This window comes from Erpetoichthys calabaricus, chromosome 5 (assembly GCF_900747795.2).
Source record: "Erpetoichthys calabaricus chromosome 5, fErpCal1.3, whole genome shotgun sequence".
NCBI lineage: Eukaryota > Metazoa > Chordata > Cladistia > Polypteriformes > Polypteridae > Erpetoichthys > Erpetoichthys calabaricus.
Window position 1 is genome coordinate 17,915,100 of NC_041398.2, and position 144,179 is coordinate 18,059,278.

A 144,179-nucleotide genomic window follows, 5' to 3' on the forward strand; every position below is an offset into this window, starting at 1 on the left:
GTTTACCTGGGTCTTTAGTCTATGATTCGCTACTACTGAGCCGGTAAGTGGTCACGTGACAAAAGAACGAACAGCTCGAAAGACTCGAGGAACGAACTAATCAATTCTCTTTCCGGCTCAGACTGCTTAGGTTAAGTTTATGGGGCTGTCACGTGATGAACGAACGACTCAAACCCAAAGACTTGAGAGATGAACTAATCAATTCTCTTTCCGGCTCAGACTGCTTAGGTTAAGTTAATGGGGCTGTCACGTGATGAACGAACGACTCAAACCCGAAGACTCGAGAGATGAACTAATCAATTCTCTTTCCGGCTCAGACTGAGTTGGTTAAGCTTATGGGGCTGTCACGTGATGAACGAACGACTCGGAAAAACCAGAAGACTCGAAGAAACTATAGAAAGTTGCGCAAATGCGCATGCGCGACTGAACGAATCACTTCCACGAGACGACTCGTTCTTCCCGAGTCACATTAAAGATTCGTTCAAAATGAACGAATCGTTCAAGAACGACCCATCACTTGTCCTCACACCTGCCTGCTGCCATTCCTGAGCAAGCTCTGCACTGGTGCTGCCCCCCAATCCCACAGCTGAATCAACTTTAGGAGATGGGCCTGGTGCTTGCCAGACTTTCTTGGGCACACTTGAGGCCTTCTTCATAACAATTGAACTTCTCTATTCCAACTCAATCACCATTACACAGTGATCTCCTGCCTTGTCCTCGTCAACACTCTTAACTGTGTTAACAAGAGGATCATTGAAATGATGTCAGCGGGTCCTTTTGTGGCAGTGCTGAAAGGCAGTGGGAATGGGTTTTTTCGGGATTAAGTTTGTTTTCCTGGCAAAGAGGGACTTTGCAATTAATTGCAATTCATCTGATCCCTCTTCAGAACATTCTGGAGTAGATGCAAATTGGTATCATAAAAAACTGAGGCAGCAAACTTAGTGAAAATTAATATTTATGTCTTTATCAAAACATTTGGCCAGGACTGTACATCATCGAGATATACTCCAGAATACAGGGAATGAGGCCGCAAAATCGGATCTATCAGACACTGAAAAGTTAAAGGTGCAGCATGAAGACCAAATGGGGTCTGATAAATTCAAACAGCCCATCGGGGGTGGTGAAGGTGACCTTCTCACAAATGGTTTCCGCCAGAGGTACCTGTCAGTAATAATATACGAGGCTTGCCCAAGTTTCTCCAGTAAGTCATCAATTCAGTGTATCAGGTACACATCACACACAAAACCAAATGGAATTGTCCAGTTTTAGCACCAAAACAATTAGACTGCACCATTCACTTTTGCCTTCCTTACTTTTACCTCATCACAGTCATCTTTGCTTCTGGTATATGATATTGGCTCATCTGTACCTTAACACCAGGCCCAGTCACAGTCTTGTGCTCAGCAACTTCAGTCCAGCCAGGCAAGGAAGAAAAGACATCAGTGTTCCTTCCAATCGGTAACTGTGGACGAAGACACCAGACAAGACAGCAGGTGTGGTTATATAGCAGCTTTTATTCTTCAGTGTCACAGTGAGCAGAGTTTCAGAAAAGCAGGCAATCAATATTACATGACAGCATCGGGGCTCTTTTGAACCCCGTCTGTTGGGTGGGGCAAAGTTTTTATACCCCTAGAATGCGTGATTTTAATATCATTATGAAATGCAACAGTCAATACTTTTATTATACACAATCCTTGAGCCCCTTCAACGCCCCTTGTGCAACTTGATTTCTTGGCCCCTTTGTTATGGCGTTCAGATGTAAACTAAGGGAAAACGTTATAAGGCAGTCTCATGTGTGGAATGCTTAGACCTTGAGTCCTTTGGACAAATATTTTTCTGTTTGCTCAGCAAAGCATGTTTTTAAAGCTTACTTCTGCTTAACTTCTTAGACAAGGATTAGTACAAGGGAAGAGAACATTCATCTTTCACATAACTCAGCCTTCTGAGTTTCCATCAAATCATCATGAATAGCAACCTCATTCTGAGAGATGGTAGTGGCAGTGGCCAACACCTCATTAGGATCGTGCCACTCCACAAAAAGATTAACTTATAGGATTTGAACAGGCTTGCCCCGGGTGGGAGTCCACACCTTATAGTTCACAGGGCCCATTCGATACTCCGCTAATTCAGGACCCAGCCATTTTGACAGAAACTTATGTATATTAGAAGGTTTCAGAACCAGAACCAAATCTGTCTTTAATAATTCACAAACTTTGTTTGTTCTATCATAATCACATTTGTGTACCTCCTGTTTAAGTTGCTGATGCTCCACAGTGATAGAGGACAATACAGAAATTTGTTTCAGGAGCAAAGCAACCCAATCGACAAATCTCACTCTGTGAGTTTCAGTGTGAATTCATGAAAAATATCCAACACTCCTTGTGGTCATCTGCCAGATAAAAGTTCAAATGTATTGAAGCAAGTAGATGCCTGAGGAGATGCACAAACATGAGAAAGGGCAACACCGTGTCCTAGGATGTTAGGTTGTCATGAGCCACAGTCTCAGTCTTGTTTAAAATCTTATTGAATCATTCAGTCAGGCCATACGTATGAGGATGATAAACAAGGCTCTCACATAGCTGTTTCATTACGCAGAAGGTAAATGGCATACAATGGTCAGATAAAATCTTGAGATGGATGCCTCTTCGAGTGAAAACCTCTGACAAAGCCTTTGCAACAGGATGTCTTCTTGCATAATCAACCAACATGAGCATATACTGATAACCATTCTTACTCTTGGAAAGTGGACCAACAATGTCTAACCCAGCTCTTATGAAAGGGACCTCCAAAATAGGCATAGGTGAATGGGGCACCTTAGTGTGTCTATGAACGGAAATAACTTAACAGTCAGGGCAAGACTTATAAAACTGCTCTACATCTCTGCCCATATTCAGCCAATGAAAGAATTTCGAAGTGCAATCTCTCGTCTTTTCCATGCCGATGACCCCCCCACCCCCAAAACCATGTGTGTGAACAATTTTCAATATTGTCTCTCTATGAGCACTTGGAACCACCAACTGTTCAATCAGCCCAACCCTCTGCAATCAAAAATCACCTGATACAAGAAGCTATTCTTAACTAAAAAGTGCAGAGTTTTGAAACTAGGGCCCTCCTGCTCTTCAGAGTAGCAATCATCTGAGACATGTGCTTGTTCAAAGGCAAACTCTAAGCTGCTGCCAGCTCGTTGAAAGCATGCAAACTCCATCTATGCAGCAGACTCTGATTCCCCAGAGCCTAAATCAGCAGCCCCATCTGAGGAGGTTGAAGGTGTAAGAGCCTGTTGCAAAGAGCCCTCCAACTGTCCCAGAAACTTAGATGAGGGATCATCCCCATCATCACTGGACAAATTGGATTCAATCTCCAAGCTGGCTTCCTGACCGACCTTGTTGGTTGTGAACCCCTCCCATTCTACTAAAGAAAGAGATGCTTTGTAGGTGGCCAGGACCCAAAGGAACATGGCATTCCTCTTCCAGGCTAAGAAAGGCCAGGGTGAAGAGTCCAATACGGCAGTCCAAACTTTAAAATTCCTTCCCTTATACTTCAGTACTGTCTCATACTCCTTAATATCCCCATTAACACGGCAAATGTTTACACAGTCTGTGCTTGTGCAGGGTATCTGTCGGAGATGATGCAGAGTTCACTACCAGAGTCTAGCAAGGCAGGGACCTCATGCCCAGCTAAGCCAACAGAGACCTTAAAGTTATCTTTTTCCAGAGAACTTGGCCTCAGAGCACCAAACCACATCCAAGCCAATCACCAGAGACTGAGCATGTGTGAAGTGAAAACCCCTAACCAGATGTCAAGACTGATCACAGAGAAAACACCTACATTCAGTCCTGGCTTCGAAATTTTCTCGGCAGTGTCTTCTGTATTGGCAGACACCCAGAGGGTCTCCCTAAGTGGCACAGGGACATGACAGATGGACAGGAGTAGGAACCCCTCTGTCTCCATGTGGCTTAGGCCCCTTCCAAACTGCAGGTCAAATCCGACAGAGTTTAGACATCGCTCCAGAGAGGTCATCGCTTCTCCCAGACAACATGATGTCAATGGTGAGCTTTTCTACAACACACTCAGCTATAGATAAGGTCCATCAAGTCCTGAACCTGTCCCCAGATGGGGTGATTAGGATCAATCTGCCACATATTGTCAAGCTTGGGTCCAAAGTTGGACCCAACATAAAATGTCTGTTGCTGCATGCTGTGGCTGCCAGTTTGCAAAGAATGTGGGTCAGGCATGCTGCCAGGCTGTTTTTGCGTGGCTGGGACAAAGTTGCAGGGCATTGCAATCTGGTTTCTACCTCTTATCATTGTTAAGTGGCAGTCCTTCCTGGCGAACATTGTCAGTACCACGATTAGCTGGGGACCAATCAGCTGAAGCTGGAACCTCGCATTCGTTTTCAATCACTTGTATCAAAATCTGAGTCTGACAACTTATAGTCCAGGTCAGAGATAATAGGCAAAACATTGTCCACAGAGTGTTTTGCTTTACGCATTCACTTTGATCTCTCTCCAGATGTCAGTGCCATTTTTGCCTTAGTTTGTGCCTTGCTACTCACACGAGCGCAGGAAATCTCAGTCAAACCAATGAATCTAACTTTCCTTCTAGCAACGAGAGTCCAACTGAAACATAACGGTTGGTTTTGTCACAGGTGACAGTCGATTACCATTGTCAGCTTCTCCTGTTGACAAAAGTCAACATCAGCCCTAAAAGAGTTAATGACAGTTTACGTGGAATAACAGGCGGGGAAGCCATGACAAGACCTTTCGGGTAGTGCGAGCCCGATGTATAGGGTCTGCCATTTTCGTCGGTGTGCTGGAAGGATTTTCAGGATCAGATGACAGTATCTCCCATCTGTCCGTCAGCTTCAAAGGTGTGCCGGGCAATGTTCCAAGGCTTTGTACTCTTTCTCCATGTGCAGGCCCCCACTTAGGTAAATCATGCCATTCCAAACAAGGCAAAGAGGATACAATGTCATGCTGACTCTGACACACAGAAATAGTACAACGCCCATTTCGCAGTTTGTCCTATAACTTCTCTTATCTTATAAAGCTTACCTAGCAGTTCTTATATGGTGAACTCCTGTACGCTAAATCTGGCTTTATGTTAGCTGTTGTCATGCACGCGCGCTTGGGGAGCCGTGAAAAGACCCGACAAGCAGCGTACAGCATCCTGCCAGGGGATGGAGACGGGGCACTAACCTTTCTTTCTCTTGTTCCCGCAGAAAGCCTGACGCAACACCACCATAAACACTCTCCGGACTCTACCAAACCACCTGTTGTCACTTCCGCATTCCATCCCTTCCTCTGGTCTCCCTCTGATGACGTCATGGCCCCATAAATCACTTCGGTTCCTCCCAGCATTCCAGTCACCAGTTTCCGGTCCCTCCTTATTTATGTTCCCCTCTGTGAAGGGATGATTGTCTTGTTTTGGATGAAAGTCAGCAATCTGACAATATTTCTTCTGAATATTTACAGAATACGGGGCTGGAAACCCCAAACTTTTATGACAGTGTTGTCTCTTATTTACACTGTACATGTGAGTGGATTTATAAAATATTTTTTGTACAGAGCACAGTGACATATTAACCCCTTAACCGCCCTCTGCCGGATATATCCGGCATCGTAGCTTTATTGCTGACGCCTTACTGCTAGAATTATCCGGCACATTTGCCTGTGGTTATGTGAATGCCTGGCACGTAGTATAACTGACAGTTTGGCGTGGGTATTATTACTACGTTGTATTTCGACAACTCTGCGCTTGTATTGGCCGATCACGTGATGTGATTCGAAAGTGAAAGCTGTGAATATGGCGAAACGTAAACTGACTTCAAGTGAGGTTTTGCAGGCTATTTTGGACAATAATTCTGATCATGATTGTAGCAGTTCTGAAGAAGATTTTAGCGACAATGATGATCAGCAACGTGCGCTGCATGATACTGTGAATGACGACGCATCGGATGATGGCGATGAGTGGGTGTATCCCCAGCATCTCAACTGGACTGCTGCCCGTTATCTGAGCCAGATATGAAAGATCCAAACCGTGACCGCTTGTTCAAGCTACGTCCTTTGATTGACCATTTATTTGAAACATTTCAGCAGGTATTTCAGCAGGTAAATACTGCTTGAATAAATGTAAAGTAAAAAAACGAAAATTGTTCAGATTTCTCCTGGCATGGGGAATATTTAGGGAGTTGGCGGTTATAAGGTTAAACTTATTTACTTATTACAAAACACAAGACCTTATTTAGAAGGGGTTTGTCAACAGCAGAAAAGCACACAGGTTGCAGCCATCAAACGTGGCGGTCCAGCTCCCATTTCCAGGTCAAAAGAACACAAAGTCGTCCTCATCAAGTTCAGCTCAAGCTCAGAAGCAGCGACTGGAGCAGATGCAGTCTGAGGGAGAGAGGACTGGAGAGTGAACCGTTTGGTTGGCCGGGACACGTTTTTTTAAATGTTCTAAACCTCATGAGAGATGCACGTCATACAGTAAGCCTGCAGCTAATCCCGCAAAGGGGACGGGTAAGAGTGTGTTTGTTTCTCATCGAAATACTGTTTAAGTGGGAGCTTCTAAAGGGCAGTTGTATTTCATTGCCATAGGTTCACTGTTTAACAGAGAGAGAGCTTGCAGTTAAGAGCATAACAATGTGCAGCTGTCATCACTTTGTGGGAGGAAAAACAGACCAGGGGAACTATTGAACTGCACATGAATGATGATTGCCACTGTTACGGGCAACTAACCAGTGGTGACATTGGTCACAATATATATAAGTGAAGGTCTGTGATACAGTTTGCATATTTATAGCTAGAAATCCACAAAGAGAGAAAATCAACAACGTATCTTAAAATAGTCTTTCATTCCTGAGCTTTTGACAACCGTGCAGGTGTTATCATCAGAGAAAAATGACTAGAAATACAGGAATCAAAAGCAATACATAGCAAATGAGGAAGACAAGGGGTGGGAGGGTGTATGAGGGGTAGATTAGTAAGGTGGTGTTCGGAGGGTGTTGGTCTTAAATTCTTTTTTATTATTTAGATGTTCTTCTTTTTAAACCTGCCTATACTGGGTTCATGTCCAAGTGTCTGTTAATGGCATTTTCATTAGAGAGCCATGATCCAGCCAGCTCAATGGCACTCTTGGTATTTGCCCTAAATTTTACTTGAACCGTGTCCCATTTAAATGTGTGTCCAATTGAATTGGTATGTGCATATATCAGAAACTATGGGTCCTTCCTTGTAACATCGTAATGTTCTTGTATGTGCGTTGTGAGTGTTTTAGACGTCTGTCCCACGTATACAGCTAGGCTTGCACTGCATGGTATACTGGGCACTGTGTTTCATGTTCCTGCTTCACATTTCTTGCTTTTGGCATTAAAGAGAACTGTCTGCAGAGTGTTTCCCAGTTTATGTGCCACTTTATTGCCTGATATGGAGAGGATGCACGCTGTGGTCTCTGATACGCCATGGTGATAAGGAAGACAGTACCAGGTAGAACGGGAGATCAGGTTGGTGCCAATTGTTTGCTGAGGTCTGGGGCATCTTCTTTATAAGTGTTGTTTGAGAAATGTTTTGGAGGGCCCATATGATGTTAACAGATGGAACAGATAACATCTTTCATTCTTTTTAGTTACCTTTGTATTACAGTGTGTGTACAGGTGCTGGTCATATAATTAGAATATCATGACAAAGTTGATTTATTTCAGTAATTCCATTCAAAAAGTGAAACTTGTATATTAGATTCATTCATTACACACAGACTGATGTTTAATCAAATGTTTATTTCTTTTAATTTTGATGATTATAACTCACAACTAATGAAAGGCCCAAATTCAGTATCTCGGAAAATTAGAATATTGTGAAAAGGTTCAATATTGAAGACACCTGGTGCCACACTCTAATCAGCTAATTAACTCCAAACACCTGCAAAAGCCTTTAAATGGTCTCTCAGTCGAGTTCTGTAGGCTACACAATCATGGGGAAGACTGCTGACTTGACAGTTGTCCAAAAGATGACCATTGACACCTTGCACAAGGAGGGCAAGACACAAAAGGTCATTGCTAAAGAGGCTGGCTGTTCACAGAGCTCTGTGTCCAAACACATTAATAGAGAGGCGAAGGGAAGGACGAGATGTGGTAGAAAAAAGTGGACAAGCAATAGGGATAACTGCACCCTGGAGAGGATTGTGAAACAAAACCCATTCAAACATGTGGGGGAGATTCACAAAGAGTGGACTGCAGCTGGAGTCAGTGCTTCAAGAATCACCACACACAGACGTATGCAAGACATGGGTTTCAGCTGTTGCATTCCTTGTGTCAAGCCACTCTTGAACAAAAGACAGCGTCAGAAGCGTCTCGCCTTTGGACTGCTGCTGAGTGGTCCAAAGTGATGTTCTCTGATGAAAGTAAATTTTGCATTTCCTTTGGAAATCAAGGTCCCAGAGTCTGGAGGAAGAGAGGAGAGGCACAGAATCCACGTTGTGTGAGGTCCAGTGTAAAGTTTCCACAGTCAGTGATGGTTTGGGGTGCCATGTCATCTGCTGGTGTTGGTCCATTGTGTTTTCTGAGGCCCAAGGTCAACGCAGCCGTCTACCAGGAAGTTTTAGAGCACTTCATGCTTCCTGCTGCTGACAAACTTTATGGAGATGCAGATTTCATTTTCCAATAGGAACTGGTGCCAAAGCTACCAGTACCTGGTTTAAGGACCATGGTATCCCTGTTCTTGATTGGCCAGCAAACTCACCTGACCTTAACCCCATAGAAAATCTATGGGGTATTGTGAAGAGGAAGATGCAATACGCCCAACAATTCAGAAGAGCTGAAGGCCACTATCAGAGCAACATGGGCTCTCATAACACCTGAGCAGTGCCACAGACTGATCGACTCCATGCCACACCGCATTGCTGCAGTAATCCAGGACAAAGGAGCCCCAACTAAATATTGAGTGCTGTACATGCTCATACTTTTCATGTTCATACCTTTCAGTTGGCCAACATTTCTAAAAATCCTTTTTTTGCATTGGTTTTAATTGATATTCTAATTTTCCGAGATACTGAATTTGGGACTTTCATTAGTTGTCAGTTATAATCATCAACATTAAAAGAAATAAACATTTGAAATACATCAGTCTGTGTGTAATGAATGAATCTAATATACAAGTTTCAATTTGTTTTGTTCAACTCAGTACTGAAGGTGATCAGCTTTGGTAGATGAGCCCTGTTGAGGAAGACCCTTCAACAATCACATAGTCGGTTAATGCGTTACAAAGGAACACGAATAAAATGTAAGGGATTTTGGAGCAGTGCATTCACAGCCTGTACATCTTGCCGACTACTCCATTCCCTTTTTTATGACTATAATCAGCCTTGAAGCAATTGTTCTGATTGGCCAGTGGCATCTGATCGTCTTAGAAAGATGTGAATGACAAGACATTATAAATCAAGGAGATGATCAAAGATGGACAATCAGACAAGTGGACAGACAGCCAGTCAGTATTTTTGCTTAGCGTTTGTTTTTATTTTAAATTAAAGTACATTCTTTTAATTCTTCATTCTTGGAAATGATTGGTCTGGGTTGATCCTTCTGGGTTAAAAGAGAAACAGGCAATTCATCAAATTAACAGAAAAAAAGATCACAGTCCATAAAATATCATAGGTGACTTCTTTGAATCTAATATATGTTCGGTGACCGAGTGAATTACTATAAAGAGAAGGGAGAGAAGCCCTTGCTGCAGAGTGCAACAAAAACAGCTGGTGGAAGATGTAAGATACTTGTCCTTTAAAAAAAAGACTCATCCTTTGTCATACTAAATTTAAACATAACTTTTATTGAAATTCAATTAACAGGAACCAAAAATAAGGGCAAGTTTAAGAATGGGGCTTTCACCTCCGGCTACTCCTATGAGATCCACAAAAGTGTTTAAGCCTGCAAACAAGTAAATTGTCGCCAGACATTTTGCCTCTGCCACCCACACATGCTACCAACTTTTTGAAGTCCTGAAAGATCATTCTTCTAGAAATCTTCCTCCAACCCCTCCTCGAAGTTTACTTGGACTGTAAGGATGAAATGTAAATGACAAAAAGTGACTGGATTTCCATTGCTGTCTTTCTCCATTGTTCCTGGAGGAGATGCTTTCTATATGGAGAACAACAGGAATGGTAAACACCTCAGTTTGTTCTCACTGTATAAGGCAGAACTTTATGCAGGCCCGGACCTTACAAAAGAAAAAAAAAACAAAAGAAAAAAAAGTTACAGCCACTATCGAGGACTGCCACCGAGTGCTGAAATGCACTTCATGCACCTCTGTGTGTAAACCTCGTTTAAACAGCAGGCTGACACTAAAGCCTCGTTCCATCAGATCTCCCTGACCTGCCTGCTGCTCCCATTACAATATGGAGGCTCAGGTTGTCTCCATCAGTGCCCCACTATGGGTCCCCCCACACACAAACACTTTTTTGGACTTCAGCTGTTTAACTGCCCACACATTCTCATACCGTATACTAAAGGTTTTAAGGTAGCACTGCATTTGCAACATGAAAATAACAAAAGGTCCTATTATGTGATTATTTTCTTGATAATTTGCTTATTACAAAATTAAATAACAAAACAAGAATTTTCAAATTAACAAGAGAAATTCACTTTTGACAAAACACCAGCCTAAAAACATTGGGTTTCACATCTCAACACCCACCAAATCCAAAGCACAAATATTCCTCCAAATCTTAAGACCCTCCTGCCCTGAGACCTCTGATCTGGAGCTTTGCACACATTTAATGAAAAAGAATAACATAACAGACATAAGAACTAGAGGAGGAATAAGGAAGTGAGGCAGAAATGGCATATGTTAACACATAAACTGATGCAGAGGACGTTAAAATGGACGACTGTAAACCCAAATCATTAGCTGTAATAGACCACCAGGGCTAACAATAAAGAAAAACAAAGTGGAAGACATCTTAAAGTGTTCAATCAGCTCCTGAAATGTTCACAGCCAGAAGTCATTAAAGTGCACTGGAGACACCAAGCAGGGTTTGTACAAAGGTGACCGGACGTCAGGACAAATCAGGACAGTGACCACACATCAGAAATCAAATACCGAAAATCATTTGTGACATCCTGGTATGAAAACAAGTCTTCTCTCAACGGAATGCCAAATGCAAAGAGTGAACATCACAGTGTACGAGATCTTAGAGGAAGATAAATGAGAAGAAAAATATCAAGTCTGAAGGGGCTGGTAACTGGAAGAGTGGTAAACCTAAGCTTATCAGCTAGTGCCCTTGGGCCATATCCAGCCCATTTTCTTGTGCTCCAAGTCATCTTCTAATTCATTGTTTTCGGCTTCCCCGATAGAATCTGTGGAACCTGCTGCATGAAGCAAACGATTAATCCTGTGCTCAAGAAAACTAAAGTAGATGGTCAGTATGACTCCACACTGGTGGCACTCACTCCAGTTGTGATGAAATGCTGTGATAGACTGGTGCTGGGACACATTAAATAGAAAATTCCAGATAAGACTGAACACCTCCAGATTACATATCATCACAACTGCTCCATACTAAATGCCATACCCTTTGCACTTCATACCACCCTGGCACATGTGGATAATACAAGCTGAAATGTCAAAGTCCGGTTTACAGACTACAACTCAACACTCAACACTATTGGAGAAGCAAAACTGACCACCGGACTCCTTAATTTAGGACTCCATGCCACTACAGTTGGGGTTTGGACTTCCTAATCAACAGACCTCAGCATATGTGATTGTCAGCATGACATCATCCATACTAATTCTTAACACAGGCATCCCATGTGGCAGTGTGCTACATAACCTGTTATGGAATTTCCAGGTTACTCCACCATTTTAGTGAGATCACCAACAATAATGAGAAAAGGTCTACCTGCTGGGTCAGTGGTATCAGGTCAATAATCTCACATTAAATGTTAGTAAAACCAGGAGCAGGGCAGAGACTTCATGAAGAAGAAAGAAGACCACACTGACTTTGACATCAGACAGGATGTTGTGGAGAGGGTGAGCACCTTTAAATTTCTCTGAGTGACTGTCGCTGACAAACTGAAGTGGGCACAACACATTTCATCCCTTGTCCAGAAGGCTCACCATTGTCTCTCCTTCCTCAGATGTCTGACCAGATCTTATTTTTCTCCATCTGCTCTCCTGAACTTTTACAGGTGCACAGTGGAGTTGATGCTCAATGGCTGCACCACATCTTGACATGACACCTGCACAGCTCAAGAGTGTAAAGCCCTGCAGAGGGCACTTAAGGTGGCACAGAACATCAATGGCACTCAGCTGAGCTGCCTTATCTCAGGACGTACACAACACTCGCTGTCTTAGAAAGTCAAACAGGATCATTAAAGACCTCGGCCATCCTGCACAGCTGCTTTTTCCTGCTCATCCCTTTAGAGCCTTTGGCACTCGCACACCTCATCTAGTTAGTCACTTGTTAAGTTTCAGATTTGCATTTCATCTGTGAACTTGTCACAATGCTCTGTATCGATTTGACTAAAGCGTTCCATTCCGTTAGCAAAAAAAAATAAAAAATTTGAACACCACGCTAAAGTACGGATGCCTAAGGAAATTCATCACCATGGTGTGACAATTTCATGATTTTTATGCAAGCTACAGTTCAGGACAATGGTGACGCACAGGAGTCCTTCCGTCTTTTAAATGGAGTTAAGCAGGGCTGTGTCTCGGTGCTGACACTGTTCAGCTTGATGTTCTCCACCATGGTGATTGATGCTTTTAAAGACTATAATGTAGGCAATGGCATTAGTTACCACACAAATGGGAAACTGATCAACTTTAGTAGGCTTCACAAACTAAAGTAAGTTTAGAACAGACACCAGATCATAACTGTGGCCTCAATGCTGGTTCAAAGGCTGATAAGCAGTGCAATTCGTTAAGTTCTCTGATGAATGGACTGACTTTGGACTTATCATTAACAATAAGAAGACTGAAGTAAACCATCAGCTTGCACCAGGGACACCATAAGTTGAACAAAACTTTATAATCAGCAGTCAAAGACTCAGTGTGGAGAACAGGTTCATGTACCTTGGCAGCACACAGTCCCAGGGCACTGGCATTGATGATGAAGTAAACACCAGGACCACTAAAGCAAGTGTAGCCTCGGGTAGACTTCATGCTAACATCTGAAGCAGAAGAGGCGTAAGACCACCGATGAAGCCGAAGGTGGTTAGGGGTGTAGTGCTCTGCATTTCTCTTCATGCCTATACAATGTGGCGGGTGCACCCAGAAATTCAACCATTCCCAAAAATTGTGTCTCTGAAAGTTCCTTCATCTTTTATTCATATCATTATTTGTACTTGCATTGTACTACGTAAGAATTTCCTTGTAAATAAAAAATAAAATTAACTTAATTTGACACGATTAGGGTCATTTTAAACATCAGACGTCTCTACAAATCAGACACAGGCCGAGCGTTTGAAAGGGCAGCTGCCGCATTCAGGTTAACAAGGCACGTGAAGTTTGAGAGAGAATTCATAATGAAATCCAATCATTCACTGCCCCTTTGCAATTTCAATTTTACAGTCTGTACTTTACTATCGTGAGTGCTGTGCTGGACCAGTTCCTAGCTGAGATGCAGTAATGGAAGGACAGTAGGGAAGGAGGCATAACCCAGCCAAGATGGGAGTGAAGCAAAAATCCCATCACAAAGGGATAAATGAATGGATAATATGGGGGAGTTGGTGCATCAAGAGCAGTTCCTCCAACAGTACGGGGCATCCAGTGTTGGTATTCGGCCTTGCTGCTTACATGCAGAGATTTCTCCAGATTCTCTGATTCTTTAGATGATATTATGGACAGTAGATGATGAAATCCCTAGATTCCTTGCAATTGTATGTTGAGAAATGTTGTTCTTAAACTGCTGGACTATTTGCCCACGCAGTTGTTCACAAAGTGGTGAACCTCGCCCCATCCTTGCTTGTGAACGACTGAGCCTTTGGGGGATGCTCCTTTTATACCCAATCATGACAAACACCTGTTTCCAATTAACCTGTTCACCTGTGGAATGTTCAAAACAGGTGTTTTTTGAACATTCCTCAACTTTCCCAGTCTTTTGCTGCCCCTGTCCCAGCTTTTTCGGAACGTGTTGCAGACATCAAATTCAAAATGAAGTGAAGATTTGCAAAACAACAATAAAGTTTCTGTTTGAACATTCGATATCTTGTCTTCGTAGTGTATTCAATTGAATATAGGTTGAAAAGGATTTGCAAATCATTGTATTCTGTTTTTATTTACATTTTACACAACGTCCCAACTTCATTGGAATTGGGGTTGTAGTTCTGAAGGACAATCCTGTTGAGGTCGTTGGGTGACTCCAGTGGGTGCTCCAGGGAGAGGGACTCCCTGCTTCAGAAGGCTTCCATCTGATCCAGAACTGCTTTCATTGGGCTACCTTAAGTACTACTGGCTCTGACATAAATGCGAGTCTCCAGTGAGTCAATAGGCAAAGCTCACCCGGAGGAAGAAAAGGAGGAGTATACAGTGCATCCGGAAAGTATTCCCAGCGCATCACTTTTTCCACATTTTGTTATGTTACAGCCTTATTCCAAAATGGATTAAATTCATTTTTTTCTTCAGAATTCTACACACAACACCCCATAATGACAACGTGAAAAAAGTTTACTTGAGATTTTTGCAAATTTATTAAAAATAAAAAAATTGAGAAATCCCATGTACATAAGTATTCACAGCCTTTGCCATGAAGCTCCAAATTGAGCTCCGGTGCATCCTGTTTCCCCTGATCATCCTTGAGATGTTTCTGCAGCTTCATTGGAGTCCACCTGTGGTAAATTCAGTTGACTGGACATGATTTGGGAAGGCACACACATGTCTATATAAGGTCCCACAGTTGACAGTTCATGTCAGAGCACAAACCAAGCATGAAGTCAAAGGAATTGTCTGTAGACCTCCGAGACAGGATTGTCTCGAGGCACAAATCTGGGGAAGGTTACAGAAAAATTTCTGCTGCTTTGAAGGTCCCAATGAGCACAGTGGCCTCCATCATCTGTAAGTGGGAGAAGTTCAAAACCACCAGGTCTCTTCCTAGAACTGGCCGGCCATCTAAACTGAGCGATCGGGGGAGAAGGGCCTTAGTCAGGGAGGTGACCAAGAACCCGATGGTCACTCTGTCAGAGCTCCAGAGGTCCTCTGTGGAGAGAGGAGAACCTTCCAGAAGGACAACCATCTCTGCAGCAATCCACCAATCAGGCCTGTATGGTAGAATGGCCAGACGGAAGCCACTCCTTAGTAAAAGGCACATGGCAGCCCACCTAGAGTTTGCCAAAAGGCACCTGAAGGACTCTCAGACCATGAGAAAGAAAATTCTCTGGTCTGATGAGACAAAGATTGAACTCTTTGGTGTGAATGCCAGGCGTCACGTTTGGAGGAAACCAGGCACCGCTCATCAACAGGCCAGGCGGAGTGGTGGCTCTGAGGCTAAGGAGCTGCGCTGGTATCCTGAAGGTTGCCGGTTCGAATCCCCGTCACTGCCAAAATGCCACTGCTCTGCTGGGCCCTTGAGCAAGGCCCTTAACCTGTAATTGTTCCAGGGGCGCTGTACAATGGCTGACCCTGCGCTCTGACCCCAAGGGGTATGCGAAAACTACCAAATTCCTAATACAAGAAATTGTATAAGGCGAAATAAAGAACAAAAAAAAAAAAAAATACCATCCCTACAGTGAAGCATGGTGGTGGCAGCATCATGCTGTGGGGATGTTTTTAAGCAGCAGGGACTGGGAGACTATTCAGGATAAAAGGAAAGATGACTGCAGCAATGTACAGAGACGTCATGGATGAAAACCTGCTCCAGAGCGCTCTTGACCTCAGACTGGGGAGACGGTTCATCTTTCAGCAGGACAACGACCCTAAGCACACAGCCAAGATATCAAAGGAGTGGCTTCAGGACTATCTATCTATCTATCTATCTATCTATCTATCTATCTATCTATCTATCTATCTATCTATCTATCTATCTATCTATCTATCTATCTATCTATCTATCTATCTATCTATCTATCTATCTATCTATCTATCTATCTATCTATCTATCATGATCCTGTCATGTTGAAGGCTGATTTCAATATTCACATTTGTGGACCCCATTAGCAAATGTTTTACACAACTACTGGAATTGATGGATTTTTTTAAAGGTCAGAGTCTATCTCACAATCATACATGAGGTGTAATTATCAGTCCAGGCACTGACAATAAAAGTGTTCTTCCTAGTCCGACAAATGAAATTATCTCTGATCACTAATTAAGTGGTTAATTACTTTTTTACTTACTAAAGTGAGAACATCTGTATGAAAATACTACAATGAAATTGATGGACATTGTAAGAATCATGACATGTGACTATCACACGTCTGCTAAAGTGATCTTAGACATTCAAAAAACATTAGACAAGAGCACAAAGAATCTCCCCTCGGTTACATAAAGCACTCATGCTCATTTGAGTGTACGGTGGTAATACAGGATATCCCATTCTGGGCTAGTCAATACTTTGCACCCAGTCCCATCAGAACAGACTCCAGCACCCTGCTATCCTAGACAAGTAAAAATCAGGCCACACTTATATATCCCTCAACTCTTTTTGTTCATTTGGTTTCTATTACTAAACCCCACTCACCTTTTTGTCTCCTCTGTCCATCTCCAGCTTGAACTTTTTATCACCGTTATGTCCTGTCACCACACACACCATGCAGATACACGTCTCCTCAATCTTGCAAAATATTTCCAGACTTTGCTGATGTTGTGCACAGAGTTCCTCCTTTAGATTTCCATCTGGATTAGTCAGCTTGTGTTCCTTCCAGGTAGTTCCTTCATAATGAGGCTGCAGGTGAGGGTAGATCAGACATGGCTTCACTGCTCTGAACTTTTTCCCAGTACAGAGGTCGCACTTCATATCTCCATGGCTGGCATAGTTCTCAGATGGAAGAGGAGGAATGAGTTCTGTCTTCTTTAATGTCTTGATGACTTCATTCAGCACAATGTTTCTGCACAGTTGAGGCCTCAGCATGAAGATTTGTGGGCACTGAAGAGAGCTGCTCATACATTTGACCCCAATCCCTGTAGTAGGTGAGGCACATCAAACAGAAACGGTGTCCACAATCAAGTGATATGGGATCAGTCAGGGTGTCCAGACACAGCTAGCAGGTCAACTCATCCCATAGTCTAAGGTGGTGAGCTTCAGCTATCGTCAGTCAGGTGACTGGCAGGCAGAGACAATGAGTCAGTTAAACAAGGAGGTGACTTGTTTTGAATAAGGAGGAGATTTGAAGTGTAACCTGAGAGATGACACCTGATGAGACACTTGAGATGAACAGGTAATGCAACACATGAGACCAGATAGTGAAGATATGACATACAGGAATAAGAGGGATGATCCATGCTTAGTTTTCTGTTAATGTCTGACTTGATTTACTTCAAATTATATTTGGGATGCATTGTGAAGTTCACTATGAAAATGAAACACAACACCTACTGTAACTCAGTATGCACAGATGTTGTACTGTATTGTGACCACCATGTTGTCTTCAGCATGCCAGCCATGTTTCTTTATGCAATGTCTCTTTCTCTCAGTAAGTCCTAAAAGGATCAGAAGTCATCCTGAAAGTCTGCAGAAGACTGTATATTTAATTGAAGTGAACCTCACTTGACTGGGAAAAGCAGTTGTGAAAGAGAGAGGTAGTGAGAGATTGGGACTCAATCATTAGGGGGATTGAAGCGCAGATGTGCTCCAGAGACAGAGAGTCTTGCATGGTGTGTTGCCTTCCAGGTGCACAGGTGGGGGACCTCCCTAGAAGGATGGATAAGCTCTTGGCCAGTGCGGGGTGAATCCAGTTGTCATTGTCCATGTTGGAACAAAGCACATACATAAGGGTAGTCTGTCAGATCTATGATCAGAATTCAAAGAGTTAGGTGCCAGGTCAAGGAGCAGAACTGACAAGGGAGTCTTCTCTGAAGTTCTGCCTGTGTCACGTGCCAGTCCAGGTAAGACTGAGGAGATTACAAGGCTTAACGTATGGCTGAAATATTGGTGCAGGGTAGAAGGGTATAGGTTTATGGGGCATTGGGACTCCTTTAGATGGGACCTGTTCCGTCACGATGGGTTACATCTGAACCGGTATGTATTGGGAGGTGAGGATTGTATAGACTGTATAGGGTGTATAGGCCAATGTATAGGCTATTCGAGGATTGTTTAAACTAGGGAATCAGATGGCAGGGAGTTTAGGACAGGCCAAGAACTATACATGGAGGAACAAACAACAATGTAGAAATAAAAATATGTAGTAATGTAAATTCTAACCCATTTACATACAGAAGGAGTAACACGTTAAAAATAGCTTGCTTTAATGCTAAAAGTATCAAAAATAAGGCAAGTCAGTTGGAGTTGTATGTAGCAGAGCATAATTATGATATTATAACAATAATGGAAACCTGGTGAAATAACAAAGATGGGGATGACTACAACATTGAGGGATACACATTTTTTAGGAAGGATAGACAGAACACAAAAAGAAGTGGAATTGCTGTTTATGTCAAACAGAATTTAAATGCAAGTCCTCTTTAGTTGGACGATGAGCCCCATCTTAGTGAGGACATCTGGCTTCGCCTGGAAAGCATTAGGGAAAGCGGTCTTATTTTAGGAGTGTTATATTGACTGCCCAATGCAGACAGCAATTTCAACACACATCTTTTTAGTAATATTAAAAAGGCAAGTTTACTGGGGCATATTATAATAATGGGGGACTTTAATTATCCAAATATTAACTGGGATAACCTTGCAAATGGAGGAGCACAAGAGGATTTTTTAGAAGAAATCAGCATAGAACAGTGTTTCTCAGCCTTTTAAGTATTTGCAACCCGAGTTTTCATAACAGTTTTAATCGCGCTTCCAGTAACGTTTTTTTGAAAGGAACCCACTAATACCAGTTTGTTCTTTTTTAATTAATGATATATCATAGATGCTTATTTTATTATGCCTACTTAACTTTTATCGACATTTATCTAACTCTATATTTGTTTTTCTAGTATCAGAATGCAGTTTAAGTTAATTTGTTTTGGTTCAATAGATGTATTTTTCATATTTTCGATTCTTTTTTTTTCTTTTTTTCACATCTTCGCACCCACCTTTTTGTTACTTCGTGCCCCCCTAGGGTGGCCTGCCACACAGTTTGAGAACCACTGGTGTAGAAAATTGTATTCTTAAAATTGGTCATTTCTATATATTGGAAAAGTATTATAAACACGTAAGAAAAGTAGACACTATATTTTATTAAGTATTAAGATGTAAGAGTTAGGGGTTAAAAAGCTCATGCCTATATATTTTTATTACCCTGTGACAGCCAAAGACCACCATTATCTAAAAAGTCTGAACATGCAGGAGAGTTGGGAAGAGATGGGCCCCTTGATTAGAAGGGGAATGTAAACTCTTGGGTTGTAAATAATTGCTTAATTCCTGGGAAAGCAGGAGGCTGTCAGACAGATATGATGGACAGAAGAATTTGACACCCACTCAGCCGAGAGATAATTGTAGATTAATTAGAGGAAGAACTTGAGCAGTGAAATATTGAGGAGTCAGATGAGGGTGAATAATGACTTGTGTGATAAGAATTGTAATAAATCTAAGAGTTGCTTTTAGTTATTTGCTCATTGTTCCATCTTAAGTGAGTCTGTATGTGCGCCATGAAGCTTAATTCTGCTTTCTTTTCTGAAGTCTCCAAGTGCCTTCATTGGGGCTGAGGGTGCCCCTGCCATGTCAACTTAAGTGACCAGTTTTTTAACACAGTATGTTAAAGCAGCAAGGTGTGGTGAAACCTGTCTGTAATAATCAAGATAGAATTGAGGATGCAGAGGTGATTGAACCACTAGGGTTAAGTGACCGTAATATAATACAATTCTCAGTGTTTTGTAAGAGCGTGGATGCAAAGACTAAAATTGTTAAGTTTAACTTTGGTAAAGCAAATTTTGAGCAGATGTGGCAAAGTCTGAGGAGGATAGACTGGGATAAACTTTTAAGTGTGGAGACAGTTGAGGAGCAGTGGTGCAGGTTTAAAAATCTTTTACAGGTAATGCAGGACAGGTACATACCATCCAACCCGCTATACACAGCCAACATAGGGCACAAGGTAGGAAACAAACCCCGGGCAGGACGGCAGCCCACCGCAGGGCGCACACACACACCAAGCATGTCTTTGGACTATGGGAGGAAACCCACGCAGACACGGGGAGAACATGCAAACTCCATGCAGGGAGAACCCAGGAAGTAAACCTGGGTCTCCAAACTGCGAGGCAGCAGTGCTACCCACTGTGCCACCATGCCGCCCAGGTACATACCTACATTTGGAATTAGCAGGACATTTAAAAAAACTCCACAGTGGGTTAATAAAGAGTCAGAAAAGAAGCTGCAAAGGAAAAAAAAACAGATGAATAAGGTGTATAAGACTAATAACTCCAAAGTGAATCATAGGGCTTATGAGAACATGTGGGCAACCATTAAAAAGGATATCAGAAAGGCTAAAAGACAGTTGGAGAGAAATACAGTAATCCCTCCTCCATTGCGGGGGTTGCATTCCAGAACCCCCCGCGAAAGGTGAAAATCCGCGAAGTAGAAACCATATGTTCATATGGTTATTTTTATATATTTTAAGCCCTTATAAACTCTCCCACACTATTATAAACATTTCCCGCACAATTATACAGCATAAACCCTTTGTATTCTCTTAGATATTAGGTAAGATTCGTTGAAATTTTGTATGTAAACACAGTTTATATACAGTAAAACCTAAATATTATTTTAAAGATATCGAGCGTCTCCGATATCACATATGTTACAGCCATTACGACAGACAGGCCACCAGCAATAAATACGTACAATGCAAGAAAAATTGTATACAGTAAAATGTGTGTACAGTGACACTAAACTATGTACATGTAATAAGTACAGTACGTAGATAATTAATTATGGTTACTCACCAACAATGACACGACGACTTGTCCGATAACGAGGAGTTTACTTTTACTGCACAACAAAGGATAGCGTTACAGCTCTTCTAAAGGATCCTCTTCAGGTGACTGTGTAGCACCGCCGTTGTTCTTCCATCACTCTTCAATCCAAATCCCTAAAGCAGATTCCATCCAGACTACTGCCTTATCACGTCCACTTGCAACTCGTTTTGCGCCCTGGTTAAAGGACACTGCGGCTGTAGATCTTATATGCTTTTCCTCCTTTTTAAATAAAAAGAATCGTGGACTCATTGATGCCGTAATGGTGTCCTGCAGCGGTGTAGCTGTTCCCTTCCTTCAACATATCCAAAACTTTTACCTTTTCTGCAATCATTTGCATCTTCTGTTGGTGCTTGGACACGGCCCCTGAAGCAGTAGCAGGAGCACGTTAATGCTGAATGAGTGAGATGAGACTTCCTGGTTAATGCAGCACTCCGTCGCTGAGCCAATCAGCACACAGGAACTTTAACTGTGTGCTCTGATTAGGTAGCTTCTCAGTCATCTGCCAATAGCGTCCCTTGTATGAAATCAACTGGGCAAACCAACTGAGGAAGTATGTACCAGAAGTAAAAAGATCCATTGTCCGCAGAAACCCGCAAAGCAGCAAAAAATCCACGTTATATATTTAGATATGCTTACATATAAAATCCGCGATAGAGTGAAGCCGCGAAAGTCGAAGCGCGATATAGCGAGGGATTACTGTATAGCAGATAAGGTGAGAGTCAACCCTAAGAGATTCTTTCAGTATTTTAGTAGTAAAAGAACAGTCAAGGAGGAGGACAAGTGCATCAGGAATAGTAAAGAGGAATTGAAAGATATAGACAATGAACTTCAGTTTTCCTGAAGAATTCGCAAGTGAGGAAGTGGATAACCTCTCAGTGGTAACAGGGACTACTAAGGATGTGCTGAAGGATTTGGAAATTATAGAGGGAGAAGAGCTGTTCAGATTAAATAGGCTGAAATCAAACAAGTCACCAGGACCAGATAATATTTATCCTCAAGTTCTTAAGGAGACTAGCAAGTACAGATATAAACCCTTGACACATACGTTTACGAAGTTACTGCACACTGGGGAGATTCTTAAGGACTGGAAAATGGTAAATATTATCCCATCATATAAAGGGATAATCGGGCAGATCTAAGCAACTATAGGCCAGTAAGCTTAACATGCATCCCAGAAATTTAATAGAATTAATTATTAAGGATAAGGCTGAGCAATACATGGTAACAACAGGAGTTTTTCTGAACAGTTAGCATGGGTTCAGAAGAGGGAGGTCGGGTTTTACTAAAATGCTGGAATTTTATGAGAAAGCAACAAAAGGATCTGATCAAAGTAAAGCATATAATTTTATTTATCTTGACTTTCAGAAAGTAATTTATAAAGTGCCACATGAGAGGTTGGGCATCAAACTAAATGAAGTGGGAGTTCAGGGTGTCCTTTGTAGGTGGGTGCAGAATTGGCTCAGACACAGGAAGCAGAGGGTGATGATGTGAGGAACCTCATCAGAACAATAATCGAAATAACAAGCTGGTTATGTTTGCAGATGATACTAAGAGAAGTGGATTGGCAGATAATTTGGAATCCGGTAAATCATCACAGAAGGATCTGGACAGCAGACAGGTTTGGGCAGATTTGTGGCAGATGAAATTTAATGTCAGCAAATGTAAAATATAACACGTAGGAAGTAAAAATGTGAGGTTTGAATACACAATGGGAGGTCTGAAAATCGAGAGTCCACCTAATGAGAAGGATTTAGGAGTCGTAGTGGACTCTAAGCTATCAACTGCCAGACATTGTTCAGAAGCCATTAGGAAGTCTAACAGAATGTAAGGCTATAGTGTATACCACATTGATGTGTGAGTACAAGTCACAGGAGGTTCTGCTCAAGATTTATAACACACTGGTGAGGCCTCATCTGGAGTCCTGGGTGCAGTTTTGGTTTCCAGGCTACATAGCAGCACTAGAAAAAGCCCAGAGAAGAGCGACGAGGCTGATTAAAGGGCTGAAGGGGATGAATTATGAAGAAAGACTAAAAGAGCTGAGCCTTTTCAATTTAAGCAAAAGAAGATTAAGAGGAGACCTGACTGAAGTGTTTAAAATTATGAACAACAACAACAACATTTATTTATATTGCACATTTTCATACAAAAAATGTAGCTCAAAGGAAGGGAATTAGTCCAGTGGATCAAGACTGTTATTTTAAAATGAGTTCATCAAGAACGCGAGGACACAGTTGGAAACTTGTTCAGGGGAAATTTTGCACAAACATTGGGAAGTTTTTCTTCACACAGAGAACCACAGACACTTGGAATAAGTGACCAAGTAGTGTGGCAGGCAGTAAGACCTTAGGGACTTTCAAAACTCGACTTGATGCTTTTTTTGGAGAATTAAGTGGACAGGACTGGCGAGCTTTGTGGGGCTGAAAGGTGTGTTCTTGTCTTAATTGTTATAATGTTCTAAAATGAATACTTGTTGCATGGTATTGTATAGTCAGTGCAGAGCGTCACAATGGATAGATTCTCTGCACTTTACATGAATCTTTGAGGTGGCTCAAAATCATTAAAAGGACTGCTTGCCTTTTTGCTGCACTAGTTGGAAAAGCATGCAACTTTGCAGGCTTGTTATTTATATAGGCGCCCTTGCCCCTGGTGATGTAATGCCTGTTCATACTTGGGTGACCTATTCCTGGCTGATGTAACTTGTCAGTGCCATTACAATATCATTTCAGAATCCCAGCTAATATACATTTGATTACAACTCTCCAATTCAAAAAATAAAAGAAAACGCGTCACAGACTCATAATTTCTTCTTGCAAACTTGGGTCTCGTCACTCAAGTCTGAGTTTGTCCGACTTCAGGTTATGACGTCAGTCCAAAATGGTGATGTACATGTTCTGACCAGATGTTATGCTTTATATGTTTAATTAGTTTATTAGAATAGTTTACTTTAAATGAACCACCACAGTCCATAAGTGAACAGCTGCAGACTTAACTGATGTTAGCTTGATGTACGCTACTCTTCTTATTTAATGTCTGCTTTGTGTGGTTTTTCAATAGCACCTTCCAAACAGAAATAGTATCATTTATTGTGGCCAAGGCAATAAAAATCTTTTTCAGACATGTCAACATACTTTATGATGCTTTCTTGCTCAGCGGTTTCTTCTTCGATCTATAGATCTATTAGTTAATATTTGTCACTGTCAGCTTCACAAGGGCATCCATGATTAGTTTTCCCTCTTGGTTAGTATAAGCGCATGGACATCACAAATTATACAAATGCAACTTCTGACTTCCCAGCTGCGCCGTATGATGAGTGCAGTGTTAGCACTGAGATGGGTCCAGCTGCAGACTGCCACAATTCAGTAGTTCCTCTGAACAGCCAATTGGATTGCAGGATTTTGTCACCTGGTTTTACTCGACTTGAGACAGATAACTCTCCCTCAACCCTAACCTTAACCAAAGTGTAAGCAGGAGTATCACTTACATATTAATCTCCTCAATGAAGTGAAGCTCTGCAGGCCTGCAGCTGGAGTCTTTTGGGGTATTAATTGGCTTACCATCAGCTGTTTTCAAGTGCAGACAAAATGAATTTAATAATAATAAAAATAATAATAATAATAATAATAACTAGGGGGCTTCACCCAAGCTTGCTTCACTCGCCAACCCCCCTGCCTGCGCTACACGCCAGCAACTTTGCGTCTCTGCCACTCGCGTATGTGGATTTCACTTTCATCAAACAACAAATCTTTTAATTCTCACAGATAGACCTCTTCATTGGGAGGAAACATGACTTTTCCCTGATGGCAACACGAATTAGACGATCTACAAGTCTCCGACTTAAAGTTTCAACCCGAACAATATATTCGGTCTCTTTTTGCTCTTCTGTTATTTCACCGAGTAATATTTTCTGTTTGTTTGCGCTAATGCGATCTTTACTATCATTTTTTTTTGAGACTTTCGAATGTTCGTACTTCCATTATCTCTAACCTGCTCTACATGTGTAGCGCGCTGACATTTTTGAATTCTTTACGACGTTCTACTTTGTCATTATGGAAAATAAGAAATTATTTTATTCATGTATTAGCATAAATAAATATAGAAAAACATATAAGCATTAACCTTAGTGCAAATATTAATGCAAATCAGGCCTGCTAAACAAATGGTTAAATAAAGGCACATGCCATATTTCTTTTTTAATTAAAGCTTAGCTCTAGCCATCAATATATCTTGTTAGCTCGAGGACCAAGGAAGAGGGAATGATAAGATAGGACAGCCCAAGAGTGGAAGAGGGGGAACATCTGCAAGCTCAAGGCCAACCAAAAAATAAGCAAAGCAGAAAAATAAAGATGAACAATAGACAGTAAAAATACCGGTGGCCAGTTGCAGAAGGGAGTCAGAATAAGCAGCGAATAAGCTGTTTCGAGCAAGGTCAGAATGATAAGAAATGATTATATAAACTGTAATTTTTGGACTGTTCGCGGCTCAGCTTGATTTGGCCTAATTGGGTTGAGTCCATGTTATAGTTTATTGCAATAAATCTAATTACTCTGTTTGCCTATCCTTCGACTCCTAGAGCCTTCATTTAAAGTGAGAATCTTCAGCGTATTTTTTGCTTCCACATCATCTACTCGGAGTGGTGGCTCTGAGGCTAGGGATATGCACTGGCAATCGGAAGGTTGCTGGTTCAAATCCTGTAAATGCCAAAAGAGACTCTGCTGTGTTGGGTCCTTGAGCAAGGCCCTTAACCTGCAATTGCTGAGCGCTTTGAGTAGTGAGAAAAGCTCTATATAAATGCAAAGAATTATTATTTCTGAGCGTGGTTAAATCTCTTGGCGGAATGTGAAAGTATCTCTTTGAGAAAGTCACATCTCATCTCTCTTCCCAAGATTTATATTATTATTATAATGGGGCGGCGCAGTGGGTAGCGCTGCTGCCTCACAGTAAGGAGACCAGGGTTCGCTTCCTGGGTCCTCCCTGTGTGGAGTTTGCATGTTCTCCCCGTGTCTGTGTGGGTTTCCTCCCACAGTCCAAAGACATGCAGGTGAGGTGCATTGGCGATCCTAAATTGTCCCTGGTGTGTGCTTGGTGTGTGGGTGTGTGTGCCCTGCAGTGGGCTGGCACCCTGCCTGGAGTTTGTTTCCTGCCTAGTGCCCTGTGATGGCTGGGATTGGCTCCAGCAGACCCCCGTGACCATGTAGTTAGAATATAGCTGGATGGATAATAATAATACTTTTTAATTATGCAGTGCCTTTCCCGTGTGTGTCAAGTGAGCACAAGAGGGTGCAGTTTGACTACTACTCCACTCCTCCATTCCTTATCTTATCCAAGAATCCAATTCAGGGTAATGGGCACAGCAGAAACCAGCCCTGGACAGGATGCCAGTCTAGTGAACCCTAAATGAGTGAATGCCTAAGAACATTCAGATTGGCAGGGTCGCTTAAACGCATGCATTTATTATTATTCTTTCTTTCTTTTTTTTTGTATGTGTGTGTTTGTTTTATTTTAATAACTTACACATAAGGGGCACATCACTGTTGTGAGCTGGTTAACTGTCCACTGGTAGAAACACCTCTCTCAACATGTAAACACTTTAGAAACTGAAAACCTACAATGACTGCGGTGCGTTGGCACCCTGCCCGGGATTGGTTCCTGCCTTGTGCCCTGTGTTGGCTGGGATTGGCTCCAGCAGACCCCCGTGACCCTGTGTTCGGATTCAGCGGGTTGGAAAATGGATGGATGGATGGAACCTACAATGAAAACTGCAAAGAGAGACCAGAAATCTTCTACCTCCATTATTTCAGCTGTGCCTTTGTAGACTGATTGATCATCTCCACACTGCCACTCTCCACGCTGGTTTGTCCTACTTGTACTGCGACATACTGTGGGCCTTGCCATTTGTCCAGCGTCTTGCACAAAGGTTGCAGTAACAAGTTGTGATCTTTATTACAGTTACACTATAAATAAATGAAGCAGTGGACCAGTGTGTTCATCGCTGGGACTGCTCGGTTTGGGGGCGCTCTGTCTGCTTCTGAGATGGACTTGCCCCTGAAATTGTAAGCGGGCCTGCAGCTTGTGATCACAAGGCACATTCTGTAATTTATACTTTTGTAATTTCTGGCGACCATCAGTGGCTGCATATGTTTTTTTTTTTACTTGATATTAAACTTAACTGCATGCTATTAAGATTTAAGAACAAGATGTGTGTGTCACCCATGTTTGTAATGATCTTTGTGGTGACCTTTTGGATTAGCTGGAGGCTGGAAATGACATCATTTGAACCGCATTACAAGAATCAGCTTTTTGTGAGGCAAACGCTAGCACATCTCTTTATGAGACGACACACCTTCATTCTTCTGCTATTTGTCAACTAGAAAATCAAGTCTTTCATAATGTCATGGTGAAAGGACAAAGTAATTTGTGTCACAGATGGAATGAAAAGTGAAATTACAGTTAAGGGGTTCTTGTCCGATATGCCACCTGGATTTGTTTTTTCTAATTATCTCAAATTCGGCCATTTGATCTAAATTCAACAGTTAATTAATGACATGACACAAGAAGAAAGAAAATCCTCACACTTGAGTGATAAAGTCATCTGAGTGGGTGTCTTCTGTGGGGGACTGGCAGGTCATCTGGTTTTGAACCGTACCTCCTAAAGGCAGGATGTGTACACAGTGGGTTCAGAAAACATTCAGACCCCTTCACTCTGTAGGCACTTCATCGTGTTGTAGATTTAATTCTAAATGGATACATTTGACATTTTTGTCCACACTCAATAACCTATAATGGCAAAGTTAAGAGGTGTTTTCAGAAAGGTTTGTAAATGGATTAAAACTCAAAAATCATTCCTAGAAGTCATCAGACCCTTTGATGTGGCCCTCCAAATTGCAGTCAGGTGCCTCCTGTTTCCTTTACATGTTTGCACAATTTGATTGGAGTCCACCTGTGGTAAATTGAATTGATTGGACATCATTTAGAAAGGCGCCCGTGTACCTGTGTATTGGAAGTTCATAATTCACGACGCATGTCAGGACTTAAAAACCAAGCCATGAAGTCCAAGGCACTCTCTGTAGATCTCTGCAATTGGATTTTGGTGTGTAAAGGTTTGAGTGCTTGCAGGAGCACACTGGCCTCAAGAATTTGGAAAAGGACGAAGTTTTGAAACCACCAGGGGGGGGGTATTTTTCGTACGTCGCTTAAATCATCCAAGATCAGATGCCTCATCGTGGATGAGTTAATGCCAGTGAAACTCATCCGGGATAAGTCCGTTTTTCAAACGCAGCGGTGCAGTAGATTAGTCAAGTTGGATCTAATCATCCGAGATGTTTGCGCGAGCTCGCGCTGAGTGAAAAGCCCTTATATATTGAGTCTAGCAAACATGATCAGCAAGTCTTTGATAGACTGCAACAAAATGACGAAAGAACGAGCGCATTTTTTTTTTCACATAAGCTGTGTGTGCATGTTACTCGAAGGATTTCAAGATTTAATATGCACAAGGGGTAACACTGCAAAAGCAGTCCAAACCAGAAAAGACGGCTGGCAAAAAGTGGCCGACAAATTAAACGCGTGTGCGTTGTACTTACTGAAAGCAGCTTTTCATTTCCTATGTGTCAGATTAATTATTATTTAATATGTCATAATTCCAGATTAAACGTGAGCACAAGGAGAACAGGAGAACAGGTTAAAGTGAAGTACAAGAATATACTTCAAACTGGTAAATATTGGTATATAACTATTTAAAGAATTGTTGACATAAAGAATCATATATAATGTAAAGAACATTAATTTTAAAGCTAATAAGAAGGCAGACAAGCAAAAAACAGGTGGAGGTCCACGCAGTCCAGACCTAACCCCTGCAGAAGAGTTGGCTCTCCAGCAAAATGCCCATCGCCCTGTTTCTGAGGGCATTCCAGGGGGAAGCTCCTCCTCAGAACCAGTGGCAGGATGCAGTGGTCACTTCATTTCAGGTAAAGGATGGTCATTGCATATATTTGTCCTCCATGTGTGCCACAGGTATGTTCCATATAGCCCTCTTTTTTTGTTGGGTCAGTTTCAGGGAATGTCATATCCCTTGAACCTGTGTCTGACCAACGAGATATTGACGAAGGTCAAATATTTGATGAAGACACTGTGTCTGATTATTCATCAGGAGGAGAGGTACATTTTCCAAATAATGTTTGATCAAACTCCACTCTGATCAGTCCCATGTGCCCAATCACATTTGGAAATCCTGGGTAATGAGAATGTTAGGCTGATTGTGAGATTCTTCACAGAACTGTGGGTGTTTTAGCCTGTGTATTACCTACCTGCAATGGCATGAAACGCCTCTTTTATTGTCTGCACACGCAGGTGTCCAGGAAACACTATGAAAACTCAAAGGAAATATTTCAGAGCCAAACAGACTTTACGAATTGCCTGGCAAACTGCACTTTTAGTTGATTTTCCGCATCGCCTACAGTATATAAAAAAGTGCCGCTTGCAGGAAACCTCAAAGCAATGCCTACTGTCTGTGTGGTTGTGAGAGCCCGACTTCACCGAGTTTGACTTCGAATATAAGGTCCTAATAAATTTTTGAGGTACAATATTCCCCCTCGGCTAAAGCGGTATCTTTCGAAAAGAATTTCCTCCGGGAGCAACCTTCTCTATATGAAATTCTCTTCTTATAATTTGTGTACTGATATCAATTGGTCACTCATTCATGAACGGCGAAGCCATGACTAGATGAATTCCACGCATGGACACTGATTACGTGTGTGAGCTAATCCTTGTTTACATCGAACAAACTGCTCCGAGCAGGTCTGAGGATTAGGATGTGTTGCAATGACAACACATCCAGCAAGAGTTTCAAAAAACCGACAGATCCAGGATCAGGCCAAATCGTCAACAATTACATCCGGCTGAACGAGTAATCCACGTATGAAAAATACACCCCAGGACCCTTCCTAGAGTTGGCTGCCCGGCCACATTTAGTAACCAGGCAAGAAGAGCCTTGGCCAGGGAGGTGACCGAGAACCCAGTGGTGATTTGAATGGAGCTGCAGAAGTCCTCTGATTAAAGAACCTGTTTGAAGGATGACCAAAGTGCCTTGAGCACACTATATAAATAAAATTTATTATTATTATCCAGAGTGGAACAAAGTCCAGCCTCTCTCAAGAGGAATGGTTCCAGAGCCCAGACCATGCGTGGAAGGTGAGCCCGACTATATCTAGCCGGTACCTCTCAACCTCTCGCACCAGTTCAGGCTCCTTCACCACCAGAGAGGTAACATCCCATGTCCCAAGAGCCAGTTACAGCAACCGAGGATCGGAACGCCAGAGTTCCTGCCTTCGGCCACCACCCATATCACATTGCACCCGACCCCTATGGCCTCTCTTGCAGGTGGTGGGCCCACAAGAGAGTGGAACCACGTTCCTCCTTCGGGCTTAGACCAGCTGGGCCCCGTGGTCAAAGGTTCAGCCACCTGGCGCTCGCCAGCGAGCCTTTCCCCCGGGCCTGGCTACAGGGTGGGGCCCCGGGTACCCTTTCCTGGGCAAGGGAAACACCGATCCTTGATTTAAATCCATGTGTGGTCTCAGGATTGAGTTAGTCTGGATCTTCACCTCAGACCTGTTTTCCTTGGGAAGCTCTACCAGGAGCATGTAGCTCCCGACAACATAGCTCCAAGGATCACTAGACCGCACAAGCCCTTCTACCACAGCAAGGCCTCGATCCAAGAAGGGTATTATTATTATTCTTGTTAATATTATCTCAGCAGATCTCCATCCATCACACATTTACTGTAGACTGGCTAAACAGAAGCCACTCTTGAGTAAAAAGCGCTTAAAGGGATCTGAGTGCATGAAGAGACAGAGTTTCTGGTCTGATGAGACACAAATTGAACACCAAGGACTATAGCTGGTGAAGACCAGGCACTGATACCATCTCTGTGGTGACGCTTCATATGGATGTGTAGCAACAGGAACACTGGTCAAAACTGATGGAACGATGAAGGCAGCCAAATTAAACAGAGTTGTTGAGGAGAATCTGATCCAAAGTGGAGTGATGGTTCAATGACCTAAAGCATGGAGTCAAGACCATTCTGGAGTGTCTTTAGGACAAGTCTCTGAGTTTCTTTGAGTGTCCCACCCTTAAAATATCATATAACAACTATAGTGAGACTTGAAGATGGCAGTTTCCAAATGCTTCAAATCAAATCTAACAGAGCTTGAGAGGATCTGCCAGGAAGGTAACCAAATCCAGGTGTGCATAGCTTGTGGAGACTCACCAGCTGGAATTCGTGCCTAAAAAGTGCTGAATTAAGTGTCTGAATACTACTATGAATGAGAGATGTCAGTGTTTAATTTCTAATACATTTGCAGACCTTTCTGAAGACGTGTTTTCACTTTGTCATTATGGGTTAGTGAGTGTAGGTTGATGGGCACAAATGTCACATTTATCAATTACAACACGATGAAGTGTGGAGCAGCTGAAGGGGTGTGAGTCCTTTCTGAATCTTCAGTTTAGTGGAAAGGGGGCTGGTGCCAGCTCTGACCCTGAGGAACACCAGGAAAGGACTTAACCATTCGACAAAGGTAGGCGAGTGCCTAAAGTAGCTCAGGGTCCCAGGATAAAATTTAATTTGTGAACTTTGTATTTTTAATTTCAAATATATTAAAATTATGGTGATAGCTGTTATTTTCAATGGACATCTATCAACATGCGGCTCCCTGTTCAGTCCAGACTACAGTAGACTGTTCCATATTACTGTCACACTACTGTGCAGTGCGGAAGTGAAGCCTGAAAGAGTAAAGAATTCTTTGCATTTATATAGCACTTTTCTCACTACTCAAAGCGCTCAGCAATTGCAAGTTAAGGGCCCAACAGAGCAGAGTCCCTATTGGCATTTACGGGATTCGAACCGGCAACCTTACGATTGCCAGTGCAGATCCCTAGCCTGGCTAACATGGCTAAGAGAAGGGGCTTCTAGTGTAGCAGGGTTAAACACGTAGCAGTATGTCCTATAAAGACAAAAATAAACTAGAAAATGAAACAAAGTTCCCCGGTCCGTGTACTTTTTGGTATTTGAAATTTCATTTTAGAAGCAAAAACGAAAAAACAAAAATGAAAGGAATTTTCAGATTTTCATTTTTGATTAAAGAATAAAATGAGGGAAAATAAGGTATTTTTTAATTCTGTGGTAAGAAATAGCAGTCATAAACTTAAAATTGCACATACTTTTCTGGATTTATTTGTGATTCAAATAATGAAAGCATTATAGCTCAAAAACAAGAAAACAGACGCATTTTCGTTGTCTGGCACCGGAGATACTTCTTCTTCTGCACGATTTTTGACGACACGTGTGAACAGTCCTCCTCCTCACAACTCATCGACCAGCGGCCTTGAAGTTACACAGCATGGCATCAGCAGAGAATGGACCATTATGTTGTTTTTCAGAACATTAAAAGAACATTTCAATGTTCACTCCGGGACGAGGACGTGACTGCAGAAAAACGGAGTCACATCTTTCAGGTAAAAATACAAGCTTTGCAAACTTTGCTTCATTGATGTAGCAGTTCTTTTATAAACGTTATTGTTGTTACTTACTACGAAACAGCTAACATTTGGTGATTTCATTTACTAACACTAAGTCTGGCAAATTTTATAGTGCTAGCATTTTGAATGTGTGTAAATGTGTGAATGGTTGCTCACTGACAAGTGTGACACATGTTAAGAAAACATTCTGTAAATCATGTTGCTCTCCTAACGTGTTACACTTGTGCGCACTGTTAATACTCGAAACGTTTACTAGCTATTGTAGCCGGTAAAAGTCAATGAACAACAATTCAAAATGCTAGCACTATAAAAATTGCCAGACTTAGTGTTAGTAAATGAAATCACCAAATGTTAGCTGTTTTGTAGTAGGTAACAACAATAACATTCATAAAAGAACTGCTACATCAATGAAGCAAAGTTTGCAAAGCTTGTATTTTTACCGGAAAGATGCGAGTCATGTCTGCAGTCATGTCCTCGTCCTGGAGTGTCACTCTTTTACTGTTCCGAAAAACAACATAATGGCCCATCCTCTGCTGATGCCATGCAGTTTAACTTCAAGGCCGTCGGTCGATGTGTTGTGAGGAGGAGGACTGTTCGCACGTGTCGTCAAAAATCGCGCAGAAGAAGAAGTACCTCTGGTGCCAGACAACGAAAATGCGTCTGTTTTCTTGTTTTTGAGCTATAACACTTTCATTATTTGAATCACAAATAAATCCAGAAAAATATGTGTAATTTTAAGTTTATGACTGCTATTTGTTACCATAGAATTAAAAAATACCTTATTTTCCCTCATTTTATTCTTTAATCAAAAATCAAAATCTGAAAATTCCTTTCATTTTCGTTTTTTCATTTTTGCTTCTAAAATGAAATTTCAAATACCAAAAAGTACACGGACCCGAAACAAACAAACAAAAGAATGTTGCAGAGCGCCCAAACATAGTTTCTTTTTTATTCCTGTAACCTGCAGCTTGATACAAGATAATTTTTTAGAGGGCCTTTTTAAAATGTTGCAACAAACGTAATAGCGAAAGAGAAAAGAAAGCAGTCTAAGAATCAAACACCCACCACCACCGCGTCACCCACTTCGGATATTAATAATGAAAACAGCGCCTCGTACAATCAGGGGTGGGCAAACTGCGACCAGGGGCGCGTATTGTAATATTTCGTACCTCGTGAGCTGCTCTTCACAAAATGAGGCTGCAGTTTTCCGGTGTAAGTGTAGTAAATTGCCATGCGGTTTTATCCAAAGATACGAAGCGTTTACCACAGGAACATGGATAGTCTGCAGAGGGATAAATGTCGATGTTTCTAGCTGGTTGTTTGCCGTTGTCTTGTACGCTCATTTTTAAAGAATTTTAGTCTGCGCATGGCGATTTTATCAGCGACGGATTTCATTGAGGGCGGCACAGTGGCGCAGTGGTAGCTTCCCGCGTGGAGTTTGCATGTTCTCCCGGTGTCTGCGTGGGTTTCCTCCCACAGTCCAAAGACATGCAGGTTAGATGAATTGGTGACTCTAAACTGGCTCTAGTGTGTGTGTTTGATGTGTGTCCGTCCTGCAGTGGGTTGGCGCCCTGCCCTGGGATTGGTTCCAGCCTTGCGCCCGGTGTTGGCTGGGATTGGCTCCAGCAGACCCCCCTGACCCTGTGTTCAGATTCAGCAGGTTGGAAAATGGATGGATGGATGGATTTCATTGACGGCAGCACCCTGAAAGCGCAACTTCTGGTGTCTCTGTGTGGAAATAAGCATAAAGAACGTTGTTTTGTTAATGCGAATGTGTTGCAGATTCAAAGCCGATGTATAGAAAAGGATTATTTCTGTACTTTCCATCCGTCGTCGTGAATCTGAATTTTGATTTCAGGACTATGAGGGCTGCGAGACAAATTCGTCAAGTGTTTCGAGGCTCCTTTTGCTGTTAATGTGGACAACGTGCCAGGCCAGGGGTAGGCAATGTCGGTCCTGGTGAGCCACAGTGGCTACAGGTTTTCATTCTAATCCAGTTGCTTAATTAGAAACCAATCATTGCCAGTCTCAGACCTTATTTAATTTTATGGCTTGTTAGTCTGTGCAATCTAAGGCTCTTATATCGTAGATTTTTTTCCTTTCCAAGGATATCATCCAAATGATTTGAAGCCTAAAAACAGATCATTTTCAGTCTGTCACAGGGGTGGGCAATGTCGGTCCTGGAGAGCCGCAGTATGGGCAGGTTTTTGTTCCAACCCAGTTCCTTAACGAGAACTCAATTATTGCTGATGAAGCACATATTGCTTAAGTGACATTTTGATGCTTCATTTTAGTGGTCTCGCTTGTTAAGGTTCTCCAACCTTAATTGCTTATTTCAATCTTAAACTGCTGCATTCAGTGTTTTAATTGCTCCTTATTAGCAATAAGATGTAAAAGACAAAGCAGCCAGCAGTTCTCCAGCTAGCTTTTTTCCAATTACATCTGTGTGTGTTCATCATGCACGGTTTGATTTAATAAAACACTTAATAGAAAAATGTGACAGACTGAAAATGATCTGTTTTAGGCTTCAAATCATTTGGATGATATCCTTGGAAAGGAAAAAAATCTACGATATAAAAGCCTTACATTGCACAGACTAACCAGCCATAAAATTAAATAAGGTCTGAGACTGGCAATGATTGGTTTCTAATTAAGCAATTGGGTTGGAATGAAAACCTGTAGCCACTGCGGCTCACCAGGAGTGACATTGCCTACCCCTGTGCCAGGCGTTTTGCACCTGAAAGTAACTGAACTGCATGGGCGAAAGGCCAAATTCAATATAAGCTTATTAAAAATTAGCCATCCATCCATTTTTCAACCCGCTGAATCCGAACACAGGGTCACAGGGGTCTGCTGGAACCAATCCCAGGGCAAAAGACAGGAACCAATCCCGGGCAGGGTGCCAACCCACTGCAGGACACACATAAACCACACACTAGGGCCAATTTAGAAACACCAATCCATCTAACCTGCATGTCTTTGGACTGTGGGAGGAAACCAGAGTGCCCGGAGGAAACCCACGCAGACAACGGGGAGAACATGCAAACTCCATGCAGGAAGCGAACCCGGGTCTCCTAACTGCGAGGCAGAAGCGCTACCACTGCGCCACCATGCCGCCCACTAAAAATTATTTTCATGATTTCTACAGACCGTACTTTACTTAGGATTTTTTTTTCCCCAAGGCTTTGCAAACATATACCGGCATGGCATTATTATGAGGCATCAATGTCAATTTAACAAATGAGATTCGTAAAAGCATATCTAAAACCGCACTAACAGATGCAATTAAATTGTGACATTCACAGCATGTCATTTGATCGTCACCATTTGTGCAGAAGCAAGCATCTTCGTGTTCATGACCATGAACACTGGCATAAAATTACTGTTAAGGATTAGCTTTTGAGCACTGCTTTTAATAAAAAGCTTCAGAATTCAAATAATTTCTAGAACAAATATTTCTGGAGTACTTGTTTGAGATTAACGCAGATGCTCTTTTGCACCTTTGTTAATAGACGCAATATGGCCCATCACCGCAAGAATCATTAGTAATAATTTCGCACACTTTTAAAAAATTTGCCCATGCCTGCTTTACATTAAGTGTGACTATTGGGATTTATGAGTGCTCCATTCCTATTTCTGCCTTAGGCTCCCAAAGCACTAAATCCGTCTATGAGGAGCATCGTACGAGGGTCGTTCAAAAAAGTTTCCGCAATTTTATATTTTCTTTGGAAACGGTGAAGGCAGGAGGTGTAGTAATTGGGCATTCAAAAGTTGGGGAAATTGCATCGCAAACGAAGATGACTATGTAGAAAAGTAAATTGTTTTTGAAATCTTAATAAACAGAGTTTTTAAAAAAGACTTTTTCAATGTCCCTCGTACAAACTGCAAAGTGTACACATTAAAAGCAGAATGACAAGCGTGAAGAAAACAGGCTTAAAGCTCACAAGCCTTCATAATCAGATGACACAGTTGAAAGCGGCGCTCCGACTGTAACTTTTGTGCCAAATATAATTGAAGGTGTGAGTTCTAAAATCTGCTAATTACACCTTTTGGTAAAATTTAGTGAACACGTGATTGTGACTTTTCATGCAGTTGGGCATGCGCCGAAAATATGTTTGAGCTTCAAAACCTGCTAATTGCAACAGTGTAGCGCTATAGTTTTAGGGATTTAGTTTCAAAATCTGCTTACTGACCCAGATTTTCCTATTTATGTCCAAAATTTATCTTTTGTACTTAGCTGATTTTGGAACTGAGCTCTTCAATTATAGACTGAAGGGACGCCTCCCTAGATGTATTGTTAAACTTGATTGCTTACATTCCTATCTGCATTCCTCTTGTAATTCGAGTCATACCTCTGCATTTGATCCTACGCTCTCAGAGACGCATCTCTTGTGTAAAGGCGTCATGTTTTTAAATGGTCGCCTAAGTACAGAGCTATCTGGCCGAGCTTGTCACACATCAGAGGACATCATATTGTTGTTCAAAATTTTGCAGAACCACCTGAAGCAGTTTAAACAGGTTCGAAGTGTTCAAGTCAAGACTGATGTTCAACAGCTGGTATTTTTTTTTATCTTAAAAGGACTGGATTGAGAAAAGGTACGTCTGGAATTGCGTGTTACGATTAAGTAGGTTTGAAATGAACTGTCATATAGGGGTTGATTTCTGGCTTCATCCATTAATTTGAAGTAGTATTCATAGCGGGCTGGATAAACTGCCGTCTTATGCATGTGTATGTTTTCCAGTCTAATTCAGCTGCTTGTCAGCCATACTCTGTTCTAATTTAGCAGAGCAAGTGTGTCCGAGTTTAGCCAGGATGCTTTTCTTTTCTTCTTACTGATCTGTTTTTTTGCTCTAATCTTGTGCAAGGTCGTCTGTCTGTGTGGTAAGACGTCTGTGGCGAAGCGCGATTTTAATCAATAATCACGAGTCCCGGAGCGTGCAGGCTACAAGCGGCTACGGGTGTATGTGTAAGGGTGCAGGCGCCTCTCTGAGGTTCAATGGGGTGATTGGCTGATCGCACATTCACGTGCCAATGTGAGCGGGTCAGACAGGTGTCTCATTCACACCTCGGATCAGGCGGAGGACCGCATCTGCACCCAACTGGTCCTGTAAAAGGGAGCCTGCAAGGCGGAAAGGGGAGAACAACAACAACAACTATACAGGTGCTGGTCATAAAATTAGAATATCATGACAAAGTTGATTTACTTCAGTAATTCTATTCAAAAAGTGAAACTTGTATATTAGATTCATTCATTACACACAGACTGATGTATTTCAAATGTTTATTTCTTTTAATGTTGATGATTATAACTGACAACTAATGAAAGTCGCAAATTCAGTATCTCGGAAAATTAGCATATTGTGAAAAGGTTCAATATTGAAGACACCTGGTGCCACACTCTAATCAGCTAATTAACTCCAAACACCTGCAAAAGCCTTTAAATGGTCTCTCAGTCGAGTTCTGTAGGCTACACAATCATGGGGAAGACTGCTGACTTGACAGTTGTCCAAAAGACGACCATTGCCACCTTGTACAAGGAGGAGGGCAAGACACAAAAGGTCATTGCTAAAGAGGCTGGCTGTTCACAGAGCTCTGTGTCCAAGCACATTAATAGAGAGGCGAAGGGAAGGACAAGATGGGGTAGAAAAAAGTGGACAAGCAATAGGGATAACCGCACCCTGGAGAGGATTGTGAAACAAAACCCATTGAAAAATGTGGGGGAGATTCACAAAGAGTGGACTGCAGCTGGAGTCAGTGCTTCAAGAACCATCACACACAGACGTATGCAAGACATGGGTTTCAGCTGTCGCATTCCTTGTGTCAAGCCACTCTTGAACAAGAGACAGCGTCAGAAGCGTCTCGCCTTTGGACTGCTGCTGAGTTGTCCAAAGTTATGTTCTCTGATGAAAGTAAATTTAGCATTTCCTTTGGAAATCAAGGCCCCAGAGTCTGAAGTAAGAGAGGAGAGGCACAGAATTCACGTTGCGTGAGGTCCAGTGTAAAGTTTCCACAGTCAGTGATGGTTTGGGGTGCATGTCATCTGCTGGTGTTGGTCCATTGTGTTTTCTGAGGCCCAAGGTCAACACAGCCGTCTACCAGGAAGTTTTAGAGCACTTCAATGCTTCCTGCTGCTGACAAACTTTATGGAGATGCAGATTTCATTTTCCAACAGGACCTGGCACCTGCACACAGTGCCAAAGCTACCAGTACCTGGTTTAAGGACCATGGTATCCCTGTTCTTGATTGGCCAGCAAACTCGCCTGACCTTAACCTCATAGAAAATGTATGGGGTATTGTGAAGAGGAAGATGCAATACGCCAGACCCAACAATTCAGAAGAGCTGAAGACCACTATCAGAGCAACATGGGCTCTCCTAACACCTGAGCAGTGCCACAGACTGATCGACTACATGCCAGGCCGCATTGCTGCAGTAATCCAGGCCAAAGGAGCCCCAACTAAATATTGAGTGCTGTACATGCTCATACTTTTCATGTTCATACCTTTCAGTTGGCCAACATTTCTAAAAATCCTTTTTTTGCATTGGTCTTAATTGATATTCTAATTTTCCGAGATACTGAATTTGGGACTTTCATTAGTTGTCAGTTATAATCATCAACATTAAAAGAAATAAACATTTGAAATACATCAGTCTGTGTGTAATGAATGAATTTAATATACAAGTTTCACTTTTTGAATGGAATTACTGAAATAAATCAACTTTGTCATGATATTCTAATTTTATGACCAGCACCTGTATATATAATTCACTAAGCCGCCAGCGAGTAAGACACCCATGGCGCACGCAGGACGGAGCCACGCCCACCAACTCTAAGACCCAGTGGTGGGCCGTCAGGGCCTGCAAGGCCTTCTCTGCTGGCCTAAAAAATATCTGAATCACAAACTGATGTTAATTATATTTTGTCCATGAATACTTATTAAATAATTCCAAATAATCTGTCCGCTTCCTTTCATAGCTTTTCCGATGGTTGTGCTGCTTCCAGACATGTATTTTCCTATTAAAGCATTTAACCAATCATATTTCAGCCATCATTAGTTGCCAGGCAGGGTCAAAGTCAATGAAGTCTGCCCGGAGGCCTCATAATCCGTTCTGCAGGCCCTCTAACGCAAAATAAATGTCAATTAAACTGTTGCTTCAACCAATCAGATTTTGAGTTGGTGTCACTAGGGCCCTCTAGCAGGCCTACGGCAACGTCACCGTATTCAGACCCGTTGATTGGATAGGATGGTGTAAGTATGCCATGGATGATTTTGCAGGAAAATCTCCCACTGATCTCCTTGACTTCCTTCATCAGAAAAATCTGAATGAGAGCATCATGGGGCAGCTGTACACATTGGTATGTTTGCCTGTGACCATTCCCGAGTCCACTGCTTCTGTCGAGCGGACATTTTCAGCCCTAAAGCGAATTAAAACTTATGCCAGAAATACGACAGGCATACGACGGCATTAGTTTCGATGGCGATAGAAAGGGACTTTGTGATGGAACTGAAGCGCACGGATAATCTGTACGACAGAGTAATTGAACTGTTTTTGAGGAAAGAGAGGAGGATGGATTTTGTTTAAAAATAATCCGAATTTTTGGTGAGTAAAATGTTGCAATTTTCCTAAATAATATTGCAAGTTTATGAGTTATTATTGATGATTTTTATGTGTGTCGCGGGCTGTAGCTGCAGTAGAAAGGAACTTGTTCACCCCTGGTTTGTCTATTCAATAAAGGCATTTACTGTGGCTACAGGAGTTATCTGCAATGCAACAGCTCTTTATACTGTATTTCTGCATATGAAGATGGTTTTTATAACCATAAATTAATTTTTGAGGGGCAGGTTGATTCAGACAGAGCACTACTGAAGGCCTAGGTGTGAAATGCACGGCCCACCACTGCTAAGACCATTGGATACGACGACAACTCGCAGAGCCATGCCCACCAACTCGGACGCAGCAACTCACAAAACACGGCGTCATTCGCGTTTGTCTCTGCTACAGTCCACATGCACCTCTGAGCCACGTTGACTTTTCATTATTATTTTTGGTTACAACGCATGACCGTGTCCACCATCGCAAACTGTTTTACACGCCATGGTCTTAGAGTTGGTGGGTAGGTCTCTGTGAGTTGCTCTTGCGAGCAGGTGCATGACCAGGCGGCGTGTATGCTTCGAGAATGAGGGTGGACGCGGCAGGACCATCTAAGAAGAGGCATGTTTATTGTGGATGTGAATCACTGTATGCAGCGTGTAAAACATGGGATACGCACGATAAATAAACCACTCTTAGCCCGCCGACGTTAAGACGATGGGATACGCCGACAACACACAGAGCCATGCCCACCAACTCTAAGGCCACGGGACGAGAACGCCATGCCCGCCCGCCTGACTGTTACCAGCGTGTAAAACCATCGCAGCTTTTAACTCACACACTGCAACAACTCACCAAACGTATGAAACCATCACAGCGTTTAACTCACAAACTGCAACAACTCACCAAACAAGGACGCCCTGTCTCTCGTGGCGTTCACACTGCCGGAAGACAACCATGGGATGCGCAAAAAATAGCCATGTCAGTCAACTCACAAAGCCCAGCCCACCAACTCGAGCACGCGTCTACCCACGCTCTCAAGGCATTCACTGTGCCTGCTCATGTGCCCGGATGCAACAACTCACCAACTCGCTTTCATCTCTGCTACTGTACACATGCACCACTGAGCCACGATGACTTTTCATTATTCGTTTCCGTTTCGGCTGCATTTCCATATATAATCCACCAATTCGTCCGACCATGGGATACAAACGACAGAGCACCACCTAACAACTCGAACCGATAGAGAGACACGGCCACCAACTCTAAGAGCATGGGACGAGAACTCCTGCCCGCCTGACTGTTTCCAGCGTTCACCGCAATGTACTCGAGTGTAAAACCATCACAACTATCAGACACTGTCTATACCTAAGAAGATATATAGATACTCATTATTCCCCGGCACGCGTCCACCCATGCTCTCAAGGCATTCACAGTGCCTGCTCATGTGCCCGGACGCAACAACTCACCAATTCGCCAACTCACTTTCGTCTCTGCTACAGTACACATGCACCACTGAGCCACGTTGACTTTTCATTATTCTTTTCGGTTTCTGCTGCATTTCCATATATAATCCACCAAGTCATCCGACCATGGGATACAAACGACAGAGCACCGCCCAAGAACTCGAACCGATACAGCGACACGCCCACCAACTTTAAGAACATGGGACGAGAACGCCCGCCCGCCTGACTGTTACCAGCGTTCACCGCAATGTACTGGAGTGTTAAACCATCACAACTGCTAACTCACAAACTGCAACAATTCACCAAACACTGCATCAGATGCTTTTTATACCTAAGAAGATATATAGATACTCATTATTCCCCGGCACGCGTCCACCCACGCTCTCAAGGCATTCACAGTGCCTGCTCATGTGCCCGGACGCAACAACTCACCACACACAAATTTTGCTTAATTTGACTCAACACGGGAAACCTCACCCGGCCCGGACATGGAGAGGATTGACAGATTGATAGCTCTTTCTCGATTCTGTGCGTGGTGTTGCATGGCCGTACTTAGTTGGTGGAGCGATTTGTCTGGTTAATTCCGAAAATGAATATGAGACTCCCAACTGCTAAATAGTTACGCGATCGCCAAGCAGTCCAACTTCTTAGAGGGACAAGTGGCTTTCAGCCACGTGAGATTGAGCAGTAACAGGTATGTGATGCCCTTGGATGTCCGATAATGCACGCGCGCTACACTGAATGGACCAACGTGTGTCTACCCGGTGCCGACAGGCATGGGTAAGCCGTTGAACCCCATTCGTGATGGAGACGAGGAACTCCCAGTAAGTGCGGGTAATACGCTTGCACTGATTACGTTCCTGCCCTTTGTACACATCCCCCCCCCCCTCGCTACTACCATGTTCGTGTGACTTGATGGATTATATATAGAAAAGCAGCCGGAACCGCAACGAACAATAAAAAGTCAATGTGGCTCAGAGGTGCACAGACGACAGCGACTCAGGTGAGGAGTTGGGGGCGGGCACATGAGCAGGCAGTGCGTACTGAACGATGATTGTATGTTGGTTCGTAGCGTGCATTGTTGCAATGTTACTTTTCTTGGTGGTTTATTAAATTACGGATTTTTCAAATGTTCATTTTTTTCCCTGTAATTAAAACTCATTAAAAGAGCGGCGTGATTATGCGGCGTATGCTACACCGTGGGTTGGCTAGTTTATTTATATAGCACATTTTCATACAAATAATGTAGCTCAAAGTGCTTTACATAATGAAGAAAAGAGAAATTAAAGACAAAGTAAGAATTAGAATAAGACAACACTAATTAGTATAGAATAAGAGTAAGGTCCGATGGCCAGGGAGGACAGAAAAAACGAAAAAACTCCAGACGGCTGGAGAGAAAAAATAAAATCTGCCGGGGTTCCAGACCATGAGACCACCAAGCCCCCTCTGGGCATTCTACCTAACATAAACGAAACTGTCCACTTTGTATTTAGGGTTCTCATAGAAGAACTTGATGATGATGGTCATGTAGACTTCTGGCTTTTAATCCATCAATGTAGGAACATCACGGTGCTTTGATTAGGTGGTGGTGGTGCAGGTCGCCACCACAGAAAACAGGAAAAAGAAACAGAAGAGAGAGTATGGGTTAGTACAGATTTTAGAGCCACCATGAATAGTTATGATAATGAATTGAATATACAGAGTATCAGGATTAAATGAAGGTGAAGTTATCAGAAAGCCATGTTAAAGTAATGTGTTTCCAGCAGTTTTTTAAAGTGCTCCACTGTATTGGCCTGGAGAATTCCTACTGGCAGACTAGCCAGACTTGCAGACTAGAAGACAAAAATCAGACAGATGGAGGTCAAAGGATGGATGGATGGATGGACAGACAGATGCTGGCTTGTGATAGAGAGAAAGCAGGTAGCTGGGAGCAGAGACCCTGACGGGGAGCGCATGGCTTACGCTCGAAGGAACTGAAGAGGGTCACTTCTGCAATGCATCTCCAGGGTAGCTGCTGTGACTCGGTACTCGTAAGGCCGAGGACTGGCAGCAGGAGACGAGGGAGCGAGACGAGGCACATCATCCTGCTGGGAACCAGGGACATGCGGTGAGGGGAAGCATCATGAAAAGTAAAAAATAAACACTAATAATGACGGTCTGTGCTATAAATTTATTTTCTGTATGATTCCAATAACTTTGATAATTTTTATAGTCAAAATCGCTGAACTGGAGCATTTCCTGTTCAAATACAGGGGAGAAACTGAGGTGCGGCAGCGACGAGCCTCACCTCACCTCAGACTGCTCTCGCACCTCACACACTGGGTTGATGCCTGCAATTGGCACGTGCCCGTCGCTGTCTCTCTGTATGTCACCAATATAATGTTTGTAGACACACGTTTGTTATACTCCATGACTCTCCACAGTCTGGCTAATATCTTTAATGAATGTTTGTGACATATTCATTCTTGCTGATCGAACACAAAAGCGCAGTGTAAAGGCACAAGGCGAGGCAGACAGTACCGTGACGACCTGAAGGGGGCGCATGTGAGCCCAACAGGTGCTCATGGCTGCTGTTCTTCTACGCTGAGGCTCTAAGCACCAATAAGTAATAAGTGCACTGCAGCGGTCCTCTTATTTTTATTTTTTGTTCAGACTGACTGCCACAATGGAAGATTAAGATTTTTAAAACTAAAGGAAAATAAGGCAGACTTTTACACGTAATTGACGGAGATTTTCGTGGAGAAGGATAGGCGTGTGGACTTCATTTACAAATAACGGGATGACCATAAATGGTTATCGATTTTATAAAAGAAAATGGGATCAGACTAAGAAAAAAACAATCCAATATTTAAAAATTAATTTTGTGAAATTAAATAAAATATTCTTTTGTTTTTCCTTGTTATCCTTATGTTGAACAGTTTGTATTAAAATTGATTAAAGCATCAGAATTAAAAGCTTTTTAAATAAAAGGTCAAAACTGAAATCCTTTTTTATTTTTTTTTTGGTACACCACTCTATACTTTCATTTGTATTGAATGAGTGTGAATTGTGGAATTCCAGCGGCAAATTTAGAACACATAGAAGGTGAGGAGCAAATGCGCTCTCTCCGCTCTCTCTCTCTCGCTGCTATAAATGTAACGTTCTTTCTCAGCCGAATACAGTTAGGTCCATAAATATTTGGACAGAGACAACTTTTTTCTCATTTTGGTTCTGTACATTACTACAATGAATTTGAAATGAAACAACTCAGATGCAGTTGAAGTGCAGACTTTCAGCTTTAATTCAGTGGGGTGAACAAAACGATTGCATAAAAATGTGAGGCAACTAAAGCGTTTTTATAACACAATCCCTTCATTTCAGGGGCTCAAAAGTAATTGGACAATTGACTCAAAGGCTATTTAATGGGCAGGTGTGGTTAAGTCCATCATTATGTCATTATCAAGTAAGCAGATAAAAGGCCTGGAGTTGATTTGAGGTGTGGTGCTTGCATGTGGAAGATTTTGCTGTGAACAGACAACATGCGGTCAAAGGGGCTCTCCATGCAGGTGAAAGAAGCCATCCTTAAGCTGCGAAAACAGAAAAAACCCATCCGAGAAACTGCTACAATATTATGAGTGGCAAAATCTACAGTTTGGTACATCCTGAGAAAGAAAGCAAGCACTGGTGAACTCAGCAATGCAAAAAGACCTGGATGTCCATGGAAGACAACAGTGGTGGATGATCGCAGAATCATTTCCATGGTGAAGAGAAACCCCTTCACATCAGCCAACCAAGTGAACAACACTCTCCAGGGGGTCGGCGTATCGATATCCAAGTCTACCATAAAGAGAAGACTGCATGAAAGTAAATCCAGAGGGTGCACTGCAAGGTGCAAGCCACTAATAAGCCTCAAGAATAGAAAGGCGAGATTGGACTTCGCCAAAGAACATCTAAAAAAGCCAGCACAGTTCTGGAAAAACATTCTTTGGACAGATGAAACCAAGATCAACCTCTACCAGAATGATGGCAAGAAAAAAGTATGGAGAAGGCGTGGAACAGCTCATTATCCAAAGCATAGCACATGATCTGTAAAACACGGTGGAGGGAGGCAGTGTGATGGCTTGGGTGTGCATGGCTGCCAGTGGCACTGGGACACTAGTGTTTATTGATGATGTGACACAGGACAGAAGCAGCCGAATTAATTCTGAGGTGTTCAGAGACATACTGTCTGCTCAAATCCAGCTAAACACAGTCAAACTGATTCATGATACAGATGGACAATGACCCAAAACATACAGCCAAAGCAACCCAGGAGTTTATTAAAGCAAAGAAGTGGAAAATTCTGGAATGGCCAAGTCAGTCACCTGATCTTAACCCAACTGAGCAGGCAGTTCACTTGTTGATGACTAAACTTCAGACAGAAAGGCCCACAAACAAACAGCAACTGAAAGGCCTGGCAGAGCATTAAAAAGGAGGAAACCCAACATCTGGTGATGTCCAGGAGTTCAAGACTTCAGGCTGTCATTGCCAGCAAAGGGTTTTCAACCAAGTATTAGAAATGAACATTTCATTTCCAGTTATTTAATTTGTCCAATTACTTTTGAGCCCCTGAAATGAAGGGATTGTGTTACAAAAATGCTTTAGTTGCCTCACATTTTTATGCAATCGTTTTGTTCACCCCACTGAATTAAAGCTGAAAGTCTGCACTTCAACTGCATCGGAGTTGTTTCATTTAAAATTCATTGTGGTAATGTACAGAACCAAAATGAGAAAAAAGTTGTCAATGTCCAAATATTTATGGACCTAACTGTATGTGCCTTACCTGTGTGTGTGTGTGTAAACCAGTGGTTCTCAATCTGTGGGGTGGGCCCCCCTAGGGGGGCACAAAATAACAAAAATGGGGGGCGTGAAGATGTGAAGAAAAAGAAAACAAGAATCAAAAATATGAAAAATCCATCTATTGAAACCAAAACAAATTAACTTAAACTACACTCTGATACTAGAAAAATAAATATAGAGTTAGATAAATGTCGTTAAAAGTTAAGGATGTATAATAAAATATGCATCTATGATATATCATTAATTAAAAAAGAACAAATTGGTATTAGTGGGCTCCTTTCAAAAAAATGTTAGGGGGGCACGATTAAAACTGTTATGAAAACTCGGGTCGCAAATACTTAAAGGTTGAGAAATGCTGCAATAAATCTTAATTCTGTTGCCTGTCCTGAGACTCAGAGTGCCTTACTTGGGGCTAAGGCTGCCCATGCCTGCCTGCTTCTACATGGTCTGGATAGTGAGCATGGAGCTCTGATCAGGCACTTTCAATGCTGTCCTCTGGAGTCACACAAGTTTTTTACAAAGTTCAATTGAATTCCTTGGAGCACAGTTCCGCTCCAGTAAGTGAGGTGTTTATTCCTGCCTGACACCAGTTGTACAGCACCACGTCAAATGAGAGTGAGGTCCACTTGTTTATCCAGAGTTCAAGAGCAGATGGATGAAACTTCCAACCAGAGTTGTGTTCGATAGGACTTTATCGCCCTAAACTTTTACTTAATATGCCCTTGTACCAAAAACCTGAATGTGCATATGTGAACATCCTCCTATAAACCAGCATGCAGTCTGTTTTGTTAAATAAACATTGAGGATGCACTTCGATTTATTTGTAAACATGGTATATCATGGTTGAAAGAGATTCACTTGTACAATCTCCTCCAATTTGAAATCTGTAGTGGTGTTTTGTGCAGAATAAAATCCTGGATCAAACCTTCTCTTCTTTCTTTGTGTCCTACAGAAAGATGAGAGTCTGGATCTGTTGCAAGATGAAGGTGAAGAAGATCTCCACCACCTTCTTCACTGGGATTATCATTATGTCTCTCTTATTCCTGGCTGTCGGCTTTCACTCCAAGTACCAGGCTCAGACAAATTTCGACCAATGGCTCCACAACAGGCTCGGGTTTGGTCCCCACCCATCCCAGAGGTAAGGACCAGCAACATATGTTTGTCTATAGCTGTTAAATCACAGCTGGTTGCTTCATTTTGAAGGACCTCCGTGGTCACCTTCATCCCATGAATAGAGGACCACTGCTCACTGCTCTGCTTTGGTGCAAATGGAAAATGCAGTGGCCATGTTTAGTCCTAGAAAACAACAAGAGAAACCAGCTGGCCAAAGTTCAGACTTTGCCACTGTGACCACAGACACACTCTACTATGTGTATGGAGAAAGCTGTGCAGCCAACCAAACAAAATGATCACAAAAGTGTGGATAATTATTGAACAGCACTCGTAGTTGCAGAGTTTTGGAGCAAAATAATTAAAGGCATGTGCACTGAGAGTTGTACATCTTTAGGTTGTCATGGACAATGTGCATCAGCAGAGTGGAGAGGTGTGCTTGCTACCAAATAATTCATTCTTCTATTTGATGAGTGGACAACAATGTACACCTTTAAAATACAACATTAAGACTTGAAAGTGTGTTTATTGTTCAATAGGGAACCAGTTCAAATGAGACAGAACTGGAGTAACGTGTGTGTGCGTCAATAAGAGAGTTTATGTGCCAAATGTGTAAGAAGGCCGCTGTAAGAGGCTCTAAAGTTGTAAAGCATAAACTTTGCAGTTTTATGATTGAATCAGATTGGATCGTTAATGGTGTGGGTGCCCAAAAACATGTAACTGCAGGTGCAAATCTTGACATTTTTCTGTAGTCAGAAAGTCAGTTCTTCAAGTGAGAACAGAGAGTGATTCCACATCAAATCCTTTGGTACAGGCTTTAGGTGCTCTATTGGGATTTTGGGTTCGCATTTGTTTCACAATATTGTATAACACTCCTCAGGCTAGATGGTCTTGAGAAGATCTTAATACCTTAATTGATGTACTGAGGTGATTGGCACACCAGAACTTATTTTTAGTTTAGTGCTCTTTATATCGGAGAGGTGTCCTTTATAAATAATAATCCATCCATCCATCCATCCATTATCCAACCCGCTATATCCTAACTAAAGGGTCATGGGGGTCTGCTGGAGCCAATCCCAGCCAACACAGGGTGCAAGGCAGGAAACAAACCCCGGGCAGGGTGCCAGCCCACCGCAGTGCATGCACACACACACCCACACACCAGGCACACACTAAGGACAAGTTAGAATTGCCAATGCACCTAACCTGCATGCCTTGGGACTGTGGGAGGAAACCGGAGTACCCGGAGGAAACCCACGCAGTCACGGGGAGAACATGCAAACTCCACACAGGGAGGACCTGGGAAGTGAATAAATAATAATCTCTCTATATACGGTGCATCCGGAAAGTATTCCCAGCGCATCACTTTTTCCACATTTTGTTATGTTACAGCCTTATTCATTTTTTTCCTCAGAATTCTACACACAACACCCCATAATGACAACGTGAAAAAAGTTCACTTGAGGTTTTTGCAAATTTATTAAAAATAAAAAAATTGACAAAGCACATGTACATAAGTATTCACAGCCTTTGCCATGAAGCTCAAAATTGAGCTCAGGTGCATCCTGTTTCCCCTGATCATCTTTGAGATGTTTCTGCAGCTTTATTGGAGTCCACCTGTGGTAAATTCAGTTGACTGGACATGATTTGGAAGTCAAAGGAATTGTGTGTAGACCTCTGAGACAGGATTGTCTCGCGGCACAAATCTGGGGAAGGTTACAGAAATATTTCTGCTGCTTTGAAGGCCCCAATGAGCACAGTGGCCTCCATCATCCATAAGTGGAAGAAGTTCGAAACCACCAGGACTCTTCCTAGAGCTGGCCGGCCATCTAAACTGAGCAATCGGGGGAGAATGGCCTTAAGTCAGGGAGGTGACCAAGAACCCGATGTTCACTCTGTCAGAGCTCCAGAGGTCCTCTGTGGAGAGAGGAGAACCTTCCAGAAGGACAACCATCTCTGCAGCAATCCACCAATCAGGCCTGTATGGTAGAGTGGCCAGATGGAAGCCACTCCTTAGTAAAAGGCACATGGCAGCCCGCCTGGAGTTTGTCAAAGGCACCTGAAGGATTCTCAGACCATGAGAAAGAAAATTCTCTGGTTTGATGAGACAAAGATTGAACTCTTTGGTGTGATTGCCAAGCGTCATGTTTGGAGGAAACCAGGCACCGCTCATCACCAGGCCAATACCATCCCTACAGTGAAGCATGGTGGTGGCAGCATCATGCTGTGGGGATGTTTTTCAGCGGCAGGAACTGGCAGACTAGTCAGGATAAAGGGAAAGATGACTACAGCAATGTACAGAGACATCCTGGATGAAAACCTGCTCCAAAGCGCTCTTGACCTCAGACTGGGGTGACGGTTCATCTTTCAGCAGGACAACGACCCTAAGCACACAGCCAAGATATCAAAGGAGTGGGTTCAGGACAACTCTGTGAATGTCCTTGAGTGGCCCAGCCAGAGCCCAGACTTGAATCTGATTGAACATCTCTGGAGAGATCTTAAAATGGCTGTGCACCGACGCTTCCCATCCAACCTGATGGAGCTTGAGAGGTGCTGCAAAGAGGAATGGGTGAAACTGGCCAAGGATAGGTGTGCCAAGCTTGTGCCATCATATTCAACAAGACTTGAGGCTGGAATTGCTGCCAAAGGTGCATCGACAAAGTATTGAGCAAAGGCTGTGAATACTTATGGACATGGGATTTCTCAGTTTTTTTATTTTTAATAAATTTGCAAAAATCTCATGTAAACTTTTTTCACATTGTCATTATGGGGTGTTGTGTGTAGAATTCTGAGGAAAAAAATGAATTTAATCCATTTTACCAAAATGTGGAAAAAGTGATGCGCTTTGAATACTTTCCAGATGGACTGTAAGGACACATTTTAATGTCAGATTTTTCACATATAGGCCTACCCAACTTCCATCTATCCATCCATTACCCAACCCGCTATATCCTAAGTACAGGGTCACGGGGGTCTGCTGGAGCCAATCCCAGCCAACACAGGGCTCAAGGCAGGAAACAAACCCCAGGTAGGGCGCCAGCCCACTGCAGGGCACGTGCACACACACACACACCAAACACACACTAGGGACAATTTAGGATCGCCAATACACCTAACCTGCATGTCTTTGGACTGTGGGAGGAAACCCACACAGACACGGGGAGAACATGCAAACTCCACACAGGGAGAACCCGGGAAGCGACCCAGACAGGTCTCATTACTGCGAGGCAGCAGCGTTACCCACTGCGCCACCATGCCGCCCCCTAACCAACTTGTTTTACAAATTTGACAGAATTACTGCAGAAGCTATTGCAATGGAATACATGTGTGTGAATGAGAGGGAGGTCAGTGGAATGGTGAGGATGCAGGGAGTAGAGTTGGTGAAGGTGGATGAGTTTAAATACTTGGGATCAACAGTAGAGAGTAACGGGGATTGTGGAAGAGAGGTGAAGAAGAGAGTGTAGGCAGGGTGGAATGGGTGGAGAAGAGTGTCAGGAGTAATATTTATGACAGACGAGTATCAGCAAGAATGAAAGGGAAGGTTTACATGATGGTAGTGAGACTAGCTACAGTATGTTATATGGGCTGGAGACGGTGGCACTGACCAGAAAGTAGGAGATCCTGCTAAAGTTCGATGAAGGGTTGACCATCTGTTTTGTCAAAGTAGAGTAATATATTACTCAACTTTCCCCTTTTGTATTATTAATATGTAGCCTTTGTCAGAATGCCCCAAATCTCATTGACTTACCACTGTTTATAAGGTATTATAGTATATAACTTCTCCCCACCTTCCCTTCTACATTTATAACCTCAGGCAATTAGGTGTAGTAAAAGACAAGCAGGAGTTAATTTACACTTTAAATTATGTATTATTGATAATATTCATAAATAATAACAATATGCAAAGTACATTTGAATATTGGCAGCCATACAACCTGATAAATGGTGATGTGTAGTTTTAGGCGGCACACAGACTTGTTAGTTACTTAAAATGTTTCTAGTTAAGTCCTCATTTTGTGGTCAGCTTTCGTCAGAACAGGCCACATGCCTGTCTCAATATGGCTGCCGAGCTGTGCTCTTCATTGTGTTGTCCTTTTCAGTTCATGGTGTGAGATGGTCTTTCACCAGTTTGGTAAGAGAGAGACCTGGGTAAAGCAAGCAAATTTATAGGTTTTCTGTCCAACCCCTAAAGCCAATAGGGCATCATAGTACTTAAAAGCTTTTGATACAAGCCAATGGGGGAATAGAACACCTTCACACCTGCCCTCTAAACCATGTGATAAGGTAAAGCTTGGCAGTTAGGCAGCCCCTCCTGTGTGTGTGTGTGTGTGTGTGGGGGGGGGGGGGGGATTGGGATCGACTGGGAATCCTGCAGAGAAATATTATCCAAACTTGTTTGTGGCAATTCCCCCCAATTCTGTTGTAAAATTACAAAGGGACTCAGTCCTAAAAAGGGGGATGGGTTCTTAAACCATCAAACCATTGCTGTTATTATCAATAATGCAACCCTAATATTACATTGCTTTGTCTAAGTTTCAAAAAATTCACATGAGAACACCTTCTATGCAAGTGTTGCTTAATTTTTACCATACGGATGGCAAAATTTTGTTGATGAAGACCTTTATGTTTACTTGTGATGTTTACCCCTAGATATTTAAACTGATCTGCAATGATTAAAGAGACGGTGTCCAATCTAATATTGTGTACTCCAGAATTCACTGGAAAGAGCACACTTTTAATCAAATTAATTCTGAGACGAGAAATCTTTTGAAATTTTGTTAGTGGTGTTAGGACTGCATATAGAGAAATTTTCTGTTCAAGTCCATCTCTGATAATCCCCTATATCTCATAAGCATTTCGACAGTGAACTGCCAGTGGCTTAATGGCGATTGCAAAAAGAAGTGGTGACAAGGGGCACCCTTGTCTGGTACCACGTTCTAGTTTAAAGTAGTCTGAATTAATGTTGTTAAACAAACTGAAGCTTCTGGATTGGTATACAGTAGTTTGATCCATACACAAATGTTCGGGCCAAAACCAAATTTCTCCAATGTAGTGAAAAGGTAGTTCCATTCAATCATATCAAATGCTTTTTGTGCATCCAAGGATATTAATATCTCTGGGGTGTTTGACTTTGCGGGTGAATATATTACATTAAACAGGCGTCGAAGATTGGAAGCTAAGTGTCAGCCTTTAATAAATCCAGTTTGATCTTGTGATATTACCGAAGGCAGCAGTTTCTCCATCCTTCTAGCTAGGACTTTGGAGAGTATCTTAACATCATTATTCAGAAGCAAAATTGGTCTGTATGATGCACATTGTAATAAGTTGTTATTTTGTTTAGGAAAGACAGTGATTAATGCTTGGCAAAAAGTTTGAGGTACAATTTTATTGTTTCTAGCTTCTGCGAATCTTGCTACCAAAAGGGGAGCTAGCTGAGTGGAGAATGTCTTATAAAATTCAACAGGGTAGCCATCAGGGCCCGCTGCTTTCCCACTCTGAAGTAACTTTATAGCATCTAGTAATTCTGATAGCGCCAGAGGTTTATCCAATTCCTCTACACTGAGTATCTATTTGTGGTATCTGTAATGCATCCATAAAACCATTAGATTGGTTTCGTCCGTTTATAGGAGATGGACGTCTGAAGCAGAGCTCTGCTAGCAGCGGCTTTATTTTCCCACGTATTTCATATTATTTAGAGGTATCCTGTATTTAACCCGACCAAGGAACTTCCACTACAATATACAAGCATGAGTAACAAGAAGAAAAGTCAGAAAGAACCGGAAAAGAAACTTAAAGCTGCATCGAAGTCCGGACAGACTTCCGGCCTGTGTGCAAGTGTAAGGTATGGCATCACGGAGACTGACCTAGAACAGGCAGAAGAGTGCGCAGAATTCCTGGGACCCCGCTCCATTGTATCGTCTCCAGTCGAGAGTGAAAATGGGAGCGAAGGCGCAAGTGATACAGGTCGCGAGGGATCGCCGATTTCTGAGGATCATTCGAGACTAGAAAGGGCTCTGCAGGACGTGCTCTCATCTACTCATCGCGAGCCTGTAACAGGAGCTGCATTTTCACTTGCGGAGCACGAAAGCAGAAGCGAACTGTCCGAACTGAAAGAGATGATCGCTACACAGAAAGAGATGATCGCTACACAGTCCACTGCCATAGTTACGGCCATGAAGGAGCTTAAGAAAGATAACACAAATGATCTTAAGAAGGTGGCCACTGAGCTCAAGAAGGATAACAAAGATAAGGAAACGCGTTTATTTGAACGTTTCGACGTGAACTTTAAAGGCATGTTGGAGAAATTAGTGGAACACATTGAAGAAACTAACTCCAAACTGAAAAGGCTTGATGATCATATTAATGACGTTTCAGATCAGCTGGAAGACGTTAAGCAGGGACTCACGGCTCGAGTGGAAACAGCGGAACAAATGGCATCTAACGCCGATGAAAAAGCCACAGCTGCGAACTCGGAATACAAAAAACTTGGAGACAGACTTGTAGCCCTGGAGGATGGGTGCAGAAGAAATAATATAAGAATTGAGGGTATACCTGAGAAACGAGAAAGCTCAAGCCCAGTGAAATTTGCAGTAGAATTACTGTCTAAAATAATTGGAGATGACTTTAAACTCGACAATGAGATAGCCACGGCTTATCGCACAAAGATACCAAGCGCCTTTAAATCTAGGTCTTTTATTGTCTGCTTCGAACGACTAAGATGTAAGCTTGATGTGATGGCACTTCTCAGACACAAGCAAGAGATTATATTCGAAAATAATCTTATTCGTATTTTTCCCGACTTCTCACCATCAACAGCTGCAAAACGCAGATCCTACAACGACATTAAAAGGATGCTACGGGAAGCCGATATCAAATACAGCCTCTTGTATCCTGCCAAACTGAAAGTGGAAGTTCAAGATCGACATTATATTTTCTTCAGCAAAGAAGAAGCTGAAAAAGAATTAAAGAAGCTGTTTCCGACACTTTTTTGAAAGTTAATTAAAATTAAAGAGCCGTATTCTATCAAGGCACGGGAAAGACCTATGATCTGATCGCTGGATCCATGTTTAAAGAGACTGGTATTATAATTATACATCTTATTTTTTTTTTTTTTTTTTTTTTTTTTTGTTTTTAGCTGGACTTTATATGTTATATGTTTATGTTTTAATCAGAGTTATAGAGTTATAGACGTGAGTGTGAAAATGTGGAAGTGATTAAAGTAGGATTCGTTTTATTTATTTATTTTTTTTATTCCTTTTTTTTTTTTTTTTTTTTTATTTATTTTTTTTTATTTTACTATACCTTAAAGTAGACTGTTTAACTTCATACCCTTGGTTTATTGCTTGTTCCACTATTTATAAAATTACCATTATACTATTACAGTATGAATTACCAGGTTTATCCTAGACTAGTTTTTAAAATCACTCCCAGGGTTGTTTTTTTTTTTTTTTTTTTTTTTTTTTTTTTAATCTTAATATCTTAACTTAAAAGCGCTGAAGATTATTTCAAGCTTAAATATTGTTAATGAGAACATTTTCGGCAGATAGTATTAAGGATTTAACTGTAAAAGATATCTCTGTTTTAATTCTGTAACGCCGCTGCAGGGTGGGGTTTGTTTTGTTTTGGACGTGCTCTGTCTCTTCGTATGTCAGAGGACTAGAACATCGCGAAGTGGGGTCTAGCCTCATGTGGGGAGGCAAAATGGGGGGGTGGGGGGATAAAGGGGGGAGAGAAGGAGAGCAGGTTATATTTAATCTATTCTTATAATCCTTATAATTATAAATATCAATGCAGCAACAGGCTAACATGCAACAACTCCTGGGGAATCTTGAAACTAAGATTAAAACTGCCATATTACCAATTAAAACTATAAAATGACATTAAAAACTCAGAATCAATGTCTCCATGATGGGACAGTTAACTTTGTGAGCTGGAATGTTAAAGGCCTGAATCACGAATTAAAGAGAAAGAAAGTATGCTCTCACCTAACAGGCTTAAACGCTAAAATAGTATTCTTACAGGAGACCCACTTACTAACCAAGGATCAGTTCAGATTACAAAAAGACTGGACTGGCCAAATGTTCCATTCTAGCTTTATAAAGAAAACTAGAGGGGTGGGAATTCTCATACATAGAACAGTTCCATTTGTAGCATCAGAGGTAGTGTTGGACCCTGAAGGGAGATATGTGATGGTCATGGGCAACTTATATAACAGTGAAATGATTTTGATAAATGTTTATGCACCCAATGTTGATGATAAGGAATTCATGCAAAATCTATTTGCATCCATTCCCAATGTGAACACTCATAAAATTATAATGGCTGGGGACTTTAATTGTGTTTTAAATCCACTCTTAGATAGGACTCCCGTGACAGGGGGGACGACATCTAATACTGCAAAGATAATTACACAGTTTTTAAATGATCACAACTTATCAGACCCCTGGAGGTTTCTTAACCCAAACTCAAGAACATATTCGTTCTACTCACCAGTGCATTATAGCTACTCAAGAATTGATTATTTTTTTTATAGATAATAATTTCCTGCCTACAATTAAATCATGCAAATATGACACAATTGTTATCTCTGACCATGCCCCTCTAGTCTTGGAGCTAAAATCAATAAGCCCCTCACACTCACCTCGCAGATGGCGTCTTAACCCTCTTTTATTGGCAGACGAGAACTGCACAGAATTTATATCCAAACAAATCAGCTTCTTCCTAGAGACAAACACGTCTACAGAGGTTTCTGCAGGAACACTCTGGGAAACTCTAAAGGCCTTCCTAAGAGGCCAGATTATTTCATATCTTTCCCATAGAAATAAATTAGAAACCAAGAAAGTGTCAGAGCTAAGAAATGAAATTACTAGAATAGATGAAGAACAAGCCAGGCGTCCAAGTGAAGCTCTTCACAGGAAAAGGCAGGCCCTGCATACAGAACTTAACATCTTAACAACTAAAGAAACTGAACAACTTATTTATAAGTCTAGACAGCATTACTATGAACACGGAGAAAAAGCTAATAAGCTTTTAGCTCAACAAATTCATAAACAAGAAGTTCACAATGCAATACCAGTAATCACCAACAAGAATGGAGAAGAAATCATCGACCATAATAAAATAATGCACACATTTAGAGATTACTATAAGTCTTTATATTCCACTGAGCCCAAAGAAGACAATACGCAATCTAATGCATTTCTGGATAATTCACAAATACCACAAATAGATGCTTTAAGTGCTGAGGAACTAGATAAACCTCTAACGCTAACAGAATTACTAGACGCTATAAAGTCACTACAAAGCGGGAAATCATCAGGCCCTGATGGTTACCCCGTAGAGTTTTATAAGAAATTCTCCACTCAGCTAGCTCCACTCTTATTGGTAACATTTACAGAAGCTAAAGACCACCAAATACTACCTCAAACATTTCGACAAGCATTAATCACCGTCTTTCCTAAACAAAATAAGGACTTGTTACAATGTGCATCATACAGACCAATTTCACTCCTGAATAATGATGTTAAGATACTCTCAAAAATCCTAGCTAGAAGGATGGAGAAAGTGCTGCCCTCGGTAATATCACAAGATCAAACTGGATTTATTAAAGGCCGACATCTATCTTCAAATCTCCGACGCTTGTTTAATGTTATATATTCACCAGCAAAATCAAACACCCCAGAGATATTCCTATCATTAGACGCAGAAAAGGCATTTGACATGATCGAATGGAATTACCTTTTCACTGCATTGGAGAAATTTGGGTTTGGCCCGAATATTTGTGCTTGGATTAAACTACTGTATACCAGTCCAGAAGCTTCAGTTTGTATTAATAAAATTTGCTCAGACTACTTTAAACTAGAACGTGGTACCAGACAAGGATGTCCCTTGTCGCCACTGTTGTTTGCAATCGCTATTGAACCACTGGCGGTTCACTGCCGAAATTCTCATCAGATAAAGGGGATTGTCAGAGAAGGACTGGGACAGAAAATTTCTTTATATGCAGATGATATGGTCTTATATATATCGGACCCAGAAAACACTGTCCCTGCTGTTTTAACAGCACTAACAGAATTTCAAAAGATTGTATATATCAGACCCACAAAATACTGTGCCTGCAGTCCTAACACCACTAACAAAATTTCAAAAGATTTCTCGTCTCAGAATTAATTTGATTAAAAGTGTGCTCTTTCCAGTGAACTCACAAGCATATAATAATAAATTAGACACCCTACCTTTTACCATAGCAGATCAGTTTAAATACCTAGGGGTAAATATCACAAGTAAACATAAAGCTCTTTATCAACAAAATTTTGGCGTCTGTATGGAAAAAATTAAACAAGACTTGCATAGATGGTCAACCCTTCATCTCACTCTAGCCGGAAGAATTAACATCGTTAAGATGAATATCCTTCCTAAACTTCTCTTTTTATTTCAAAACATTTCAATATATATCAATAAATCGTTTTTTAAACAGTTAGATTCAATAATAACCTCATTCATTTGGAACTCAAAACACCCACGTATCCGAAGAGCGACCCTACAAAGACCTCAGGCAGAAGGTGGCATGGCTTTACCTAATTTTCAGTTTTATTACTGGGCAGCAAACATACAAGCCATAAAAACCTGGACACAAATAAATGCACATACACAGGCTTGGTCTGCAATAGAAGTAAAATCCTGTAGTACTTCTTTATATTCCCTGCTCTGCTCTCCAATAAATGAAAGTTATCGCAAATATACTAATAACCCAATTGTGCTTTACTCACTCAGAATATGGAACCAAATTAGGAAGCATTTTAAGATGGGAAATCTTTTATCAGTGGCACCTCTGCAAGGGAACCACCTCTTTCAACCTTCGCAAGTATATCCAGTTTTTAATACCTGGAAAAGTTTTGGGATTAAAATGCTCAGAGATCTTTATATAGACAACATATTTACATCTTTTGAACAATTACGTTCAAAATTTAACCTCCCAGCTACACATTTCTTTTACTATCTTCAAATTAGAAATTTTGTTAAACAGAAATTGCCCGATTTCCCCCACCTTGCACCCTCCACAATGCTGGAAAAAATACTGCTCAATTCCGAGGAAACAAACACTATTTCCGCAATATATAAAATCTTATTAGAGGCCCTACCTTTCAAAGATCCAAGAGGACATTGGGAAGAAGATCTCTTAATCAATATATCAGAAAAGGAGTGGAAGGTAGCAAAGCAGAGAATTCACTCGAGTTCTATATGCGCAAAGCATAGAATTATTCAACTAAAAATTATATATCGAGCTCATCTGTCTCGCTTAAAACTGTCCAAAATGTGTCCAGGGCAGGATCCAACCTGCGAGCGCTGCAACCAAGCTTCCGCCTCACTGGGTCACATGTTCTGGGCCTGCACCAAACTAACATCATTTTGGACAAAAATTTTTAAGTGCCTCTCAGACAGCCTTAGTATCACAATCCCTCCTAACCCACTAACAGCTGTGTTTGGTGTCCTTCCAGATGGACTTGAATTGGAGAAGGACAAACAAATGGTGATTGCATTCACTACACTCTTGGCACGCAGACTTATTTTGTTAAATTGGAAGAATCCTAATTCTCCTCTTATAAGTCAGTGGGAAACTGATGTTTTATATTATTTGAAATTGGAAAAAATCAAATTTTCAGTTAGAGGATCTGTACAAAATTTTTTCAAAACTTGGCAGGATTTAATCAATATTATTTTAGAATAAGAGAATTACTATTATTGCATTTAACTCCCTTCTCCATCTCTTATTTATATAGATATTTACTTCTCCCCTTCTTTTGTCTAATGTTGCCTTATTAAAAAGCTTAAAGCAATTTTCCCTTAGCTAAGCTCTCCTTCTCAGGGGTGGGGTTTGATTTGTCTTCAAATTTGTTGGGTTATAAATTGATCTGTTTGTATGGAATGATTACAATGAAAATTAATAAAATAAAAATATAAAAAAAAAAAAAAAAAAAAAAAACCATTAGATTGTGTGTTGTCTTATTTAAACTCAGTAGAATATAAGGATTTATAGTAGTCTCTAAAATCTGCCTCTGGTCTGCTTATGATTCTAAGGATTAATAAAATAACAGTGGGAGGTCGAACTTTTAGTTACAGGGCTCCTAAACTGTGGAATGGTCTGCCTGCTACTGTAAGAGATGTCAGTAGTTATATGCATGCACCTACTGTCACTTTGATTTATGACCTTTAAGCCCCGCCCCCTTCGGACGGTTAGACCGGAAGTCCGGCCCCCTTTGCTCTGATTGGTGGATTTGAAGGATGTGCCCCTTTACTCCGATTGGTGGATTTGATGGATGTGTCCCGCCCCTACACCTGTTTGCCCCCCACCACCTGTTTAACCCCTCCTTGATCCCGCCCCTTAACCACCTGATTGTTGGATTTAACAGTTGGGTACCCCTTCCTTGAACCCACCCCATCCACCTGTATGCCCCCGGAAACTGTCAAGAGCAGCCCCCCCTTCTCCCAAAGACAAGTCCAGGCCTGTTGGTGGTTCACTGCTCTCGAAGACACATACACACAGCTCCTAGGCATCAGGTTGTGGCATGACCTTTAGACTCATCTCGGAGCGTCCGAAGTGAAAATTGACCTTACCTTGCGGACTGCCGCTTGTAAAACAGATGGCAACGAACATTAAGCGTGTCGATTAAAATGATTGTAAATATTTGTTATCATAAAGCACTTCCAAATTCCACTCAATCTTTGACAAGCTAAGGGTATGTGGAAGGTGAGAGTTTTTACAGATCCTAGGTAACAGAATGTGTCCTGACCTTTAAACTCATCTCGGAGCGTCCGACGTGAAAATTGGCCTTACCTTGCGGAATGCCGCTTGTTAAACAGATGAGACATTAAGCATGTCGGTTAAAATGATTGTAAACATTTGCTATCAGAAAGAATTTCCAAATTCCGCTGTAACCGTTTGTTTTCTGTACGGAACAGTCAGTCAGTTTTTTTAAAACTCTGAGGTAACGAAACATTTTTACTTGATAAATGCTCATTTGGATAGCCGGTTGGAGACAGCCTCCAAGGATGAACAGGGACCAGGAGCTTAATACAACTGTGTTTTCATTCCTCTAAATGAAAGGTACTTATTTTAATACATCTTAGTAGCCCCAAAGCCCGGATGATTTTTTAGAAGTATCCAGTGTATTGTTGAATAAGGGGGTAAATGAATAGTATAAGATGTACCGGGATGTATGAGATTATATTTTGATACACAGGGAACTTGAGAACCGGCTATCTGTTTTATTTACGTCTTTAAAAAGATTGTATGCATTTTTCTTTATCCGCTTCCCCCCCCCCCCAAACGTCAGGTATCTTTGTAAAGCGGTCCAATAAAGTTTTACTTTTGCCTCGGAGTTCAAGTCGCCGCGTTCGAGTATGAATTTCATTTGTTTATTCAGTTCCATTTCGGTAGCCTTGTGTTTTCGAATCACATCTTGAGCGTGTATTCATATTTATCCTCTCGAACCTAATAAGCTAGTAATGAAAAGAATGCTGCGGTGGGTTGGCACCCTGCCCGGGATTGGTTCCCTGCCTTGTGCCCTGTGTTGGCTGGGATTGGCTCCAGCAGACCCCCGTGACCCTGTGTTCGGATTCAGCGGGTTGGAAAATGGATGGATGGATGGATGGATGAAAAGAATGGCCGTGCTTATGAGGACTTTTTAATTTTTGCTTAGCTCATTTCTATAACATAGGAGCCTTTTGACAAAGGAGAACTTTGTAAATACACTAGGGCATTTAAACGGAGCTTTATAAGAAAGCAGGTTTCAAACTTAGCCTGGTTTTGTACGAGCATTTAAAAAGCACAAAATGTTGATATTTACTATCTACTCAAAAACTAAAGACCCTTTTTAAAATGCTTTAGGCTTGCAACGTGTTTGAGCGTCAGAGCGCTCGAGCGACAACGCGCTCGTGCGTGCGTGAGCTTGGGCACGCGCTGGCGTCCGAAGCTTTCATTCATTGCGTTAAATGTATTTATTTTAATACCTTCTAGATTTCCAAAGTCCGGGTGACTTGTAAACGTATCCAGTGTATTGTTGAATAAGGGGTAAACGTATCCAGTGTATTGTTGAATAAGGGGTAAATGAATAGTATAAGATGTACCGGGATGTATGCGATTATATCTTGATACACAGGGAACCTGAGACCCGGCTGTCTGTTGTTATTTACCTCTTTAAAAAGTTTGTATACATTTTTCTGTAGTATCTGTTTCTTTATCCGCTTTTTTTTTCACAAACGTCAGGTATCTTTGTAAAGCGGTCGAATAAAGTTTTACTTTTGCCTCGGCGTTCAAGTCGCCGCGTTCGAGTATGAATTTCATTTGTTTTCGAAGCACATCTTGCGCGTGTATTCATATTTATCCTCTCGAACCTAATAAATTAGTAATGAAAAGAATGGCCGTGCTTATGAGAACTTTTTAAATTTTTTGCTTAGCTCGTTTCTATAACTTAGGAGCCTTTTGACAAAGGAGAACTTTGTAAATTCACTAGGGCATTTAAATGGAGCTTTATAAGAAAGCAGGTTTCAAACTTAGCCTGGTTTTGTACGTGCATTTAAAAGCACAAACTGTTGATATGTTCCGTCTACTCAAAAACTAAAATTATTTCTTTCTATTAACACAGGGGATAATTAGAAAACATTTTACTATGCCACATGACTGTGCAGGTAGAAATGAAGTCTGAAAGAGTAAACTTATAACGCGGCTAAGAGAAGAGGCCTGATAGTGTAGTAGGGTCATTCCTGTAGCAGTATGGCCTATAAAAACAAATTAATGACTATATGGTATAGCGGGTCCGCGGCTTCAAATAAAAAAAGGCCGGGTTTTAAATCCGTATAGCCGTGCCGTTCTCCGTGGGCGCGATTGCGGGGAGTTAATGGGGTGGTTGGAGCGAGTCGCACCTGCACGTGTGGGTGCGATCGTTCTCGATTGCCTCATTGGCTTCCTGCGGTGTGTGAGTGAGGCGCGCGGGGGTGTATATATACGGGTCGACACCAGGATGGAGGGATAGATAAATGGAAGGATGGAGAGAGAGAGAGAGAGAGAGAGAGAGACCGACCGACCGACCGACCGACCGACCGAGACCGAGACCGAGACCCCCGCGCGCCCGTCCGTCTGTCTGTCTAAGCACTTAAGCAGGAGGATCTGGCCACCTGAAAAGAGGAAACCGAACGAGCTGCGGCCCCGTGAAGGAACGTTAGTTGGTGGCGCTCTAGAGGCTAGTTCGCCCCACTGAAAATTCGAGTGAGTGGGATGAGCAGGGCAAGTGTCCTCCCGAGGGATCTGAGGAGCGACTGCGGGAGCACGAAAGATGAAGGGAGGAGCACCGACCTCGGACGGCACGGCAGTGACGTCAGTAAGGAGGCCATGACGGAGGTTGGCCGAAGGAGCTCGTGGCTGTTGGGTCTCCGCCAGCTGAGGGAGCAATGGGTGAGCCGGGGAGAAAGAGAGATGGAGGTGGACCGGAGAGTGAAGAGAGAGAGAGAGAGACTGCGTTTTTAACCTCGTATTTTAAAGGATTTATTTATTTGATTTTTATCCCCCTGAACACTTTTTTTAATGGATTTATTGAACCTAATGCACTGCACTTTGGACAAAGTCTGTTGTTTTAAATAAAAGCACTCTGGCACTTTTTTGGATTTATCCTCTGGGTTCATGTAAGATTTGTCCTCATATGTCCGCTCATCTCGGTGACATTCCCGACGGTGTTGGGTTCAGGGCTCCCGTAAAGAAGATGGGAGCGTGGAGAGAACCCGCATCGTCACAGACTAGGTAATGAAACAAAGTTTCGCAAGAGGAGCAGAAAAATTTATAGTGGAAGAAAGCCAAAAAAAAAAATGTTTCAGAGCGCCCAAAGGTAATTTCTGTTTGCTTGATGTAACCTCCAGCTTGATACAAGATCTTTTTTTTTTTTTTCTTTTTTTAGAGGGCCTTTTTAAAATGTTGCAACAAATGTAAGAGACCAGAAAGCAACTGAATAACCGCACTGCCACTGTTAGAGTATCAAACACCCACCACCGCATCACCCACTTGTGATGTTAAAAATGAAAGCTCTGCCTCGGGCAAACTGTGACGTGTGGCACAGGTGCAAAGAGCCCGTGTGTTTTAGTATTTCGTACCTCGTGAGATGCTCTACACAAAATGAGGCTGCAGTTTGATGTCTCCATCCGTCCATCCATCCATCCATTTTCCAACCCGCTGAATCGGAACACAGGGTCACGGGGGTCTGCTGGAGCCAATCCCAGCCAACACAGGGCACAAGGCAGGAACCAATCCCGGGCAGGGTGCCAACCCACCGCAGGCAGTTTGATGTAAGCGTAGTAAATTGCCACGCGGTGCCATCCTAAGAAACAAAGCGTTTACCACAGGGATAGTCTGCAGAGGATACATGTTGATGATTTTAGCTGGTTGCTTGTCGTTGTTTTGTCTTGGTAGAGTAATACTTTCCCCTTTTGTATTATTAATATGGAGCCTTTGTCAGAATGCCTCAAATCTCACGGACTTACCACTGTTTATCAGGTAATGTACCATATAACTTCTCCCCCACCTTCCCTTCTACATTTATAACCTCAGGTAGTAAAAGACAAGCAGGAGTTAAGTTACAACTTTAAATAATGTATTGACAATATTCATAATAATAATATGCAAAGTTCATTTGAAAATTGGTAACCACCCAACTTGATAAATGGTGTTCTGTCAGACAGCATTGACATGCCTATCTGCATTCCTCACCTACTCGGGGACACACCTCTGTACTTGCCTTATTCTGACAAAGACAATGGGACTCATCACTCATTTAAAAGTGTCACATTTATAAATTGTCTCCTTGGTGCAGAGCTGCTCTTGACTCTGTCCGTGCTTGTTGGACAACAGAGTTGTTCAGAATTGTGAAGACTCGCCTGAAGATGTCTGAACAGGTTCAAAGTGTTCAAGCCAAGGCTGACGTTCACCGGCTGGTATTTTCTTTCTTGAAAGAGTTGATTAAGAAAAGGTACGTCTGGAATTTGCATGTTATGATTATGTAGATTTGAAATGAACTGTCCTAAGGGGTTGATTTCTGGCTTCATCAGTTAATTTGAAGTAGTATTCATAGCGGGCTGGATATTAAGCCATCTTATGCATGTTCATGTTTTCCAGTAGAATTCAGCTGATCTTCAGCCATGCTCTGTTTTAATTTAGTAATGCAAGTGTGTCCACGTTTAGCTTGGATTCTTTTCTTTTCTTCTTACTAACTAGGGGGCTTTTCTTGTTTCTACTGCTCGCGTTGTGAAGGGGGTGGCTGAATGCACGCCTTGGAGATGCGGACGGATCACCTGTTTGCTTACTGCTCCACCTGCCGTGCTGCGTGTTCTGATGGATGGATTGATAGACTTTGTCACCCCAAATCTCGGATACCCCTACTAATACATACATTGTAATAACAAAGTAGCATGATGAGTTGGGATGCCATCCTAGTAAAGTGTGCTTAATTGAATGAAACGAATATTAAGATGGCAGACACCATCATGTTTGATTTTCCTGCTATGTTTCAAATGACTTAACTTTCAGTTGCTACTGAGCAGGAGCTCGTTCTCCCTCAGACTTCTTCATCTTTCAGACCCTCCCATTAGGGGTTGCCACAGCGGATCATCTCGTTTCCATCTCTTCCTGTCCTGGTCATCTTGCTCTGTCACACCCATCACCTGCATGTCCTCTCTCACGACATCCATAAACCTTCTCTTAAGCCTTCCTCTTCCCTGGCAGCTCTATCCTTAGCACCCTTCTCCCAATATACCCAGCATCTCTCCACTGCACATGTCCAAACCAACACAATCTTGCCTCTCTGACTTTGTCTCCCAACCGTCCAACTTGAGCTGACCCTCTAATGTCCTCATTTCTAATTCTATCCATCCTCCTCACACCCAATGCAAATCTTAGCATCTTTAACTCTGCCAGCTCTGTCTTCTGCTTTCTGGTCAGTGCAGCTGTCTCCAACCCATAAAACATAGCTGGTCTCACTACCGTCCTGTAGACCTTCCGTTTCACTCTTGCTGATAGCCGTCTGTCACAAATCACTCCTGACACTCTTCTCCACCCTGCCTGCACTCTCTTCTTCACCTCTCTTCCACAATCCCCATTACTCTGTACTGTTGATCCTGTGTATTTAAACTCATCCACCTTCATCAACTCTACTCCCTGCATCCTCACCATTCCACTGACCTCCCTCTCATTTACACACACATGTATTCTGTCCTGTTCCTACTTGTTCCCCGACAGGCACTGACCACCTTAAGACCACAGCCTTGGTCAGCCGCCTCAATAATAGAGCCCATTCATACTCAATGTCCCACACCTCCCTCGGGACATAGTCAAAGTTCTGCCGGAGGTGGGAGTTGAAGCTACTTCTGACAGGGGACTCTGCCAGACATTCCCAGCAGACCCTCACAATACGTTTGGGCCTACCATGCCTGAACGGCATTCTCCTCCACCACTCTTCGCCTGAGTGTCCAAGACATGACAAGACCACGAAGTCGATCATCAAACTAAGGCCTAGGGTGTCCTGGTGCCAGGTGCACATATGGACACCCCTATGCCTGAACATGGTGTTCGTTATGGACAATTCGTGATGAGCACAGAAGTCCAATAACAAAACACCACTCGGGTTCAGGGACCATTCATCCCAATCACGCCCTTCCAGGTCTCACTGTCATTGCCCTCATGAGCATTGAAGTCTCCCAGCAGAACGAGAAAGTCCCCAGCAGGTGTGTCCTCTAGCACCCCTACCAGGGATTCCAAAAAGGGTGGGTTATGCAGACTGCTGTTCAACGCAAACCTGCAAACAACAGTTAGGAGCTGTCCCCCCACCCAAAGGCAGAGGGAGGCTACCCTCTCGTCTACTGGGGTGAACCCCAATGAACAGGCTCCAAGTCGGGAGGCAAAAAGTATGCCCAAACCCACTTGGCGCCACTCACCGGGAGCAACTCCAGAGTGGTAGAGAGTCCAGCCCCTTTCTCAAGGAGACTGGTTCCAGAGTCTATGCTGTGCGTCAAGGTGAGCCCAACAAGATCTCGCCGGAACCTCTTGACCTCGTGCACTAGCTCAGGCTCCTTCCCCTTCAGAGAGGTGACATTCCACATCCTAAGAGCCAGCTTCTGTAGAAGAGGATTGGACCGCCAAGGTCCCCGCCTTCGGCCACCACCTGACTCGCACTGCACCCAACCTCCTTGGCCCCTCCTAACAGGTGGTGAGCCCATGGGAAGGGAGACCCATGTTGCCTCTTTGGGCTGTGCCCGGCCAAACCCTATGGGTGCAGGCCCAGCCACCAGGCACTCTCCATCAAGTTCCACCTCCAGGCCTGGCTCCAGAGGGATGCCCTGGTGATCCACATCTGGGCGAGGGAAAACACTATCCAAAGTGTTTCTTCTTCATAGGAGGTTTTATGAACCGCTCTTTGTCTCGTCCCTCACCTACGACCAGTTTGCCTTGGGTGACCCTACCAGGGGAATAAGCACCCGACAGCAGAACTCCTAGGATCATTGGGACACGCAAACCCCTCCACCACGATAAGCTGGTGATGGCAGCTAAAGGAGGAGGGGTCTTAAACTAAGCATGTACAGTAACTTTTATTCTTTTTAAATCTCTGAATATCTTTTAAGTGTTGTGAAGTTAATGAAATGTCATTTGAGAAGTCATGGAAGTCACAAATTGTTAGTTTCAGCAAATATTCTAGTGATTTATTGGAATGCTGTAAAAAGCACAAGGTGCCACTTTGACTCGGGGAAGGTCGTCTGCGTTACATATTCACAGATGTTTCTGTGTTATAATTGTGCTAACTAGAATAACTTCATTTTCTAATGAATGAATATTTAGAAAATACGTTTTGAAAATGTTTGTTGGTTCTGATGTTGTAATAATTAGAGTCTGTGTATATGGCAGGGTATAAATACACACAGCCCTTAGTGAAAAGGTCTGAATTTATTTACAATTCTAATTTATTTCTGTTTTATGATTTCAGTTGATTTTTGATGTTTGTTCATAATCAAGTGTGCCTCAGCTACACAAGCTAATTTTAATCAAGGCTTCTTTAAAGGGATTCTGGGAAAGCTAAGGGTAGGATGACACAGGGCCTGTGGTTTAGGATCACAGAGCCCTTGGTCTGGACAGTGAGTATGGAGCTCCGATTAGGCAGTTTCAATGCTGTCCTCTGGAGTCACAAAAGCATTTTACGAAATTCCCTGGAGCACAATTTCACTCCAGAGTAGGGTGTGGATAGATGAAATACCAAATTATGGTTTAATTCCTGATAATCCCCAGGTGCCAGAGCAGCAAGACAAACTTGCTTATCCAGAGTTCAAGAGGTCCTTGTCATGCCCTTAATTTGAATCTTGAAAGCATACAGATGAAAATTCCAACCAGAGCTGTGTTCAGTAGGACTTTATTCCTCTAACCTTTTACTTAGTATTCCCTTGTAACAAAAAGCTGAATGTGCATATCTGAACATCCTCTTCTAAACCAGCATGAAGTCTATGTTGTTAAGTTAAAGTGCATTCTTAATATTTATTTATTTGTAAACCTGGCATGTCGTGGTTTTAACAGATTTGCTTGTACAATCTCCAATTTTAATACTGTGGTAGTGATTTGTATACAGTAAAATCCTGGATCAAACTTTCCATTTCTTTTTTGTGTCCTACAGAAACATAAGAGTCTGGTTCTGCTGCACGGTGAAGGTGAAGATCTCCACCATCTCATTCACGGCGTTTATCACTCTGTGTCTCTTATTACTGGCTGTCAACTTTCACACCAGGTACCTGTTTCAGACAAATTTCTATCAAGGACTAAGCAACAGGCTCAGGTTGGTCCCCTCACATTCCAGGGGTAAGGGCCAGTAACTCCTTCTCGCCCATAGTTGTTGTTATCACAGTTGGCATGTTATCATGTTCAAGGACCTCAGTGGTGAAAGCCGTTGGCACACCTTCATCCTAAGAAGAGAGGATTACTGCTCTCTTCTCTGCTTTGGTGCAAATGGAGAATGCAGTGGCCATCTACTTCTTCTTCTTCTTTCGACTGCTCCTGTTTGGGGTTGCCACAGCGGATTATCTTTGTCCTCTGCATCTTGCTCTGTCACACCCATCACCTGAATGTCCACTCTCCCCACATCCATAAACCTTCTCTTAGGTCTTCCTCTTCCCTGGCAGCTCTATCCTTAGCATCCTTCTCCCAATATACCCAGCATCTCTCCTCTGCACATGTCCAAACCAACGCAATCTCGCCTCTCTGACTTTGTCTCAAAACCGTCCAACCTGAGCTGACCCTCTAATGTCCTCATTTCTAATTCTGTCCATCCTCGTCACACCCAATGCAAATCTTAGCATCTTTAACTCTGCTACCTCCAGCTGTGTCTCCTGCTTTCTGGTCAGTGCCACCATCTCCAACCTGTATGCCATAGCTGGTCTCGCTACCATCCTGTAGACTTTCCCTTTCACTCTTGCTGATATCCGTCTGTCACAAATCACTCCTGACACTCTTCTCTACCCACTCCACCCTGCCTGCACTCTCTTCTTCACTTCTCTTCCACAATCCCCGTTACTCTGTACTGTTGATCCCAAGTATTTAAACTCATCCACCTTCACCAACTCTACTCCCTGCATCCTCACCATTCCACTGACCTCCCTCTCATTTACACACATGTATTCTGTCTTGGTGGTCCTACTGACCTTCATTCCTCTTCTCTCTAGAGCATATCTTCACCTCTCCACTTCCATTCTTTGATTGTCTCCATTGAGCTTTAACTTAGGACACAGAGTGGAAAATACATGTAAAAACCTGTCATGTGCTCTGTTGGGATTTTGGGTTCTTGTTTGTTAAATGGCATTGTGTGACACTCCTCAGACTAGATCATCTAAACAAGTTCCTAATAATTGAATTTTTTATTTAATTTAGTGCCCTTTAAATCAATGATAGGTGTCCTTTATAAGTAATCTTGGAGACTCTTTGCCTCAGGAGTGTTTCAGAATCCTCTGTGGTTGGTCAGGCTTTCCAGTGCACTAACCACGTGCCTATCAAAGACCGGCAATAGAACCAGTTAAAAATATTTGGCATCTCTTGCCCTACATGAATTTTCAGCTCCTTTCTTCTGTAGTTGCGTGTATCTGAATGTCTCTTCTCCGGCACTCCCTTTCTCAAGTGTTCCTGTAAAACCTGCTTCTCCAATTTTGTCATTACCTTATTATTTAAAGTTTTTTTAAAACTTTCTCTTTGAGGAACGGTGCTTTGAATTCTACTTTGCAGATTTAGTTGTTTATTTTTATTTTTTGATTAAACAAAAACTGTTTAATGAACGATTGATTTGTTAAGGAACACATGGACAACAAGCATAGTTAAAATCACAATTAAACAAACTGCCTGCAAATTCTATTGAATCATAATTATAACAAATAATAACTCATTTCACTTACTTATATAGCACCTTTACCATGGTCTCAGACGGCTGCAAAGATAATCAAGAGGGGTACAATAAAAATGAAAGCACAATAAGAATGAAGGGCGGCACGGTGGCACAGTGGGTAGCGCTGCTGCCTCGCAGTTGGGAGATCTGGGGACCTGGGTTCGATTCCCGGGTCCTCCCTGCGTGGAGTTTGCATGTTCTCCCCGTGTCTGCGTGGGTTTCCTCCGGGTGCTCCGGTTTCCTCCCACAGTCCAAAGACATGCAGGTTAGGTGCGTTGGCGATTCTAAATTGGCCCTAGTGTGTGCTTGGTGTGTGGGTGTGTTTGTGTGTGTCCTGCGGTGGGTTGGCACCCTGCCCAGGATTGTTTCCTGCCTTGTGCCCTGTGTTGGCTGGGATTGGCTCCAGCAGACCCCCGCGACCCTGTGTTCGGATTCAGCGGGTTGGAAAATGGATGGATGGATAAGAATGAATAAATAATAGTTCACAGCCTTGTGTTTGTATGCACTGTATTTATAAAATTTGGGAAGTGATATATTCTAGTTGATGCTGACATTTAATTAATTTGAAGTAGGTCAAAATAAATATTTGGAAATATTGCGAAGGGAAATGTTTATATACTTATAGTAAACAGCACACACACCATTTAGCTAATTATCTTCTTCTTCTTCATTCGGCTGCTCCCGTTAGGAGATGCCACAGCGGATCATCTTTTATATATATCCTGGCCAAATCAGGCATCAGAATAGCACACAAACCCGCGAGCAATCTGCGCACTGTCCTTTTCAATGCAAAAAACAAGAAATCGACAGCAGAAACACGAAATGAAGTTTATAGCAGTTTTTGCCCAGCGGTATACATGAGACAAACATCAAAAAGAATTTCAACTCGCATACAGGAACATCGCAACGCTGTCAGAAGAAAGGACTCACGATCACTGATCTACACGCATACAAAATCAACAGGACATACATTTAACCGGGACAATGTACAAGTAAGATTTAAGGCCAGTACTAAAAGTGCCAGAGAACTGGCTAAATTTTGGCTATCAGACAAAAACGTCATTAACAAACATTTGGACATAAACCCAGCATATGCAAACTTAAGTAGAACATGTTCATAATAAATAAAACGTTACGACCTGTACCCCATATATATGCTGCTCTACAGCACGATTAGAATCGTCTGAGTATTAAAGATGTAGGTCTATTTTATAAGCATATTTTATAACATCAATGTTAATATCGAGTATAACTATAATTATTATTATTCTGTATTAGCATTGATATGAACGATTTGTGAAATTAGTGTTAAGTATAAAAAAATGAAACTATGATTATACAATTCGATGTTTATTATATGTATACATTATTATATCTGTCTTTACACGTTTTGCACACATATTTAATAAATGTAATAAACTGCACCAAGAATGGTTAAAAAATCATTCAAAAATGTGTGCGTGAATGTAAATTTATCTGCACAAACCGACACTCGTGAGTAACATTTTTAGAAAGTTCAAACTAAAACGCAAATCGCAAAGCGTCTGTGTGCAGACTCGAACAAGCTTTTGCAGAATACATTAACTGACAAGAGGCTGGCCCGCCCTTTCTGAGTTTTGGTAGCCAACACGAGCTGTGATTCGCCAATTCTTGGTAGCCAACACGAGCTGTGATTCGCCAATTCTTGGTAGCCGAACCGGACATGAATGGTCAATTCTTGGTAGGCGATACGGGCCACGATTGGCCCGAGCTTTCAATTCTTGGTAGAATCTTGGTAGCAGAAAGCGATCTGATTGGTTTTCGCTACCAAGAATTACCTCGACTCGTGGCTGCTCGGAGGCGCCAGTGTTCACTCTGAGGATGTCAGATTTGCGAGTAAGAAGCTGAGCTCGGTAAAGTGTCAGTCATTGAAGGGGTTTTCCTAAATATACGAATTTTCATGATATTACAATACGATGACTTTTAAAAGTAGATTTATTTTCGCGCACATTACATCAGTTGCTGGGGAGAATCTGCTAATTGCCCACCGTTGTGACAGAAAATTAAACGCATATTACAAACAGCAAAGCCAGTATTACTGTCAGAGAAAATTGCAGGCATTTTACAGGAAAAATTGAATGAGATAAAAGGTCCCTTGCATGTTTATGGACTACTGTTCTAGCGCCCGTTATTGTAACGGGCTTAATGTCTAGTATATGGCACGGTGGCGCAGTGGGTAGCGCTGCTGCCTCGCAGTTAAGTGATCTGGGGACCTGGGTTCGCTTCGTGGAGTTTGCATGTTCTCCCCGTTTCTCCGGGCGGTCCGGTTTCCTCCCACACTCCAAAGACATGCAGGTTAGGTGGATTGGCGATTCTAAATTTGCCCTAGTGTGTGCTTGGTGTGTTTGTGTGTGCCTTGCGGTGGGTTGGCACCCTGCCCGGGATTGGTTCCTGCCTTGTGCCCTGTGTTGGCTGGGATTGGCTCCAGCAGACCCCCGTGACTCTGTGTTCGGATTCAGCGGGTTGGAAAATGGATGTGTATATATATATATATATATATATATATATATAGTTGAAATAGTTTACTGTCAAATAAATGCAAAGAGTACGCGACACGTGTTTCGCCCTCATTCTGGGCTCATCAGGCGTACAAACTCCACTGCACTCCCTCTCGGGAATCCAACCTCGGACGTCAGCGCCCCTAACGTTGTGCCACGGCGTGTGGTTCGTTTATTTGACAGCGTGTATATCGGCGCAACGTTAGGGGCATCGCCTCTGGCGCTGACGTCCGAGGTTCGATTCCCGAGAGGGAGTGCAGTGGAGTGTGTACACCTGATGAGCCCAGAATGAGGGCGAAACACGTGTCGTGTACTCTTTGCATTTATTTGACAGTAAACTATTTCAACCATTCTATGATCTGCTCCTCACAAACTGAGGGCACCGTGGCGGATGTTAGCAGATTGCTGGCCAACCACAAGCGTTACCTGGTAGGTAACCACCCATACAATCAGATTGTGACACAGACTCCGAATGCCGTGAATATATATATATATATATATCCATCCATCCATCCATTTTCCAACCCGCTGAATCCGAATACAGGGTCACGGGGGTGTGCCGGAGCCAATCCCAGCCAACACAGGGCACAAGGCAGGAACCAATCCTGGGCAGGGTGCCAACCCACCGCAGTATGTATGTATATGTATATATATATATATATATATATATATATATATATATAACATATATATATATATGTATATATATAACATATATAAATGTTATATATAGGCCTATATAACATTTGGAATGAAATTTGTAAGACATAACAGTAGATCTCCCCTCGTCACAATATCGGGGCTGTTTCAAGCTTTTGTAACCGGTGGAGGACTTCACCAAATTCAGATTGAACTTGGTAGGAACTTGAAACGCCGGAGCCAAACATTTTCGATTTTTCACAAAGTTGTGGATATTATTTTTAGTTGAAGTTGTTTTGATTATTGTTAATCTTGCGTGGGTTGTAGAATTGCTTTGCAGGTCAGTGAGGGACTCTTGTACTTCTAGGTCAGCTTCAGCTGCATTTACCCCAAATTACTCCACTCCCCAGTCTGAGCGGGTGGCTGAGCTGACGTTGCATTTCATCAGGTCCATGTCTTAAATAATCAATACTTTGAGGGCATCGGATTGCAATTCGTTGGCAGCTCGGCCAATGGAGGGAACTGCAGAAATTCCTGATAACGAATTTTACTCCAGAAAGGCTTCAGCTTCCCCAGGAACACCGGAACTGTGTCTTGGAACTGGAGTCATTGCATTTCAGGTGATTATTTAACAAATTTAATTTCTAAAGAATATCCGACAAACAGAATATGTCAGACTTTGCAGCGACGAACTGCTTCCCAGTTTGATTTCCACTTAAGAATGATTCAGCCCTGCTCCAAAGTGAAACAAATGAAGACCATTTTCTTTTCGTATAGCCTGTGGACAGCCAGCAGACGTCTATATATGGAGAAGAAGCCATTCAAATTCTTCTTTATTTTTCTTACGAATTTTCTGAACATTGGATTTGGAACAGCTAACTTTTATTTTATAACAGCAGAAATTGCGTCATGCAGTCCTACTCCTGTCATTTTTTTGACTAAATGTTGTAGATGTACTTACAGTGAACTGAAAACAGGGGAGCTGGGTGTTTTTTTGTTTTTTTTTTTTAAATTTGCCAGAAATCCTTCGTAGCCCTTGTCATCGAGCAATCAGAAAATCTTGGGCCCCTGACAATTTTTGCTGAGCCCCTGGCTCCGTACTACGATAACTTTCTCTCCCTAAGCTGATCGCACATGCTTAACGTCATTCACATTGACATTTCGCGTAACCGCAATTAAATTTCTATAATATCGTATCGCATGTCGTGTCTCACGATGTGCGGACGGTCTGGTAGCTCTGAATTAAAATTACTAACAGAGTCAACGTATCTTTTTGTAGCGTTTTTTATTTTTGTATGTGTATCTCATGATAGGATTTTGTAACATGCAGGCAGTGCTTTCTAACCTTGTCTGGGGGAATGGGAGGGCTGGAAGGGGAGGTTTCTAACTGTAAGGGGCGGACACACCTCGGAGGGGATGTTTTTGTTTTCGGAGGTAGGCTGAGAGAAGGATCCCCATAATTGCGGAGTCATCGAGAGTGCTTCATTTTGTGCATAATACCGAATAAACCAGCGTTTCTCAACCTTTAAGTATTTGCGACCCGAGTTTTCATAACAGTTTTAATCGCGCCTCCCTAACGTTTTTTTTTAAACCATAATAAAATGTATTCCTACATTTTTTGCTGCTGATACACCGCTACAAGTTTAAAATTTCAACAAGTACAAAACTGGGATAAGGTGTGGAACCTGCTTTCTTATAAAGCTCCGTTTAAATGCACAAGTGTATTTATAAAGTTTTCCTTTGTCAAAAGGCTCCTATGTTATAGAAATGAGCTAAGCAAAAAATTAAAAATCATCATCATAAGCATGGCCATTCCTTTCATTACTAGTTTAATAGGTTTGAGAGGATAAATATGAATGCACACAACAGATGTGCCTAGTCCCACAAAACCAAAAGGCTACAATGCGGCGGAACGCTACGGAAATGGACCTGAATAAATAAATGGAATTCATACTCGAATGCGGTGACTTGAGCTCCGAAGCAAAAGTAAAACTTTATGTGAGCGTCTTACAACGATACCTGACGTTTGTGAAAAAAAGAAACAGGTACCACAGAAAAATGTATACAAACTTTTTAAGGACGTAAATAAAAACAGACAACCGGGTCTCAGGTTCCCTGTGTATTAAGATATAATCTCATACATACAGGTACATCTTATACTATTCATTTATCCCATTATTCAACAATACACTTTTGATACATCTAAAAATCATCCGGACTTTGGGGCAACTATAGGCTGTATTAAAATAATTACATTTCATTTAGAGGAATGAAAATACAGTTGCATGAAGCTCCTGGTCCCTGTTCATCCTTGGAGGCTGTCTCCAACCGGCTATCCAAATGAGAGTTTATAAAGTAAAAATGTTTCGTTACCTCAGACTTTTAAAAACAGGCGGATTCGTACAGAAAACAAAAGGTTACAGCGGGATTCCGTTTCAAAAGAGTACGCATTTCATAAGCGGGCCCTTCTGTACGTAGTTCAGAATACGGACATGTTATTAGGCTATGTCAGAGCAAATGCCTACAATCTCTGCCTGCGCTTTTAAGCCACTCCTGAATATTCTCAGAGATGAGGCTCTGTTTGAATTTCCAGACGCCGAGACAAAAACAAATTGAACGGATTACCCTTTTCGGTAAACAGAAAGAACCACTATTGCTGAACATAATAATTAATGGTACCCTATGAGCATTTTTAAATTTAAAACCCCAGCCCCTCTCGTTTTAAACAGCTGTCATTCTTAAAAAGGGCGTTACCGGAGAATCAACTTGGAAACATTAATATTAAGGATAAAATATAAGGATTCTGCCATCCGTTTTTTAAACATACACATTTGGCGCATATAATAATCAAAAATATGCCCTACCGTGATCTCTTTAATGGGTCTGTGCGTTGACCAGGCAAGTGAGAACAGCGTCAGTCTGCAGTTGTTTTATAGGCAAAAAGCAGGAATTCTTTTTTGAAATGTAATTTATAAAAACAGATACGTGCCATTTTGTCAGCCAATTTAAAACGGGGAGATGTATATTGGAGTCTATTTGATGTACCTTTTGGTGTCAGCTAACGGCTTGTACCGTATCTGGCAGCAGGGGTGTGAATCACCCCCCTTTCTATAACCTCGCGCTCAAAGAATGCAAAGAATTCCTCAGACGGCCGGGCACTCCAGCAGAGGTGGGACCGAGCAGCTTTCCAGCAGGCGCGAACGGCCCCAGTACTTGCAGATCCTGTCAGCTCAGTGTGTAGAGAGAGATAGAGGCTGCTTGTCTTTCTGTGAAATGGAAGATTGAGATGCTGGATGTTTAGACCTTCTACTTGTCGCTCTGAGACCGTACCCTTTGGGGTGTTTTTACTGCAGTCTGTAAAATGGAAAGCTTTTGGACTTACATAAAAAAAGCAAAGGGGTAGAGAGATATTTTATTTTCGTGTTAATATTAAAATCATAGATAGAATCGAAGAAGATGAGCCGCTTTTTTTTTTATACAGCACTTTCAAAAGTGGAGGTGCCAGCCAACAGGTGCTGCCTGACCGAGGGCATGTTGGAACAAGCCTGAACATGATCTCGGGAGAGGGGGATGCCCCTGGGCATGTCTGGGTTTACCTTCGGGAGGTGGGGGTTGGAATGTGGTTGGGGTGGTGATGGTGGGTTCAAGGAGGAGGCAGATATCCATCAAACGGAGATCCGAGCAGGTAAAGGGGGGTAATGGTGGGTTCAAGGAAGGGGCAGACATCCATCAAAAGCCCCTGACAGAAAGGAGATCCGAGCAGGCGAAGGGGGGTAGTAGTGGATTCAAGGAGTGGGCAGATATACATCAAAATGCCTTTGACAGAATGGACCTCCGAGCAGGCGAAGGGGGGTTCAAGGAGGGGACCGGATGTGCGTCACCAATCCACCGACAGGGGGCGGTATGCATCATTCAATTCCACCAATCAGAGGAAAGGGGCGGGGACCGGACATGTGTCACCGAAGGGGCGGGCGGGGACCGGACGTGCGTCACCGAAGGGACAGGGATTGGGCCAGGGCCGGATTTATATGAAAAGAGGCCCTAGGCTATTCCACTTCTGAGGCCCTTTCACCTTCCATTTTTAAGTTTGTAAATTACATGAGAGATAATAAAATTTTGCTAACGATTTGAATGTAGGCCCCTCTTGATCTTGAGGCCCTAGGCTGAAGCCTAGTTAGCCTATAGGAAAATCCGGCCCTGGAAGGGGCTGGGGACCGGAAGTGCATCACCGAAGGGACGGGGCTTAAGGTCATCCATCATTTTTGACAGAAAGTGTTCTGGCAGTCAGCCAAAAGGAGTCGGGGCTTAAAGGTCATTAATCATTTTGATTGACAGTTTGACAGAAGGTCCATGCATAATACTACTACTCTGGGCTCCTTGTGTGGCTGGGACCTAGGCACGCCTCATTTCTCGTCTCTCAGCTTCGATTGGTCCTTTCATGCGGATTCCCTCTCTCGCTGAACCCACATCCGGCGTCTCTTTGTGGAACTGTCTCTTCCTCCCTGGAAGTGTTGCCGTCCTTGTGCCTCACGTCGTGCCAGCCAGGTACCCTTGTCTGCCTGCAAGCCCCTGTGCTCTGTCCGAGTGCCTTGGCAGTGTTTTCTGTGGACTGTCCTCCCTGCCTTCTGCTGCCAGGAGTTTTTATCTACTTCAGTCCCTGCCATTATCAGTTCTGGACAATCAGATTAAACAATGCTACATCTGCATTTCCTGGGTTTAACAATTAATGAAAACACAAGTTAAAAAAAGGAATTGTTACCAATCATGAATAAGTACAGATATGCTGATTAGAAACCAATATTTCCAAGTCAGGTAAATACAGACATCCTCCAAGGCCAGACTTCAAAGCGGCGACTCCTTTGCAATACAGCAAATACTTACATCCTGCAGACAGCCTTTTAACTTCTCACCCCCCAGTCCCAAAAATGGGTGCCTAATGGAACCACCCAGTGCACAAAAAAAATATAACCCTCTGACACAACTATGAGTGCTAATGTTCTTATTTACCCGGATCGGCACAATAACAACAATCACACTGTCCACCTTCGGACGTTAACTTTTACAAAGTCAGATATGATTTCATTGAAATCGATATTTTTAGTAAGCTGCTGTTCAGAGCCGGCCTTAGGGCGAAGCGAACGAAGTGACCGCTTTGGACCCATCGCTGGAGGGGGCCCACTGCGCCCTTGGTATCAGTTTGCTTCAGGCCCGAAATTGTCTAGGGCCGGCTCTGTACGGTTACGGTTGTCAGTGTCAAACGGAAATCGTCAAAAAGTGATGGTTGTAGATGCCGGGAAAATGCATTTCTGCAGCTCAGAATGCAGGAAATCGCTTGGCGGCCGGGGCTCTGCCCCGGACCCCCTAGCTGCAGGGGTCGGGCCCCGTCTGTATCAGTTTGCTTCGGGCCCGAAATTGTCTAAGGCCGGCTCTGTGCTGTTCAGCATTGCCGGATTGTTCCGTCTTTCCTATCTCATAGAAGAACGCAAGTAGTTCTTTATACAATAGTTAGCTTATTGAATGATCTTTCCCTTCACATACAGACACAGGAAGACAGCAAAAGAGGCGTAAAGCCACACAAAGTTCTCCAAAGATTCCCTCCAGTCCAAGAGAGTATATCGCATTCAAGAGATCAAGAGCTCCCAAACCCCAATCTTTGAATGTTGCATCAAACACGTTCTTGACGTGAATCACCTCATCTTTCAAATGATGTGACAGATCCTTCTGAATATTTTGCAACTAAGTTTGCGTAAGAGGCTGAGATCTCCTCCTCGCTCATGCTCCTGAAGTTTAAAATTGGACAAAAAAAAAAAAGGTGACATATGTTGTTTAGGCTTTCAAAACACCCGGACAATTGTGAAATTAAGGAATCCATCAAAACATGAAATTTTAATTCTGGATCTTAGGATTCCTGTGATCATCTGCTTCTGCGTCAGATCTGTCGGACTCGATACGACGTCTTGGTGTTTTGCGACCCTGACTTGAGTTGAACAATGCAGGGATTTCCGTTTCATTTGCCGCAGCTTTAGCCTCACACAAGAGAGCCTCCCACTGCTCTTTGGATAAATCCTCAAATGTTCTGTGCTGCAATCTCCAGTGAAACTGAATTTGATTGTAGCGGCAAGCTTCTTTGGTGAACAGCTTCCAGAACTGTAAGTCGGAATGTGGCCATGAAGACTGCTGCAAACGAACAACATGCCCATATTATAAAAAAAATAAATAAATAAATAAAACGCGAGACCTGACGGCAGTGGCGTAGCTGGGGGGTGGCAAGGGGGCGACATCAGTCCCAGGGCGCAGCGTCCAGGGGGCGCCAAATTGATGTTACGAAATTTTAGAATGAAATGTTTTCCATTCTTAAATGCACTAAAAAGTAAATAAAAAACATACCCAACAGACAATAATTTATCCCCTCCACTACACTAACATGCTTGACTCCCACCCAGAAACATTTTTGATGTTATTAAAACAGGTCGCGCGACTGACATGAGGCATTAGTGTATCATTGTCTAAGTCAGGGGTGTCGAACTCTGGGCCTGGAGGGCCGCAGTGGCTGCAGGTTTTCATTCTAACCCTTTTCCTAATCAGTGACCAGTTTTCACTGCTAATTTACTCCTTTTCCCTTCATTTCAATAGCCCTGTTTTTAAGGATTCAGTCCTCTGAATTGTTTCGTTTCTTCATTAAATGGCAGCCAAACAGAAATGAGACGTGAAATGAGCCAACAGACGACCAGCTAATCTGGGATTTCAAACTCTAACCAATTTCACTCCAAACAGTCTCTTAATGAGAAGCTGATTCTTGCTGTTGATTAAGCCCATTATTTAATTCAATGGCTTGTTGATGCTCTCATTTCCAAATTTGTTGAGTTTTTCTGTTTTTTCTAAGAGCACCGTCAAAATTTTTTGGTGACTTGAGAGATCAAGACCAAGACCACCACCTTTCTTTAATTTCAGACATTGTGTGATGGGCACAGGTGACCTGGTCATATGGCGGCTTGTTTGATGTCTCATTATTGTTTGGCTACTAATTAAGGAAAAAGAGACAACTAAGGGGCCTGAGTCAAGTTAATTAAAACTAAAGCAAAAAAATTAATTAGCAGTAAAAACGGCTCACTAATGAAGAAGATGGTTAGAATGAAAACATGCAGCCACTGCGGCCCTCGAGGACCGGAGTCCGACATCTGTGGTCTAAGTTGTTGCAAACGCCATTTGTGTGCCAAGTGATTTGTGTTTATGTGTTAGATAGAAAATGGATTGGGCTGTGGTGAAGTATTCTAGTAGATGGCTGCAAAAGTCTGGACGTTTCCCCATCATATTTTCGTACGAATAAATTGTAAGTAATGCAGTTTTTATAAATATATAATTATTTTGCTTTTATAATTTGGTGTATACTTTCTTTAAAATCATTTTTAAATGCAGAAAACGAATTTTGTCTTACAAAAACTAATGACGGATTGTTGTCTTAATTATTTTACTTTGTTCTATCTTCATAAATTTAGCGAAACCTTGAAAATATACACATAAAAGTGCTTTAAAAAATTGTAATATTTAAAAATTTAAAACTATTTAAAATAAAAAAATATGATTTTTTTTTCTTAAAATACTATTATTTTAAATACAATTTTTAAAAAATTTATTTCCCTTCCCCATTGCATTTTGGCAAACAAGAGGGGGCGCAAAATCTTGAGTTGTCACTGGGTGCTGAAAACCCTAGCTACGCCTCTTCCTGGCGGGGGTCCTGAGACAGGTGTCATTGTTGCCTCCCCCTGGCAGCGGCTCTGCATCGAGGCTGCCCCAGCTGTAGCACGCGAGTTTGTGCTTTTTAATGGAAGGTTCTTTTCCCCATGGTGCATCCCCAAATGTTTTCCATCCATCCATCCATCCATCCATTTTCCAACCCACTGAATCCGAACACAGGGTCACGGGGGTCTGCTGGAGGAACGATCTCCTCAGTCTGTCTCAGTGGAGCAGGACATTGACAGCAGTCTGTCGCTGAAGCTGCTCCTCTGTCTGGAGATTATCCTGTTCAGTGGATGCAGTGGATTCTCCATGACTGACAGGAGTCTGCTCAGCGCCCGTCGCTCCGCCACAGATGTCAAACTGTCCAGCTCCATGCTTACAATAGAGTCTGCCTTCCTCACCAGTTTGTCCAGGTGTGAGGCGTCCTTCTTCTTAATGCTGCCTCCCCAGCACACCACCGCGTAGAAGAGGGCGCTCGCCACAACCGTCTGATAGAACATCTGCAGCATCTTATTACAGATGTTGAAGGATGCCAGCCTTCTAAGGAAGTGTAGTCGGCTCTGTCCTCTCTTACACAGAGCATCAGTATTGGCAGTCCAGTCCAGTTTATCATCCAGCTGCACTCCCAGGTATTTATAGGTCTGCACCCTCTGCACACAGTCACCTCTGATGATCACGGGGTCCAGGAAGGGCCGGGCCTCCTAAAATCCACCACCAGCTCCTTGGTTTTGCTGGTGTTCAGGTGTAGGTAGGTTATTACTAGGGGGTTCAGTCCTTGCTCAGTTTACTCGCCAGCCACTTTGCATCTCTGCCGCTCGTGTTGTGAAGAAGGAGGGCTGAACACACCCCAAGGAGACGCGGTCGCTCCTCCGAAACCCCCTCTTAAATGGTAATCCAATGGGAAATAAATACAGTTATCCCTCGCTTTTTCACGCTTCGTCTTTCGCGGCTTCACTCCATCGCGGATTTTAAATGTAAGCATATGTGAATATATATTGCGGATTTTTCACTGCTTTGCGGATGTCTGCGGCCTACAGTACGTGTGCTTCCTCAGTTGATTTGCCCATTTGAATTCAAACAAGGGACGCATTTGAATTCAAACAAGGGACGCTATTGGCGGATGGCTGAGAAGCTACCCAATCAGAGCACGCGGTTAAGCTCCTGGGTGCTCTTCAGCGTCTCGCGACCATTCAACAAATACCAAAAGATCTCCAGACATCAGTTGAAGAATGGGACCCGCAAATGATTCATTCTTTGCAATTTAAAAATGCTCTTGATGGCGCCACGGAAGTGTATAGGAACCTCTTTACACAAATGAAAAAGCAGCGCCAGCAACTGCCCATCACGACATTCCTTACACGCAAAACACTGCCTAGTACGCCTTCAGTAGAAGAAGACAACGGCGGTGCTACACAGTCGCCTGAAGAGGCTCCTTTAGAACAGCTGTGACAGTGCAGTAAATGTCATCGTTATCTGACAAGTTGGTGAGTACCCAGAACTATTTTTCTACGTACTTACTACATGTATGTACGTTTATTGTAACTGTGCACACATTTTATACAATTTTTTCCTTGCATTGTTGGTATTTATTGCCGGTGGCCTGTCTATCGTAATGGCTGTAACAAATGTGATATCAGAGACGCTCTACAGTATCTTTAAAATAACATTTTGGTTTTATGTACAGCATTTACATGTTATAGATTTTTCATGTATTTTTATATTACCTACTCAATTACAATATGTTTAAAACTGTATTACGTATTAAATAACACTCCTCAATGATATACGATACGTATGTTTGTGAGTAGTATATAAACTGTGTTTACATACATAATTTCAACGAATCTTACCTAATAACTAAGAGAATATAAAGGGTTTATGCTGTATAACTGTACGGGGAATATTTATAAACCATGTGGGAGATTTTATAAGGACTTAAAATATATAAAAATAACCATATAAACATATGGTTTCTACTTCGCGGATTTTCTTATTTCGCGGGTGGCTCTGGAACGCAACCCCCGCGATGGAGGAGGGATTACTGTAGTTTCTTTTTTTTTTTTTACCTCCTCTTTACTCGATCAGCTGCTGCTTTTGTCATGCCATGTGTTCTGCATCTCGCACGGCACTTCAAACATTTAAAAGCCTGTAGAGCAGCTGTCCTACGCTTTGTCTTTTATTTCCTGCCCTGGGCATGGTTAAATCTCTGGGCACTCTTGGTTAAGTCTCGTCTCGCAGGACGCGAGTTCTCAGTATAGTTTAGTTTATAATTTAAATACGGAATAAAAATCTGAAAATCTAACAACTTCACATTAAAGTTCGATAAATTCTGAAAAGAATGATAGCAAACATATATATGTAGGTTTTAAAAGAAGCCAATTTAAAGTGTGACATAAAACGTGACATTAAAATCGTCACCATTGCACTTTTAGGCTTAGGATTTTATATATATATATATATATATATATATATATATATATATATATATATATATATATATATATATATATATATTCACAGCATTCAAAGTCTGTGTCACAATCTGATTGTATGGGTGGTTACCTACCAGGTAACGCTTTGTGGTTGCCCAGCAATCTGCTAACATCCGCCACGGTGCCCTCAGTTTGTGAGGAGCAGATCATAGAATGGTTGAAATAGTTTACTGTCAAATAAATGCAAAGAGTACGCGACACGTGTTTCGCCCTCATTCTGGGCTCATCAGGCTATATATATATATATATATATATATAATAGAGAGAGAGAGTAGATTTTGTTATGACCTTACACCTACAAATGTTAATATATAAGCAAAAAACGTATTGAAATCTTAACTTTACAAAGATCATTATGCTGTTGTGACAGATTTGTGTGCAATTTTGTTAAAATTGGCTCTTTGAGGAAAAAAGTGGTCCATGTGGACCCACGGACAGAATGCAGAGACTGCAATTTTAGTTAACTTTCATAATTGATTTTATGAATTAAATGTGTTTTATTTATAATTCATCAGAAAATGAATTTTAATTTTTAATTCTAAAAAAATATCATTTAACTTTTAAGCATATTTAAAATTTAATTTCTCGCCAGAGAGCAGAACATTTCCAGTTTCTTTTGAACTTAGCCAACCATTTATATTTATACAATACAATACAATACAATACAATACAATACAATACAATACAGTTTATTTTTGTATAGCCCAAAATCACACAGGAAGTGCCGCAATGGGCTTTAACAGGCCCTGCCTCTTGACAGCCCCCCAGCCTTGACTCTTTAAGAAGACAAGAAAACCCTTGTAGGGAAAAAATGGAAGAAACCTTGGGAAAGGCAATTCAAAAAGAGACCCCTTTCCAGGTAGGTGGTGCATGCAGTGGGTGTCAAAAAGAAGGGGGTCAATACAATACAATGCAGTACACAGAATAGAACAATTTCTCAATATAGTAAGAAATAAAAAATATAAATTTTAGAAGTACAGAGCAGAATTTAATAGTAGATGATATATCCCATAATAAGATTTGGATTTGTGTAGGGTCCTGGAGACCTCATCCTTCAAGCTGCCTCCCCCATTTGGCCATTCCACGGCTGAAACAGTGCTGGGCCAGCCAATCCGATGAAAGGACCCCTCTTTCCCATGATTCCTGCGATCCTCCATCTGGGACAACTTTTCCTTAGGCATTATACATTACATATTCCATCCATCCATCTACAGTAATCCCTCCTCCATCACGGGGGTTGCGTTCCAGAGCCACCCGCGAAATAAGGAAATCCACGAAGTAGAAACCATATGTTTATATGGTTATTTTTATATTGTCATGCTTGGGTCACAGATTTGCGCAGAAACACAGGAGGTTGTAGAGAGACAGGAACGTTATTCAAACGCTGCAAACAAACATTTGTCTCTTTTTCAAAAGTTTAAACTGTGCTCCATGGCAAGACAGAGATGACAGTTCAGTCTCACAATTAAAAGAATGCAAACATATCTTCCTCTTCAAAGGAGCAAACAAATCAATAGGGCTGTTTGCTTTTAAGTATGCGAAGCACCGCGGCACAAAGCTGTTGAAGGCGGCAGCTCACACCCCCTCTGTCAGGAGCAGGGGGAGAGAGAGAGAGAGACAGACAGATAAAAAAATCAATACGTGCCCTTCGTGCTTTTAAGTATGCGAAGCACCGTTCAGCATGTCACTTCACAAAGCAGCTGCACAGAAGGTAGCCAACGTGAAGATAATCTTTCAGCATTTTTAGACGAGCGTCCGTATCGTCTAGGTGTGTGAACAGCCCCCCTGCTCAATCCCCCTACACCAGGATCAGAAAAAGTCGGCTCAAGAGAGAGAGAGAGAAAAGTAAGCCGGGTAGCTTCTCAGCCATCTGCCAATAGCGTCCCTTGTATGAAATCAACTGGGCAAACCAACTGAGGAAGCATGTACCAGAAATTAAAAGACCCATTGTCCGCAGAAAGCCGCGAACCAGCAAAAAATCCGCGATATATATTTAAATATGCTTACATATAAAATCCGTGATAGAGTGAAGCCGCGAAAGGCGAAGCGCGATATAGCGAGGGATCACTGTATTATCCAACCTGCCATATCCTAACTACAGGGTCACGGGGGTCTGCTGGAGCCAATCCCAGCTAACACAGGGCGCAAGGGAGGAAACAAACCCCGGGCAGGGTGCCAGCCCACCGCAGGTCACACATACCAAGCACACTACATTACATATTTTTTTAATTTATATTTTTATTTTTTATTTATTGATTTTTTTACATTACATATTTGAGTAAGTAACATTAAAGATATAATTGTAGCCTACAACTCATTTACAATTATAAATATTTAGTAAAAGTAAAAAGGATGCACTATACATTTTCTTTCTCACAGCACAATGCGCCACCTCAGAATACCCGATGTGCCACCCATGACGCGTGTACTACAGGTTGGCCACCCCTGAAGTAAACTGAACATTCTTAAAAAGGATGTGGGGGTCTTTCAAATTGTCCTTTGCTTTCTGAAAGATGCTCCTCTGTTTAATCAGCACTTGGAAATTACTTATTTTCTTAGAAAATATATATTTTTTTTTATTTTATTTTGTAACATGTGTCACCCTTAACAACTCCTATTCGTCCTCCAGTTTTCTAAATTTTTCCCATGATCCCCAAAGATTGGGAAACACTGATCTTAATTAACCACACACCATTCTCCTGGACAAGTTGTCTATTTCACACCTGAGATATTGTAACACCAGATATTTATAAAATCCGTAAAAATGATTGTTACTCAAACTTTGTACATGGATGCATATTTTTAGTAAGTTCCTGTGTATTGGGGAAATTACGAAGGACTGGAAAATGGCAAATATTATCCCGTTATATAAGAAGGGTGAACGGGCAGATCCAAGTTTACCAGTGAGCTTAACATACATAACAGGCAAAATTAGTGGAAGGAATTATTAAGGATAAGATTGAGCAACACACGGCAAGGACAGGAGTTTACTGACCAGTCAGCATGGGCTCAGAAGAGGGAGGTCGTGTTTTACTAACATGCTGGAATTCTATGAGGAGGCAACTAAAGGATATGAACAGAGTGGAGCAGATGAGATTATTTATCTGGACTTTCAGAAAGCATTTAATGAGGTGCCACATGAGAGGGTGGGCATCAAACTAAAAGAAGTGGCAGTTCAGGGTGTGGTGGGTAGATGGGGACAGAATTCACTCAGTCACAGGAAGCAGAGGATGATGGTGCGAGGAGTCAGAACATAGTGAAGGTAACAGTGGTGACCAGCAGGGGTCAGTGCAGGGGCCACTGCTATTTTTAATATCTATAAGTTATTCACATAGGAATATAAGTAACAAGCTGGTTAAGTTTGTAGATGATACCAAGATATGTGGATTGGCAGATAATTTAGAATCCGTTATATCATCACAGAAGGACTTGGACAGCAGACGGGCTTGGGCAGATTTGTGACTGATGAAATTTAATGTCAGGAAATGTAAAGAATTACACATAGGAAGGAGAAATGTGAGGTTTGAATACTGTAAAGGACAGCCGGGTTCCATGCCCAGCAGGGACGCCTCTGCTGCATCTGTTCCGGGGGAGCCACCACAGGCAGCTCAATACCTCCCCCGGGACGCTTTCTGGCAGCCTCCCTGGCAGATGATGATTCCCCAGCCTGGCACATGGCTCCATGGGACATGGAGTCCTCCACAGCCTGGTTGGGGGCTTGGATGGCCTCCAGGGGAAGCTGCATGGACTTTCCAGCCCGGCTGCTCAATTCTTCAGCCCCACCCGGAAATGCAATTAGGCCCAGGTGACCAAGCACCTGGACTACGTCCGGGTGGGGTATAAAAAGGCCAGCCACCACCACTCGGGAGAGCCAGAGTCGGGAAGAGGAGGACTAAGCCTGAGAAGGAGTGGTGGTAAAGGGAGAAGATAGAGAGAGTGTTTGTTGTGATATATTGAAGTGCTTTTGGGACGGTGTTGGGCCCATGGGACACGGGGAAGGCGTGCCCCACGGCTGAAGAAGAATAAAAGCTGTTTTAATTAAGTACGTGCCTCTGTCTGAGTCTGTGCCGGGTCGGGCGGTATACAGCGCTCGTATTACAATACACAATGGGAGGTCTGAAAATTGAGAGTCCACCTTATGAGGAGGAGTTAGGAGTCATAGTGGACTCTAAGCTATCGACTTCCAGACAGAGTTCAGAAGCCATTAAGAAGGCTAACAGAATGTCAGGTTATATAGCGCCTTGATTTGTGGAGTACAAGTCCCAGGAGGTTCTGCTCAAGCTTTATAACACACTGGTGAGGCCTCATCTGGAGTCCTGGGTGCAGTTTTTGGTCTCCAGGCTACAAAAGCAGCACTAGAAAAGGTCCAGAGAAGAGCGACTAGGCTGATTCAGGGCTCCAGGGGATGAGTTATGAGGAAAGATTAAAAGAGCTGAGCCTTTACAGTTTAAGCAAAAGAAGATTGAGAGGAGACCTGACTGAAGTGTTTAAAATCATGAAGGGAATTAGTCCAGTGGAACGAGATGGTGACTTTAAAATGAGTTCATGAAGAATACGGGGACTTCATAAGGGTACATTTCACACAAACATTAGGATGTTTGTCTTCACACAGAGGACCAGAGACACATGGACTAAGTGAACAGGTGGACAGTCACACTTTAGTCACCTTCACTACCTGACTTGATGTTATTTTGGAGGAATTAACTGAATAGGAGTGATGAGCTTTTTAGAGCAGAATGGCTTGTTCTCATCAAAAGTTTTTCTAATGTTTGAAAGTGTTGATTATGTACCCCCAAATCCCATTTCTTGAAAATCAAAAGATGGTTTCCCTAGCTCATTACAACAGTAAGTAACAAAAAAGGGGGCACGAATGTTGCCATATGTGGCGTAATTTCGCTATTTGTAGGGAAATTTTAAACTTGTAGCGGTGTATCGGCAGCAAAAAATATAGGAATACATTTTATTAGGGTTTCAAAAAAATGTTAGGGGGGCGCGACTAATACTGTTATGAAAACTTGGGTCGCAAACACTTAAAGGTTGAGCAACGCTGCACTACAATATCCATAAACTTGGACAACCCAGGATTTCCACATAGTGATGCCTTCCTAAATTTGTAGTTTTACCCTGATAGGTAAGTATTTACGTCATTAAAGGTCTACATGTGCCTTGATGTGATGTCACTGATGTTCCAGACCATAATATAAAAGCACTTTTGGTAGCTGAGGCTTTGTTAGATCTGAAAGAATCCTGTGTGTCATTTCAGTTGATAACAACTGGTGGGCTGGCATGAGAGTTGGGTGTCTTCCCCTGTCAGTTTCTGTTCTTAGATGATGTCTCCTCATTCCACTCCTACACTCCTGGTCCCCTTGTAATAATTATTTAAATTGTTTGCCTTTATTTTCAGCTCAAACGTTAGTCAACACCAGGAAGACTCAGAAGTTCATTCTCTACAGAGGAGGAAATTAGTTTCAGGGCATTCTCCTCGGCTCTGTACACTCAAAACAAATGTGATGTTCCTGAAGACCCACAAAACGGCCAGCTGCACCATCATGAACCTGCTCTACCGCTTTGGGGAAAAACACAACCTGACTTTTGCCCTACCAAAGGGTTACCATTTTGACTATCCCAACTTTTTCAACTCACGCAGCGTAAAGGGCTTCTTGGGGCAGAGTGGACAACACTACAATATGATGTGCAGCCATATGAGGTTCAACCAACCGGAGGTATGACATGTGAGGACGTGCTTGTGTGTGTGTGTGCGTGTGCGTGTGTGTGTGTGTGTGTGCATACATGTGGGGATGGGTTGCAGCAAAGTGCTGGAAATCCTGTCATCTGCGTTAGATGCCAAATAACAGAATGAGCATTCGACTGAAGGTGCACAGTGGGCCCTTTGGAGACCGAGAATGTTGGCATCAGATGATCTCAGAAGTCCGTTAGGTTTAAGCACTCCAGGGCCCGCTCACCCCTGTACATTTGTAGAGACACCCGTTAATATACAGTAGGCGCATTCATCATAGTTTTATTTGTGCATTTAAAGGCACATTTAAGGTTTTCGTGCAGTAATTGGACTTCCATCTGCTCGTCATTTAATTCTCAAGTATAGTTCTCCAATAACTAAAAAAAGAAAATGACTGCGTTGCTATTTATTTATTTATATCAAATGCAGACATTCTGTTGACCCCTGTAGTGTGTGTGTTTCGGTGTTCTTTCAGTATGACGACCAGTTTGAAAATTATGATCTTTGTCAAGGACGCATCAACGACATCAGAGTCGATATTTGGGTTCCTTCATACAGAATGTCACGTTTTAGCGTTTAGTCTCAACACTTGCTTAAATGTAGTGTCATGCGTTCTGATCTTTAAATCTCATTATTGTGCATGTGGTGTTTTGTTAAGGAGACCTGGGTTCGCTTCCCGGGTCCTCCCGGCGTGGAGTTTGCATGTTATCCCCGTGTCCATGTGGGTTTCCTCCCACAGTCCAAAGACATGCGGTTTTAGTGCATTGGCAATCCTAAATTGTCCCTAGTGTGTGCTTGGTGTGTGTGTGTGTGTGTGTGTGCACTGCGGTGGGCTGGCGCCCTGCACGGGATTTGTTCCTGCCTTGTCCCCTATGCTGGCTGGGATTGGCTCCAGCATTCCCCAGTGACCCTGTGTTAGGATATAGCGGGTTGGGAAATGACTGACTGACTGACTGACTGTATTCTGTTCATTTTTGCCTTAGTGTGTTTGGTTATGTTTCCTGCCCCGTGCTGGCACCTAGAACAGTTGGAGATTTCTTGCTATTGTAAATTCTTTTGTGATTACCCTTTTTATTTTTTGTTTGTTTCCTCCTTTGTTGCGTTTTTTGAAATCAGATCACAAATTGCATGTCTTAGACATACAGGTAGTCCCCAGGTTACGGACACCCGACCTACAACATATGAACGGGGCCACAGCTGCGACGCATGCGCCTCAGTAACTGCCGCTCCGTCATCTTCGGCCCGGGGACACTGCAAGTGGTGGCTGGACGGAGGCTGGAGGGAGTCGGTTTCGGTGCTCGCGCAGTGTAGAGTCCGTCGGGCGGCAAGCGGTTTCACTGCCCGCCCCCCCGCTGCAAGTGGTGACCCTGTTGTGGCTGAACGGAGGCCATTGAGGGTGAACGGGGAGGCAGGGGGGTAGCGTTGTAGTGTGCCTCGGATGGCTGCGTGTTGAATGGGGGTGGTGGTGCGGTGGGATACTGCAGGCAGCATACTGTAGTGGAGGTGACTGTGATGTGGGCTGGTGATGAAGCGCCCCTCGCTGCCCCCATTCATTCTCAATAGCAAGCCTGCTTGTACTGTTATGCACATAGCTGGAAGTTGTCTCTTGTCAGTACAGGGTGGTCCAGATCTAATTCTGCAGATCCAGATCGTCTGGATGACTTTGATTTATGTGGGGACGATTCCAGTTCGGCGCGAAGACGATTCTTCGTGTCGTCAGTTCGCACACTACTCGATGGTCCGGGATTTTTCGGGTGATTTTCTATGTAATAAACTGAATAAGTTATAGCGTAATGAAAATTGCAGAATTAGATCTGGACCACCCTGTACATCAGACGTGTTGACGACTGGTGCCTTATCTGCTGTGACAGCGTGTACAGTGATGTACAGAAGAGCTCATCTGAAACACAAATCTAATACAAGTGCTGGTGCTACAGTAAAGAAGAGAAAAACCATCACCATTGAAAATAAAGTAGAAATAATAAAAAGGTCAGAAAGAAGTGAAACTCCATCATTCATTGGCAGAGCACTTGGTTACAGTCAGTCAACAATAACATTTATTAAAGTAATGTACCTGTTCTGACTTACATACAAATTCACCTTCAGTACAAACCTACAGTCCCTATCTCATACGTAACCCGGAGACTGCCTGTATTTTGCCTTTTGACAAACCCATTTTTTATTTTTTTTTCGTGTTTCATTTATTTCTTTTTATTTCTCTCTCTCTCTCTTTCTCCCTGTTTATTTATTTTGGCTTATTTTTTTTTTCCCATGAAGATGACTAAGAATTCTTTTGCTACTGAGCTTTCCCCTGTTTTTCTGCCCGTGTATGCTCAACCCTATCTTTTAATTTGGGTGAAATTAGCCATTTTGAAAACGAGGCCTCTTCTTAACCTGGGGCCAGATTTTTGGAGGCAAGGCGACATTTTGCAAAATCACAACAAAATGTCAATCTGCAACAAACCGAAAAAAACAGAAAATGAAAAAAAAAATAAAGGTTCTCTGACAACTCCTAATACCAATCTGGCCCTCTTAACCCCATGAGTTTATTGGCAGAGGGCAGTCCTCCATGTGAAAATCATGGTGGCCTTGTCCTCCGAAAATCCATATACAGGAGAAAATACATATGTAATGAATAATGAATAAACAAAATATAACAAAAAAACACAACACACACACAAACAACATTTAAATATGAACATATTACAGTAATCCCTCCTCCATCGCGGGGGTTGCGTTCCAGAGCCACCCGCGAAATAAGAAAATCCGCAAAGTAGAAGCCATATGTTTATATGGTTATTTTTATATTGTCATGCTTGGGTCACAGATTTGCGCAGAAACACAGGAGGTTGTAGAGAGACAGGAACGTTATTCAAACACTGCAAACAAACATTTGTCTCTTTTTCAAAAGTTTAAACTGTGCTCCATGACAAGACAGAGATGACAGTTCAGTCTCACAATTAAAAGAATGCAAACATATCTTCCTCTTCAAAGGAGTGCGCGTCAGGAGCACAGACTGTCAGAAAGACAGAGGAAAGCAAACGAATCAATAGGGCTGTTTGCTTTTAAGTATGCGAAGCACCGCGGCACAAAGCTGTTGAAGGCGGCAGCTCACACCCCCTCCGTCAGGAGCAGAGAGAGAGAGAAAAAAATCAATACGTGCCCTTCGAGCTTTTAAGTATGCGAAGCACTGTTCAGCATGTCGTTTCAGGAAGCAGCTGCACAGAAGGTAGCCAGCGTGAAGATAATCTTTCAGCATTTTTAGACGAGCGTCCGTATCATCTAGGTGTGCGAACAGCCCCCTTGCTCACACCCCCTACGTCAGGATCAGAAAAAGTCAGCGCAAGAGAGAGAGAGAGAAGTAAGCTGGGTAGCTTCTCAGCCATCTGCCAATAGCGTCCCTTGTATGAAATCAACTGGGCAAACCAACTGAGGAAGCATGTACCAGAAATTAAAAGACCCATTGTCCGCAGAAATCCGCGAACCAGCAAAAAATCCGCGATATATATTTAAATATGCTTACATATAAAATCCGCGATGGAGTGAAGCCGCGAAAGCCGAAGCGCGATATAGCGAGGGATCACTGTATAATATACCAGCAAGCCCGCAATTCTCGAAAGAATTGCAAATCCAGCAATGGCAATCACTTACTGCTCCCTCCGATATTTGGAGGGATGTAATATCATGGAGGGTGGGTGCGTCCCTCGTTTACAGGTCGTAGCCATACGGGCTCGTGTTTGTATTACTAATCGTTGCGCTCCTTCCATTTGGAGCCGTGACCCCTATGCCTCTGTGGGGCCGTGACGTCTTTGCTTCTGGTGTGTCTGAAGCGCGTTGTTAGGAGCCCCCGTGTATTGTTGTTATCCATGCGGTCTCGTCTGTGTTGTTCTGTGGCTGTGTCGTTAGGTAGACATCGTTTACTGTTAGGAAGCATAATCCAACTTACATTTAATACTGAATTACCGTTATGTGATTCACATATGCCACACTGACTGCTGGCACAGTGGATTAAAGCAAGTGTAGTTTACAGGTTGTGGTATTTGGGCGCCACGTACTGACTCTGGGAAGTACGGGCTCGGTTTCGTATTACAGATCGTTGAGCTCTTTCCATTTGGAGCTGTGACTCCTTTGCCTCTGCTGACACGGACTGCTGGCACAGTGGATTAGAGCAGGTTTAGTTTACAGGTTGTGTTGTTTGGGCGCCACCTACTGACTCTGGGAAGCCACTGGGTTTGACTCCCGTGCATAAGTTAAACTGTCGTTTAGTAATATAGATAATTTAATATAATGAACATAAAGATCACAACATATGATGGTACATTTAAGCCAGCATGACAAACTGCACTTAGAGGGCACACATGGCCACTTTCATCTGTAGGAGATAAGAAACAGGAAAGGGCTGCTGCTAGGAAGGGGCTAGGGTGGGCTTTGTATGCTGAACAGAAAACTCAAGTGTCTATGTGTGTAAAATACCTGTATAACGCTTACCGCATTTCTTTAAATAAGGTTAGAGGCTCCTTTACCGGGTTATAAAATCTATTCCATAGCACAGATCTGATTCTTATGGTGTGCTGCCAGTTCCCTGCATTGTGTGTCTGTTAGTCCTGCAGGGACAGACATCATTCTCAAACAAGAAAGCACATCTGGGGACAACTCGCTACAAAGGTGTAGGGAAGAGCAATGAAATCCACCACTGACAAGTCTCCACACACACAGGGGTTCTTCCTATTAAGGCAGCCTTTAATGGGTTGCAGTGTCCCAGTTCTACTGATCCATTAGAAAACCAAATAAAATAACTGAGGGGAAAAAAACAGGTAGGGAGAAATAAAACCGAACAAAAAACTGAGAAAATAAAGTGAAAATTGCTGTTATCAATTCAAGGCTTACTAATTAATTTCTACAGTTGCATCTCTGTATGTAATGTGTTTAGAGAATCATTGGGGTCTTTGTGGTGTCATTCATCTCAGAGCGGTTTTGGCAGTATCTATACACATCGATGTGCACTGTAAATATGAATAAACGTGTGTTGGTGCTTGAACCATCCGTCTGTCTGTGTCAGGGCTGGCTTCCTCAATATAGATAGTGTAGAAAAGGCACTATATATGCGCCTGACCCGGCACAGAAGAACACAGAGGCACGTATAAAACAAGGACTTTTTATTTTTCTTCTTCATCCATGGGCACATGTCTTCCCCATGACCCACAAGCAATACACAGTCCCAAAAGCACTCTTTTCCACACAACAGTAACAGCACTCTTTTCTCCTCTCCCAGCACTCCTCCGCAAGCATAGTCCTCCTCCTCCCGACCCTGGCTCTCTCGAGTGGTGGTGGCTGGCCCTTTTTATACCCCACCCGGAAGCGTTCCAGGTGCTTGATCACTTGGTCCTAATTGCATTTCTGGGTGGGGCTGAAGAGTCGACCAGCCGGGCTGCAGACTCCATGCAGCTCCCCCTAGCGGCCATCCGAGCCCCCAACCAGGCTGTGGAGGACTCCATCTCCCATGGAGCCATGCGCCAGGTTGGGGTATCATCGTCCGCTAGGGAGGCTGCCACCAAGCGTCCCGGGGGAGGTATTGAAGTGTACATGGCTGCTCCCCCGGAACAGATGCTGCAGGGGCGTCCCTGCCGGGCTGTCCTTCACAATAGATAAATAGATAGATAGACAGTCATATGAAAAAGTTTGGGAACCCCTCTTAATTCTTTGGATTTTTATTTCTCATTGGCTGAGCTTTCAAAGTAGCAACTTCCCTTTAATATATGACATGCCTTATGGAAACAGTAGAATTTCAGCAGTGACATTAAATTTATTGGATTAACAGATACATACAGACACCCCCCAACTGGAATGCCCTGATTTAAGCAATAAAACACAGGCAGGAGAAAGCGTCAATTCGTTTTCCATCCATCCATTTTCCAACCCGCTGAATCCAAACACAGGGTCACGGGGGTCTGCTGGAGCCAATCCCAGCCAACACAGGGCACAAGGCAGGAAACAATCCTGGGCAGGGTGCCAACCCACCGCAGGTCAATCATTTTTCTTTATCTAAATCTTCAAAGAGGTAACAACTGTATTACATGGTAGCCACATGTTAGTCATATTGCTACAAAGGAAAAAATGTCCTGAGGCTCTATTTATACAATTCAGTGATTAGGTCACTATTCTTTAAAAGGAATTCATTACAAATTCAGAAAACTTTTGACATGATTGGTTACACCTAGTCGCTAACAGGACGTGCACAACTTGATTGACAGTCCTGTTTGTTTAGAATGTACGTACGTGACATTTTTTAAAAAAAAATTTTACATTTTTATCTTGAGGAGCTGTGTGAACCTCAAGAAGAAGGAAAAAGAACAATGGCCTATATAAATATATATATTATGATGCAGCTTGGTACAAAACAGGAAACAGTATTGTAAAAGAATGGTTATGCCATAAATATAGCACTTGTATTAAAGGGGTTATATAAAGGACAAGAAATACATTTTTTCATAGTGAATAATAAAATAACAGCGTCAGCTTTTAAGCTTAAGCTCAGAAGGATATAAGACTCAGACACATGCCAGGTGCACACATAGAGCAGGGTTCAAATTTAACTCTTACGCAGAAAATATGCAATACGCATCATAACAAAATTAGACAGGTGCATAAATGTGGGCACCCCAACAGAGATATGACATCAATACTTAATTTAGCCTCCTTTAGCAAATATAGACGCTGTCCTCCTGCAGCCTTTGATGAGTGTCTGGATTCTGGATGGAGGTACTTCTGACCATTCTTCATACAAAATCTCTCCAGTTCAGTTCAATTTGATGGCTGCTGAGCATGGACAGCCAACTTCAAATCATCCCATAGATTTCCGATGATATTCAAGTCCGGGGACTGTGATGGCCATTCTAGAACATTGTACTTCTCCCTCCGCATGAATGTCTTTGTAGATTTTGAACTGTGTTTTGGGTCATTGTCTTATTGGAATATCCAACCCCTGCGTACCTTCAACTTTGTGAGTGATGCTTGAACATTATCCTGAAGAATTTGTTGATATTGGGTTGAGTTCATCCGACCCTCGACTTTAACAAGGGCCCCAGTCCGTGAACTCGCCACACAGCCCCACAGCACGATGGAACCTTCACCAAATTTGACAGGAGGTAGCAGGTGTTTTTCTTGGAATGCGGTGTTCTTCTTCCACCATGTAAAACACTTTTTGTTATGACCAAAAAGCTCCATTTTTGTCTCATCAGTCCAAATCACTTTGTTTCCAAATGAATCTGGCTTATCTAAATGAGCATTTGCATACAACAAGCGACTCTGTTTGTGGCGTGAGTGCAGAAAGGGCTTCTTTCTCATCACCCTGCCGTACAGATGTTCTTTGTGCAAATTGCGCCAAATTGTAAAACGATGTACAGATACACCATCTGCAGCCAGATGTTCCTGCAGGTCTTTGGAGGTGATCTGTGGGTTGTCTGTCACCATTCTCACAATCCTGCTCATATGCCGCTCCTGCGTTTTTCTTGGCCTGCCAGACCTGCTGGGTTTAACAGCAACTGTGCCTGTGGCCTTCTATTTCCCGATTCCATTCCTTACAGTTGAAACTGACAGTTTAAACCTCTGAGATAGTTTTTTGTAGCCTTCCCCTACACCAGGATACTGAACAATCTTTGTTTTCAGATCTTTTGAGGTTTGCTTTGAGGATCCCATGCTGTCTGTCACTCTTCAGAGGAGAGTCAAAGGGAAGCACAACTTGTAATTGACCACCTTAAATACCTTTATATCTCCTGATTGGACACACCTGACTATAAAGTTCAAAGCGTAACGAGCTCATCCAACCAATTTGGTGTTGCAAGTAATCAGCATTGAGCAGTGACAGGCATTCAAATCAGCACAATGACAAGGGGACCCACATTTGTGCACAGCCAGTTTTTCACATTTGATTTCATTTCATACAACTAAATACTGCTTCACCAAAAATCTTTGTTCAGAAAGCACCCAGTACTCAGATGTTCCTAGGAAATGAAAGACATACCACTGTTATCTTTTTTGTTGAAAGGAGAGTCAATTATTATGCAGGCTGAGAGGGGTTCCCAAACTTTTTCATATGACTGTATATAGATATATATAGATATAGATATACAGTAGATATATATATATATATAGATATAATAAGACAAAAGAGATTATGAAGGGATGGGTGATCCCCGTATAATTGTTGCCAAAATTACAAAGCAAACAAACAAAAGGAAGTCTTTTCCAGATGTGACTGGTGATAGACAGCGGTTGTGCCAGTTGTGAAGGTGATGAGGCAGAAGTAGCAGGCCCAGGAGCCCCTGAACGTGATGGCATTTGGCCTCAAGATGTTGATTTCCAGATCTGCAGAGGGAAGGAGAGGATAGGTGCTGTAAGACAATGCTAACCCTTGACTCAGAAAGTAATTACAAGTCAGCACGCCCTGAATTTGTCTCTCAGGCATAGCATACTACATGTTAAATTGCTCCTAAGGCAGGATTAGTTAATTCCAGAGCAGTTTCACCTCCCATTCACCTTTGTGATCTCCACATATTCCTTATCCTTTACAGGTCCAGAGAGTGATGCCGGCAGACACCTTCTACATTTCTATTCTGCGTCACCCAGTCAGTTTGGCCGAGTCCTCATTCAACTACTTTCACTCTTTGGCACCAGCCTTTAAACACTCTCCCACTTTTGAAGACTTTATTGCTAATCCCTGGAAGTACTACATACCATACCTGCGCTTTAACCACTTGGCTCGAAATATGCTTTGGTTTGACTTAGGCTTTGACCACAATGCTGAATTCTCACTGCAGTCTGCCCAGTCCGTGGTGGCAGAAATCCAGCAGACTTTCCATTTCATCCTATTAGCCGACTACTTTGATCAATCAATGGTCCTCCTTCGGGATGCCCTCTGTTGGTCACTGGATGATGTTGTCACCTTTAGGCACAATGCTCGCACTAATGCGAAACCAAAGTGCCTGTCCCCAGCACAGGAGGAGCAATTAAAGAAGTGGAATGCTCTAGACTGGTATTTATACCAAAGTTTCAATAAAACTTTCTGGGAGAAGGTGGAGAGGTTTGGAAAACGTAGAATGGATAAGGAAGTGGCCATCCTTCAGGCCCGCCGTGAAGAACTTCAGAATCTCTGTCTGTTGAAAGAAGGGAAACCACCAGAGGTAAAGCCGAGTCTTGGTCAAGGTGTTGAACGATGCCAAACTGGCCATGTCACAATGATGAAACACACTTTGAACTCAAACCTGAGCATTTCAGACAAAGAACTCTGCTCACGAATGATCAGGGAAGAATATGAGTATACAGACTTGATGCGCAAGAAACAGTTTCCGAAGACATAAACTTTGCCACAGCAAACTGCAGCTAAAGGGATCAGAAGGGTTCGAGTTAAAGTCCAAGAGGCAACAAAAGTGGCCGTGTCATTGAGCAACAGGATAACTCCAACTAGAAGATCATTAGAGACTTTGGAGTCCTCACTCCTCATCAGTAGTGATGTGTCCTGAGCAGACAACCTATTCATTTGCACTTTATATATGTGCTAGTTTTGTGTGCTCTATTAGAATAAACAATAAATGCACAATCAATTGTTAAAGGCCTGTCTTTTATCCTTCTTTCATGGATGAAGCACCATGTCAAGGCTGTCCACAGCTTGGCCCTTATCAGTGAAGCCGCATACTGACACTTTCTGCCACAGTTGCCTATTATTTTAGCCTTACAGGGATGCTAGTGCAGCAAGTAACCATTAATTGCATTATTAATTAGGCAGTAAAGTTTTCATATGTGGGTCCTCTTGTTGCCCACATAATTGTAAGAATTGATTAACCAAAAGGCCATCAATCTTTAACAGCTCAGGATTAGGACATGAGAACGAAGAGGGGTTAATCAGGTGATACTCACCTCCTGGTGGCAAATATGTCCTTCAAGCCAAAGTGGTTGTTATAAGAAGATGGACTGGGAAGGAAATCTGCTATGAGAAAGTCTACTGGGGAGAAGATTATTATGGCAATGTCCACGGGGGCAAGGGTATTGTTATGAGAAGGTCTGTACCACCAGGTGATTGTTAGAAGAAGAGGTGCTGAGCGAGGTCATCATCATCATGAGAAACCCTGCACAATAAATGTTGGGATACTGTTCTTTATTTTGCCTTATACAATTTCTCATATTAGAAATTTGTTAGTTTTCACATACCCCTTGGGGTCAGAGCGCAGAGTCAGCCATTGCACAGCGCCTCTGGAGCAATTGAAGGTTGAGGGCCTTGCTCAAGGGCCCAGCAGAGTAGGATCTCTTTTGGCAGTGACGGGCAGTGATTTGAACTGGCAACCTTCTGGATACCAGCGCAGATCCTTAGCCTCAGAGCCACCACTCCGCCCCTCTCGTGTGAAGGGGGGATATTTTGTGATAAGAATTGTAATAAATTTGGGGCTCACCAAGCGCTCATGAAATGAGATGGCTTTACGTGCTCCGCAATGGTTTCCTTTGCAGTGCAATAAAGTCTGCTGTACATTCTGACTGCCTTTCTGTAGACTCTGCTCATTTTTTATTGAACATTTCTCCACAACAGAAAGCCCTTAACAGCTGGGTAGCATTCAGATCAGTAAAGGAAACACAGGGTGGACTCTAGAACCCTGGCATCTAGAATCCAAATACATTGAACCCTCAGTATGCTCTGTCACCATCTGCTTGTGCAGGAGCAAGCAGGGAGATATTTCTATTGTAAGCATTGGAAAACACAGGTTTTAACTTTGACACATGAATGACTGGGAAAGGCTAACTTATAGGAAACAGACCCAGTCTTCCTAAGGACCGTGTAGCACCTGATTTAATGGGGAGCTAGCCAACGAGACAGAATCCTCAGTCAAATGTCTGGCATTGTGAGCCGTACCTTCTTTCCAACTTGAAATTTTGCAGCTGCTTGCTGTTATTACAATCAGCAAACCTTTTGCCAGGGGTTTCTGTTGGTTCTACTGTACTAACATCCAGGTCAGGTCAGGTGAGATTAGGGAGCATGCACTGATACAGTGCATTGCCGCACCCAACACATGATGAAACAGCTCAGGATCCTAGTTGGCAACTTCCCAGGCACAACACGCGGTCCAGTCCCAACCTCAGGAAATGGCCATATATCTGTCACAGCCAGATGTGATGTGGGCATCCCCTTGGACTGGTCCAGCCACTTGGGTCCTCAACAATGATGATACTGCGGACTCTGTGAGTAACCACTCGTTCGGCACAGAGTCAAACCAGTGCTACCCTAGGATTGTCTAATGAGACACAGTATAGAGATTTCTGTTTTCTCCTTATTTAGTTTGGGAAAATTACTACTCATCCACTCAGAAACACAAGTTAGACATTGGCTCAGTGAGCCAGGAGAGTCGGGGTCTTCAGCTGTGGGTCGTCAGCATAGCTGTGGTAGCTCACATTATGCCTTGAGATAATCGGACCTAATCAAAGCATGGAGATCGAAAACAGCAGTGGACCCAGAATAGATCCTTGTGGAAAACCATATAGAATATCATGTTGTCAAAGTATAATCACCACAACTGACAAAGAATTTTCTACCTGTCAAGCAAGACTCAAACCCAGGGGTTCCCAACCCCCGGTCTGCGGCCCACTACCGGGCTGCAGCCATCTGACAGCCGGGCCACGAGAGAACTGACGGCAATGGAGACTCACTCAGACTTTTCAGAACGCTTGGTGGACGGGGCTTTGCAGCGGTGCAGAGAGAGGAGAGAGACCGAGGTGACAGAGTATTACAACAAAGTATTGTTACGGTCCTGACAGTAATGACACGAGTCTATAGAACTCTCATTACTACGAAGTACATTCAGCAGATTCTTTCATTACAACGAAGTGACCTTGAAATGCCTGAGTGAATCATCCACAGAGCAGTTAGATTTGTGGTCGCAGCTCAGTTGTGCACATCTGCACAACGATCCCCAAACAGAAACACTTTAAAAAATAATTCTTTCTTCGAACTTTCCTCATACTGTTTTTTTTTTTGCTGTTTTTGTTTTCTGTGGTTTTCAGTGGTACATTTTGCTTATTGCTTGTCAACATTTGAAAAACATCCATTGGAATTTAACTCCTTGTCACCCTCCTATAGAAACGGCAGACATGAAAAAATGATAACAGTGTTAATGTTTGTGATGGGCGGCACGGTGGCGCAGTGGGTAGCGCTGCTGCCTCGCAGTTGGGAGACCTGGGGACCTGCGTTCACTTCCCAGGTCCTCCCTGCGTGGAGTTTGCATGTTCTCCCCGTGTCTGCGTGGGTTTCCTCCGGGCGCTCCGGTTTCCTCCCACAATCCAAAGACATGCTGGTTAGGTGGATTGGCGATTCTGAATTGGCCCTAGTGTGTGCTTGTTGTGTGGGTGTGTTTGTGTGTGTCCTGCGGTGGGTTGGCACCCTGCCCGGAATTAATTCCTGCCTTGTGCCCTGTGTTGGCTGGGATTGGCTCCAGCAGACCCCCGTGACCCTGTGTTCGGATTCAGCGGGTTGGAAAATGGATGGATGGATGTTTGTGATGTGCAATCTGTTGGAATGACAAATGCAATGCATAGGTCTTTGTTATATGCAAAAAAAGAAGAAAAATCTCAGGTTGCAAGCGTATGCGAACTGCTGCATTTGAAGACAGTTTTGATGCGGTTCAGTGATGCTCGTTCAAGAAACATTCCTATTAATGTGGCACTCATTCAAGAAAATGTGAGTTTTCTAAACTCTCTTGGGACCTCCATCAACGGGACAACACGCCGAAGAGCATCCCGAAGTGCGATCACCACGTCTGTTTAAGACTGCTTATCTGTTGCCGGGGCAACAGCAGGCTCACAGCTCTACTGTGAAGCAGTTGCGCTTCGGGACGCACTTCAGCATGATGTTCCCGTTGGGTGGGGGGATCCCAAAAGAGTTCAGAAACCTCACAATATGAACTGGCATTCAGACACTAGGGCACCTCACCTTTGCCCACTCTGCAGACTCAGTATCCAGCCATGTTGGAGGACTGCTGGAGGACCCTGAGGAGGAAAATCTGAGGCAGTGGAGGAGCAGCAGCATGTGGGGCAGAGGCAGAAGATACCTGTTGTTCAAGCTGGCAGATAAAGTGGCTGCATTCAAAGCCAAACTTGATTTATGGGGCCGACAACTGAACATTGGGATTTTTGATATGTTTCAAACGTTAGCAGAGGTTGTTAAAGATACCAAGCCAGTGCCGTCTTTCTCCCAGCTGGTGTATGATCATTTATCTCAGCTTTCAATAGAGTTTAAGCATTATACCCAACCACAAAAGACCCCCGAAATGGGAAGGAATGGATCTGTGACCCATTTGTGAATACGCCAGGTGAATCAACTTTGTCTGTGCTTGAAGAGGATCAACTGCTTGAGCTTGCAAATGATGGTGGCCTTAAAAGTATGTTTGAGACAACTTCAAATCTCCATATGTTTTGGATTAAAGTCAAGGCGGAATATCCTTAGGTTGCCACAAAAGCACTGACAAGTCTGCTTCCATTTCCAACATCCTATCTTTGTAAGGCAGTGTTTTCTGCAGTGACAGCAACCAAAACGAGATTACGGAGTAGACTGAACATAAGCAACACACTTTGTGTGTCACTGTCTTCCATCGTTCCCAAATGGGATCATCTGGTTGCAGGAACACAAGCTCAGGGCTCCCACTGATTCTGCATTATGGTAAGTTGTATAATTTCTATTACGATATTATAACTTAATAATAATAATAGAAATGTAATGTAAATTGTGTATAAAACTACCCTACAAACCTGCCCCGAATCCTCAACCAACACCCCAAACCCCCAAATGGTCCCTGGAAAAATTTGCTTCTAGTAAAGTGGTCCTTGCTGTCAAAAAGGTTGGGGACCACTGCTCAAACCAATTTAAGACCCTGCCAGAGGGGTGATCAATGGTGTCAAATGCGGCACCCAGATTTAAGAGGATGAGAACAGATACACGGCCTCTGTCTGCATTTACCTGAAAGTCATTGACTACTTTAATGAGTGCAGTATCTGTACTGTGATTTGTACTAAAACCGAACTGAAACTTGTCAAGAATAGCGCGTTTATTCAAGTGATCATTTATCTGTGTAATATCTGCCGTTTCTAGGATTTTACTTAAGAAAGGCAGGTTAGAAATTGGTCTAAAATTGTCAAAAACAGTCGAGATTATTTTTCGTCAGCAGGGGTTTAACTACAGCAGTCTTAAGACAGTCTGGGAAGACCCCCATATCTAATGATGAATTTACTGTATCAAGCACACTATCAATTAGCATGTTGGATACTTCTTTGAAAAAGCTTGATGGTCAAGGACGCAGATGGAGGGTTTCAGATGAGAAATTATTCTACATAGATTGGGTAAATCTTTCCTGGTGAAAGAATTTAATTTGCTTAAAATGGAGTACCAGGATTTAATAGGATTAGTATTGGGGGGATGCACTATATTTTTTCTAATATCATTAATTTTGTGATTAAAAAATATAGTAAAAGCCTGACAAGTTTCACTGGAAGTTTTTGGGAGGTATTCCATAAGTGACCAGGGTTTAGCAAATGATCAATAGGCTCTTGTATTATCTGCATTATTAGTTATAATTTTAGAGATGTAGCACCACCTCTCAAGACAGAATATGTTGTTGTATTCTGTTATTTTAGCCTTCAATATTTCATAGTGGATAATCAATTTAGTTCTTCTCTGTTTACACTCAGCTCTCCTGCTTCTTTTCTTTAAATCAGACAGTCTTTTGGTCTTCCATGGTATAACAGTGTTGGACGATTTTTTAACTGTCTTTTCAGGAGTAACTATGTCAGCGGCAGCTCTCACATTAGCAATAACATTTTCCGCTTTACAATTTACATTATTATCACTATTGTAGTAAACAATATAAACAGTGGTCTGATAAACTGATATCTATGATCTGCCTCACATCAACATTTAATCCTTTAGTAATTACTAAATCCAGCGTGTGCCCCCCTTTGTGTGCTGGCTGGCTAATCTGCTGATCTCAGATCAAAAGAGTGCAGGAGGCTCATGAATTCTTTAGCTTTCGGTATTATCAATATAAAAATTAAAGTCACCAACAATTAGGAGCCTGTCATAGTTAGTTGTTATAATTGACACTAAGTCTGAGAATTCCTCAAAGAAAGACACATTATATTTAGGAGGTCTATACATGGATAATACTAGAAACTGAGAAACGCCTTGAATAACAAAGGCAAAATACTCAAAAGATGCGAACATACCAAAGCTGACATCTTTACACTTTAACCCCTTAACCGCCCTCTGCCGGATATATCCGGCATCGTTGCTTTATTGCTAACGCCATACTGCCGGAATTATCCGGCACATTTGCCTGGCACGTAGTATAACTGACGGTTTGGCGTGGGTATTATTACTACATTGTATTTCGACAACTCTGTGGTTGTTTTGTCCGGTCATGTGATGTGATTCGGAAGTTACAGCTGTGAATATGGCAAAATGTAAACTGACTTCAAGTGAGGTTTTGCAGGCGATTTTGGACAATTCTGATCATGATTGTAGCAGTTCTGAAGAAGATTTTAGCGACAATGATGAGCAGCAACATGCGCTGCATGATACTGTGAATGAAGACGCATCGGATGACGGCGATGAGTGGGTGTATCCCCAGCATCTCAACTGGACTGCTGCCCGAGGTGAACTACCTTTTCTGCATCCATTTGAGGCAACGTGTGGCTTTACTGTTGATGTTAACAATTACACTGCTGAGCAGTTTTATGAGCTGTTTGTGTCACCTGATTTGATCAGACATTTTGTTCATCAGACAAATCTGTATGCAGCACAGTTTATTGAGAAAAATCCCAATTTACCTCCACATTCCCGTGTTCGTGCTTGGGTAGACACTGATGAAAACGAAATGAAAAAATTCATTGGGATTTTGATGTTGATGGGAATAATCAGAAAACCAGATATTGAGATGTACTGGTCTACAGATCCTATGTATGCAACACCTATTTTTGCAGCTATCATGACACGTAACCGATTCTCTTTGCTGCTGAAATTCTTTCATTTGAATGACAACAGAAATGAGCCAGATAAGAAAGATCCAAACCGCGACCGCTTGTTCAAGCTACGTCCTTTGATTGACCATTTATTTGAAACATTTCAGTTGCCCTACATGCCAGGACCGTCAGTTGCAGTTGATGAAAGTTTATTGTTGTGGAAGGGCCGCTTACAGTTTCGACAGTATCTACCATTGAAAAGGGCACAGTTTGGTATCAAGATGTTTTGCTTAGCTGAGAATTCAGGTTACATTTATAGATTTCGTGTATACACTGGCAAAGAGGATCCTATGAGTAGTATTTCAGCAGTGTTGCCAGATGAATGTAAGGACTTTGGACTTTCAGAGAAAATTGTTGTGTACCTTGCCCTACCACTATTGGACAATGGGTACACCATTTGGATGGATAACTGGTACTCCAGTTGTAGGCTGTTCCATTACCTTCATCATCGTAAAACTACAGCATGTGGCACAATTCGTTCTAACAGGGTCCCTCCAGAAGTTCACAATTCAGCGCCAGCACCGGGTCAGCACATTGCATACCGCAGTGGCCCATTGCTGTGCCTGAAATGTCGAGACAAAAAAGATGTTCACATGCTAACAACTCAGCACAATGAGTCTGTGCAGGAGGCTCCCCACAGAAGAGGACGCCCATCACCTACTGATGTCCGTTACAAGCCACAATGCATCATTGAATATAACAGCAACATGGGTGCTGTTGACAAGCAGGACCAAATATTGGAACCCTATTCGGCTGCAAGAAAAACTATGAAGTGGTATAAAAAGTTATCAGTTCATCTGCTCCAAATGGAGGCACAAAAACATTTCTGCAGTTTGAACATGCAGATAGAGTAGAGGCAGTGGTGAGGCTCACAGAACGTCACTTTCCGGACAAACTCGAACCAACACCAACTTGGACCAAGCCACAGGCACGCTGTCGTGTATGTTCAAAGAAGGGTCAGCGTAGAGACGGCAAGACCTTCTGCTCAAAGTGTCCCAGCAATCCAGGACTTTGTGCAGTTCCCTGCTTTGGCCTGTGGCACAGCAAACTCAAATACTGGGAATGAAACTATGATTGACCGAACTACTTCGATAGCTTTTGACTGTTCCGTTTTGTAGTAGACAATAAATCCAGAAGCCTGAGAAAATGTACATTTTGTGTTTTATTATGTGTTTGCCCATTTCTAGAACTTGCACAACATTTAGTGGTCAATACTGCTTGAATAAATGTAAAAAAGTAAAAAAACGAAAATTGTTCAGATTTCGCCTGGCGTGGGGAATATTTAGGGAGTTGGCGGTTAAAGGGTTAACCAGCTCAAATAAATGTTTGCTAAACTGCTGCCTTTTTTCTCTTGGTGAACCGCATGAGTAAAGCTGTAATTCGGAGGTGCAGATTTGATTAAAAAAGCTCAACTATCAGAGCTAAGCCACGTTTCAATTAATGCAAGAAAGTTGATTTTCCTATAACTAATAAGATAATTGATGAAAAAGATCTTGTTTGTTAATGCTCTAACATTTAGTAAGGCCACATTTAAGGTCTCGGAAGAGCAGAGCTGAACTGGGGGAGTGTTACAGCTGTTTGAAATGGTAATTAAGTTATTTGTATTAATGCCACTTTGTCCGGATTTTTTATTTAATCTTTAGTCTGCTCTTATAGTTTTAATACAGTAAATATTTAGAGGTGAAATGGTAATTAAATTATTTGCATTTATGCTGCATTTTGTGAGAAGTTACAACCAGTTCTGGATGAATATGCTTGCCTGGGCCAATGCAGTTGATCTAGCCTTAAACCCCATTCTGCACAGTTGAAACAGGCTAATTCCCTCATCATCGTCACTCCGAAAGGGAGCGGGAGTAAAACTCACTTGGCCCTGAAAGTGAGCGGCATGCCATTCCTGTGACTATTTCAGCTGTCGGGGAAAACTCTTTTAGCAGGCAAGCATTCAGCTCCCTCAGGTGCCTCCGTCTGGACAGGAGTTGCTGAATCTGGCTCTCGAGGGCCCTGAGGTCTTCGACAACATGCTCCATCTCACAGTCTACCATTGTCCACTTCTGCTTTCCTAAGAAAGAAAGAGAGAGAGAGAGAGAGAGTCATAAGTCCATGCTAACACATTCGGAGGGCCTGTTGGCAGCAGGGATGGGTTGTAACAATCCTATTGGTAGACCTGAAGAAGACTTAGACCGAACACAAAATTCATAAGCCATTCCATAATGACGTATGTCACCATACATGTGTATCCATCAAAAGGTTTGTTTTATGCCTGGATGACCAAACATTTTATTGAAATGAACCCATTCCAAAACAACCTTTCTTAATTCTCCTGGTACAATGTTTTTTCCAAAATGTCTTTGACCAAAGATTCTGACTTTTTTCATAAGTTCAATTGGCTTGATTAATAAGGTTGTAGCCAAAAATCCATGTGGATGTAAAATGACCTCATGTTCTTCTAAAGGTATATCTGGATTATGTTAAATTTGGAATGCACCACCTTTTCTATTTTGTTCCCCAGATCATTGCGTAATTATACAATTGAACTGACTAAAAAATAAAGGTCAACAGGCTTGTCGTGCATTCAGTCTTTGAGCAGTTTAAAGGTTCCCTAAATTCTTGTGTCTGTATAGATAACAAAGGGTAACTATGTACTCTCCAGCCAGTGTCTCAAATGTTCTAAAGCCAGTTTTATGGATCGCAATTCTCAGTTAGCAATATCATCATTTTGATTTGTGAGAAATATACAAAAGGATGTAGTCGCTCTGTTTGATTTGATTTCTGTGAAAATACTGCCCCGACCTCAATACTGGATGTGACCTCTCCCACCACAAACTATTTAATAGGACTGAGATGACAAAGAAGTGAAGTTGTACAACAAAAGCCTGTTGTGCTTCTTTAGTCCAAGCAACTTCCTTATGCAGGAATCAATGAAATAATGAGGTTAAAATTTCTGAGAAGATACCTGTAATATTAACCCCCATAACACCTGAAAAAACACACACACACACAGCACATCATTTCTTTAAACTGCTCCCTTCTGGGAAATGACACAGGACTATCCATACGTGCACAACCACACTAGAAAACAGATTTCTTTTTAGAGACGTTAAACAATATTTCATCATGCTAATTAACCTGTCCTACTGTAATGCAGTAAATATTGTCACCTGCAGAGAATACTCCTGCCACCCAAATCTGACACAGAAAGATGCAGGCCTCAAGATCAGCACATGCTTTTTTAAAATTTTTTATTTTCCCGTGGGAAACACCTTCCCCTCTTTCCCCACCATAAAACAGCACAAAACAGACTTTTCTCCTTTTCTTTTCTTTTCTTTTCTGTCCATCTCCACTCCTCCTGGCAAGCTTCATCCACCTCCTCCCAACTCTGACGGCCTGAGTAGTGGCAGCTGGCTCCTCTAATAGGGTACTCGGAAGTGCTCCAGGTGTCCGGTGACCTTTTGTCTGGGTGTGGTGGAAGTGCTGCAAGAAAGGGCTCAGCATTACCTGCAGCACACCCTGGCGGCACCCATGGAACCCAACAGGGCTGCACCAAACTCCAACTCCCATGGACCTCTGTGGGAGTCCAAGGCACCACTGCAATCTCAGGAGGCTGCCACCTAGTGTTCCGGAGGAGATAATGCTCTTAATAATCTCTCTTCCCAGTCCTTCCACTGTAGAGTTCTCCCTGCTGGGTAAGGGCTCCAGCCACCTGCCATAATCTATATATATAATTCACTAAGCCGGAAGACAAGTAGCCACCCATGGAAAGCACGCCGGAAGGGGCGTGGATTCACTAAGCCGCCGACAAGTAAGCCGCCCATGGCGCACGCAGGAAGGAACCACGCCCACCAACTCTAAGACCATTGGATTACGACGACAACTCGCAGAGCCACGCCCACCAACTCGGACTCGTCGACTGGGAAAAAACGCCGTCATTTATCTTCATCTGGGCTACAGTACACATGCACCTCTGAGCCACGTTGACTTTTCGCTTATGACGCACAACCGCGTGCACCATAGCAAACTGTTTTACACGTACATGCAGCAATTCGTTTCCGCGACAAACATGCATCTTCTTAGATGGTCCTGCAGGAACACGGAAAACGTTTCCCGCCCACCAAAGCAGGACCATGTAAAAAGAGGCATGTTTGTCGCGGATGTGAATTGCTGAATGCAGCGTCTAAAACAGTTAATAGGCTGCAACAAAATTATGAAAGTACAGGCTCATTTTTTCACACAAGCTGTGTGTGTGTGTGGGTGGGTTGGTGTTAGTTAGTTAATTAGTTCCTCGAAGGATTTCAACATTTAATATGCACAAGCGGTAACACTGCAAAATCAGCCCAAACCAGAAAAGTCGGCTGGCAAAAAGTGGCTGACAAATTAAATGTGTGTGCATTGTACTTACTGAAAGCAGCGTTATGGATTTTGCAAATGTTCATCATATATAATCCATCAAGTCGTCCGACCGTGCGGGCGCATTTTTTCACACAAGCTGTGTGTGTGTGTGTGGGTGGGTTGGTGTTAGTTAGTTAATTAGTTCCTCGAAGGATTTCAACATTTAATCATCATCATATATAATCCACCAAGTCGTCCGACCGTGTGATACAAATGACAGAGCACCGCTAGAGAGACACGCCCACCAACTCTAAGAGCACCAACTCTAATACGCCTGCCCGCCTGACTGTTACCAGCGTTCAACCCCAATGTGCTGGAGTGTAAAACCATCACAACTATCAGACGCTGTCTATATCTAAGAAGATATATAGATACTCATTATTCATCCGGCACGCGTCCACCCACGCTCTCAAGGCATTCACAGTGCCTGCTCATGTGCTCGAACACAACAACTCGCCACACACAAATCTTGCTTTATTTGACTCAACACGGGAAACCTCACCCTGCCCGGACACGGAGAGGATTGACAGATTGATAGCTCTTTCTCGAATTGTTCCCCACGAACGAGGAATACCCACTGAGTGCGGGTCATACGCTCCCTCTGAATACGTCCCTGCCCTGTGTACGCTCCCCACCCCACTCCTACTACCGTGGTCGGGTGACTTGGTGGATTATATATAGAAAAGCAGCCGAAACCGCAAAGAACAATGAAAGGACAACGTGCCTCAGAGGTGCACAAACGACAGCAACTCAGGTGAGGAGTTGGGGGCAGCAAGTCTTTGATAGGCTGCAACAAAATGATGAAAGAACCGGCGCATTTTTTTCACACAAGCTGGGAGGGTGGGTGTTAGTTAATTAGTTACTCGAAGGATTTCAAGATTTAATATGCACAAGCGGTAACACTGCAAAATAAGCCCAAACCTGAAAAGACGGCTGGCATAAACTGGCCGACAAAATTAAATGTGGGTGCATTGTACTTACTGAACGCACCGTTATGGATTTTGCAAATGTTCACTTTTTTCATTCAAAGCGCTATCCACAATTTTTATTTTGTTTTTTCATTTGGTTTGTTGTTGAATTTGTTTTTGTGTTTTGCCCCTCAGAGCCACCGTAGGGGAGGAACCGGGAAGCGAACCCAAAATCTTCCACAGTCTCCTTACTGTTAACCAGCAACACTACCACTGCGCTACAAGGCAGAGGATGCAGTTAAAGAATACACCGGGTTCAATTTTATTTTCACTTCTATTTGGACAACTGTGATGTTCAGGAAGTGTTCACCCATCAATACATAATTATGCGGCGTAGCATGTTGGCTAGTATGCAATATATTTTTAAATTGAATCGATTCTAGAATGTTAGAAATTCGTTACACTGTGACTTTTTTACACCTTTTAGTATTTGTGACTTATCCTTTTCATCCTATCTTATCTTATCTTATCTTATCTGATCTTATCTGATCTGATCTGATCTGATCTTTCATCATGTTATATTATCTTATCTTGTCTTAAACTCCTCCTAGTTATTGATCCTCCGTAAAATTCACGACTTTACAACTTTACATGCAAATAGTTTTGACTAAGGCAGCAATTCCCAACTTTTTCTATACCCCACACACCACTTACAAAATGTTTGGTTTATGTTCGCACCTTCTCAAAAAGTAATATCACATCTGAAGAGGGAGAAGTCAAATTTATAATTTTTGAACCGCATATTGAACCTGTCGAAGCGTATGGTGCACAGGAGATTCTCACCTTGAAAGAAGGCTCTAGGAGTCGAAGGATTATTAGCTTTATTGAAATAAACAGTAAGGTGGACCCAACCCAATCAAGATGAGCCCCAAACGAGCCAAAACTTACAGTATATATAACCACTAGAGGTACCCTGTGGCTGCGCCCACATTGTAATGAAACAGAACAAACTTTAAAAATCACTATATCTGATCGTGTTCAGCTCTGACAGGAGAGCGTCCCCCGCATGGGGAGAAAAGCACATGGCCTTGATATCTCTGGCAATCAGCACCTACCCTTTTAAACACATGGAGCTCTGATCTCTCTCTCAAAAACGTCAAACGTTACTCCTTAACAATCTGTAGATGATAATGTATGCTGAACAAACAGTTATAGCTAGCTGAGCGGAGGCGAGATGCACTCCAACACGTGGCGAGACGCAGACCAACTCGAACAGAGGCTGGCGAGAGAATGAGGAAGGCCCCGCCCCCCCTGCTCTCAGCCCACAGCCACTCTCTTGGATTGGCATAAATACATCGGCACTGCAAGTGAACTCTGGTACTTAGCACAATAAGAGAAGTCGCAAAATCAACCGGAAAGTTCAAGCAAATTATAATTTATAATTATAAAGTCTCAAGTCGTCATGATTCAGGAGATTTCGTGATGAGTGAGACAGTGGTATTTGGTTTATATATATATATATTCCTTATCGCCTTGGCCCTGCTTGAAGCAGCTCATTCGCTGCTTACCGTGAATCCCTATTCCAGCTGCTCCTAGATAGATAGATAGATAGATAGATAGATAGATAGATAGATAGATAGATAGATAGATAGATAGATAGATAGATAGATAGATAGATAGATAGATAGATAGATAGATAGATAGATAGATAGATAGATAGATACTTTATTAATCCCAAGGGGAAATTCACATACTCCAGCAGCAGCATACTGATAAAGAAAATATTAAATTAAAGAGTGATAACAATGCAGGTACACAGACAGACAATAACTTTGAATAATGTTAACGTTTACCCCTTCCTGTAGCCACCAATATTTCTTGTACCTTGTCATTCAGTATTATTCCTTGTTACCCTTATTTCTCCCTTCTCTTACTTCGGGCTGACCCCATTCATCATTGTTCCCCTTCCCTGTTCCTCTGGGCTAATAAATATTGGTAGCTCTTTTCTGATCTTGGTCTAAAAAGAAATATGGCATATGCCTTTATTGATTAATAGCTTAGCATACTTGTAAAAGTTCGTATTAAGTTAAATTCCCATAGAAGTTCATATTAAGTTCATATCAACTTGTGCTAATATATGACCTTTTATTTTCCATAAACCACATACTGCAGGTGAACAGATTGAACTCAAAATATAAGCTTTAAATATAAAGTGAGCAATTTACAAACTTCAGTAATATTGTAAATGTATCTCTCATAAATCTTAGACACTGGATTGGTGATCCAGGGGTTGGGGTATCCCGTAAAGCATGAAGCGGCATGAGGAAAAAATAGACAATCAATGATCAACGGCTTTAGGGGAATTAGTGACTCCCATCCATGAAGCAACGGGTGACAGTGCGCTGCTAAACAGTGAAGAACAGTTGACAAGCTTTGACCCCTGAAAACACCCAGACTGCAGGTCAAAAACAGATGCACCTTACAGTTGAAATTGCTGTGGTACTGCCAGGACCACCAGCAGCAGAGATGGGCTGAGTTTAAGCAGCAAGTGTTGCATCCAATTCAGCCCCCCTTTATCCATCCTTGGCAAGAATGTCAGTTAAACAGGTGAGAACGTCTTGCACAGAAATCAATACAAGATCTTGTCCTACTCTACAGATCATTGCATGGTCTAAACTCCATTCTCTTCAAAAAAAGTAATTCACCTTTATGAATGTTCTGCCTGCAGCAAGGAACCCATGAGAATGCAAATGTCTGTTGCTCATTCACTGGTGACAATTGCACACACAATGCTTGGTTCTTTTCACATCAAAGAACAGGAGCAAAAACTAATAAATGGCCTACAAATGACAGCACACTGCATGTTACCGTTTGCACTACAATAAAGTCAGACAACGCACCTCACTCAATTCGGGTGAATTGCGATGCAGCCTTCCCCCTTTGTCACACCCCATGAAATGCCATCTCACACCCCATGGGGGATGCAGGCACACAGACTGCTATCCCCAGGTCTAAGATGAAGCAAACTTTCTCTCACAATTCTCTTTATTATATAAAAAAATCTTGGGACGAGACAAGACTTTTTCAGAGAGACAAGACGAGACATTTTCAGAGAGATAATTTCAAGTCTTGCGAGATGAGACTTTGTGCCAAGAGATGAATTGAAACCTAACAGGTCTAAGCGGGGGCGAAAGTAAAAGACAAACAGTAGAAGAAGAAGAAAAGACAAAGAGTAGAAGACAAAGTAGGACGTCGTAAAGAGGTTCAAAAACGTTGGTGCGATACACATGCAAAGCAGGTTAGAGATTACAAAAGTACGAAAATTTGAAGGTCTCAAAAAACTGATAGTAAAGATCGCATTAATGCAAACAAATTGGATATTATTACTCGGTGAAATAACAAAACAGCGAAATACAGATCAAATATATGGACATAGGTGATATGACAGAAGTATGTAGATATTGTAAGGCTTTAAAGTTTAAGTCGGAGACTTGTAGATTGTCTAATTCCTGTTGCCATCAGAGAAAAGTAATGGTTCTTCCCAATGAAGAGACGGACGACTTCCTTAAATTTGCGAAGGAGGCAGTTGTTCTGGTAAACGGCCAATGCACTCACCATCCCATGCCACAGGGCCCTTACTTTGTGTTAAACAATAACCTTCTTTATCGAGTAACTGAAGACGAGGGGGAGGTAAGGTCCCTGTTCTTGATTCCATGGACTTATTGGCGACAAGTCTGTGAATTGGCACATACCCACCTCCTTAACCTTAACTTCAGTCCCAATTTGACCGCCCATCAATGACGGGAGCTGGAAACAGTTATCCTGTCTGTCCCGGAGGTAGTGAGCGAAAAACACGGACAAACCTCCCTGATTGCGCATAACATAGTAACAAAACCCGGAGCAATAGTCCGAGAACACCCATTTCAGATTCCCGAAGTATAAAGGACAGAAGTGGAGCTGGGGATCAAATGGATCCTGGAAATAGGTGTGATAAAGGAAAGTCATAGTCCCTGGTCCAGTCCCATCATCTTGGTTGGAAAGCCTGACAGGAGTTGAAGTTTTCGCAATGACTTCTGTCAGCTTAACAAGGTCTCCAAGTTTGACACACACCCGATGCTGTGAGTTGACAACCTCCTTGAGTGGCTAGAACAAGCCAAATTCTTGACCACACTTGATATGACAATGGGGTACTGGCAGGTTCCCTTAACAGAATCAGCAAAGGAAAAGATGGTGTTTAGCACCCCTAGTGGACACTGGCAGTATCAGGTCCTTCCATTTGGGTTACATGGGACACCTGCAACATTAAACAAACCTCCTATGATGAAAAACAATATTGGACAGCGTTTTCCCTTGCCCGGACACGGGTCACCGGGGCCCCACTCTGGAGCCAGGCCTGGAGGTGGGGCTCGATGGCGAGCGCCTGGTGGCCAGGCCTGCACCCATGGGGCTCGGCCGGGCACAGCCCGAAGAGGCAACGTGGGTCCCCCTTCCCATGGGCTCACCATCTATGGTAGGGGCCAAGGAGGTCGGGTGCAGTGTGAGTTGGGTGGTGGCCGAAGGCGGGGACCTTGGCGGTCCGATCCTCGGCTACAGAAGCTGGCTCTTGGGACGTGGAATGTCACCTCTCTGAAGGGGAAGGAGCCTGAGCTAGTGCGTGAGGTTGAGAGGTTCCGGCTAGATATAGTCGGACTCACCTTGACGCACAGCTTGGACTCTGGAACCAATCTCCTTGAGAGGGGCTGGACTCTGTACCACTCTGGAGTTGCCCCTGGTGAGAGGCGCCGAGCGGGTGTGGGTATACTTATTGCCCCCCGACTTGGAGCCTGTACATTGGGGTTTACCCCGGTGGACGAGAGGGTAGCCTCCCTTCGCCTTCGGGTGGGGAGACGGGTCCTAACTGTTGTTTGTGCGTATGCACCGAACAGCAGTTCAGAGTACCCACCCTTTTTGGAGTCCCTGGAGGGGGTGCTAGAGGGCATACCTTCTGGGGACTCCCTCGTTTTGCTGGGAGACTTCAATGATCACGTGGGCAATGACAGTGAGACCTGGAAGGGCGTGATTGGGAGGAATGGCCCCCCCGATCTGAACCCAAGTGGTGTTTTCTTATTGGACTTCTGTGCTCGTCACGGATTGTCCATAACGAACACCATGTTCAAGCATAGGGGTGTTCATATGTGCACTTGGCACCAGGACACCCTAGGCCTCAGTTCGATGATCGACTTTGTGGTCGTGTCGTCGGACTTGCGGCCACATGTCTTGGACACTCGGGTGAAGAGAGGGGCGGAGCTGTCAACTGATCACCACCTGGTGGTGAGTTGGCTTCGATGGTGGGGGAGGATGCCGGGCAGGCGTGGTAGGCCCAAACGTGTTGTGAGGGTCTGCTGGGAACGTCTGGCAGAGCCCCCTGTCAGAAGTAGCTTCAACTCCCACCTCCGGCAGAACTTCGACCACATCCCGAGGGAGGTGGGGGACATTGAGTCCGAATGGGCCATGTTCCGTGCCTCTATTGTTGAGGCAGCTGACCGGAGCTGTGGCCGTAAGGTGGTCGGTGCCTGTCGTGGCGGCAATCCCCGAACCCGTTGGTGGACACCGGCGGTGAAGGATGCCATCAAGCTGAAGAAGGAGTCCTACAGGACCCTTTTGTCCTGTGGGACCCTGGAGGCAGCTGATAGGTACCGGCAGGCCAAGCGGGCGTGGGAGGAGTTTGGGGAGGCCATGGAAAACGACTTTCGGACGGCTTCGAGGAGATTCTGGTCCACCATTCGGCGTCTCAGGAAGGGGAAGCAGTGCAGTGTCAACACTGTATATGGTGGGGATGGTGCGCTGCTGACCTCGACTCGGGACGTTGTGGGTCGGTGGGGGGAGTACTTCGAAGACCTCCTCAATCCCATTAACATGCCTTCCAATGAGGAAGCAGAGCCTGGGGACTCAGAGGTGTGTTCCCCCATCTCTGGGACTGAGGTCACCGAGGTGGTCAAAAAACTCCTTGGTGGCAGGGCCCCGGGGGTGGATGAGATACGCCCGGAGTTCCTCAAGGCTCTGGATGTTGTAGGACTGTCTTGGTTGACACGCCTCTGCAACATCGCATGGACATCAGGGACAGTGCCTCTGGATTGGCAGACCGGGGTGGTGGTCCCCCTCTTTAAGAAGGGGGATCGGAGGGTGTGTTCCAACTACAGAGGGATCACACTCCTCAGCCTCCCTGAAAAAGTCTATTCAGGGGTCCTGGAGAGGAGGGTCTGTCGGATAGTCGAGCCTCGGATTCAGGAGGAACAGTGTGGTTTTCGTCCTGGTCGCGGAACAGTGGACCAGCTCTATACCCTTAGCAGGGTCCTGGAGGGTGCATGGGAGTTTGCCCAACCAGTCTACATGTGTTTTGTGGACTTGGAAAAGGCATTCGACCGTGTGCTTCGGGGAATCCTGTGGGTGGTACTCCGAGACTATGGGGTACCGGCCCCCCTGATAAGGGCTGTTCGGTCCCTGTACAACCGGTGCCAGAGCTTGGTCCGCATTGCCGGCAGTAAGTCGAACCCATTTCCAGTGAGAGTTGGACTCCGCCAGGGCTGCCCTTTGTCACCGATTCTGTTCATAACTTTTATGGACAGAATTTCTAGGCGCAGCCAGGGCGTTGAGGGGGTCCGGTTTGGTGGGCTCAGGATTGGGTCACTGCTTTTTGCAGATGATGTTGTCCTGTTTGCTTCATCAGGCCGTGATCTTCAGCTCTCTCTGGATCGGTTCGCAGCCGAGTGTGAAGCGGCTGGGTTGAGAATCAGCACCTCCAAATCCGAGACCATGGTCCTCAGCCGGAAAAGGGTGGAGTGCCCTCTCAGGGTTGGTAGCGAGATCCTGCCCCAAGTGGAGGAGTTCAAGTATCTCGGGGTCTTGTTCACGAGTGAGGGAAGAATGGAGCGTGAGATTGACAGGCGGATCGGTGCGGCATCCGCAGTAATGCGGGCGCTGCATCGGTCTGTCGTGATGAAAAAGGAGCTGAGCCGCAAGGCGAAGCTCTCAATTTACCAGTCGATCTATGTTCCCACCCTCACCTATGGTCATGAACTATGGGTAGTGACCGAAAGAACGAGATCGCGAATACAAGCGGCTGAAATGAGTTTCCTCCACAGGGTGTCTAGGCTCTCCCTTAAAGATAGGGTGAGAAGCTCAGTCATCCGGGAGGGGCTCAGAGTAGAGCCGCTGCTCCTCCGCATCGAGAGGAGTCAGATGAGGTGGTTCGGGCATCTGATCAGGATGCCTCCTGGACGCCTCCCTGGTGAGGTGTTCCGGGCACGTCTAACTGGGAGGAGGCCCCGGGGAAGACCCAGGACACGCTGGAGGGACTATGTCTCTCGACTGGCCTGGGAACGCCTTGGGATTCTCCCGGAAGAGCTAGAAGAAGTGGCCGGGGAGAGTGAAGTCTGGGCATCTATGCTCAAGCTGCTGCCCCCGCGACCTGACCTCGGATAAGCGGGAGACAATGGATGGATGGATGGACCTGCGACATTCCAGTCTCTGGTGGATAAAGTGCTCCGTCCCCATAACTCATAGAGTGCTGCCTACCTGGATGATGTCATTATGTATTCCAGCACATGGAAGGAATACCTTCAGCAGGTGCAAGTGGTATTGCGGACATTAGGAGAAGTTGGGCTGCAAATTAACCCAAAGAAATGTTTCTTTGGACTCATTGAGTGCCAAATATTTAGGCTACCTGGTGGGCTGGGGTACGGTATGACCACAGTGTTCTAAAGTTGATGCCATACTGAAATGGCCCTGTCTGAAGACCAAGAGGCAGGTCCAAGCCTTTCTCGGATTAGCGGGCTACAATACTTTGACATTGTTGTCCTGATGCCTTTTTGCCACAACTTTGAAGGTATGCTTGGGGTCATTGTTCATTTAGAAGACCCATTTGCATCTGAGTTTCAACTTCCTTGCTGAGCTCTTGAAATGTTGCTGTAGTGTATCTCCATCATTTTCTTTCCTCATGATGGCATCTATTTTGTGAAGCGCACCTGCAGCAAAGGACCCTCACAACATGATGCTCCCACTCCCATGTTTGATGGTTGGATTGGTGTTCTTTGGCTTGCAAGCTTCATCTTTTCTCCTGCAAGCAATGGTCATTATGGTCAAACACTTTGATTTTGGATTCATCAGACCACAGGGTGTTATTCCAGAAGGTAAGATCTGTTCTCACGTGCAACTGCAAACCTCAGTCTGGAATTTTTATGGTGAGCTGGGTGAAGCAGGGGCTTCTTCCTTGCTGAGGAGCCTTTCCAGTTATGCTGATGTAGGATATCAAAATCAAGAGGATATCAATACTTGTCTATCTGTGTTGCTGTTGTTGTGGAATTGATTTGCACTCTTTGTGCAAAGGATTTTGATGCAAGTGATCTAGAGATCGAGTTCAAAAAGGCAAGGGAGGTACCAACATTAGCGGATCGGTCCCCTGTTGATAGTGGTGCTGAACGTGTTTGTGTAGCTGACGTGCCTACAGCAATGTTCATCTGAAAGGACCGCTACTTTGGATAACAAGAGCTACAAACCAGATTGTGTTGCACTGCAACCGTGGCTGCAGCACACAGAAACAGATGTTTTATGCTGATTTATGTGTGAAACCATTGCTTTGTGTGCTTTTCAGAAAGCTGCATTTTATAGGAAAAGTATTCAGCCCTCAAAGAGTTAACTTATAATATTTGAATGTTGTTTTATTATTTATTATTCCTTCAATATTGAAATTGTTGTTTTAGTTTAGGTTTTTATTTGCTTAGTTAATATCTTGTCCCGTGTATTCGTATTAGTTGTACAGTGTATACGGACCATGCTGCATGGTAATTTTTCACTTTAAACAAAATTTGATTTATTGATTGATTGATTGATTGTTTGATTGATTGATTGATTGATTGATTGATTGATTGATTGATTGATTGATTGATTGAATGAGTGAGTGAAAATGGAAGGGGTGGGTAGAGAGACTTCATCATTTTGATGCCCCGTGCAGTAGAACCCAGGCACAGACCCTAATCCCTGGTCATCTGAGGTCGTGGTCAACTGGATTAGTAGGTGAGAGATTGAGACACAAACGATAAGGATGTCATAAAAACAGAAATCCTGTTTTATCCCAGTGACTGCCAGAGATTTACTAAACGTTGTCAAGCAATTCGTAGTCACAAGAGAAACAAAAACAAGTGCAAGTGACTATTGTGCACTAATTACATAGTGGACAGAGGCAGTGGTGCTGTAAGAATTATGTTTCTAGACTTCTCTAGCGCCTTCAACATCATTCAACCTCTGCTCCTTAGGGACAAGCTGACAGAGATGGGAGTAGATTCATACCTAGTGGCATGGATCGTGGACGATCTTCAGACCTCAGTATGTGCGTCTCGGGAGCTGCAGGTCTGACATTGTGGTCAGCAACACAGGAGCGCTGCAGGGGACTGTACTTTCTCCGGTCCTGTTCAGCCTATATACATCGAACTTCCAATACAACTCGGAGTCCTGCCACGTGCAAAAGTTTGCTGAAGACACTGCTATCGTGGTCTGCATCAGGAGTGGGCAGGAGGAGTAGTATAGGGACCTAATCAAGGTCTTTGTTAAATGGTGCGACTCAAACCACCTACACCTGAACACCAGCAAAACCAAGGAGCTGGTGGTGGATTTTAGGAGGACCAGGCCCCTCATGGACCCCGTGATCATCAAAGGTGACTGTGTGCAGAGGGTACAGACCTATAAATACCTGGGAGTGCAGCTGGATGATAAATTAGACTGGACTGTCAATACCGATGCTCTGTGTAAGAGAGGACAGAGCCGACTATACTTCCTTAGAAGGCTGGCGTCCTTCAACATCTGCAATAAGATGCTGCAGATGTTCTATCAGATGGCTGTGGCGAGCACCCTCTTCTACACGGTGGTGTGCTGGGGAGGCAGCAAAAAAAAGAGGGACGCCTCACGCCGGGACAAACTGGTGAGGAAGGCAGGCTCTATTGTAGGCACAGAGCTGGACAGTTTGACATCCGTGGAAGAGCGATGGGCGCTGAGCAGACTCCTGTCAATCATGGAGAATCCACTGCATCCACTAAACAGGATCATCTCCAGACAGAGGAGCAGCTTCAGCGACAGACTGCTGTCACTGTCCTGCTCCAATGACAGACTGAGGAGATCGTTCCTCCCCCACACTATGGGACTCTTCAATTCACCCCAGGGGGGGGGAGGGGGGGTAAATGTTAACATTATACAAAGTTATTGTCTGTTTTTACCTTCATTTTTATTACTCTTTAATTTAATTTTTTTTTGTATCAGTATGCTGCTGCTGGAGTATGGGAATTTCCCCTTGGGATTAATAAAGTATCTATCTATCTATCTATCTATCTATCTATCTATCTATCTATCTATCTATCTATCTATCTATCTATCTATCTATCTATCTATCTATCTATCTATCTATCTATCTATCTATCTATCTGATTATAGTGGCTCCAATCCAAAGCAGTGAAGTTAAATAATTATCTTCTTCCTCATTCCATACTTACAGTTCGTGAAAGTTCTTTCTAAGAAAATGCAGCTGTCCAGCCTTGCCTCTCGGCTCTTTCTTTTCTCACGCCATGACTTGATTGCTTCAGGAGTTTGTGGTCAAACATCTGAGTAAACCTTTCTTTTGATCCATTGTTCTCTGTGTAGGAATTGAGGATATTCACTTTCACAGGTAGGAAATTTTAAAGGAATACTCCACTAGTTTGGAGGGGGCTGTGCAGATGTCTTCACCTGACATTAGGATAATCATTTCCAGCCCCCTTCCTATATTGTATTCCACCATTTTCTTTGAGTGATTGGCTAAATGCAGTTTTAATTCCTCTCATAGTGGAATTTGTTTCAGGTGAGACCATCAGTGAAGAGCACTGACAGCCAAAACCTAATAAACGTGAGGCCACACAACTTATTTGATGATATTAACATTGTATTAAATGGTCCAGTTTAAGCTAATGGCAGAGGGTACATGTTATGATGCATGGAATGCTGGGAGTATTGCAACCAATAAAGAACTAGAAGTTGGTTTAGCAATGAGTAATCATTTCTAGCAAAGTGCAGAATATCAGCCAAATGAGTGCGAGCAACCAGAATTAAAGAGCAAAATCAAATTGAAAAGTCAGGTTCAGAAGAGGATTGTATCCAAAACAAAAAAAAAGGTCCAGTGGGGCAGAAAGCCAGCCATCGCTGTGAAGATCAAAAGAGGTTATAACATCCAGCAAAGGGTAACATGAAGGCACATTTACAATAAATTACAATAAATTGAGATGTGCTTAGATCAACAAGTTCACATGAACTTCAGCACAATAGCATGTAAAAAAGGTAACATGGTAATGACAATTAGTTTTTACATTTCAAAACAAAATATGAAATTAACAATAGCAATATGTTAAGCCTGCAGGTGTTTATTAAATCAGAAACTTACTTAGAAGATAAACAGCAGTTGGGATGACAGATAATTTGAACCATTTGCTTTTCGTCATTGGAACACTGACACTTTGACCTAATGGCCACAACTGACGTCTAGACAATGCAGAATATTCTGGCAAGCCAAATTATCATTTAAAGGTACATTTAAAGATATCTCTGAATCATTCAAGGATCATTTTTGAAGTTATATTAAAGATACCTTTAAATGATTTACAGTTACATTAAAATCAGTTAAAGATATCTCCAAATGTCACTGTAAGAGCCAATCTTAGAAAGTTAAAGTTTTGAGTTAAACTCACATTAATGTTTGCTTAATTTGAATAGAATATAATTCCTTCCATAGTCATAGACAATGGTATAGACTTTTCCCCCTGTAAGTGTAGTAAGAGATAGAACCTTCTTGCTGTAATTGAGAAACAGTGTGATATTAGATTCAGTTGTGTTTAGAGCAGGTCCCAGTAAACAGGGACTTGAAAGACCCATTTTCAACTCCGAAATGGGATAAGCATAAACACAACAACGCCTCTATTTTCTCAGCTTTGAAGGAGCTGACCTCCCCCAGAAGCTGCTGGTTAATTTCTATAGATGCACTATAGAGAGCATTTTAACTAACTGCATGATGGCCTGCAGGTACAACAGCTGCACCAAGGCTGCTAAAGAAGCCCTGCAGCAGGTCGTAAAAACAGCAGAGGCCATGATTGGGACTGAACTGCCATCACTCAAACTCTCGTATAAGACTCGCTGTGTGAGAAGGGCCACAAACATTCTCAAGGACAAAACTCACCCTGGAAATTCTTTGTTTGAGCTCCTCCCGTCAGGCAGACGCTTTAGGTCAATCCGTGTACGCACAACCAGACTAAAAAAGAGCTTTTTCCCATCTGCCATAAACTTTCTGAACTCTGAATCTCCTCAGTCTGACACCATTTTTAATTGAACATGTGTAATAAGCTGTATTGGTAATGTGCAATATACTAATGTAATACAATATAGAATATGTAATGTACTATTCATTAACAATTTATGCTGCTGTACTTTGAGCAATAATAATTTACTCTGGTTACTTGATCACTTAACACTGTATACAACATATTTGGAATTATTTGACTTTTCTTTAAATGCACCTTGCGGCGGTCACAAAAAGTAATTTTGTTGTGTTACACAATAACAATAAAGTGCTTGAACTTGAACTACTGTTCCTCCCGTCTTCCTCGTTTCCAACGAAAATATAAAAGCGCAGAAAATTTTTGAATGCCTCTTGTATTTAGATTTAAAACAATATTATTAAGCATTTTACCAAAAATATTAACAAATATAAATTACATCATATATAACATTTCACGGGAGGCACGGTGGCGCAGTGGGTAGTGCTGCTGCCTCGCAGTTGGGAGACCTGGGGATTGCTTCCCGGGTCCTCCCTGCGTGGAGTTTGCATGTTCTCCCCGTGTCTGCATGGGTTTCCTCCGGGCACTCCAGTTTCCTCCCACAGTCCCAAGACATGCAGGTTAGGTGGATTGGCGATTCTAAATTGGCCCTAGTGTGTGTTTGTGTGTGTCCTGCAGTGGGTTGGCACCTTGCCCGGGATTGGTTCCTGCCTTGTGCCCTGTGTTGGCTGGGATTGGCTCCAGCAGACCCCCGTGACCTTGTGTTTGGATTCAACGGGTTGGAAACTGGATGGATAACTTATTTTTGTACAAATTACATATCACTGCCACTTTGAAACAGATACGGTATATCTGAGGGTAATGCAAACAGCAAAAACTATACAAATGTGACTTCCTTCTTTATGAACCAAGATTGTAATAATGACAATTATTACAGTTAAACAGACAACATCCATCCATCCATTATCCAACCCGCTATAACCTAACTACAGGGTCACGGGGGTCTGCTGGAGCCAATCCCAGCCAACACAGGGTGCAAGGCAGGAAACAAACCCCGGGCAGGGCGCCACCCCACCACAGGACACACACACACACACACACCAAGCACACAGTAGGGACAATTTAGGATCGCCAATCCACCGAACCTGCATGTCTTTGGACTGTGCGAGGAAACCGGAGCGCCCGGAGGAATAAACAGACAACACACTAATTGAAATATGTAAATTTGCATGGTTGTAGCGTATAAACACGAAAAACTGGACATTTTTATTTGAGGTTATTATAAAAAGGAAACCCTTTTATCTTTCTGAAATCTAAGCAGAGGATGTTAATACGTTAATGGTGTTACTGGACACAGTCATAGGCTACAATGTTACTATCTGTAGCATTTCCTCAATGGCACTTTTTGATATCTTACATCGTCTCTCTTGAGGGAAATGTGATTAAAAGTAAAATTTTCTGATAAAACACAAAAAAGGATGAGCAACAGTCTAGCTGTTACTCCATCTCTACTCAACCCTCCCCATCTTCAAAGCCCAAACATTCATGTTCTGCAGACCACCAGTGGAGCTGTAAGGCAAACTTTCAAGCAGGATTACAGTAGTAATGGAACAAGCACCTCTTAACATCCATCCATCATCCAACCCGCTATATCCCAAGTACAGGGTCACAGGGGTCTGCTGGAGCCAAACCCAGCCAACGCAGGAACAAATCCCCAGGTAGGGCGCCAGCTCACCGCAGGGCACACCCACACACCAAGCACATGCTAGTGACAATTTAGAATTGCCAATCTACCTAACCTGCATGTCTTTGGACTGTGGGAGGAAACCCACGCAGACACGGGGAGAACATGCAAACTCCATGCAAAGAGGGAAGTGAACCCAGGTCTCCGTACTGTGAGGCACCACTGCGCCACCGTGCCACCCCCTCATAACATTGTGCACATATTATCCTTTATCAGTAAATTTTGATATCCCTTGACCTGACAAAAAAAATATAATTTCTTCCATATTTAAGGAATGTTTATAAATCGTCCAGATCTTTTCTGGTGACATTGTGTAAATGATAATAAGAACGCAACATCAAAAAGAATTTTAAACTTGCTATCAAAACATTTAAATGTAAAAGATTATTATCATAATGGCAATCACCACACACAGTAGAAATAACTTCTGATCACACAATTAAAAAGACAGGCCCCAACCATACAACTATCTATATTGTAAGTAATATTTTAGAGCTTAGACACACTATAATGGGAATGGACTGGAGAAAGCAGAAGAATTACATGTCAATAAGGTGCCAGTCTATAGATAGATAGATAGATAGATAGATAGATAGATAGATAGATAGATAGATAGATAGATAGATAGATAGATAGATAGATACTTTATTAATCCCAATGGGAAATTCACCTTATCCAGCAGCAGCATACTGATACAATAAATAATATTAAATTAAAGATTGATAATAATGCAGGTGAAAAACAGACAATAACTATGTATAATGTTAAATGTTAACGTTTACCCCCCCAAGGTGGAATTGAAGAGTCTCATAGTTTGGGGGAGGAACGATCTCCTCAGTCTGTCTGTGGAGCAGGACGGTGACGGCAGTCTGTCGCTGAAGCTGCTCTTCTGTCTGGAGATGATACTATTCAGTGGATGCAGTGGATTCTCCATAATTGACAGGCATCTGCTCAGTGCCCTTCGCTCTGCCACAGATGTCAAGCTGTCCAGCTCCATGCCAACAATAGAGCCTGCCTTCCTCACCAGTTTGTCCAGGCGTGAGGTGTCCTTCTTCTTAATGCTGCCTCCCCAGCACACCACCACGTAGAAGAGGGCGCTCGCCACAACTGTCTGATAGAACATCTGCAGCATCTTATTACAGATGTTGAAGGACGCCAGCCTTCTAAGGAAGTATAGTCGGCTCTGTCCTTTCTTGCACAGCGCATCAGTATTGGCAGTCCAGTCTAATTTATCATCCAGCTGCACTCCCAGGTATTTATAGGTCTGCACTCTCTGCACACAGTCACCTTTGATGATCACGGGGTCCATGAGGGGTCTGGGCCTCCTAAAATCCACCACCAGCTCCTTGGTTTTGCTGGTGTTCAGTTGTAGGTGGTTTGAGTCGCACCATTTAACAAAGTCATTGATTAGGTCCCTATACTCCTCCTCCAGCCCATTCCTGATGCAGCCCATGATAGCAGTGTCATCAGTGAATTTTTGCACATGGCAGGACTCCGAGTTGTATTGGAAGTCCGATGTACAGTGGTGTGAAAAAGTATTCGCCCCCTTCCTGATTCCTTATTCTTTTGCATGTTTGTCACACAAAATGTTTCTGATCATCAAACACATTTAACCATTAGTCAAATATAACACAAGTAAACACAAAATGCAGTTTGTAAATGGTGGTTTTTATTATTTAGGGAGAAAAAAAAATCCAAACCTACATGGCCCTGTGTGAAAAAGTAATTGCCCCCTGAACCTAATAACTGGTTGGGCCACCCTTAGCAGCAATAACTGCAATCAAGCGTTTGTGATAACTTGCAATGAGTCTGTTACAGTGCTCTGGAGGAATTTTGGCCCACTCATCTTTGCAAAATTGTTGTAATTCAGCTTTATTTGAGGGTTTTCTAGCATGAACCGCCTTTTTAAGGTCATGCCATAGCATCTCAATTGGATTCAGGTCAGGACTTTGACTAGGCCACTCCAAAGTCTTCATTTTGTTTTTCTTCAGCCATTCAGAGGTGGATTTGCTGGTGTGTTTTGGGTCATTGTCCTGTTGCAGCACCCAAGATCGCTTCAGCTTGAGTTGACGAACAGATGGCCGGACATTCTCCTTCAGGATTTTTTGGTAGACAGTAGAATTCATGGTTCCATCTATCACAGCAAGCCTTCCAGGTCCTGAAGCAGCAAAACAACCCCAGACCATCACACTACCACCACCATATTTTACTGTTGGTATGATGTTCTTTTTCTGAAATGCTGTGTTCCTTTTACGCCAGATGTAACGGGACATTTGCCTTCCAAAAAGTTCAAGTTTTGACTCATCAGTCCACAAGGTATTTTCCCAAAAGTCTTGGCAATCATTGAGATGTTTCTTAGCAAAATTGAGACGAGCCCTAATGTTCTTTTTGCTTAACAGTGGTTTGCGTCTTGGAAATCTGCCATGCAGGCCATTTTTGCCCAGTCTCTTTCTTATGGTGGAGTCGTGAACACTGACCTTAATTGAGGCAAGTGAGGCCTGCAGTTCTTTAGACGTTGTCCTGGGGTCTTTTGTGACCTCTCGGATGAGTCGTCTCTGCGCTCTTGGGGTAATTTTGGTCGGCCGGCCACTCCTGGGAAGGTTCACCACTGTTCCATGTTTTTGCCATTTGTGGATAATGGCTCTCACTGTGGTTCGCTGGAGTCCCAAAGCTTTAGAAATGGCTTTATAACCTTTACCAGACTGATAGATCTCAATTACTTCTGTTCTCATTTGTTCCTGAATTTCTTTGGATCTTGGCATGATGTCTAGCTTTTGAGGTGCTTTTGGTCTACTTCTCTGTGTCAGGCAGCTCCTATTTAAGTGATTTCTTGATTGAAACAGGTGTGGCAGTAATCAGGCCTGGGGGTGGCTACGGAAATTGAACTCAGGTGTGATACACCACAGTTAGGTTATTTTTTAACAAGGGGGCAATTACTTTTTCACACAGGGCCATGTAGGTTTGGATTTTTTTTCTCCCTAAATGATAAAAACCATCATTTAAAAACTGCATTTTGTGTTTACTTGTGTTATATTTGACTAATGGTTAAATGTGTTTGATGATCAAAAACATTTTGTGTGACAAACATGCAAAAGAATAAGAAATCAGGAAGGGGGCAAATAGTTTTTCACACCACTGTATATAGGCTGAACAGGACCGGAGAAAGTACATAAACTTTATTTACTTAAAGTAAATAAACACCTGTCACAAACTCCACAAAGAGCCATAGCAAGGTTTGGGGCAGCCACCCGTATATTTGGTTTTCTGACTGCAAATTGCAAGTAAATGATAGCACTGATGTGCACAAACTGGAGTCCAAAACACTGAGGGAATAGGGAGAAGGTGGAGGCTTTTAAAGGAAAGACAGGAAGTGAGGTCAGAGGGGTCGGGCTCAGAATGGTCTTCAGCCATTGGCTCGAGCCCGGACGTGACATGAATGGAGCCGGAGCCAACAAGGTCTTCCTCCATAGGCTCGGACCCGGAAGTGACGTCAACAGGGCCAGGTGGAATCTCCCGTGGATGGTCTGCAGGAAAGGGAGAAAAAGAGTCAGTGCACTCTGCCACATCCTGGTATGACTCGGAACTGCCCTTACTCAAGAACTTTAGCTGCCTCCCATGCATGCGTTTGTGACACACCTTGTAAGTTATATTAAGATCTGAGGAATATATGCAATACCATTTATCATTTATTTTTATATAGCCCAAAATCACACAAGAAGTGCCACAATGGGCTTTAACAGGTCCTGCCTCTTGACAACCCCTCAGCCTTGACTCTCTAAGAAGGCAAGGAAAAACTCCCAAAAAAACCCTTTTGAGGAAAAAATGGAAGAAACCTCGGGAAAGGCAGTTCAAAAAGAGACCCCTTTCCAGATAGGTTGGATGTGCAGTGGGTGTCAAAAAAATAGGGGATAAATACAATACAATACACAGAACAGAACACAAGTAATCCTCAATACAATATAATAGTGAGATTGAAATATTACAACAGAACAGAATTTAACAGTAGATGATATCACAGAGGGCGGCACGGTGGCACAGTGGTAGGAGACCTGCATGGAGTTTGCATGTTCTCCCCGTGTCTGCGTGGGTTTCCTCCCACAGTCCAAAGACATGCAGGCTAGGTGCATTGGCGATCCTAAATTGTCCCGTGTGTGTGTGTGTGCCCTGCGGTGGGCTGGTACCCTGCCCGGGGTTTGTTTCCTGCCTTGCGCCCTGTGTTGGCAAGGATTGGCTCCAGCAGACCCCCGTAACCCTGTAGTTAGGATATAGCGGGTTGGATAATGGATGGATGGATGGATGATATCACAGAATATGATTTGGATTTGTTTAGAGTCCTGGAGACCTTGGCCATCAAGCTGCCTCCCCCAATTGGCCATTCCACAGCTGAGACAGCCAATCCGATGAAAGGACCCCTCTACCTGACGATTTCTGCGACCCTCCATTAGAGATGACTTTACCTTAGGCAGACAAAACAACTTGGCAGGCGGACAGTGGCACCAAGTGCCACATCTGAGTACCGAGAAGAGAAACAGAATAAGTGAGGGTTAGTAACAAATTATAACTATCATGTTACTTATGTTTTAGTGCTAATGACTAACAACAGAGATGCAGTCTGCACAGTTAATCAGCAGCTCTAGTCAGGGTGTGCTAAACTGAAGAAGTGAGTCTTCAGCTGGGATTTAAAAGCTGAGACCGAAGGGGCATCTCTTATAGTAGCAGGCAGACCACTCCACAGTTTAGGGTCCCTGTAACTAAAAGCTCGACCTCCCAATGCTATTTTATTAATCCTTGGAATCATAAGCAGACCGACATCTTGAGATCTTAATGTGCGCTCAAGTTTGTTAGTTATGATAAGTTCAAACAAGTAAGCCAGACCTTGGACATTTAAGGCTTTATATGTTAAAAGGAGGATTTTGAAATCTGCCCTAAACTCAACCTGCCCTTAACTTAAATATATCTGTGAAAATAGATTACAATATTTAATAAATAGCATAAACAGCATGAATGTAACAGAATATTTTATTGTTGTAAGGAAATACATTTGCAATTCAAATAATTGCAACATTGTCATTATAAATGCTTCATCTAAATACTAAAACAGTGTTTCTCAACCTTTTAAGTATTTGAGACCCGAGTTTTCGCGCCCCCCCTAACGTTTTTTTGAAACCCTAATAAAATTTATTCCTATATTTTTTGCTGCCGATACACCGCTACAAGTTTAAAATTTTCCTACGAATAATGAAATTACGGGGGGCGCACCCCACAGTTTGAGAACCACTGTACTAAACAGACCTCACTGCCTGTCTAAATTCCTGCACAGATGCGTAAGTTACAGAAATTTCTATTACACTGCTGCATGCATGTGCAACAGGTGTATGCCACTTATTCTATTGAACGATACCTTTATGCCATCATATGGCAACAGTGGGAATTCAGTTACAAACTGAAGAAACTTACACGTGTCATCTTGGTCCAGTGATTTGATAAAGTCACGTAGGTAATAACAGACTGCATCTTCTTCAGGTTTTAAGTCAGGTTCGAATGTTGTAAGACAGTTGCGAAATAAATGGCTGGACAGAAATCAAAGGTTTGGGGCAGCCACTCGTATACTTTCCCTGGCTACAAAAGGGCTTACATTTTAGTACAGGTTCGAGTCCAAAGTAGAACTGCCTCCGTATGGATGATGGCAAGTTTTTAAGGTGTCTCAAGAGAAGTGATGTCATCGAGACGGAACCCAGAAGTGACGTCCCCGGGTCAGGGACAGAAAGTGACGTCGTCGGACCATACTCGGATACAGGCAGAATTTCCGGTCTCTGGTCTGAGAAAAAAGAGTGCAACCCACCGCCCCCTGGCCTGGCGTGGAATTGATGTTTTCTGGTCCCTTTGGTTGACTCACAAACACACTTGTGTGACACAGTGTAAAACACGATCTACAGTTGGCCTCTCCTTCCAATACAAATAAGAAATGAGGTCTGTGTCTAGCTGTGACCAAAATATTGCCATGTGTACTTCTGGTACTGATTGCCGAATGAATATATTTGAATATAGTGCTTAATAATAATTTAATGATAAGTTCATTTTGTGGATTTTGCCACAATCCAATCACTTTGATTTTATCAATACTTTAGCTTTCACTTTACTAATTGAAATTTTTACACCCACCACAGACCGTTTTATAGCCCTTTAACCATACCGTCAACCCTTTCATCCTCTTCAAGGCCCTTATGTGCAGAAACCCATAAGAAAACTACATATATACCCAAATAAAATCAGATTAACTTCTAATATCAAAAGCAATTTACAATTAGGCAGTCCATTTTTAAAATTCATCAGTCCTGAAAATGAATCTGAACATACAGTCACGCCCAAAAGTTTGGAGAATGACCCAAGTATTGGTTTTCACAAAGTCTGCTGCTTCAGTGTTTTTAAATCTTTTTATCAGATGTTTCTCTGGTACACTAAAGTAGAATGACAAGCAGTTCAGAAGTTTCATAGGCTTTTATTGACAATTCCATTAAGTCCATATTTGCAGTGTTGGCCCTTCTTTCTTTTTCAAGACCTCTGGAATTCACCCTGGCAGGCTGGCAATCAACTTCTGGGCCCAATCCTGACTGATGGCAGCTGCCCATTCTTGATAATCAATGCTTGGAGTTTGTCAGAATTGGTGGGTTTTTATCTGCCCACCCACCTCTTGAGGATTGACCACAAGTTCTCAATGGGGAATTTCTTAGCCAGGGACCCCAAATGTTGATGTTTTGTTCTCCAAGCCACTTAGTTGTCACTTTTGCCTTATGGCCTGGTGCTCCACCATGCTGGAAAAGGCATTGTTGGTCACCAAACTGTTCTTGGATGGTTGGGAGAAGTTGCTCTCGGAGGATTCTTTGGTTCTTTATTCATGGCTGTTTTCTTAGGCAAAACTATAAGTGAGCCCACTGCCTTGGCTGAGAAACAAGCCCACACATGAATGGTCTCAATTTGCTTTACTGTTGGCATGACACAAGACTGATGGTAACGCTCACCTTTTATTTTTCTGGATGTCCCATTGGAAAGGGGATTCATCAGAGAAAATGACTTTCCCTCTGCAGTCCTCAGCATGCAAATCCCTGTACCTTTTGCAGAATATTAGTCTGTCCCTGATGTTTTTCTTGGCTTCTTTGCTGCCCTTCTTGACACCCACCAGGCCATCCTCCAAAAGTCTTCACCTTCCTCACTGTGCGTGCAGATGTCCTCACTAGTGATGGGAAGTTCGGATCATTTTACCGACTCGGACCTTTGAGTATCGTTCAGCAAAATGAACAAATCTTTTATCGAGTCATTTTGTTTATTTTAGCAAAATATAATTAAAATGTTGCCTGTTACCTCCCTAACACATCTACTGCTTACACAAATGTTGATCACACTACAAACAAGACAAAACTATAATGCTATAAGTAACAGAAAATATTAATTCATTGTTTACCTGGGTCTTTAGTCTATGATTAGCTACTACTGAGCCGGTAAGTGGTCACGTGACAAAAGAACGAACAGCTCGAAAGACTCGAGGAACGAACTAATCAATTCTCTTTCCGGCTCAGACTGCTTAGGTTAAGTTTATGGGGCTGTCACGTGATGAACGAACGACTCAAACCCAAAGACTTGAGAGATGAATTAATCAATTCTCTTTCCGGCTCAGACTGCTTAGGTTAAGTTTATGGGGCTGTCACGTGATGAACGAACGACTCAAACCCGAAGACTCGAGAGATGAACTAATCAATTCTCTTTCCGGCTCAGACTGAGTTGGTTAAGCTTATGGGGCTGTCACGTGATGAACGAACGACTCGGAAAAACCAGAAGACTCGAAGAAACTATAGAAAGTTGCGCAAATGCGCATGCGCGACTGAACGAATCACTCCCACGAGACGACTCGTTCTTCCCGAGTCACATTAAAGATTCGTTCAAAATGAACGAATCGTTCAAGAACGACCCATCACTTGTCCTCACACCTGCCTGCTGCCATTCCTGAGCAAGCTCTGCACTGGTGCTGCCCCCCAATCCCACAGCTGAATCAACTTTAGGAGATGGGCCTGGTGCTTGCCAGACTTTCTTGGGCACACTTGAGGCCTTCTTCATAACAATTGAACTTCTCTATTCCAACTCAATCACCATTACACAGTGATCTCCTGCCTTTTCCTCGTCAACACTCTTAACTGTGTTAACAAGAGGATCATTGAAATGATGTCAGCGGGTCCTTTTGTGGCAGTGCTGAAAGGCAGTGGGAATGGGTTTTTCGGGATTAAGTTTGTTTTCCTGGCAAAGAGGGACTTTGCAATTAATTGCAATTCATCTGATCCCTCTTCAGAACATTCTGGAGTAGATGCAAATCGGTATCATAAAAAACTGAGGCAGCAAACTTAGTGAAAATTAATATTTATGTCTTTATCAAAACATTTGGCCAGGACTGTACATCATCGAGATATACTCCAGAATACAGGGAATGAGGCCGCAAAATCGGATCTATCAGACACTGAAAAGTTAAAGGTGCAGCATGAAGACCAAATGGGGTCTGATAAATTCAAACAGCCCATCGGGGGTGGTGAAGGTGACCTTCTCACAAATGGTTTCCGCCAGAGGTACCTGTCAGTAATAATATACGAGGCTTGCCCAAGTTTCTCCAGTAAGTCATCAATTCAGTGTATCAGGTACACATCACACACAAAACCAAATGGAATTGTCCAGTTTTAGCACCAAAACAATTAGACTGCACCATTCAATTTTGCCTTCCTTACTTTTACCTCATCACAGTCATCTTTGCTTCTGGTATATGATATTGGCTCATCTGTACCTTAACACCAGGCCCAGTCACAGTCTTGTGCTCAGCAACTTCAGTCCAGCCAGGCAAGGAAGAAAAGACATCAGTGTTCCTTCCAATCGGTAACTGTGGACGAAGACACCAGACAAGACAGCAGGTGTGGTTATATAGCAGCTTTTATTCTTCAGTGTCACAGTGAGCAGAGTTTCAGAAAAGCAGGCAATCAATATTACATGACAGCATCAGGGCTCTTCTGAACCCCACCTGTTGGGTGGGGCAAAGTTTTTATACCCCTAGAATGCGTGATTTTAATATCATTATGAAATGCAACAGTCAATACTTTTATTATACACAATCCTTGAGCCCCTTCAACGCCCCTTGTGCAACTTGATTTCTTGGCCCCTTTGTTATGGCGTTCAGATGTAAACTAAGGGAAAACGTGATAAGGCAGTCTCATGTGTGGAATGCTTAGACCTTGAGTCCTTTGGACAAATATTTTTCTGTTTGCTTAGCAAAGCATGTTTTTAAAGCTTACTTCTGCTTAACTTCTTAGACAAGGATTAGTACAAGGGAACGAAGAGAACATTCATCTTTCACATAACTCAGCCTTCTGAGTTTCCATCAAATCATCATGAATAGCAACCTCATTCTGAGAGATGGTAGTGGCAGTGGCCAACACCTCATTAGGATCTTGCCACTCCACAAAAAGATTAACTTATAGGATTTGAACAGGCTTGTCCCGGCTGGGAGTCCACACCTTATAGTTCACAGGGCCCATTCGATACTCCGCTAATTCAGGACCCAGCCATTTTGACAGAAACTTATGTATATCAGAAGGTTTCAGTACCAGAACAAAATCTGTCTTTAATAATTCACAAACTTTGTTTGTTCTATCATAATCACATTTGTGTACCTCCTGTTTAAGTTGCTGATGCTCCACAGTGATAGAGGACAATACAGAAATTTGTTTCAGGAGCGAAGCAACCCAATCGACAAATCTCACTCTGTGAGTTTCAGTGTGAATTCATGAAAAATATCCAACACTCCTTGTGGTCATCTGCCAGATAAAAGTTCAAATGTATTGAAGCAAGTAGATGCCTGAGGAGATGCACAAACATGAGAAAGGGCAACACCGTGTCCTAGGATGTTAGGTTGTCATGAGCCACAGTCTCAGTCTTGTTTAAAATCTTATTGAATCATTCAGTCAGGCCATACGTATGAGGATGATAAACAAGGCTCTCACATAGCTGTTTCATTACGCAGAAGGTAAATGGCATACAATGGTCAGATAAAATCTTGAGATGGATGCCTCTCCGAGTGAAAACCTCTGACAAAGCCTTTGCAACAGGATGTCTTCTTGCATAATCAACCAACATGAGCATATACTGATAACCATTCTTACTCTTGGAAAGTGGACCAACAATGTCTAACCCAGCTCTTATGAAAGGGACCTCCAAAATAGGCATAGGTGAATGGGGCACCTTAGTGTGTCTATGAACGGAAATAACTTAACAGTCAGGGCAAGACTTATAAAACTGCTCTACATCTCTGCCCATATTCAGCCAATGAAAGAATTTCGAAGTGCAATCTCTCGTCTTTTCCATGCCGATGACCCCCCCACCCCCAAAACCATGTGTGTGAACAATTTTCAATATTGTCTCTCTATGAGCACTTGGAACCACCAACTGTTCAATCAGCCCAACCCTCTGCAATCAAAAATCACCTGATACAAGAAGCTATTCTTAACTAAAAAGTGCAGAGTTTTGAAACTAGGGCCCTCCTGCTCTTCAGAGTAGCAATCATCTGAGACATGTGCTTGTTCAAAGGCAAACTCTAAGCTGCTGCCAGCTCGTTGAAAGCATGCAAACTCCATCTATGCAGCAGACTCTGATTCCCCAGAGCCTAAATCAGCAGCCCCATCTGAGGAGGTTGAAGGTGTAAGAGCCTGTTGCAAAGAGCCCTCCAACTGTCCCAGAAACTTAGATGAGGGATCGTCCCCATCATCACTGGACAAATTGGATTCAATCTCCAAGCTGGCTTCCTGACCGACCTGGTTGGTTGTGAACCCCTCCCGTTCTACTAAAGAAAGAGATGCTTTGTAGGTGGCCAGGACCCAAAGGAACACGGCATTCCTCTTCCAGGCTAAGAAAGGCCAGGGTGAAGAGTCCAATACGGCAGTCCAAACTTTAAAGTTCCTTCCCTTATACTTCAGTACTGTCTCATACTCCTTAATATCCCCATTAACACGGCAAATGTTTACACAGTCCGTGCTTGTGCAGGGTATCTGTCGGAGATGATGCAGAGTTCACTACCAGAGTCTAGCAAGGCAGGGACCTCATGCCCAGCTAAGCCAACAGAGACCTTAAAGTTATCTTTTTCCAGAGAACTTGGCCTCAGAGCACCAAACCACATCCAAGCCAATCACCAGAGACTGAGCATGTGTGAAGTGAAAACCCCTAACCAGATGTCTAGACTGATCACAGAGAAAACACCTGCATTCAGTCCTGGCTTCGAAATTTTCTCGGCAGTGTCTTCTGTATTGGCAGACACCCAGAGGGTCTCCCTAAGTGGCACAGGGACATGACAGATGGACAGGAGTAGGAACCCCTCTATCTCCATGTGGCTTAGGCCCCTTCCAAACTGCAGGTCAAATCCGACAGAGTTTAGACATCGCTCCAGAGAGGTCATCGCTTCTCCCAGACAACATGATGTCAATGGTGAGCTTTTCTACAACACACTCAGCTATAGATAAGGTCCATCAAGTCCTGAACCTGTCCCCAGATGGGGTGATTAGGATCAATCTGCCACATATTGTCAAGCTTGGGTCCAAAGTTGGACCCAACATAAAATGTCTGTTGCTGCATGCTGTGGCTGCCAGTTTGCAAAGAATGTGGGTCAGGCATGCTGCCAGGCTGTTTTTGCGTGGCTGGGACAAAGTTGCAGGGCATTGCAATCTGGTTTCTACCTCTTATCATTGTTAAGTGGCAGTCCTTCCTGGCGAACATTGTCAGTACCACGATTAGCTGGGGACCAATCAGCTGAAGCTGGAACCTCGCATTCGTTTTCGATCACTTGTATCAAAATCTGAGTCTGACAACTCATAGTCCAGGTCAGAGATAATAGGCAAAACATTGTCCACAGAGTGTTTTGCTTTACGCATTCACTTTGATCTCTCTCCAGATGTCAGTGCCATTTTTGCCTTAGTTTGTGCCTTGCTACTCACACGAGCGCAGGAAATCTCGGTCAAACCAATGAATCTAACTTTCCTTCTAGCAACGAGAGTCCAACTGAAACATAACGGTTGGTTTTGTCACAGTTGACAGTCGATTACCATTGTCAGCTTCTCCTGTTGACAAAAGTCAACATCAGCCCTAAAAGAGTTAATGACGGTTTACGTGGAATAACAGACGGGGAAGCCATGACAAGACCTTTTGGGTAGTGCGAGCCCGATGTATAGAGTCTGCCATTTTCGTCGGTGTGCTGGAAGGATTTTCAGGATCAGATGACAGTATCTCCCATCTGTCCGTCAGCTTCAAAGGTGTGCCGGGCAATGTTCCAAGGCTTTGTACTCTTTCTCCGTGTGCAGGCCCCCACTTAGGTAAATCATGCCATTCCAAACTCTCTTATCTTATAAAGCTTACCTAGCAGTTCTTATATGGTGAATTCCTGTACGCTAAATCTGGCCTTATGTTAGCTGTTGTCATGCACGCGCGCTTAGGGAGCCGTGAAAAGACCTGACAAGCAGCGTACAGCATCCTGCCAGGGGATGGAGACGGGGCACTAACCTTTCTTTCTCTTGTTCCCGCAGAAAGCCTGACGCAACACCACCATAAACACTCTCCGGACTCTACCAAACCACCTGTTGTCACTTCCGCATTCCATCCCTTCCTCTGGTCTCCCTCTGATGACGTCATGGCCCCATAAATCACTTCGGTTCCTCCCAGCATTCCAGTCACCAGTTTCCGGTCCCTCCTTATTTATGTTCCCCTCTGCGAAGGGATGATTGTCTTGTTTTGGATGAAAGTCAGCAATCTGACAATATTTCTTCTGAATATTTACAGAATACGGGGCTGGAAACCCCAAACTTTTATGACAGTGTTGTCTCTTATTTACACTGTACATGTGAGTGGATTTATAAAATATTTTTTGTACAGAGCACAGTGACATATTAACCCCTTAACCGCCCTCTGCCGGATATATCCGGCATCGTAGCTTTATTGCTGACGCCTTACTGCTAGAATTATCCGGCACATTTGCCTGTGGTTATGTGAATGCCTGGCACGTAGTATAACTGACAGTTTGCCGTGGGTATTATTACTACGTTGTATTTCGACAACTCTGCGCTTGTATTGGCCGATCACGTGATGTGATTCGAAAGTGAAAGCTGTGAATATGGCGAAACGTAAACTGACTTCAAGTGAGGTTTTGCAGGCTATTTTGGACAATAATTCTGATCATGATTGTAGCAGTTCTGAAGAAGATTTTAGCGACAATGATGATCAGCAACGTGCGCTGCATGATACTGTGAATGACGACGCATCGGATGATGGCGATGAGTGGGTGTATCCCCAGCATCTCAACTGGACTGCTGCCCGTTATCTGAGCCAGATATGAAAGATCCAAACCGTGACCGCTTGTTCAAGCTACGTCCTTTGATTGACCATTTATTTGAAACATTTCAGCAGGTATTTCAGCAGGTAAATCCTGCTTGAATAAATGTAAAGTAAAAAAACGAAAATTGTTCAGATTTCTCCTGGCATGGGGAATATTTAGGGAGTTGGCGGTTATAAGGTTAAACTTATTTACTTATTACAAAACACAAGACCTTATTTAGAAGGGGTTTGTCAACAGCAGAAAAGCACACAGGTTGCAGCCATCAAACGTGGCGGTCCAGCTCCCATTTCCAGGTCAAAAGAACACAAAGTCCTCCTCATCAAGTTCAGCTCAAGCTCAGAAGCAGCGACTGGAGCAGATGCAGTCTGAGGGAGAGAGGACTGGAGAGTGAACCGTTTGGTTGGCCGGGACACGTTTTTTTAAATGTTCTAAACCTCATGAGAGATGCACGTCATACAGTAAGCCTGCAGCTAATCCCGCAAAGGGGACGGGTAAGAGTGTGTTTGTTTCTCATCGAAATACTGTTTAAGTGGGAGCTTCTAAAGGGCAGTTGTATTTCATTGCCATAGGTTCACTGTTTAACAGAGAGAGAGCTTGCAGTTAAGAGCATAACAATGTGCAGCTGTCATCACTTTGTGGGAGGAAAAACAGACCAGGGGAACTATTGAACTGCACATGAATGATGATTGCCACTGTTACGGGCAACTAACCAGTGGTGACATTGGTCACAATATATATAAGTGAAGGTCTGTGATACAGTTTGCATATTTATAGCTAGAAATCCACAAAGAGAGAAAATCAACAACGTATCTTAAAATAGTCTTTCATTCCTGAGCTTTTGACAACCGTGCAGGTGTTATCATCAGAGGAAAATAACTAGAAATACAGGAATCAAAAGCAATACATAGCAAATGAGGAAGACAAGGGGTGGGAGGGTGTATGAGTGGTAGATTAGTAAGGTGGTGTTCGGAGGGTGTTGGTCTTAAATTCTTTTTTATTATTTAGATGTTCTTCTTTTTAAACCTGCCTATACTGGGTTCATGTCCAAGTGTCTGTTAATGGCATTTTCATTAGAGAGCCATGATCCAGCCAGCTCAATGGCACTCTTGGTATTTGCCCTAAATTTTACTTGAACCGTGTCCCATTTAAATGTGTGTCCAATTGAATTGGTATGTGCATATATCAGAAACTATGGGTCCTTCCTTGTAACATCGTAATGTTCTTGTATGTGCGTTGTGAGTGTTTTAGACGTCTGTCCCACGTATACAGCTAGGCTTGCACTGCATGGTATACTGGGCACTGTGTTTCATGTTCCTGCTTCACATTTCTTGCTTTTGGCATTAAAGAGAACTGTCTGCAGAGTGTTTCCCAGTTTATGTGCCACTTTATTGCCTGATATGGAGAGGATGCACGCTGTGGTCTCTGATACGCCATGGTGATAAGGAAGACAGTACCAGGTAGAACGGGAGATCAGGTTGGTGCCAATTGTTTGCTGAGGTCTGGGGCATCTTCTTTATAAGTGTTGTTTGAGAAATGTTTTGGAGGGCCCATATGATGTTAACAGATGGAACAGATAACATCTTTCATTCTTTTTAGTTACCTTTGTATTACAGTGTGTGTACAGGTGCTGGTCATATAATTAGAATATCATGACAAAGTTGATTTATTTCAGTAATTCCATTCAAAAAGTGAAACTTGTATATTAGATTCATTCATTACACACAGACTGATGTTTAATCAAATGTTTATTTCTTTTAATTTTGATGATTATAACTCACAACTAATGAAAGGCCCAAATTCAGTATCTCGGAAAATTAGAATATTGTGACAAGGTTCAATATTGAAGACACCTGGTGCCACACTCTAATCAGCTAATTAACTCCAAACACCTGCAAAAGCCTTTAAATGGTCTCTCAGTCGAGTTCTGTAGGCTACACAATCATGGGGAAGACTGCTGACTTGACAGTTGTCCAAAAGATGACCATTGACACCTTGCACAAGGAGGGCAAGACACAAAAGGTCATTGCTAAAGAGGCTGGCTGTTCACAGAGCTCTGTGTCCAAGCACATTAATAGAGAGGCGAAGGGAAGGACGAGATGTGGTAGAAAAAAGTGGACAAGCAATAGGGATAACTGCACCCTGGAGAGGATTGTGAAACAAAACCCATTCAAACATGTGGGGGAGATTCACAAAGAGTGGACTGCAGCTGGAGTCAGTGCTTCAAGAATCACCACACACAGACGTATGCAAGACATGGGTTTCAGCTGTTGCATTCCTTGTGTCAAGCCACTCTTGAACAAAAGACAGCATCAGAAGCGTCTCGCCTTTGGACTGCTGCTGAGTGGTCCAAAGTGATGTTCTCTGATGAAAGTAAATTTTGCATTTCCTTTGGAAATCAAGGTCCCAGAGTCTGGAGGAAGAGAGGAGAGGCACAGAATCCACGTTGCGTGAGGTCCAGTGTAAAGTTTCCACAGTCAGTGATGGTTTGGGGTGCCATGTCATCTGCTGGTGTTGGTCCATTGTGTTTTCTGAGGCCCAAGGTCAACGCAGCCGTCTACCAGGAAGTTTTAGAGCACTTCATGCTTCCTGCTGCTGACGAACTTTATGGAGATGCAGATTTCATTTTCCAATAGGAACTGGTGCCAAAGCTACCAGTACCTGGTTTAAGGACCATGGTATCCCTGTTCTTGATTGGCCAGCAAACTCACCTGACCTTAACCCCATAGAAAATCTATGGGGTATTGTGAAGAGGAAGATGCAATACGCCCAACAATTCAGAAGAGCTGAAGGCCACTATCAGAGCAACATGGGCTCTCCTAACACCTGAGCAGTGCCACAGACTGATCGACTCCATGCCATGCCGCATTGCTGCAGTAATCCAGGACAAAGGAGCCCCAACTAAATATTGAGTGCTGTACATGCTCATACTTTTCATGTTCATACCTTTCAGTTGGCCAACATTTCTAAAAATCCTTTTTTTGCATTGGTTTTAATTGATATTCTAATTTTCCGAGATACTGAATTTGGGACTTTCATTAGTTGTCAGTTATAATCATCAACATTAAAAGAAATAAACATTTGAAATACATCAGTCTGTGTGTAATGAATGAATCTAATATACAAGTTTCAATTTGTTTTGTTCAACTCAGTACTGAAGGTGATCAGCTTTGGTAGATGAGCCCTGTTGAGGAAGACCCTTCAACAATCACATAGTCGGTTAATGCGTTACAAAGGAACACGAATAAAATGTAAGGGATTTTGGAGCAGTGCATTCACAGCCTGTACATCTTGCCGACTACTGCATTCCCTTTTTTATGACTATAATCAGCCTTGAAGCAATTGTTCTGATTGGCCAGTGGCATCTGATCGTCTTAGAAAGATGTGAATGACAAGACATTATAAATCAAGGAGATGATCAAAGATGGACAATCAGACAAGTGGACAGACAGCCAGTCAGTATTTTTGCTTAGCGTTTGTTTTTATTTTAAATTAAAGTACATTCTTTTAATTCTTCATTCTTGGAAATGATTGGTCTGGGTTGATCCTTCTGGGTTAAAAGAGAAACAGGCAATTCATCAAATTAACAGAAAAAAAGATCACAGTCCATAAAATATCATAGGTGACTTCTTTGAATCTAATATATGTTCGGTGACCGAGTGAATTACTATAAAGAGAAGGGAGAGAAGCCCTTGCTGCAGAGTGCAACAAAAACAGCTGGTGGAAGATGTAAGATACTTGTCCTTTAAAAAAAAGACTCATCCTTTGTCATACTAAATTTAAACATAACTTTTATTGAAATTCAATTAACAGGAACCAAAAATAAGGGCAAGTTTAAGAATGGGGCTTTCACCTCCGGCTACTCCTATGAGATCCACAAAAGTGTTTAAGCCTGCAAACAAGTAAATTGTCGCCAGACATTTTGCCTCTGCCACCCACACATGCTACCAACTTTTTGAAGTCCTGAAAGATCATTCTTCTAGAAATCTTCCTCCAACCCCTCCTCGAAGTTTACTTGGACTGTAAGGATGAAATGTAAATGACAAAAAGTGACTGGATTTCCATTGCTGTCTTTCTCCATTGTTCCTGGAGGAGATGCTTTCTATATGGAGAACAACAGGAATGGTAAACACCTCAGTTTGTTCTCACTGTATAAGGCAGAACTTTATGCAGGCCCGGACCTTACAAAAGAAAAAAAAATAAAACAAAAAAAAGTTACAGCCACTATCGAGGACTGCCACCGAGTGCTGAAATGCACTTCATGCACCTCTGTGTGTAAACCTCGTTTAAACAGCAGGCTGACACTAAAGCCTCGTTCCATCAGATCTCCCTGACCTGCCTGCTGCTCCCATTACAATATGGAGGCTCAGGTTGTCTCCATCAGTGCCCCACTATGGGTCCCCCCACACACAAACACTTTTTTGGACTTCAGCTGTTTAACTGCCCACACATTCTCATACCGTATACTAAAGGTTTTAAGGTAGCACTGCATTTGCAACATGAAAATAACAAAAGGTCCTATTATGTGATTATTTTCTTGATAATTTGCTTATTACAAAATTAAATAACAAAACAAGAATTTTCAAATTAACAAGAGAAATTCACTTTTGACAAAACACCAGCCTAAAAACATTGGGTTTCACATCTCAACACCCACCAAATCCAAAGCACAAATATTCCTCCAAATCTTAAGACCCTCCTGCCCTGAGACCTCTGATCTGGAGCTTTGCACACATTTAATGAAAAAGAATAACATAACAGACATAAGAACTAGAGGAGGAATAAGGAAGTGAGGCAGAAATGGCATATGTTAACACATAAACTGATGCAGAGGACGTTAAAATGGACGACTGTAAACCCAAATCATTAGCTGTAATAGACCACCAGGGCTAACAATAAAGAAAAACAAAGTGGAAGACATCTTAAAGTGTTCAATCAGCTCCTGAAATGTTCACAGCCAGAAGTCATTAAAGTGCACTGGAGACACCAAGCAGGGTTTGTACAAAGGTGACCGGACGTCAGGACAAATCAGGACAGTGACCACACATCAGAAATCAAATACCGAAAATCATTTGTGACATCCTGGTATGAAAACAAGTCTTCTCTCAACGGAATGCCAAATGCAAAGAGTGAACATCACAGTGTACGAGATCTTAGAGGAAGATAAATGAGAAGAAAAATATCAAGTCTGAAGGGGCTGGTAACTGGAAGAGTGGTAAACCTAAGCTTATCAGCTAGTGCCCTTGGGCCATATCCAGCCCATTTTCTTGTGCTCCAAGTCATCTTCTAATTCATTGTTTTCGGCTTCCCCGATAGAATCTGTGGAACCTGCTGCATGAAGCAAACGATTAATCCTGTGCTCAAGAATACTAAAGTAGATGGTCAGTATGACTCCACACTGGTGGCACTCACTCCAGTTGTGATGAAATGCTGTGATAGACTGGTGCTGGGACACATTAAATAGAAAATTCCAGATAAGACTGAACACCTCCAGATTACATATCATCACAACTGCTCCATACTAAATGCCATACCCTTTGCACTTCATACCACCCTGGCACATGTGGATAATACAAGCTGAAATGTCAAAGTCCGGTTTACAGACTACAACTCAACACTCAACACTATTGGAGAAGCAAAACTGACCACCGGACTCCTTAATTTAGGACTCCATGCCACTACAGTTGGGGTTTGGACTTCCTAATCAACAGACCTCAGCATATGTGATTGTCAGCATGACATCATCCATACTAATTCTTAACACAGGCATCCCATGTGGCAGTGTGCTACATAACCTGTTATGGAATTTCCAGGTTACTCCACCATTTTAGTGAGATCACCAACAATAATGAGAAAAGGTCTACCTGCTGGGTCAGTGGTATCAGGTCAATAATCTCACATTAAATGTTAGTAAAACCAGGAGCAGGGCAGAGACTTCATGAAGAAGAAAGAAGACCACACTGACTTTGACATCAGACAGGATGTTGTGGAGAGGGTGAGCACCTTTAAATTTCTCTGAGTGACTGTCGCTGACAAACTGAAGTGGGCACAACACATTTCATCCCTTGTCCAGAAGGCTCACCATTGTCTCTCCTTCCTCAGATGTCTGACCAGATCTTATTTTTCTCCATCTGCTCTCCTGAACTTTTACAGGTGCACAGTGGAGTTGATGCTCAATGGCTGCACCACATCTTGACATGACACCTGCACAGCTCAAGAGTGTAAAGCC

At 42.8% G+C, this 144,179-nt stretch overlaps 1 protein-coding gene across 1 annotated transcript; it reads left to right on the forward strand.

Annotated features, from left to right (window-relative positions):
* Window positions 1-21,865: 21,865 nt before the first annotated feature.
* On the forward strand, window positions 21,866-98,540 carry LOC114641778 (galactose-3-O-sulfotransferase 2-like). The gene is made up of 7 exons (XM_051927757.1): window positions 21,866-21,896; window positions 30,417-30,541; window positions 30,662-30,756; window positions 47,399-47,584; window positions 68,250-68,360; window positions 88,811-89,129; window positions 97,714-98,540. The coding sequence occupies exons 1-7, from the start codon at window positions 21,866-21,868 to the stop codon at window positions 98,497-98,499; spliced, it is 1,653 nt and encodes a 550-aa protein (XP_051783717.1). The 3' UTR covers window positions 98,500-98,540.
* Window positions 98,541-144,179: the final 45,639 nt, after the last annotated feature.

Coding starts and splice junctions, on each gene's coding strand:
- LOC114641778 (XM_051927757.1), top strand. CDS start 21,866: ATGAACTTCAGTTTTCCTGAAGAATTCGCAA. Junction 21,897..30,416: donor TTTTCCTGAAGAATTCGCAA/GTGAGGAAGTGG, acceptor CCTCTCTTGCAG/GTGGTGGGCCCACAAGAGAG. Junction 30,542..30,661: donor CCCCCGGGCCTGGCTACAGG/GTGGGGCCCCGG, acceptor TTCCTTGGGAAG/CTCTACCAGGAGCATGTAGC.